Below are 142,152 nucleotides of genomic sequence, written 5' to 3' on the forward strand. Positions count from 1 at the left end.
CTTTTTCTGCCTGAACTGTTTTTGGGGATTGGATTTCTTCTTTTTGGAGCAACTTAAAACACCAGTGAAGGCCAGCCGTGATACATTCCTTATCAAAGCCCTTCACTTCTCCAAAACCACAATGCAAAGAGCACTCCCAAAGCTTGAGAGCTTTGAGATTTCTCCACTCACTTCTACTAGATGGTTACAGACCACCCTCCCTGGTACTAGTATGTTAGAAATAGCACCTGAATCTTGATTTCTGCTACAGCTTATTGACTCTAACAGCCTCTCGATTCATGTAAATAAGACTAATTTACAACAAGTTGCATGTTCTTGTCAGCAAAGCGTTTTGCTGCTCTATTGATGTGAATTTAAAAATATATGAATTACCTTTCCAGGAGATGTTTGGTGTGAGTTGTTTTTTCATTTCTCACTAGACTGGACCCAGTTGCCAGTACCCATCATGTCATAAATGGCATTGAGACCTCAGCACTTATAACTATGAGAAGCTGAGGTTTCATTTTTAACGTTTCAGGTCTGTTTTGGTACATCCTCAGCTTGGTTCATTATAGGGTGCACTTGTGAAGTCTCAGAAATTGGGACTCTTTCACCCAGCATTTTCTGATGGTTGTTGTCAGCCTCATCCTGAAAACTGCATGTAACACACACACGGCTCACGAGAAGAGAAGGAAAATGAGACAGCTTTTGTAGAAGCTCCAGTGCTTTACAGTCTAGCTGGAGGCATTCAAGCAGGACCCCCCTCATCTCTCCCAGGGCTGTTCCCTTGAGAAGACACTGCTACCCAGTGACTGTTCAGCACTTGTGGGGAGTTTTGTGAATCTAACAAGGTGCTTGTAGCAGTCTTGCTCTCACTTGGATCTCAGAGGCACAATTATTAGCAAGACTTTTATCTTCAGATCTCTTTTTATAGCTTTCCATCAGCCAGCTATGATTTTTTCCTTAGGGGTATACTGCCTTTGTGTATATCCTAGTTCATAATCTGTTTTGTCATGCTTCCTTCTTTCTAAATCTTCTTGTTACTTTGATTTGTATAATTCCTTTTCTTGGCTGGACTTCATACTGCATTCTTTCCTTCTTGGACTCCTGTACTTTAGCAGATTGATGTCGTCTTCTGTTAAGCAGTGTCAATCAGACTCCTGTTCTGCACAGCCTCATGTAACTGCCTGGCTTAGCACAGTAATTAAACCAGACAGCCTCCCCCAGACTCTCTGTTATTAACTGCTGGGTTGTGTTCATCTCAGCTCAGAAACTCACAAACATTTAAGAAAGCAAGGAGATGATGAATCTAATGTATTTGAAGGAATGTGATGGGTGGATTTTGAAGGGTCAAACCCATCAGTCACATAACTGGTACATTTGCTGGTTCTTTACCTGCCCAAATGCTTGTGACCTGCCCACAACACGCCCTCAGAACATCAGTGAGTGGTATCAACTCCTTGAGAACCCATTCAGTAAGTGCCATTACCACAGAACAGCTTCTGCAGTTCTGTAATAGGTCCCAAGCACCTCTAAATTGCACTAAAAAAATCTGCCTTTCTGCATGCTCACCTGTAAACCTGCCTGGCTGCTGCAACCACAGGCAACCAGAGATAGTGGAAGAGACTGCACATAAATTGATTGTCTTGGTTGTCACAAGTACCCAGTGCATTTTGTTGTGGCCTTAGGTGTCTACAGCAACTCTATAGAGCTAGCAGATACAACACAAGATCTATGGGAAGGAGTTCCCTGTCCTTCTGGAACTGCATCTAGTGACTGAATAAGAAGCCCCAACCCCCCTACATGACACTTCTCAGGCAACTGCATCAAGTCCAATAGACACACATTCTTAAAATGTTCTTTAAGTGCCAGCAGTGTTAGCCCTTGTCTTGCAGGGTGGTCCCAGAAATTGGCCAATGATGGAAAGCAGCCAAGTAGAACAATTGAGGGGAGAAAAAAAATATACAGGGCCACTCACATTTCATTTTTTTCCACTTCTGTGCTTTGCCATTGTCCAATTTTTTTCCCACCAACTTCTTTGTCTAATTTATAAAACTGAAGTAAATGAGTGAATCCCAGGTCTAACTCCTTAGTAACATTTGCATGGCATAGTTCTGTGGGAGACACTATGTATCACATGTGCAATCTTAGAGCCCAATTTAAACCCAAATTATAAATCCATGGGATCAAACATGATCACAGCCCTCCTTCCTTAAGAATTTCATACTCTGCACTGGACAGACATCCAAGAGGAGGGAACAGGCAGTAAGGGATGACAGCAAAACTGACTACCACCAAGGAGCAAAGCAAACTCAATTTATTTTCCTCTCTAGATTCAGTGCTCATATTTACTGAGATTAGTCACTACAATAATTGAACAAAAAAACAAATCACCACCCAACACAAGTAATGCACAACAAAAGACAGAGAAAACCAGTGGTATCTATTTAATTTTAACATAAATGCAAATTACACAATTTCTTGATACTGATTTGCAAGATAAGGAGACATGGAAGTGAATGCTATTACTTGCTCTCAACAAACATCTAGAGACAGTATCCAAGCAACTCCCATTTTAATTGAATCGAATCCTCTTCATGAATTGAGAGGCACAACACTGAAGCCAGGCTGCCAGAACTTCCTTTTGCAATGAAAGCCAAGAACATTGGGTTTTCAGAACCAGGCTTTTGGACCAGCTCCATCTACTTTTGAAGCACATCCACTGTAGAAGAGTCCATGTGTGTATCTGTTGCTGTCTTCTTCCCAAACACTGACTCACTTCAAATTACAAACCTTGTTTTGTACAGGCTCAGAACTAGGATAATATTGTCATAAGTGCAAGTTTCTATAGTTCTTGAGTTACAGAACATCAATGGCTGTCACATTTGTCTCAGGCTAATGGAATTCTCTATAGACAAATTAACAGGCTAAGCCAACTCTTACATTTCTGAACACTTCAGAAATCACAAAGAAAAAAAAACATGCAATAATAGAAGGGTAATTTGCTACCATTAAAAATACCAAAGCTTACAGAGAAATTTCTGTTCTTGTTTCTGCTGATACAAACAAGATCAATGGAGTTAGTCTTCTATTCACACAAACACATGCTTTAGCCCTATTCACTTACTGGTCTGATAACACTTCCCAGCTAAAACTCTGCAAATTACAAACTCTGCCACTGACTACTTTTTTCCAACCATTTTATACCAGGCTTATAATTTGAGTATTCTTTGTCACAACTGCCCTGTACTCATTAACCTCTCCTATACTTATTTACACACCATCAAGGGCTTCAACACTGCTTCTGAACCTCCTTCCTGTTGCTCCACTGTGTTCTACTGACATCAACATAGAGTAACCACATTATCTAATCCTTCCACAGAGCAAAGGAACACTTAATAGCCTGCATGAAATAATACATAAATAGAAATAAAATTTCATGAGGCACAACTCTAGCTTGAGAGAAGAATTTGTTTCTGGGGCAACAGCCACGTTTCAGCAGATGCTCAATCTTTTGTAACAGCACAAAACTGGAACATCACTGGGTTCCTCCACCAAGAAATGACCATGGAAATTCCTGCCCCAGCAAATATGCACTGGGATAAAAGAACAATTAACAACTGATCAAGGGTACAGCCAAGCTGAAAATATTTGCCTGTATAGTTTTAAGTTTATCCTGCTATAACCAATTCCCACAGTTCCAACCTTCAAGAAGCTTAGAAAAACTTACAAACACCATAGGTTACAAACAAACAAAAAAATCTCCCCACAAATTATAGATAAATGTCAAGTCAAAACACATCTTCAGTGCTCACATTTTGCATAACTCCTTGCAACATGAAAGTGTCAATATCCCACCCAGAAATATACTGAGAGGTATTGAGTATCATTTCCTCCCAGTTAAAACGCACATAGTATTAGCTCTGAGGTTTTGCACTCCACTTCTTTCTGAGCCAGGCCTTTTACAAAGCCAGACAGAAATGTGGTTGTGTGGAGGCATCATTATTTATATCAACTCCACTCTGGAGCGTGGTCTTAAATTAAAACATTGAGTCTGAGGGCAGGGCAGGACAGGGCGATTGTGGAGGGTGAAAATAAGGACGGTGACATCCAGATTCCAGTCTGAGTTGGAAGGGAAGAGCTGACCAAGAGTCAGAGGTGGGCTGTGTTTCCAGAAGAGACCATCAATGAACCTCTGAAACCCAGAGATGCATTTAAAGTAAATGCAGCTAAATACAATGCCAGTGACTATTCTCCAAACTGATGTATTTTACTCCAGTATGATCCACCTCTCTATAACCATGAAATCTACCCACAGACTTCTGCTACATCAATAATTAGGAAGGAAAGGCATTCATTCCAGAATTATACCAAAATACATAAAAATACCCTTTTAGTATCACTGCAAACATCTAATACTTGCCATCACATGAGATATATTCATGAGTAATACTGCAGGCATTTAACACTTGCCATAAGAAAGCTACAGAAATTAGTCTAATTAGATGATAGTTTAATTTTCATTTTTGAATGTATTAGAAGGGCTACATTCAGACAGGATTGGTGCCTTTCTGGTCAACAAAATATCCAAGGGAACTAAGTGCAAACAATTTTCTTGGCCTCGTTGGCACTGTAGACTTCTCTCTTCAGTTACCAGCTGACCAGGACTCATAAACAAATTTTGCTGCTACTGCATCTTCAATTGCCATCCCTGAAAAGGAATCAAAGTCATCTTCAGACAACTCTTCACCCATACAAAGTAATTTAGCTCCAGAAGGGAACAAGAGGACTCAGAAATTATCTGACTTGACAGGAAGAGAAATCATTGCCCATCCCAAACACCTACAGTCTCACATTCAAACTTTACAGCTGTCATGTAACTGTTAGGTGTGCTATATGAAGTTAATATAATAGCATAAATCTAGTTTTCAGTGTTCATATCACATCTTGACCCTTTTGGACATGTCATGCAGCTCAGAGCATGGTAATCCGTTATCATTCCCACTCTTTCCCCAAACAACTCCAATATCACCGCACACTGTCACATTATTTCAGGTCAGACAGACTCCAGGGGCAGAACCCAGCAGGGCATTTGGGTTGGAGCTGTATTAATAACCACTGCAGTCATGTATTGAACAACTGTGAAATGAAAAATGTATTTCATCCTATTGTTTGTTTGCTTTCCTATCACTTTTCATTACATCAGTCCTACTAGGTAAATAAAATGGGAAATAAGAAAGGGAAATGCAAATCACACCCTAGTTCCTGTGGACAGTGCCTTGCCACAACAGTTTTGAAGATGATCAGCAGCTTTCCCACGCATGGGGGACCTAATAAATAACAAGGCATTGTTTTCTGTCAGACTTGTACACAGGAAGGGTTGTTCTTACCCAGTGATTTAAACACTGTTGTTTTCTCAGGCAGGGCTGGTTTTGTACCCTTCACTATTTCTCCCAGCTCAGCAAAAATCTCAGCCTGTGAAACAAATACATATTTATACAAAAACAGCATATGTATGGATATATTAAAAGAAAACCTTTTTTTGCCTGAGTGATTTCAAAAGAAACAGCTCCTCCTGTTCTGCTATCCCAGAACTGATTCCTAATTGAAGCAGATCAATAATCAGATAAATAATACAGAAACTGAACAAAAACCACAGAAAAGTAGAATGGTTTTCAGAGCAGACAGGTGTCAGACTTGCCTCAGCAGGATTAATTTTTTTTTTTTTTTTTTTACAGTGGATACCTTGTAACATCCAACAAAACACAGGACATTCCATACACCTTACCATACGTAGAGCTCCTGAGTTAAAATGTGAGAAGTGGAAATGGTATTTGCTCTGTGAGAACATTCAAAGAGGGAAAAAAACCCAAAGCTTTAAGTCCCTGCCACCACATTTCTGCAGATTGCTGTGTGCTTGGCTTCTGTTGTCCATTTCCTAGAGGCTTGATGTGTGCCAGTCACACAAAAATCTTATGGGAAGAAAGACACAGGCTTTAATCAGTAGATTTGCAAGCATTTAATATAACTGCCTAATGTTACAGGAAATGTGGGTCTTTCAAAAAAAAGCCACACACTGTCAAGGTACACAAAGTCCAATGGTGAAAACAGGGTTGATACAGAGGTTGCATGGTTTTGATATAGACATGTAGTAGTCTCAGTCTGAAACCAGTTTATTTTTCAGTCTGTGCCTGGGAATGCAGTTATATTTGATGCTCTAGGAAGTTTCAGTGCAGCATGTGTTCAGCACTAACTCATTTCAAACACAGGCCAATTGCCACAAAAAGGAAGTCCATAATGAAGGTCTTACCTCTGATAATATCACATCTCCTGATTCTGTAAGGGCAGCTTCTCTGGAATCCACAATCAGAACAGAATTCTTCATCAGTTCATCATCCAGTTCCCTCCAGTCTGGTCTGCTTGCTCCAACAGCTAAGACAATGAAACTGATTGAACTTGGGAGGAATGTTTAAAAGGAACTCAAACCACATTTTGTGCAAAAGACATGTATGAAGTAAAAGTGGATATTATTAGGGAAATGTAATACACAGAGTTAAGTAACATCTCAAACAGCTCCTCTAAAACATTCAGGATTTGACTTGTTAGCAGAAAAACCTTCTCAGCAGACTCTGGGTAGCTGAGGCATAAGAAATTCAACTCCCCTCATCTGTTATCTCTTGTACACTTGTCTTTCATCAGATCATTACCAAATACCCTGAATTTTATAGTCCTTTTATTTGATTCAGACTGTGTTTGTTATATGCCTGTGGAAAAAAAGATTTGAAGAATCCCTCAATTATGCAGAAGAGATGAGAACCAAAGTATGTCACAACAAAGACTTGCTCATGCAGAGAGTTCAATGTTACTAATTAGGATTTTAAAACATATAGCTCTCTATTATTTCTTTTTAACCTTATGAGAAGTACAAATTGAGCAGATTATGGATTTTCACTTATCTGGAGAAACTGAAAACACATCAAGAAGCTTGGCTTTAAACACAACAAGAAAACTATCAGCTAACAAAACACCAAAAATCAAAACCAGTTATATTATACTAATTTTTTGTAAGTGTCCAACTATTATGGAATAAATTCCATGTTGCCTGAATGCCTCTTCAAGCAGCACAAATGCCTCAATAGAGGAAAAAAAGGCAGAGTCTTTATGTCGCCTCAGTGCCTGTAGACCTTAATTGATTTTGGTTGTACTTCTGGCTTCCATGCCATGACACAACACAGACAACAACCTTCAATGACAAAGGGCTAAATTGAGTTTGAAAAATTGGTAGGATGCTGCCTGTGTGGGACCAATCTTTAAATGGTTCTCTTTGACAAGTCTCTTGTCTTATTGCCATGCCATCCGGAAAGTGCACAAGGTCATCTGAACCAAACCCACCAGGAATAAAACAAACAAATGTGGGTATGTCCAGAGACTCCAGACAATAGGGTGGCAACATCATTACAAGGCAGGCAAAGAAAAAAAAGAAAAAAAAAGAAAAGAAAAAAAAAAGCAGCCTCCTAACTCTCAACATAATTTGAGGTCAAGTTATGAAGTTCTTATCTCAGCTATTGTGTATTTTTAACTCAAGTTTAAAAAAAAATAAATTTAAAACAGTGATTAGCCCAAAAAAGAGCAAAAAAAATTGGGTGAAGAAAAGATTGGAATGATTCCCTGGTAGTTGGCATGAGCAGGAATCCCTTTGGAAATAACATGCTTGCATGGATTAAAGAGGAGAGCAAGGTGAGCATCATGTGACAACATAGTGTCAAAGTTGATGCATCACTACATAAAAAAAAGAATATGCAGGAGTTCTGGCTCCAGGCAGCCAGGGCTGGGAAAAGTATTCATCACTAAAAGGGGAAAGTCAAAATGGAAAGCACACTAATTCTGAGAAGCACAGCTTCCAACAGTTTTGATGTTAAACAATTCGATCATAAAAGTACTCTTTAAACGAGAACAAAGCATACCATTGATGTGGGCACCTGCTTTTACCCAGGCTCCAAACAAAATTGGAGTTGTTGCCATGGTGACTGTTATAATCACATCAGCCCCAGTAACTGCCTCCTGAGCAGAGGAGCAGACCTGCACTGGACCTGTCACTGAATTAGCAAACTTCACTGCTTTCTCTTTGGTGCGATTCCATATCCTGACCTTCAAAGAAAAACAAACAAAAACAACCAACAAGCCAAAACAGATTAGCTTGGAGAATTTCTCCTTGCCAGAACAACAATCTCAGTTTTCAGTAGATAAAAATATCCTTAAAGTGGGGGGGGGGGGGTTTCCCCCTTTAATGTTCTCATCATACAAGACTGAATGACCTGTATGTGCACCTACATTTGAGCAACTGTTTTGTGATGCTGGAACAACAGCTCCTTGTAGAGCTGTGTTTATAAAATACAAATGTGACAATAAATACATTTAAGGGAAAGCTTACCCAATTATGGCATAAACAGTGGGATTTTCTCAGACAGAAAAAAAAAAATACTTTTATCCCCCTTTTTTTTTTTTTTTAAGATCAACACTTAATCAAGAAATTCTACAGCTGTTCAGAGTATTCTTGGGTTCTGTAGAAACAGAATCAAAATAGGATTAATCCTGTAACTTCTGTGGTGAGCTGACCATGGCTGGACATCAGGTACACGCCAAGCCACTATATCACTCCCCTCCTCAGCAGGATGGGGAGAGGAGATGGAAAAGACTCACAGGTCAGGATAAAAGCAGTTTAATAAAGCTAAAGTGGAAGCAAACAAAACCAGATTTACTCTCTGCTTCCCATCAGCAGGTGATATCCAGCCACTTCCCAGGAAGTAGAACCTCAGTACATAGTGGTTGTTGTCCAGAAGACAAACATAATAATAACAACAGCCTCCATCTCCCTTCTCTTATCTTTTACTGCTGAGCAGACTCACATAGTATGGAATATCCCTTTGGCCAGTTTGGGTCAGCTATCCTACTTATGTTTCTTCCCAAGCACTACTCAGCAGAAGCTAAAACACTGTTGTGTTAGCTACTACCAGTACCAAGCACAGCACTGAGAGCTGCTAGAGGGAAAATTAACTTCATCTTAGGCAGAACAATACAGCTTCATGGGCTGGACTTTACTTATAAGAGCACCTGAAATCAAGAAAAACAATAAATATATCCTGTTAGGATGTGTCCATTACCTCTTTAAATGTGAACAGCTCTGTGAAGATATCATAATGGCTATATGCTTGAACACCAGCTCCCAAAATGCACAGCACTTCAGCAGAAGCTGGCATTAACAACTAAACAGTAGCAAATGGAAAAGAACAACATGTAAGGATAATATATTAACAGATATGACAAAGAGATATCAAAAAAACTACAAGAGAAGGCAGTAACCTTAGTCCTTTTAAACAAAAGATGTTATTATGCAAAAGCTAATTTTGATTCACATAAACCAGTATTAAATTACCATTATATAGTCAGAATTGTCTTAAAAAAAAAAAAAAAACTAGTGGCAACAGCACCAAAGTATTCCTTGGCTTAATTCCAGCTTTGAATTGTCTGATTCTTGAATTCAGACTTAACATGCATCAGCATGAGCCAACGTAACTTCTTGGACCTCAGCACACTCCACTCTTAGTATAATGCTTTACACCTATGTGACTAATTAAGAGTTGACATCTTGCACTGGCTATAAATAGGGCTCAGGATACTGAAAACTACCAGAACTGAAAGTGGTAGCTGCATGGGGAAACTGGTCCTGGTAGCCCCATGCTAAATGTGGTTTTTTGATGTTTTGTTCGTCTTGGTTGGAGTTTTCTGTTGGTTGGCTGGGGTTTTGTTTGGTTAGTTTGGATTTTTTTTTCGTTGTTGTTGTTGTTAGGGTTTTTTTGGTGGTGGTGTTTTTTTTTTTAAGTCATACCCCAAGCATGTGTTTGCATTACAAGAGCCATACTATGTATGCATCCATCACTGTAGAAATAGGGATGGTTCTGAAGAGCAAATTTTCAGTTCTGCAGTTGTTTTTGGTTTTCTGGTTTAGTTCTTGTCTGTGATTCACAACTACTTGGCAAAGAGGGCTGCTGGAGTCCAGCCCCAAGCTACCCTTCTGTCTTGTTTATGCATTTGTGGTAGCTGCTCACTTCTGTATAAAAAGCTTTATAATTGTCTAGGCTCTCCACACTTATTCTACTGCAAATAAATTGAAAAAAATCTCATTGATCCCATTTTTCAGCAGCAAGAACTCTTTGTTGCTTTCAAAGTCTCTGAAGCACTCATTTCAAAGGTTCCTTGCACAAAAGCATAGGTCTTTGAAAAGCAAATGCCATAAAGAGGACAAGATGACAACTATGAGCTAAACCCAAACACTTCTGAAATTTTCCCAAAACAACAAACAAAAGTGAAGGATCTAATCTTGAAATCCCTTCAGCAGCCAAGCTCTTCTAGGCCAGCACAGCCTTGACTGTGTAAAAACTGTCAGAATTGCCCAAGTATAGAATGGCTGAGATGAATGAGGTTCTATAAACTCATGTCCAAGGAATCCATTGTAAATTGTTCTGTCCCTTGCTTCAGGGGAAACCCTCAGGGACAAGGTTCTTCACTCCAATTTTGTGTCAATTTAGTTCTATTGCCATGGGCAGAGTCATGCTGGCATGAAGACTGCCACTAATGAAGTAGTGAGATCAGCCCCCATTATGATGTAAAGCTGGGTGAAAAATAGAAGTATTTTTCAGTTCCAGCATTCTTACTCCATTCTTTGAGGTGAAGACTAAAACCTGGGTGTGCAACAGACAATGGCTTGCCCTCTTCCCACTATTAGGAGCCCAACCAAATATAGTTCCAAAAAAAAAAAAATTAAAATCCAACAGATTTTAATTAAATACTGAACTGAAATGATGTAAAGCAACATACAACAAGATACACCTCACCTGTCTTCAGACACTGAAGTTTATGGCTGTAGTTGGGGACAGTCATCTGGATATCTTCCGGTGACAGAGAAACCGACAGACATCCTATCCTGGGCATCCCTTATCTGAAGTAGGCCCATAGTGCTCCCTGGAAACATATCTTTACTCCCCACCCCTTTCTCCAGGTCCCATGCAACCTACCTGCTCCGACACAACAGTAGAAAACTAGCATCTAAACAAACTGATCTTTACCACCACAGCTGTAAAGCAGCATGTTAGTAAAAACACAATAGAAAGGAACTGACAGAAGAGAGCTTGAATTCTTACAACAGTGTGCAGAACAAGCCACAAAACCAGCTCATTCCTTCTCCAAGCACACACAATATGTTAAAGCCACATATACACTCAAATCAGAAGTGTGATTTTAAGCGTTCCCTAAAAGTGCATGTTATCAAAAACCCAACTTAACGTTCTGTGTGATGGAAATTCACATGAATTGACAGACATTTACATCATTCCCTCTATTCATTTTATAGATGACACCACTAATTGGTCCCAGTACAGGAACCAGAAGGCATACCTTGGTGGCAATTGCAGAAACTGCAGCAGTTCGCTTTGCTGTAATGACACTGCCATCTAGGAGCTTTAAAAAAATAGAAGTTCAAACAGTCTGAAATGAACACTGAAAAACATCAGTAAGTACCAAACCTTTTCATTCAATCTGTGAATTATGTGGTACTACAGGGCACAGACAGAAACAAACGTTGGGAATTACCATTAAAGCAACCATGTAAAATCACATTTAAACTGAACAGATTGTCTGTTCCAGTTCTTCCAAGTCATTCCACCTGGACTGTGGGAGTAAAAACTGGTGAGCCACCCCTAACTCACACAGCTCTTCATGCACTGCACTTCCCTGGCAGGGAACAGATGTGTGTAACTGCAATACTCTGCTCTCAGGAGACACCAGGGAGCACTGCAAGCCAGCCCTGGCAGAGTCCTGCACTCTCTTGGTCCACACAAAAGGATGCCAGGGAACCATGAAATTTCTTTAATGAGTATCACAGACTGTGGGGCACTCCTGCCTCCATCTGTATTAGCAACTATGTACAAATGAGTTAAGGAGGTTAAAAAACTGTTTTCTGTTACAGCTTAGCAATAGAAGTTCAATATAGTTTTCTTGGTCAGTTTTGGCCCTTTAATATTACAACAGTGCGATGAAGAGAGTCACTATTATTTTAAAATCTTTAAATTCTTTAAACAAACAAATCAGACTGAATGCTATTCCCTGTTATATCAATTGCAAATCTCTTTAGATTTAACTCAAGATGGCTCAACTTTATTTATTTAGCAAAGAGTGGGTTTTTTCCTTTAAAATATAAGGCAAACTTTCCTGATCTCTTCCAGTTACCCTGTCAGCCAACAGACTCCCTTTACTGCCACACAAGTGGCAGTCAACACGTATGAAAGTTAGGAGGCTTCAGGCCAAATCCTCATTTGGCACATTTTCAGTGATGATGCAGGTAAACAGACCGATTTACACCAGCACCAGCTAAGAGTCAGAAGGCAGAACTGCCAGAGCATAACAGAGGAGAATGCAGCAGAAGCTTGCATAAAACTCACAGCTTTTAAAGAGCCATTTCTGGGGTCAAATAAGAGGACGGTCGCTTGATGAGAAGGGACAGAGGAATCCTTCTTGTGTTCATAAAAGGTCACCAATTTGGTTGTCAGAGCATCATCTACAGCGCTGTAGGCAGGCATGACTCCTAGGTACCTTGTAAGAGAATCACTTACATTACTGACGTACCTTCAACACGGCAGCCTACGGCCACTGGAGTGGTTAATATCAAACGGCCACTGACCAGTTAACCAGAAACACAGTAACAATGACGCTTTGATGCTCTAATTTCTCCGCCGCAGGCCCGGCCCCTCGTTACCGCTACCCCCGTTCCAGGCTGCGGAGGGGCCGCACCTTCTCCCACCGGCAACATTCCCCTGCTGCCCAACGGCTCGTTCCGGCCGCCCCCTCGCAGCACCCACCCCGCCCCCGGGAAGACAGCCCCGCTGCCCTCCCGCCTCACCCGCCGTGCCGAGGCACCGGCACCACGGTGCGCACGGGTTGCACAACGCCTCCCGCCGCGCCGGCCGAGAAATTGGCCAGGGCAGCCTCCAGCGCCGGAACCAGGAGGCTGGCACGGTGCAGGTGCTTCTCCACCTCCTCAGCGCCGATAAACACAGGCGGAGTGGAGCACATAGCGATCACCACAGAAACCAGACAGTGCTGCACACCAGCTACGAGTCGGCCGCCCTGCGCTGTCGCTAAGTAGTCGGCGGCAGCCCCCGCCTCTCGTCCCGGCACCGCCCCGTGGCCCACCCTGCACCCGCGCTGCCAGCCGCCGGAGTCCCAGCTCCGCCTCAGGGGCACAGTGGACACCCCCATCCCCGCCAGAATCGCTAAGGGCTGCGCAGAGACTCCAAGCGAGCTCCGACACTCCGGGAACGACCGTGCCCCGTCAGGCACCGTTGCGGGGGAAGGTGGCTGTGAACGCCAGGAAGTTGAGCTGTTGTAATTTATTGACGGTTCGCCACAGGGCGAAGGCATCACCGAGACTCCCGCACCCGGAGGGGCAGCACAGACCCCAGCACCGGGAGGTGGCGGCAGTCTCCGCATGCGCGCAGCTGCCTGGAAACCCGCGAGGTGTCGCTCTGCTTTCCAGGCGTGAGCCTAAGCAGGAGCAGTAGAGCTTGGGCGTGCGCTCACTAGACAGTCCAAGCGGCGCAGGGCGTGCCGGGAACGTAGTCTTCCTCCAGCATAGCCATCTTGTTCTCCTCGCCAGGGCCGAGCTGAGGGGCGCGGAAGGATGAAGGGATTCCCGGTGGTCGCGCGTTCCCTCTCGGTGAGGGCGACTTGAATGCTTTGTGCGCGGTGGGGGAGATGCATAGACGGCGATGACAACGATTTTCCGAGTCTTGAGAGCTGTGGGCAGGCCTGACCCCAATCAGTCCCGGGATTACGAGCCGTCCCGGTGGGCAGCGGGTGGGCGACCGATGGATCTGCTTTCGAGCCTGTGGGTCTGCTAGTGAGGGGCGTGGGTGAGGGCCAGGACCGGGGGTTGAGCCGGCCGGGCGGGTGGGGTAGCGGCGCTGAAGGTCAGACGGGCCGCGGGCCGGGCCCGGGGCGGCCTGCGCGAAGCTCCACGGCTGGGAGCTTCTGCCGAAGTGTGGGACTCCCCGGCGGCTCACCCGGGGTCTCTTGGGAGCAGCCGAAGAGGCAGAGCCGGCCGCGTGGCCGGAGGGAGAGGAAGAGCGGTCCCTGAAGGGATTCTTTCTCACTGGGGAAGCTTCAGCTGCTTGTGGGAAGGAGGTGCCCTTGGCAAGTGAGGCTTGGGTTGTCCCGGAGACGTGGAGCGGGCCGAGGGCTTGTTCTGCTGCGAAAGATCTTATGTTAGATCTCTACTGCAAATACTGTCTTGAGTAGCATGGCAAATTACTTCTGAGTGACAGTGTGTTCATGAGCCAATTTTAGATATGCACGACTAATTAATAAATAAGTAGACTTAGTGGTTAGAATTAAGTGTCAAATTAGTGGTGGGGAAAGAAAGTCTTTCCTAGACTCAAAATATATGTTTAGTGTTTGAGCAATAAAAATAACAATATGGAACAGAGTCTGTGGCAAAGCAAGGGGAATTACATCACTGGTATCCCTAGAGCTGAGTGTAGCAGTGCTTCTGTCACTCAGTTTTTTACTTTTTACATTAGGATTTAAAAAAAAATAAAAGTAATAAATACACTTATTTTACAAGTAAAAGAAACATCCAAAAAGAGTGGAAGGGAATAGCATTTGGGATTCAGAATTGGTAGTCTTGTCAGCTACTGAAGGGAAGGCTCATGTGATGTTCACCTTTTCAGCTGGAGGCCTGCTTCTAGTTATTACTCTGCAGTTTGGTTGTTTGCATAGGTGCCATCTTCATGTGCAGCAGTCAGTATAGATAGGTGTTCTAAGAGATGACTCTTCAGGAGTTGAACTGCCTACACCTGATAAATCGTAAAGTTCTCTCCAAAGCTGTGTTCTGCATATGTGGATTTCTGTAGTGGTTTGTTCAGTTAATTGCTATGCAGGGGTCCCTCAGACCATATAGTACCAGTAGAGATTCCAACTTTCTTCAAGTGATATTTTTTGAAGGTCCAGAGACCTCATATAAGTCATTGCACAGGTTCCAATGGCGATGTAAAAAAGAAGAATTACAAGGGAATAATATTTTTTTACTGTGAGGCTTGAAGTAATTTGTTGTATTTCCTACTCTAAACGTAGTTGCTTTCTCAGCTTGCAATGAAATGTGTGATGAACTAACGCAGGAAATCCATTCTCTTATGCTTTCTCCTGTAGAAGAGACTTTATTCACTTAAAGTAGCTCCTAAAGTTACACCCTCAGCAACTGCAGACCGAGTGAAATTATCCCCAGAGTCTGAGGATCTTGCGGTTGGTATCAATACTGGTATCTTTTTCTCTCTCCTTTTTATTTATTTTTTAAAACTCAATCAAAGCAGACCTGTGACAGTACTTCCATCAGATGACTAAACCAATTTTTTTCTTTTTAATACAGATCACAAAATTACCAAATGGCTTAGTTATTGCATCTCTGGAAAACTTTTCTCCAGCTTCAAGAATTGGTGTGTTTATCAAAGCAGGCAGCAGATACGAAACTGCAAGTAACTTGGGAACTGCTCACTTGCTTCGTCTTGCAGCTAATTTGGTAGGTATTTATGCTCTTTGTTAATACATTTGCAGTAGGTGAAGTGGTGGAGAATTTATGATTGCAAAAAGGAACTTTGAAGTAAAAAATGTCATTAAGAGAAATATGGAAGACAGGCAGTGATAATCTATTTAGAATTATCCTCTCCAATGGTGCCTTAAACTAGATAAATAAAAGATATGTCTTTGATATCAAAGTATGCACATAACTCATTTAAGCTGCAGTAAAAGCTCATTTGGGTAACTAATTCCAATTTTGTGTGTGTATGGAATATTTCTGAATAGTTTTTCTTGCTTCTGCCATCAAGAAGCAGTCAAACTCATTGATAGCAGGTCCTTAAACAGTTGCTATAAGGAATAGCTTGTGTAGGTACCACAGGATTGCCATATGGATGTTATACCTGAACAGCCTCTTCTGTTGCCACTGTTTCGTACAGAATGCTGGGCTAGATGTCCCATGGGCCTGCATTCCCCATGTTCCTGTTTATCTCAGTTGCTGTCCTGGCTCTAGCTGCAGATATAATCCCAAACTCTCAACAGCCAGGCTGTGAGAATTACAGCTACACAGCACAATTCACATGGCTTTGCTGTTTTACGGATTCTGTCCACATCAGTTTCAGGCAGGAAAACAATCAAACATCCCAGCTGCTTATTACCTCCTTCCCAGCTGCTGTCCGAAGTTACTTTTCCCAGACTGTAGTCAACCTAATAGTATGTGTAGGCATTCCTTGCTATGGCTTTGCCAAGCTTACTGATTCTAGGAATCCTGTTAAATGTTCAAGTAAACCTGGATCATTCTGTAATGGGACTGGGGAGCAAATATGTGACAGATTATGGTGGAAAATCAGAGAGGATGCTAGAAATTATTTGGAGTAGGGATGCATCAAGTTTGCTCACCTTTTCAAAGTAGCTCCTGTGTAAATAAATAAACAGATACTGTTTCAACTTTGCCTGGGCACTGAACAACCTCAGGCAAATCTCTTAAAACAGCTGGACTGTTAAGTTTAAGGTGGGTTTTGTTTTGTTTTGTTTTGTTTTGTTTTTTAATAGACTACTAAGGGAGCATCTTCTTTCCGTATTACTCGTGGCATTGAAGCTGTTGGGGCCAGCCTAAGGTTTGTAACCATATAAAAAAGTAATCTCTCTAGGTAAGATGCAGACAAGCTGACTAAAGGAAACTTAAAATGATAAGCACAACGGTATGATAAGCTCTATGTGGTAATGCTAGTTGGGTGGTGATTGTTGCCAATGAAATTCTTTTGTACTACTCACTCTTATAAGATTCAAGAGTGCACCTGTGATTTGGATTTTTAAAATGCCTTTCAGTTAACAAGATACAAATGATTACCTCCTTACCTCCTGTGTACCTTGAAGAAATATAATTTGTCCAGAAAGATTGATGTTCTGCCGGCCTTTTCAGGCTTCAACTTGAAGCTTCCTGAAGTCAGTAGATATTTTTTTTTTCCTCCAGCTTTTGTGAACAGATACCACTTTGTCAAACTGGAGTTTTGGAAACAATTCAAGACAGTAGTTGGCTTTTGTGATTTGAGAATTTAAAGCCTAGAAAACAAGCCTAAGAGAAACAGAAAAAGTTTAATAATCCAAAAAAGATATTTTATATAGAATTTGGTTAAAAGCAGTGTTTTAGATAACTTGAGACTATGCTTTTTTGTTACTGTTAATTGCAAATATGTTGAAAGAAATGTAAAAGACCCAACTGTTTTCTAACCAAAGAGAATAATCTAAATTGCATTGTTTAGTACTTACACACATTTGCTATTCAGCCTTACTTGTTTTAGCTTGAATTATCACAGTATCTTAAATTTTCATAGTCAAAACCCACTTGTTATTACTTGAATACTTAAGATAGCAGGTTTAGTTATGTCTCCTGCTCTGTGTTTATTATGGCTCCTTTAAACAGCCATCTCAAGCAGATTAAAGGTTAACTAGATATTTTGGTCAGTATCTTGCTGACACATTCAATGAATGGGGACTATGTTTAAAAAATTCTGTATTCTCTGCTGAAATGGATTTTGTCTTTTTTTTTCTCCTTTAGTGTGTACTCAACAAGAGAGAAAATGACATACTCTGTTGAATGCCTGCGTGACGATGTGTAGGTATCTAGAGATGCTGTAAACTGCATTACTGTATTCTTGACAGACTGCTCTGTAGTAGAGACCCATCATTTTACAGGGCAGCAGTAATAGAATCATTAAGGTTGGAAAAGTCCACTAAAATCAAGTCCAAACTGTCTGCCTGACACTGAGTGCCATGTCTACATGTTTTTTTGAACACCTCCAGGGATGGTGATTCTACCTCCCTGGGCAGCCTGTTCCAATGCCCAACCATTCTTTCAGAAAAGAAATTTTTTCTAATATCCAACCTAAACCTCCCTCAGCACAACTTGAGGCCATTTCCTCTTGTCGTATTGCTAGGTACTTGGGAGAAGAGACCAACACCCACCTCACTACAACCTCCTTTCAGGTAGTTGTAGAGAGTGGTGGGAAGTAATACCTCACATTTTTCTAATAAGTCAATAAATTACTGTATTAATATTCATGCTCTGTATCATTGAGCACACAAATGCTAGAAGAATGAAGTTGAATTCTCAAAAGTTCTGTGCAGCAGTGCTAGTAACTGCTCCGGTTAGAGTGATAAATTTTGTTGTTAGTGTTGCTTGCAGATCAAATTTCTTTCAGTTTCAAAAGAAAGGCATGCTGCCTCTGTTGTGTTTGATGCCTTTAACTTTTTTTATCTAGTGATACAGTAATGGAGTACCTCCTTAATGTCACCACAGCACCGGAGTTCAGACCATGGGAAGTAACTGACCTTCAGCCACAATTGAAAGTTGACAAAGCAATTGCATTTCAGAACCCTCAAGTTGGTAAGGGTGTTTTCTGATCCACCACATTGGTTTCATGGGAGTTTCTTTAAAACACAAAACTTTTTTATTGAAATACAGTTTCTCTTTCACTTCATTTGCAGCTTTTCCTTGTTGATGGGTATGGTGTGTCTACTGTTACGGAACTTTTTTCTAATACGAATCTGAAAGACTTCTTGAATGTGTATGGTTATTTTAGTATAAAAGCAGCATGTATTTTTATGATATGAAAAGTAGATTCCAGGATTAGGTTTATACAGGTGCTTGGGGTTTTTGGGAGTTAAAAAAAAAAGGCAAAAATCTTCAGTCAAGGATCAAGCCTATTCCACTATATCTTGTGTTACTAAATTCTAGTCATCCAAGTTCACTCAGGTAGTTCTGCATACTAAACATCATTTTTACTACTCTGTGAAGTGTGCACACCTTCATAACCCAGTAAAGGTGACATCACAGCGTTAGGCTTTGGAAAATCTTCCTTTTGTCTTGGATTATTGCAGATCTGCTTTTGCAGATCTTGGGGTTCTTAATGTGGATGGCAGCTCTGTTTCACGGGGATAACATTTAGTTTCATAACCTTCACTGAAAATAGCTGTTATGTTAATCATTAGCACTGCAACTTTGTTCCTCACAGGAGTGCTGGAAAACCTGCATGCTGCAGCTTATAAGAATGCACTGGCAAACTCCTTATACTGTCCAAATTACAGAATTGGAAAAATTACTTCTGAGCAGGTGGGATTGTGTTGTGTTATAAAATCTGCTTCAGTTTCTTTATCAAGGACAGATGAGAGAAAATTAATTTAGTAACTATGCAGTCGATATTTACTGCCATATTGATGTCTGGTGTTAAAATAAATTATTCCCATACAGCTTTTAGTACTGGGTACAGAACTCAGGTTCACATTTGGAGGGGTGGTTAACATAGGTGGCTGTCAATGAAATGCAGGTGGTGTATAAAGGATTTTGTAGGGTCACTGAAGTATGTATAAAATGCTGTAGCGTAGATAGTTCCTTTGGAAGCATTGGAGTTTGCTGCATTAAGTATAAGGCTGAACAGTGGATGTCAGAAACACAGTAGCCATTTTTGTTCTTTATTCAAAATAGCCTAAACTGTGAATTTACTGTTGCAGCTTCATCATTTTGTACAGAACAATTTCACAAGTGCAAGAATGGCTCTTGTAGGAGTAGGTATGTATGCTCTTTGGTAGAGACTGCAACTCCTAAGGGAAACTGCTGTAGAGATTGGACTTCTTTGTAGAAGTAAAATGTTACACAGAAACGTTTTCAGTGAATGGTAGCTGCTCTAATTTTTCAGTGCCACTACATGGAGTAACTCTTGTGTTGCAGGTGTAAAGCACTCTGTGTTAAAGCAAGTGGCAGAGCACTTTCTAAATATCCGAAGTGGAGCTGGTATCTCAAGTGCAAAGGCTGTCTATCGAGGGGGTATGTATGTCTCTGCTCTCTGTCCCCAAGTACTGATTTTCTGTTTATTATCAATACAGAAATTCAAGGTTATAGCTGAAAAATGTATAGTTGTACCAAATGCTCTGTGTGGGAAGTGACAGTTCACAGGCAGCTCCTATCTAAATAAGCAGAGAATTATTCTGCACCATGGAAGGTTCTAGGATAAAACTGAACCTGAATTTCCAGCAGAGCTTTACCTGCAAAATCATTTATTCCATGAAGTGAAAAACAATCTGGCATATGGTTTCTATTGGCATTTTTTGAAGGATTGACTTAAGAGTAGATTAAGGACTGCCTAGAGGTGGTGACAGGCTTTGCTTTTAGGGAAGATCTCTTAGAATGTCATAAGGTACTTAGTTTTGTGCTTGCAAGAAAATTTTTAAATGTAAGAGATTTTTTTCAAATGACCTACAGTCTAGTAGCAGCTTCTTGCTGTCTTCCTGAGTGGATATGTAATAACTTCACACTCTGGCTTCTCTTCTGAAATGAACTCCTGTCTCCAAATGTTTATTTTCATACCTCTGAACCTATAGTAGTTCCTGACCAAATGCTGCATTGCCTTTTATTCTGTTTTATTTCTAGGTGAAATCAGGGAACAGAACGGTGATAGCCTTGTCCATGCTGCTATTGTAGCAGAAGGAGCTGCTGTTGGGAGTGCAGAAGCAAACGCATTCAGTGTTCTTCAGCATGTTTTAGGTGCTGGACCCCTTATCAAGAGGGGAAGCAATGTCACCAGCAAGTTGTCACAGGGAATCGCTAAAACAACTACACAGCCATTTGATGTAAGTTCAAAGGATTGCTGTACTCTAATGCTTTCAATGTCCTTTGAGAGGTTAGTACCTCCTGCTAAAATCTTAATTAGCTTTATTCTTGGACAAGTTAAAATATTTCAGAGAAGGCCCGCCAGTCTGGTATTTCCTTTGCACAGATGGAGTTTAGCTTCCTGAATTACAGCATTTTAGATTCTGATAGTAATTACTTTCCTATGCTTGGTGTTGAATTGTTCTGATACTTGAAACATTTGATGGTAATGTTTGTTTTGCAGGCTTCTGCATTTAATGTTAACTACTCTGATTCTGGGCTCTTTGGGTTTTATACCATATCCCAGGCTTCAAATGCAGGGGAGGTGAGTTGCTGATTAGAATTTAAGTATTAATAATGTAATCCTCAAACTAGTGTTTTGAATTGAGACACTGACCGAGTCATCTAGCAGAAGTCAGTTCACCTGGTTCTTGTATAAGAATGCTGTATGTTGACTTATGACTCAGCTGTGTAAGCTGGGAATGAGACTTGCTTTCTGGGAAGTACAAATACCTAAGACCAACTAGAGCTAGTAAAATAACTTGAATTGCTGACATGTGTTAAGCCTAAAGATATCATGGGGACGTGCTGACCCTTGAAGCTGGCAGAATTGGATATGCTTATGAAAAATGGTGACAAATTAATGTGGTGTTGCAATTTAAATCCACACTGGGTTTTGTGCCTCTCTTGGGCTGGGCATTTATTACTGTGTTTTCAGCTTTGTTATAAAGCTGTTCAGAATTGAGTTCAGGCAGACAATCCTAACACTGTCAGCTGCTCTGCCCTGAAATTTCTAAGATGTCAGATAATGGGAATAACATGTTGAAATTTAATGCAGGAAGTTTTCAATGATTTAATTTTCCTTAGGTCATTAAAGCTGCTTTGAACCAGATAAAGGCAGTTGCTCAAGGCAGCGTCACCGATGATGATGTCAAAAAGGCAAAGTAAGTGCATAAGGAAGTGTCTTGTGTGTTCAGAGAGAAGTCTGAGACTATTCTGTACAGCAGTGCTTAGCGTCGTCCTCTTGTGTCAGTGGGGAACTGCTCACTTCCCTGGGTTAAAACTGAAGCTCTCTTAATACTCTTTTTAAAAAAGCGGTGCTGATTCTCTGCTAGTGCTGTTTCGTAATGAGGACTTGTTAGGTAACTGTTAATGTTTTCTGAAAAGTGTTTCAGTGTTAAAAACTAGCAAGTAGCAACAGATGCTGTTGTGTTAATCATACTCTGTAATATTAAGATGTAGTTAAATTAGAATCCTAAATTGCATTATTTAGGTAATTCCCTTTACAGTCACACTGCAGCAATTCCCAAAACACTTAAATTAACCAATCGTCTCCATCTTCAGAGAACAGCAGTAATGAGGATATGCAAGTGTAAAGCACTGAATTAGTGATGTTACATCCCTCTGCTAGAAATACATGCCCTTAGGAATGTTTGAGATGGGGGAAATCACTATTACAGATGCAGTAACACCAACAAAGTGGCAGTTTCTAATTTATAGGGGGGTTATGTGTGTTAGTTGCTTGGTGCTTGATCTCCAGGTAGTGTTAAACTGCACTGTGCCTCTAAAACTGTAGTCTACAACATAACAATGTAGTACAGATTCACTCAGACAAACTGACAAATCAGTTTTTCTGATTCCTGGGGGTACTTAAAACTGTACTTAACCCAGAAACCTGAGAAATTTTCTGTGTAGAGGAGCTGATCATTCCAAGACAATAGGTGTTCAAGTACACTGTCAGTTTCATGCCTGGACTGTTTGTAATGCCTCTTTCCAAACTACAGAACCCTCCATACTTGAAAACCTTTTGAAATGGAGAGGAATCTTGAAAACTGAAAAAGCACCAAAAACTCATTTCACTTATGGGGAGATTGGGAAAGGTAGTAACAGGACTGTGCTGCTCACTCAACCTTAATTCTATGTTTGATGGCAGGAACCAGATGAAAGCCACCTATTTGATGTCAGTGGAGACTGCAGAAGGGTTACTGAATGAAATTGGCTCTGAGTCATTGTTTGCTGGCACACACACATCACCATCTGTTGTTGCTCAAAAAATCGACTCAGTAGCCACTGCTGATGTTGTGAATGTAAGTATGTGTCGGTGTCTACAGGTGCTCCTCAATCACTGTGTAAGGGGTGTTGTACAAAACTGGTGCTCATTTGTGTGTGTTTATAAACAAACATATGCTGTATTATTTTAAAAAGCAACTCCTTTACAAACACCCAGCTTTTGATGTCCTTATTTACTTTATTAACAGAAGACCCTTTTTAATCCAATAACACTGGAGGCTGGCTGGGAGTATATGAAATTCTCATCTACTTCACTTAAATTTACCAAAACTGCCAACTAGAAGTCATGGAAAACTTGATATTAGTTCCCATGCAGGCACTTCTGTGTCAAATCTTTTCTGGATTCCTGAATATAGAATATTTAGTGTGCTTAATAAATGATAAATCAATGATAAATTGATATAACTACATTTCTACTCCAAATTAACTTTTTGCTTATACTTGAAGGAAACTTCAAGTACATGGAGGAGGAGCTGGATTAGAAGCATTAAGTTGAGACAGCAAAAGAAAAGTTTTTACTTGATATACTATGGTAGTGTTGAGATTTGTTGGTTGTTCTGGTAACTTGAAGCTGCTATGAGCAGCCATTGTAGAAAAGATTTCCTTATATCCATCTTTCTGATTTATTTTCAGGCTGCAAAGAAGTTTGTCAGCGGGAAGAAATCAATGGCAGCTAGTGGAGACTTAGGAAATACTCCTTTTCTTGATGAGTTGTAAAAAAGATAATTGTAATGTGGATTCAAGATGGACCTATGTTCTAAATAAATTACTACTAACTTGTTATTTATGAATTCAGTTCTCTCAAAATTAATCTGAAGTAATTGTGGGCTTGAACTCAAATAAAGTGCTGAGTTCATACATTTTGTGTTGAGGTTTTTTTCACTGAAAATGGCATCTAAAATGCTGAAAAGTCTGCCTCTGTACACGGAAAGTAGAAGTATAGTGAGAAAATAAAGGGACTTCTAGTCAGTTAAAGAACAGAGATACCAGAATGGTCACTTAGGATTACAGAAAAATACTGTAATTGCCACTGGTTAGCCATATATTTTATGTTTAGGGAGAAGTTCTTTCTCCAACATCCTTGTATTAAGTACATGAAGAAACTTGGTTTCGAAGATGAATATATTTGACCACCTTGGAGCTTGCAACTGCTAATTGTCTGAGACTAACAGAGGTGCTGTTCCTTAATGTCTTCTCCATGAGCAGCTTTCATGGACGCCTTTTAGCAATGTCCTCCCTCCCCTCAAAGAGCTTTAAATAGGTACTATTTCAAATATCTTTGTCCATTTAGATGATTTGGAAGTCTAGGCCTGTATTAGAAGAGAAGAGATACAATCTCTTCAGAAATCTAGTCAGGTTTCAAGCTATTCTGAAATAAAGACAAATTATTTCAGAGAGGATGTATCTGATACAGAAGGAAGAGGAATTGGTGTCACTGTTTTCCGTAGCCAAGTATAAAGGATGTGTAACACCACTAGCACCAAACTAGCAATTGCACGATGCATCCTTGGTGGGTGAACTCACAACAGGATGATTGAGAAGGTTTATACTGGACCTGCTGTTGATGTTGTCTTTGACATCTTTACTTACAGCATGGTATTACTGGAATATGTAAGAATTCCCATAGCCACTTAGTTAACTAATCATGCAGTCCTACTGCAAATACTTGTTCTAAAGGTAAGTTCATCAGTTCTGAAGGTCCTCTAATAACAAACCAATACTATTGTCTATAGTCCTTGGCACAGTACTTCCTTTGGATTCTTAAGTTGTAATTTGGCCAGCAGAAAATCAAGCTATCCTTTCTCTGCTCCTTCAGAATAGCAAATAAATTGATTTATTTAAACATAAGGTTAGAGGTTTAATCTCTTGGAAAGCCCCTTGCTATGTGTTCTTACTTTTTGCTGTTCTAGCCTAATTAGCTCCTTTTAATACTTTGTTCCTTTCCTTGCCTCTGAGGTTTCTTTTCTATTAAAACTTTGTGCCTCAGGAAAACTTGTAATTGCTATCCCATTTAGATTAATTATACTTACTACATGAGCCACCTTTAGGACTGAGAGCAGTTTATTTTTAAAAGCTTCTGTATGCAGTGGCTCTCAAAAGGAGTTTATTTTTTCCTGAAGTTTAATTTTAAAAGTCATTAACCACTGTCAGTAGTTAGACTGATTAAGAAACAGATAAGCTTTTTGCATGGTTGTAGCTAGACCTCCATCTTGGTATCATCAGCTACTTGCAGTTGTCTGGATCCTCAGCTATTACAAAACAATATGATCTCTTTGACTTCAGTGGCATTATTGCCAGCCAGGCTTCTTAAGCTCACTGGGAAAGAGGCCTGTCTAAAACTAATGTTTGTCCTCACCTTGTCTTCAGCTGTAACTAGAAAAGTAAACTTTTCTCTTGGTGTTCATTTCAAATCACAGTTTTCTATTTCAGAAAAATAAATGAAAATAAATCTTCAGACTAACATTTTATGCTAAAATGTAAAACTTTTTAAACTTCTTGTTTCTTGCTAGAATAATAAGGTGTGAAATTCTAGTCGTGTACAACATTATTTCTTACTCTGCTGTCATCACAGGAATGAGGAACTTAATTCATCTGCACTTTGCCAGTGTTGAGGTACTTCCACAAAATCTCTGTACACTTCGATTTGTAGAGTAGTTCCTGTAGGAATGCAGTGCAGGAGTTGCTTAAGTTCTCAGAGTCCATCCTAAAACCTTAGTGTGTCCAATTTTTATTAGGACATCACCTGCCAGGGAAGAAAGTTGACAGCAATCAGTTTAGGAGACTTTTTCAAAATTTGTAATGTTTGTGTTGTAAAATCTGTAGTCTTAACCACTATGCTTTCACATTTTTATCTAATGTTAGGTGTTCAGCAGCTCCAGCTTTTTTTAGTTCTGTTGAGAATGAGCCTTATCACACCACTGAGGACTGCTGCAGTTCACTTTTTTACCTCGTGGTTTATCTGAGTGAACATGCTCAACTTCAGGTGGGCTATTGAGAGCTACCTTTCATTTCTGTGAGTTTGTTTAGGCAAGATAAAGGTAAAATGGTGAATGCTCTGATCAGTACCACTACCTGGGACTAGACAGACTCCAGCAAGGTTGAGCTGATGCCTTGCTGTTTATGTGTAGATATGGAGTCAAGCATGCCCCTTCTTCCACAATGACTAAGATTACCTAGGTGGATGCTGGAGAATCTGTCACAGCTGTGTAACCTTATGTTTGTCTGGGCCTTTGGAGGTTTCCAGGATCTGAGCCTCCACAGTGGCTGGTACCTGCCCCTCCACTCTGAACACAACCAATATAATCCAGGCACATTGCAAGACAATGTCAAATGAGGCCAGGGGAGAAGTAGAAGGTAACTACAAGAGCTGGTACAGAATCTGAGGAGTTCCAGCGGTGGTGATGGGTTTTATTTGTTTTAAGGGATAAGGCTGTAAAATAAATTCTTATTACCTGCTACCAATGGGGAGCACTGAGCTGCAGTTTGGCAAAAAGTAGTACTGCATCCAAGAACAACAGTGTATAAAAGGCCCAGCACCTATATATACCATGGGACATAATAAAACAGGCATCAAGGGGTTGTGGGGAGCTGCAATTACTATGTAAACCTATAATTTTGGAGATTGCAAAAGGCAAGCAGAATCATTCTACAGCAGGCTACAGCTCTATCAGCAGCCTGGCAGAAACAGCTCCAGAAACTAAGATCAGCTACAAAGGCCAATACTTGCCACAGGTCCTCAGTCTCCTTTAAACTGTTCACTACTTGCTGCAGTAAATCAAATATATCACATGTCATAAATCATTTGACTTCTTATTGTAACCTTTATTGAAGGTAATAATAATTTTTTTTAAGTACTTAGTTCAAATCAATTTCTATTTTCCACTCAGGATTTTTCCACTGATTTTTAAACTTGGATCAGAAGTGCAAAGCCTTTTCTAAAAAGAGGTTAAGAACTCCACTTGATGGGTTTTGTTTCATAAAACAAGTCCATCTTTCTTATTTGTGCTTGGAATTCCAATTCTCTCTGAAAGGTGTGAAAAGAAAGGACTGTCCAAACTATAAAGGCAGTGCTGGAAAAATTGTTCTCATTTAAAGATATGTGTTTTCATTGTACAGCCAATAGATTTCTAAGTTACTTCATTACATTCAAGTCTTAGCTTCACAGATTTTTATGTTAAAGACAATTTAATACTCGGTAATAACATAGCACACTATTGTCCCCAAACTAGTTCATGAGTCTAATGTAATTGGTCTAGGGACCCATGTGAAGCAGTCAAAATTAAAGAGCTTTCAATTCCAAGCTTAATGCAGGTGTCTGATGTTCCACAAGAAACCTTAATAACTAGTAATATTATGTTTGCACTGACAGGCCACATTTCAGATATAAAGCATTTAAAAAATGAAGGCCTGCATGAATTGTTGGAGCACAGATATTAGTCTGTTTGCAACTGTTCTATATAATAAAGAGAAATAGAAAGAAAATAATAAGATTAATTCCAAGCCTTCAGAAAGTTTTTTGTTACTTGTAGAATGAAATTTCTTTAACTACAATGCACTGAACAAAGAAAGATGTCATTCAAGTTGAGCTGCTATATAAAGGTAATAGTCAAACTATTTTTGGATCAACCTGCTGATGAGTAGGAAATCTGTTTTTGCTTAAGAACAATGTATAGGCTTAAATCTTGATCTAGCTATGAAACAGTCACCCATATCAGCTATTTTAAGATCACAGATATTTCATGACTATGGAACGCTGGCACTGAGCTTTACACAGTTTGTGCTAGTTTCTTCTCTGTAATTTTAAACTGAGTTTCTTTTATCTGTGCTAGGTATAAATAAATCTGAGACAGGCTGAAAGTGAGAATGTGGAACAAGAATATTTTCAACACTACTAAATTTGAGTATCAAATATCACTGTTAGTTCCTTTTGCTGGGGTTTAGCTTTCTGCCCATAGCTGCAGAGCTTTTCTCAGCAGTACTTATCTGGATATATGGCCTGTTCTGTATGATTATGAGACCTAATCCTTGCTCACATATCCTTACACTTAAAGCAGCACTGATGATTTGCTATTCTGAAGGAGCAGAGAAAGGATAGCTTGATTTTCTGTTGGCCAAACTACAACTTAAGAGTCCAAAGGAAATAGCGTGCAAAGGACTTAGCGTGGTTTGTTATTAGAGGAGCTTCAGAACTGATGAACTTGCCTTTAGAACAAGTATTTGAAGCAGGACTGCATGATTAGTTAACTAAGTGGCTATGGAAATTCTTGCACATTCCAGTAATACCCTGCTATAAGTGAAGATGTCAAGGACAAAGTCAACAGCAGGTCCAGTAGTGATGAAGATGTAGACTTGGAAACTTTTCAGTATAAATCTTTTCAATCATCCTGTTGTGAGTTCACCCACCAAGGCTGCAAGTGCTGCCATCAGTGTGTGCCGAGAGATGTTTTTCACCGCTGGCAAGTGCCCTCTGAAAAGTGAGAGGAAAATTTTACTAATTGAAGGTGTGATATCACTCTTCAATGGAAGAGAAGGGTGACTGACACACCAGAAGGCTATACTGCCATCCTGCATGACCTGGACAGGATGGAGATGTGGAGAGAGAGTAACATTAGGAAATTCGACAGGGACAAGTGTAGGGGACTACACTCAACCCTAGCCCTAACCCTAACTCTGTGTCCAATTCTGGGCTCCGCATAGAGACAGAAAACTGAGAGGCTACAGCAAAGACCTAAAAAGATGGTTAGGGAACTAGAATATCTCTCTTCTGAAGAAAGGTTGAGGGACTTGGGGGTTTTATTCTAGAGAAAGGAAGATGAGGGTGAATTTTATTAATGCTTATAAATACTTACAGGATGGGTATCAGGAGGATGGAGCCAGTCTATTTTCGGGGTTCCCCAGTGGCAGGACAAGAGGTCACAGACACAAACTTGAACACAGGAAATTCCATCTAAACACGACGAGAAACTTCTTACTTTGAGAGTGATAGAACACTTGACCAGGCTGCCCAGAGAGGTGGTCTGCAGCCATTCCAAGCCCGCTCGGACGCCCTCCTGTGCTGGCAGAGGGGGTTGGACTAGATGATCTCCAGGGGCCCCTTCCAACCCCTACCATTCTGCGATTCTATGACAGAACCTCGGCCCCGGGCGTCGCCCGCCCCACACGCGACACGCCCTAGAACAGCAACCCTCCCCGCCCCGCGCGCACCGGCCGGCGGCAGCACCCCCTACCGGCTCCGAGGCGTGCGCCTCCTACACGCCCCGAGGCATGCCCCGCCCCCTCCCCGATCGCCCCTCCCATAGGCAGGCGCTGCCCCGCCTCTCGCGCCTTCTCGCTCTTTGCGCAGATACCCCGCCCCCGCGCGCGCCTGCCTGCCCGCCCCTTCAGGCCTTGCCCCGCCCTAGCCCCGCCCGCCCGCTACGCGCCCCGCCCCGTCGCGCTTCACTCCCCGGAGGAAGCCTGTGGCGGCCTTGGGCGTTCCTCCGCCCCGCTGCGGCGGTGACCCCGCCCCCGTGTGAAGCCCCGCCCCGCTCGGGGGAGCCCGCCGGCCAGAGTGGGTTTCCCTTCCGGAGTATCCGTTGCCCCCCCGCCTGCCGGGTTCGCTTCCGGCTCCGTCCGGGGGGCCCGTTCCTGGTGCTGCTGCCGAGGGGAGCTCGGGGCCAATGGAGCCGCGGCTGTGAGGCGCCCCCGGCCCGGGCCCGCTGGGGGAGCCGGGCGGAGGCCGGAGCCGGGAGCCGCCGGAGCCGGAGGAGATGGACAAACTGACCATCATCTCAGGATGCCTCTTTCTGGCTGCCGACATCTTCGCCATCGCCAGCCTGGCGAACCCGGACTGGATCAACACCGGCGAGTCCGCGGGTGAGGGGGGCCTGGCGGCAGGGACCCGCCGGCGGGGCAGCAGGTGGCTCGGGGACTGGGGGGTCCGGGAGCGGGCGGAATACGGGACTCCAGGCTGGGGCAGGGGATGCTCCCTCTGAGGAGATGCTCCTCAGGCGGGTGCCGCGGGGCCAGGCGCTGTCGCGGTGGGGCCGGCGGGAAGACAGCTCGGGAGGCTGGCTGCCCGCCGGGCAGCAAGGGCAGCTGGGCCTGACCCCGGAGGGGCTGCGGGGAGCTCCCGGGATCTGCCCCTCTGTGTGGCGACCAGACACGTCTCGGTTGTAGCTAGCGGGACCCTTCTCCTCGGGCAGAGCCGAAGGTGCTTCACGATGCGTCCCGGCTGCTGTCCCCGGGCTCGGGGGGAAAACGGCTCTGCGGCGTCCTGTCTCCCGAGGGGTCGATCCTGCAGAAGCCTCTGCACCCTCTTTGAACGCTGTGGAGCCAGAGAGTGAGGGCGGCATCCCTTCCTGAGTCTCCGAGTTTCAGTCACCTTGGACAGGGAATTCAGATAGTTTGCGGCAGGTTTTGAATCTTTCATACTATTCTGACGTTTCCTTTATTGCAGGGAAGATCTTGGTTTTCCCTTTTTTTTCTTTTTTTTTTTTTCCAGAATATTTCCTGCGTGCTGACTTTTGTCAGCTTTTACACCTAGATCCCGTGTGGATTTTATTTTAGAAGCTATCATTGTTTTCTCTAAAATCACAAGGATTTGTGCATCTGTCTTACTAATGATGTAATTGTATGAGCAATTAATTTCAGTCTGTTGAGAAGGACCCACATGTTTTGAGAGTGGAACAAGGAAACAAAATAGGAGGAGAGCTGCTCTTTGAAATCATGTCCCAGAGAAACCCAGATCTCCTTGTCAGGAAAGGAAGTCATCCTTGCTACAAATAGATAGAAATAATGACCTTTTCCTAAACTTATGATTTCCAAGCAAACCAGAGGTATAGAAAAGAAAAAACAGGTCTTGGGGTAAAAGCTTCTGTCATAAATTCTTGCAGAGGGTTTAAAAAGTTTTCTTTGTCTGTCTTGGAGATTCCATACCTAATACTTGGTACATTTAAGGGGACTGAACTTGTTCAAATGAAGTCATATTTCTTTTATTCTGTTGAAGTAGAGGATTTTAAATGTTGACTGTTGAGGATTGATGACTGGCCATTCACTACGACCAGACAGTACTCATGGTTTCTTTGAATTACTTCTAGCTACCTTGTCTGGAACCTGGGTTTTCCTACATTGTCCAGAGGAAAGGAGTGAGTCCCCCTTCCCAAAGCATGGCATTCAGAAGCTCCCTAGATGACTTCACCATTCCTCCTATAGCTAATTGTGGTGGTCTTTCTGCCTGTGGCTACATAAAAGACTTGGTTCTTTCCTCTTAACAATTCCACCTAGCAGCAGTGCTGCAGTAATGAGCCTTTCTCCAGGGGCTTAAAGTCGAATAAATCTTCATTTTAAATATATAAGTATGTCGTTCTTAAGACCTGCCTCATGTTAACAGATTCTATGCAATGTGTAAGATGGGTGGATTCTCTCTGCATGTACAGAAATAACAAAAACTGAAGAAATTGCTGGTGGAAAGAAAAGTCTTTGGGGAGTTCATCACAGTCCACTACCTTCTTCATTAAAGAAAAATGTTTAATATCTCAATACAAAAATTGTTTCCTGAAATATTGTACCTAGGAATTATTAATTCTTAGTTACTTGATGTATGATTACTTCAGAATCATCTGACATCTATCTCCTGCACTCTTTTTAGAGATGCATATAACAGTTTTAATTAGGCTAGCAAACATGAAATATGTATGAATTTTTCTAAAGGACTTCACTAGACAAGGATGTTTTGATAGATCTAAGCCTTGTTTTTGTTGGGTTTTTTTGCTCTATTTTGAAGACAAATTACTGGCTTGATAAAATTGTAAAGGAGAGTTAGCTGTTATCCTTCCTTTCTCTTTTTATTGATATGGGATTTGATGCACTCTTCTAAGACTTACACATTTATATTACTTTTAACTATATTTCTAGTACTTCGGCCTTCTAAGATGAGCCTTTTGCCCAAACTGGAAATAAAGGAAGTATGAGGATGCCCATTGAATCAAGGACTTCCTATCTATAGATGCTTTTATGACTGCCATTCATTACCCAGAGACTGCTGTGCAGAAGTATGGCATAAGAGGACAGAGACCTGATGGTAAAACCTGTCCCAGCTGCTAGGGAGATTCAGGCACTCTCAGCAGACTGTCATACTTGGACCACATTCAAGCCATTCAACATCCATATGTGCCACTAAGAAGGAAGTTTTGAAACATCCTGCTGTCATCTGATGAAAGAATTTTTTTCTTTCACCAGTTAGTTTCTTTGTTTTATCTCTGTGTTCTTAGGGTTCATCTCCTTTGGGAATTCCTCTAGATTCTGGTCCTGCAGGTCAGCCTACTACCAAGGAGAAAGGAGAGTAATGATGTTTCTGTGCTTGGCTGCTTTCCTTGGGGTTCTGAAAGGCAGCATGGAACAGCCTGGTCTTCTCAATACTGGAGCTGATTGAGAATTGTGTACTACAGAGGTCTTGGCAACTCTGGGAAGGCAGTACTGCATTGGCTCATTCAGAGCTGTTTATAACCATTGAAGTTGAGAAGATGGGCTTACATTTCAGGGAAAAGTAATAAATCTGTTCTGATTGGAATGGCAAACAATATCTACATCTTACTTCAGAGATAATGATGATTTTCTGCTGAAAAAAAATGGATAGCAAAATAAACCAGTAGCTTTAATGCTTCTCTGAAAAATCTAGATTATTTTCCATTTATTTTTGTTTCAAAGGAGCTTGTGTTCTGGGGTAACTGATATAGGGGAAGGGCTGATTAGTCTCCTAAATCTTACTCCTAAAAGTAAGTTTTATGCCTGAAAAATGTTAGCTATAAAAACTCCTCCTCAGCATTGTAATTATAAGGAAAGGATTGCAACTGAGGTCATTGACAGTTTCAGATGCTTATCTGTCTTTAGGCCAGAAGAACAACTGCACCTTTGTGGACATGGGTGTAAGGCTCTGTTGAGCACTTCGTGTAGTTATGTAAGAATTGTTCATTAACTTGGTTTCAGGCATTTCATACATCTTTAAGATTATAAAGGAAAGGTGAAAATTACATGGATTTTTCTTCCAGAGAGTTCTCAGTGAGGTTTTGTTATTCATGGTGTGCAAGCACAGAACACTGATAACTCCAGTCTGGAAGCCAGTGGCTTTTCAGTATTCTTGCACTGACATCCTTGTCTTATCAAACTGATTCTCGATGTGAGAAATAAGGAAAGGGTTGGCTTTAATTTAAGCAATGCCTAAGCTCCCATTGATTTCAGTAGTAATGAATTTTGCTCCTGTGTCTACACTTTTGCAATTAACTATAAAAGTTGATAGCTTTGTCTCCATATGTTCTTTTTGCTGTGTGGGAGAGTCTTTAATGATTTTGATATTTTGCCTTCTCTAGGGGAGGAGAGGGGATAGAAGTTGCTCTAGCTTCAGCTTTCAACCTTTTGAAGGGAGAAGGATATGAATAGTACGCAGAGTTGAAGTTAGACATGTTAAAAGCTGTATGTGTGGAGGGGGTTGACAATTTAAAATGCTTTTAGGATATGTCAAGTAATTCCAGAGGATAATTTAATCAAATACAGTCCCCCTTCAGCAAGCTAAGCTATCAGTTTGTTTATGTGACTTAGTCATCCCTTCCTATGTAGCATGATTGTTCATTTGATTCCAATTTACAGAACAACGTGTACCTCTTTCATAGCAGTCATTAAGTATTGTGGATGTTAGAATTTAAGGCTGCTAAACTCTGATGGGTAACTTCTAAAACTAATATTTATCACATCCTCTTATGTTGATACATCAATCACAATGGGACGTACAGTATAATGTTATGGCCAGGCCACTCAGCATACGCGCAGCAGTGCTGACTTGGGTGATACTAGTGTTCAGCAGAGCTTCCAATTTCATCTTGCATCTGTGACATAAGCATCAAGGTCATTTAAGTTATGAACTCTACTTTTTATTTAAACTGCTTGCATACCATGCTGTGCAGTAACAGTATGACAGTAAATTCTGAATCTACAACATGCCACTTATTTTAAATTACCTGCTTTGTTTATAGATGCTGCCTTTCCATGTATCTTCCAAAGTATTATATGTAGTTCTTGGGTTTCCATACTCAGTTGCTTTTTTTTTTTAATTTGTGATTCTAGATTCAGTAGAATCTGTGCTCTTATAGAAGAGCAAGCTATACCCAGCAGACTTTTCCTTCTGAGGTAGTTAACTCCCTGCTCTTGTGAAATAACTTGTCTAGTACTAAGTGGCAATGACTGTTCAGTTTTATTCCTCTGCATGTCATAGCTCTTCCAGGAGAATTTTGCTCCACAGTTCCAACTGGAACTGTAGCTTTGTTGGGATCCACTTAAGGAAGTATCATGGGTGATAGGACCAAGATGAGCTTGAGACTGTATTGCCACAGAAGTATTTTTTCTACTTGGAGCACTGAATAATAAACACAAGAAGGTGTGAAGGTGAAGGTGCTCAAATGAAGCAGTATTTCTAAACAGAATAGAATAGGTAGAATAAATAAAGAATCAACAACTCAAAAGAAAGTGTAAATCTGAATGCCAAGTTAGCACTGCTGTTCTAAATGCAACTGTCTGCTCAAAAAGTAGTGATACATAATAGTGTGACATATCACCACTTACTTCTGCCCTTCAGGGTCTGTGCTGAGAAAATGTTTATGTACAGTGCTCCTCTGGGGAAAGCAATCACTGTGCTGTCCACTGAAGTAGATAGCATTTTGATTTGATATGTGGATTGCTGGCTTTTCAGAGACTGTTTGTGAAAAGGTTCCAGTGATCATTTGTTAAGCACTTCACAGTATCCTCCAAACACAGCATGCTTCTCCCAGTTCCTCTCAGTAGAGAATGATGGGATATGATAGGAAGCAATTCTACCAAATTACTTTTTCCTGGATTTTGTTGTTGTTGTTTTTGGGGGTGGGTTTTTTGTACTGTATCGTGTAGTGACTGTGACAGAAGAAATTATTGGCCCTTTCATGAACTTGTGTGGACTGCATGCTGAGAATACCAAAAAAAAAATAAATGGGGTGATGATACAGAGAATAAAGAAGTATGTACCATCATGCCTTAGAAGGAAGTGCCAGTTGATAAGCAATCTGTAAAACCATCTGAATATCAGAGTGTTAAAATTAGGTTCTGGAACATAATTTGTAGGAAAATACTTTCCTTTTGGTAGATAGCCCCCCAGGTGTGTGAGCAAGGAGGGAAAGGTGGTGTTCTGTGATACATTGCTGATCTGGGCAGTGAGGGAATTAGGACCTGCTGTAAGGTGAAGGCACTGCTACCAGGACTTGTATTTTAGAGATGTTGCCAGTGCCTTAAAAACAACACAAAACCCAAATAAGAACTAGTAAGGACTGGCAAAGTATCTGAGCCTCATATAATCTGAGTACTCTGACAAGAGTAGTCTTTTAATAGGTGTGCATGGGAGTGTCTGTGCCATCTTTAAAATCAGCATTTCCACTCCTTTTTCACTGTAGATGTCTATGCAGTGCATGTAAAAATCTGACAAAATAGAGTGTGTGAATTGTGCTTGTGACCAGGCCTTAAGGCACACAAAAAATTAATAGGAAGGCATTGTTGTAATGAATTAATTTCGTGCTTGCTCAACCACTCACCATTTAAACATATGGAACTATTTTATGTGTAGGAAGAATCTCATGAAAGAGAGCTGTGTCAGCCTGGTTATTTGAGCTTGCTCGAGCAGAGCTGAGAGAGCCGAGTTTTTGTCCGTAAGAGAAACTGATGCTTTACATCTGCTTTTTCACAAAGACAAATGAGTACTGCTTCTGTTAGGTGAATGCTTTGTGTTCTCTTTAATGTGTGAAGGTACAAAACTGCAAGTTTGCCTCCCACCAAATCTTGTTGCATTTTCTAATTAGTGTTACAGAATTAGGTAAGAAGTACCTGATTGTAGAGTACAGATCTGGGAACCAGTAACCTGTTTTTTACCTTTTGAATCTAGCACATGGCACAACTGACTTTGGATGTTGGGATTCTATTGTGGTAGTAACTCAGTTTCTTCCTCTGTAAAACAGCAGTGGTATCTTTATCACAGTAACCTCTGTTAGCATTAGCAGGAAAGCTCAAGTTTTTTTTTTTAAACTTTAGTTTGCAATCATAGTTTTACTTTACTAAAGAGAAGGGGGAAATCTAAGAATAAAAGGTATTTAATTTGTCTCTTCTGATAGTAGGTGTTTTTTGCCAAGGTACTTGAGTTTCAAATATTTGGAATAATTCACAGCAGTATGTACAGTTACTGTAGAACTAAATTATATTCAGTATGTGCAGATACAGATTTGTTTTCTGTCTATCCTATGCTTTACTGAAGAAGTATGTAATTGTAAATTTGCTTTACAGACAGTACAAACTGTGGGAAAGGCACGTGCTTGAAACTTCAGCTTTGTGGTTTCAGGAACTATCTGTATTTCACTAATAGTGATGACTTTTTTGCAATCAACTTAGAGGTGACTTTAGGTATGTGTGTAACATTTGTTGCCTCAATATGACACCAAGATTAACACAAGAGTGACTTGAATATAGGAATCTTAACCATAAGGATTGGATAGTATGTACCACAAAGACTTAAAACTGAAATCCTGTTAATGACTGAGGCTTATTAAAAACATGTGTATCATCTAGTTTCCAGCCAGCAGTTACATGTGAACAGCATTATGTAAACTCCATTTGTACTCTTGCCAAAGCAAAGAAGATCAGTAGGTCAAACTTTAAAGCTTGACCTACATTTTTTTACCTCACAACAGCTAACTTTTTCCCATTTATTTTCTTGCTAATCTTGAAACAAAGTAGTGAGAACTAACTTTTCTTGTCTGCCATAGTACAGCTGCAGTATGTAGAATTTTCATCTTATGCAGAGGTTACCCACCTTGTTCTTGAATCTTTTTCTAGCAATGGTTGATACTTGTGGGTTTCAAAAGAAGGCAACTAGAGTGACTTATGGATGAGGAGGAATATTGACCTTTGAAGAGGTTAAATGCTGATATCTATCTTAAAATCAAATGCAAAGTGATACAACATGAAGACTGGTTTTATTTCTTGTACCAAGTAATTTGGGGAAATTATAAACGATAGCTTATGCTATTTTAAATTTTAAAATACATTTTTTTATTACCTAATTAAGTTGTTATTGCAGTTCACAGTCCCTGCAAATCTAGTGTTGGACAGAGTTTTCTTTTAATGGAGGAAAAAAGGTCTATGGTAAATTTGCAGTTGCAGCAATCCCCTTGTGTGCTCCAGCTGCTTTGCTCAATCTCACTTTTTTTCCCCAAGCCTCTGACTGATGGAGATACACACAGATCTGCAAAACTGGAGATATGGCCAAGAAGAGGATCTGTGCAGGGTATGTGTCTATTTTAAGCAGAGGGGAGACAAGCATTTGACTGGCAGAGCACTTACATTGGCCTAATTCCACAGGAATCTATATGGAATTAACAATCACAGGTTATATTCTTTCTCAGGGTGGTTTCTTCCTATGATATCATGTTTTATTTCCTATTTGTTGTTTTATCTTGTATATTTTTTAATTCTTTAAAGAGAGTTGGTAACAGGAGTTTGGTCTCTCTTGGGGACCTTTGGAAGCCTAGTCTGACTGTGATGGTTTGTCTGTGGGATGAGCTAATCAAGTCTGAAGCACTAGCTGTTGAGAGAGGTTCAAAGTACTGCAGAGTATGCAGAGTCTAGTTCCTCTCTTTGAGTAAAACATATGCAGTCTGTTATGTCTGGGTCCTTGGGATGAACTAAAGTGCTCTCTTGTGAAGGTACCAAAAGCTTCACAGGGATTTACTGCAGTGTCAGAAGCCAGCGTTTCCTATCCTTACAATAGAGTGTGATAAGCAACAGTTGGCTGCTGCTCAAAAGCCTCATGGTAGCTGCAGTTCTGTGCCATAAATTCCAAAGCACTTTGAACTTGTTAAGGATGACAGTCTCTCAAGGTATGATGATTAATGACCCACTTAGATGTTTAAATATTTGTCCAGCTGAAGACAGTTAGGCCTTAAACTTGACTATGAGCAATTCTTTGTGCAGTTGTTTGGACACTGCACTAGTATGGCTGAACTGTTTCTGATCTTGGTAATTGGTAAATTTATTATTAAATTCCTGGTAATCTGAGAATTTAATAATCAAATGGCAGTGTTGATTGGCAGTAAAGTCAAGTACTTTTGTAGTGTTCATCATTGAGCCAATTTGCCACATTAGTGTTGTTCTTACTCCTGGGTTTCCTGTTGGCTTGCTCTCCAATCATTGCCCAGGTCATTCTAGCCTTGTTTCCACTTCTGTTGCTGTGATTGCTTCCAGCTATTGGCAGCAATGTGATTCAGTTGTATTTTAAGGAAATAGTATGGGGGTCAGAATAACAGAATAGAACAACTGGATTTTTCAGTGTGCCTCACAACTGCTTTGCTGTGAATACTTTAAAAAAGCTGCTTTGATTCTAGACTCTTTCTACACTTCTCAAATGGATGGCATATATACTAATGCTATTAGGATGTCTCAGCAAAGCTGCTTGTTTTCTGCAATAAAATCTTTGTATACGTATGGAATGTGGTGGATCCTGACTTCTACAATAGGCAGAGCAAATGGATAAGTAACAGAGAATGGTATCAGCTTAATGCATCAAACATACACAACCTCCATCTGTAATGTTTCTATACCAAAACAAAGTGAAGAAAACTGGTACAAGGTCGTCATGGACCACATCCTTCCTGAAGGTTGACTTTTTGTATAGAAGGCGACTTGTTGGACTTGAAAATTTGCTTTAATGTTCAGTCTTCTCTGTACAAAGTAAAGCTATTATAAACAGCAGCATTAAGAGGTATCTTTTATTAAGCATTGACAGTGACCAACAATATTCCCACCATCAGTGGAAGTATCAGCTACAGAACTGCCACAGAGGAAGATTCTGATCTCCTTTCTTGTAAAGGAGAAAATAAAGCTCATATTCTGTGCCTGTTGATGTGAGCAGTGTTGTAGGCAGTTCCCCATGGTGTGGAGAAAGAGAAGTCACAGGGTGAAGAAAGAACTTTTTTTTTTCCCTTAGGTTGAATTCCAAACTGAAGCTAATCATGCACCTAAATTCATGTGTTAATGATGTATTTCTCCATGGTAGAAACTGGTGTGGGAAGAAGCACATTTCACTTAGTTTTTTAAACCAGCACTTAATTCAATTTATAAACTGTGCAAGAAGATTGTACAGGAAACATGAAAAGATTGAATGGTCAAGAATTTCTAATGTGGTCTCATAAATTTCTTTCAGTGGAATATTACTGGGTCACTCAGCAATTACAAGAAGCACCCTGAAGCTTAATGCATGGAAAATGGTGAAATAGAGTAAAAGCTCAAAGTAGTAGTTGCTGGTTTACAAACAGAAGTCCACTGATTTATGCCCAACATAATCTGAAGTAAATGCTCTCTGGATGTTCAGTAAGATGAAATTGGTGATAAAGATGGAGTATTTCTTGGCTGTTTATGTCAAATTTAAAATCAGAGAGAATTCTGTTTCAGAATGTCATTCTTGCAACTGTATGAAGAGATGTTAACAGACGTACTGTTTGGAGCACTGTATAACATTTGATTGCTTTTTAGGAAATCCTACTTGTTCAGAAAGGACAGAGCTCTGCTATTAAGATAAAGTAATATTTTATTTCAGTGAAGTGCAGATGTAACTGTTCAGGAATGGTCTGTCTTCTATTCTAGCAAAAAGAAAAAACCTAAAACTATATAGTCTCCAGATTTTTCAGTCTATTTTTGTAGATGCTGATATGTGATAATGAAGAAAGTGTTATCACCACACAGACAGCACCTGTTAATTGCCTAAATAACTCACGCTTAAATGATGCAGGCTTCTAAACCGAGGACTTGCCTTAGCAAAAGGGATAAGAAATACAACTGCAGGAAAAATCCTGAATATGCATCCTGCCTTCCTACTCTTTTTTTTTTTGTTTTTAATGTTTTTGTTGTGATGGAAACAGCAACTAAATGCCTAAAATTGAGAATTATTACTGCAGAAGGAGGTTGGGATTTTTTGTTTTCCACTTTGCCTGAAAAGTTAAAGCTACTTTTTATACTTGGGGCAGGGGGTGGTGGTGTGTGTTTATAATGTTCAGCAGCCAGGAAACTGTGCATGGTGTCCTTGAGGACAGATTGTATGTAGTTAAGCTCTGTGTCAGTCTGTTTTTCAGCACATGAAGTGTTACTTGTCAAGAATAAATTTGTTGTTGGCCCTATACCTAATCCCTATTTAAAGTGCAGTTGAACCTGTATTGCCAGTTGTTACATGCATGTCATACACAGATTTGGCAACAGTTAAAAAGTGCCTTTAGGAGTAAAAACTCAGGTTAGGCTTTATTCTACTTTAATGATTACTCTAGTTGCAAGGAAATGCATCTTGGGACATTTAGGTGCCATTCTTCACTTGACAAAGGTGCCTTATGGAATAAAGCAAGTCTAGTAGACAGAGGTAGTATCTTTTACATCCTCACTTTCACCTCAACATGAGGATAAACTTCTTTACAGTGAGGGTGACGGAGCACTGGAACAGGATCCCCAGGGGGGTTGTGGAATCTCCTTCTCTGGAGACTTTCAAAACCCACCTGGATGCATTCCTGTGCAGACTACCCTAAGTGATCCCGCTCTGGCAGGGGGGTTGGACCGGATGATCTCTTGAGGTCCCTTCCAACCTCTGCTACACTGTGATACTTAGTGGAGTGGGGGACACTGGTGTGTACAAGGAATGGCTTGCAAGACCATAAACGTGCTTAATCTTTTTTGTTATTTCAGTTGTTCTCATCAAATGAATTACTTCTACCTGCAAATTTCCCTGCTCATCTCCTCATTGCTATAAATACAATCCTGTCATCAGTTATGTGATTTAAAGAAATTGCCACCAAATTAGTGCTATTTGGGTTTTTTCAATATTTTGGGTTTTATTTAGTGAGGCTTGCTGTACTTTCTGGTGATCTGGGCATAAAATTTGTGCTTAGTAGTGGACCAGGAGAAGGTTAGGCCCAGCTGTAAGAAAGCATTCAAGCCCATGAGGTCTATTTAGGCTGAGTGTTTGCAGAGCAGGCACCTAAAATTTGCAGATACATTTCTAACCATATAAAAAGGCATTTCAACACTTCTCTTTTCACCTTACACCACTGGGTTATTCATAAGGTCATGGAGAAGCCAGATCATTGAGTGTCTTTGGAGCATGTTTGACATAAGCTGGGATTAGTGCAAAGCACAATAGTTAGTGTTCAGGTGAAGATGATCCTTACTCCTCCTGAATTTCATTTGTTAATATGCACAGGCAGTCGTCATGACAGGGCCAGAACCTGTATTTTCTGCCTACTCACAAATTCCTTTGCCACTAGGCCAAAAAATTTATTTTAGATTGTAACCAGGAAGGCTGACAGATACTTCTTCATGAATAGAGAGAGAGAGCAATAGAAAACTTCCCTTGGTATGATTTGGAGGTTTTGGGTTATCCTTCCTGATCTGCTTGGATGTCTTATTAAGTTTGAAACTCAACTGACTTGTAAAATGGTTTGGTTTATAATATGCAGGGGTTAAAAATGGAGAGGTCTGAAGTTCAGTTATTGTCACCTTTTAAGATACCTCTATGGAAGGTGAGCCACTACACTGTGAAGATCCAGAATTTCTGCGTTCTTGCTGGTTGTTTGTACCATCTAGCAAAGTGGTGCTGTCATTACTGACCGAGCCTGGCCACCATGCACCACGAACTCCTGTAGATGATGGCCAGCCTGGAAGAGCCTGCACATCAACCATATGAGAGTAAAGCCATTAGCAACCCGTTTCTGAGAAGGCTGGGGTAGCCTTGTGTGGTATATTGGCTGGAGAGGTATCATTTTACAGCTCTATCTGAAGCCAAATATAACTCTGTTAAAAAGAACACAAGCTGATCAGATGTTAAATGGCAGAACAGCTGTAGGTGTCATAGCTCTGGCTTTCCACTGAACATATGGCATAAAACTGGTGTCAATGACTAAAAAAATCACCTTTAAATATTGACACTGGCCTTGATCTTTCTTTTCTTTTAGGCAAAGAATATTGTCAGCTTTGAGTAGCTGGATTTTGATTGGGGGAAAAACAGAATTAACTGTGCATTTTTTCTTTGTCTTTTTAAGCTAAGTAAACCACCAAGCTTTCTTTGTTGTTTATTAGGCTTTGATTTTTGTTTTTGTTTTGTTGGGGTTTTTTAAAGAAAAGTTTGTTTTGTTGTTTCCACCCCCCCCCAAGCCCTCACCACTTCAGAAACTGTAAAGATTTTGGTCACTGACAACACTATCCTATTGTGAAAATGCTTATAGTATCATAAAATAAACAATCACAAGGATGCAACTTATTAGAGATCCTGTTTACCAACATTAATTAAATGTTGTCTTCTGAAGTAGGAAAGAAGGCTTTCAGCGTGGGCAGACTTTTTGGCTCTGATACCCGAGAACACACAGAGCCTTTGTTTTGTCCTCAGGAGAGCTGTTCCTGCTTTGTTGCCTGAGGATAGCTCTTTCAGCTTGTAGTGGTCCAGCTCTTAAAAAAAAAAAACAAACAAACCAAAACCAGCAAAAAAAACCCACCCCCAAACATTAAACCTCCCCCCACAATGTACAAGCAGCATGGCATTGATATTTGTATGTTGGAATTCAGAAATAAGTTTGTTTTTTATTGGTCCAAATGTCTGCAATTTAAACATCATTTACAACTCATGTATCACAGTGACTGTAACAAACTTTTCTAATGTGTGTGAGTCATAAGAATCTTTCCCAATAGATGGCCCCTGAAGTTTTTTGTTTGTTTTGTTATTTTTTTTCCTTTGGGGGTGGGAGCAGGGAGGGAGAACACTGTGGAGGGAGGATTTGGTTTGAATTAGGCATGATACAAACACTGAATTGAAAACTTTTGAGGCAACACAGGCACCAGATGTCTTCAGCAGCATGGCAAGCTTTGCTGCTAATACACCACAACTCTCTTAACACCAGGTTTAGACTTTTTAATGAGAATTCTTCTTCTTCCAAAGCCAGTAAGCTTTGGAATTTTAAAGAGTGCCAAAAATGGTACATAATAAATAAAATTCTGTGGGCACTAGATTGTTAGAGTTCAGTTGGTAGTACAAGCATAGCCAGCATAAGCTGGGTTTGGAGCTAGGAATGTTACCGCACCTATTACTGTCAGTATTTTTGAGAAAGTCACTTAGTTCCAAAACAAGGAAACAGAAAAAGAAGGATGATGCATTTTAAAGTTGGTTGGAAAGGGAGAAAGCATTCTGTTTTCAGATGGGGAGATAAATAGAGTAGAAGAGAAATAGCAGCTTACACGATAATACGCTCTATCTTGCAATATTGACTTGAATTGCTCGTAAAAGATGCGCTCTAGATATACCAAGGACTTTGCAAATAAATCTAGGCCTTTACTAAAACTGATCTTCTAACATTGCATAAATACTTTTGAGGTGTTTGTTTCATAGCAATAAATATCCAGTAGGTATATGAATTGATCGTGCATTTTGTCTGCTTCAAAGTGAGAAACTCCAAAGCTTTTCTTCCAGGGCTGCAATACTCACTAGATGATTTGACAGACAAATCAGAGCGACTGCCAAAAACATAAGATCTGGCATACAAAGAACAGGGAAGATAATTCATAATCCCTTTGTTTGAACTCTTCTGTGTTCTGTGCCTTTGCAGTTAATCCTCTGTTATTCTTTTAAGCCTTTCTCTAGATCATCCTTTAACACTCATAAATCTTATTTTAGTAAGTCTGAACTTGATTGCCTCTTAATCTATTAACTGAACAACGTACTGAAACATCCGCAGTAAAAGAGTCAATCTGTCAAGCCACATCCTGACTGCCGTGCTTGCATGGTAACCTTGAAGTTACTTGAGCAGCGTCAGTGCTAAAGAGCATCTATCCAAACTATCCCCATCCCTCACAGAAGAAATAATAATTTATGTAAGAGCAGTAATTGACAGATATTCACATACTTGGCTTACATTTTGCTCCTTTATATATCTTTTATAGTTAATGGGGAAGAATAACCCCATGTCTCAGTACAGGTTAGAGGCTGACCTGCTGGAAAGGAGCTCTGTGGGAAAAGACCATACAGTGATGACTTGAGCAAAAAAAGTGGAGGAAAGGGTATTCAATTTGCTTGTGGGTCTGTGCTATTTTAGAGAATGCTCTGATATAACATTATGTGAGGCTGCACATGTTTAAAAATTGCTTGAATGGGGCAATGGATCAAAATGTTGATGAAGACTAATTACATTTCCTTTTACATGTTATTATTCTGAGCAGTTGTGTCTATGAGCTCTGTCTGCCCGTGGGCATCATTCAGTGGGACCTTGTGTACAGAGACCCTGCAGTTCTCTTTAACTATTACAACATGGACCATGCCTTTAAGAATCAAGTCTTCCCCAGAGTTGTTAATCTTCTTTCCTCCCTGGTTTGCAAACCAGCAGGATACTTTATTTTTTCCCTCTTCATTCCAGAGGTGGTGCAGGTCCTGCAAAAGCATAGCTTTTACCATAACCTCCTGTATTGCTACTCTAAGCATGACTTGCCTGCTCATGACAGAAGGTACAGGGCCTGATTCCTGGTAGAGTTTTACACTGGAATAAATAGAACTACATACACTCTGGAGTACCTCCCAGGCTATGTTAGAGAAGGATCAGCAGTGTCAGTTCCCTGTACTTTGGGAAGGGCAGAAGGGAGAGTACTCTCTTGCCAAGGAACTAACTCCTGGAATACACAATTAATGGAAATTTTCCCCATAACAAAATAGATACAAAGAAACCTAAATAAGCCTTTCTTTCTCCCCCTTTTGTATAGTAACATGATTTAGAGTGCCCACTGTAGGAAAATAAAATCCTTATGCAAGGTTGGGAAAGGTCCCACTTAAACTGCCAAATTTCTTGGATGACTTTGAATATTTTTTTTGGTGGAAATGCCTCTTCCTTGTTTGCTGTTGTGGGCAGTTGGCACTGGAACTATTCTTACCCTGCTTTGTTGTTTGTTCCTCTCAGGAATTCCTCGGCTATCCTTCGCTCACTTTGAAAGAGGTCTTCTGTCAGAGAGGCTTGGTTGCAGGCAAGGAGCAGCAGACATGTTAAAGGCAAGGTGGCCAAAGTCAACTTGATGGTTATCCTTAACACTGGTACAGGGAATTAGTCTGCCATGACAAATCCCTGCATTCTCTTTAAACCTTTAAAGTTTCCACTTGGATTGGGTAGCACACTACAGCTGTGCACTGGAGAGCTGCAGCCTGTTCCTCCTCTTAGACGGACCTAGATTTCTGATCATTCAAGTTTATTACTTGTACAGAACTTAGAAACTTTCCACGAACAACTTCATTTCCTCCTGGCCTTGTCTGTGGCCCGATAAAAGGGAATGGTTTAACTGAGCTGCCCTTATTTTACATATGTTGTTCTCTGGCATGTGACTGTTACCTAACCAGCAGCAATGAATGTTTTAGTGTGCTCACATAACATAGCTCCATGTACTGCACTCGTTACTAAAACATCAAACTCATCAGTGGCCCTGCCACACTGATGGTGCTCTCAGATTTACGTCACCAACACTTCATTAGGAACCCTGTAAACCGTGCTCTTCACTTAGCAAAGATGGTTTAATAAGTCCACAGTTCACCAAAGAAAAGTATCTTGTTTGAACAGAAATTGTCTGGCAGTCACAACTGGGGTTTCCAGGAGAACCACAGCATCTCATCAGGACAGCTGAGGGAGGGAGGGCAAGCAGGCTGTCTGGAAGCAGCTGGGTCTTCTCCTTGCTAGGCGTATCGGTCCATAGTATTTATTAAATGTTAGTAATAAGCATTTTGCTAAAGGATGTGGTTGATATATGGGACATTAAAGTGGGGAAGCTGTTGTCAAGGGATATAAAGGACTGCAGATGCCTTTAAACCCAAGGAATAGCATTTTCTCTAAAATGAGACAAAAGAGTAAAGACGTTTACAAGTGGGAACAGTAGGGGAGGACAGAGGAGGAGCAGGTACCCCAAGCTGTATGAGCACGAGCAATTCCGAGGATTTGTGGGGTTTATGTTTGAGACAGCATAGATGCTGAAGTCTGTAACCTTCTAACAACTGAGCCCCACCTCACTGCATCATGCTTTCATCATATTAGTTGCTTCTTTTGCTGTGGTAAGCTCTTCATGGCAATGGCACCTCTCCTGTGTCCATCTGGCATGCTTGATTGTTTTCTCAATCCAATAATAGACGAACAGCAAACATCTAAATAGCTGTTACCATGTTACTGATTTCCAGCCGTGGTATTGCTGTGCCACTTTTAATAATTCAGAAGTGATGGAGAGGTGGGGGAGTGAAAGGGCTGCAGCAATCTTTGTTTCTCTCCATAGCATGTGATTTCTCCTTGGTGGCTCTGTAGTTACCACGGAAACAGGAGAGGGATGGCACAGCACTGGTAGGGCTGGACTGGGACTTGTGGGTCAGTTCTGTGGCAGCCACACAAAGGGGAGAAATGAGGGCTTGACTCCCTTTGGTTTGGTGCCTTTTCCCTTTCCCTCAATGGCTTTTGTGAAACTTAATTTTTGAACAAACAGGCAATGCTCCCAAATGTTGGTATATTTGTTAAAGAGTCTTTTTATTCCTGATTCTAATAAAAATATGTAGTCAGAAAATGAGCAATACTGGTGGTTTGGAAGATTTAGTTGGGTGAGGAAATGTAGGAATATGGTAATGAAATCTTTCACTGGTATAAACTGAAGTCCTGGTTATAGTCAGACTGGCACTATTGGAATGTTGTTTAATCTGTTTGAAATGCATTGGCACTTTAGGGAATAGATTTACTGGGAAAGACTAAGGACCACTTCACTGACATTTGCTCAGTGCAGCACTCTGTTGTGATGAAGGCGGAATCTCCTTTTTAGTAATCAGAATATATATCCTAATTGCCTCTTGCATGAGCTGTGCTGACCTGCATAACGTCCATCTCGAAAGCTACTGAAGGAGAGGCATACAAGAGGAAGGGAGCAGCCACCTGCATCTGCAGGTTGTCTTTATAGCTCCTGATGGCTGTGCAGTTTGGGCACTGGGAGGTGGAGGATGGGCAGGCATGGTTACTCTGCCACACATGTTTTAGGGCTGTATCCATCTTTAAGCTACCTAATCTACTAGCATTAGCTGTGCTGTTTGTGTTATACCTATGTTAGGTGCTTAAATTTTCAGCCACTATGCCAGAATTGTTCTGAGGGAACAATTAGAAACCTCTTTTACCGAGGGATCAGAGTGGAATTTGGTGACTAGCTTGAAATGGACTATTGTGCTGTAACTACAGAGACTGTTTGATTCAGTGTCTCTGCCTCTCCTTTCAGTGGTAGAATAGGTAAGTTTAAACAAGATTTTCTGTAACAAGTTAGTTGGCAGATGCCTGTCAGCTGCATGATTGCTGTATAATGAGACCACAACAATAAAATACCATGTAAACCCATTCTTCTTTTGAATTTCATGGAAAAAAAGAACCTTTTTTTTTTTTCCCCACACCACAGACTTCTTTTGAAGTCTGCATTTAACAGATTTGTAACTATGGGAGCAAGCTATGGCATTACATTTCCTTCTGCCCAGTTTACACACATAAGTGAAGTATTCCTGTGTAATGAACTTAAACATTAACTACATCTATTGCATGTAATGAGGTTGTTCCTGCCAGTTACCTCTGTGAAACCTCTAGAAATAGTGCACAGGCTTTCTTTTGCCCTCTATTTGCCTCCCTAGAGCCTACAGACTCAAGGTTCAAAACCTTGAATAGGGAGTGTATCTACTTCACATTTGTAATCCATGAAGCAGACGGAAGAGAAAATACTAAGTTTTAGGAAAAGCATAACCATCAAGTTCAGTACTTCTCCTTCAAAATGTCAGATCTTGAAATGTAATTGCTGACCCTTTAAAACTGATTAAAAAATAAAAAACAACCACAAAACAAAACAAAGTATGGAACAACACACTTAGACACCAGAAGTGATGTTTAGGAAACCCTGCTCTGAGTAGTTTCTTGTAACTGTCCTTCTGTCCTCCAAAGAGGTTCTTGAAATGAAAAGATTTTTGTTCCTTTTTTTTTCCCCAGTTGTGGGTTTGTTTGTTTCTTGTTGTCATTGTTGAGGGAGGGACTGGGACTTTTGTTATTTGGTTTTTTTTTTTTTTTTAGAAAATCAGCCATTGGAGAAGCAGATGTTGGAAACAGATCTACACTGAAAAACAGTAGTTCAAGATGGGAGTTCTCTTCAGTTTCCTCTAGATGTGGCACCACTGGGCTTAGTTTTGGTCTTCTCTGAATCTGACTTAGGTGCTTTTGTTAATGAAAAATGTCTTCAATCTAAACTGCAAATGGCATTTGAAAGATCAGTTTCTAATACATGCACATCTACATGCCTCTTTCTAATACATGCACACCTACAGCAACACAAACATAAAGTACACAAAATGGAATGGAGTCCAGCACAGTGGTTGTTATCACTGTTGCTTTTTCCAGAGTTAAAAGTGCACTAAATTATTGCCATCAAATTCAGGAGAAGTTTTTGAATTCAGAAAACATTAGTGTGTGTGTGATGTCATTTTCATGAAGTCATTCTTTAGATTAGAAGTGCAGTTTAGAAAAAAGTGACTTCTACTGTAAGTGTAGTAAAATTGTTGTTAAATCCTAGTCTTGTAGAGTGATCGGGATTAATTTCCTGTTCTGTGATACTGCAGTGAATACCCTCTTTATCTCCAAACTACAGGAAACTACTTAGTGTTTTGTATGAGGTTCTCCAATCTGTGTGTTTCAGGGAGCTTGACTTTTAAGGAGGCACGCACATCTCCCCCCTGCCCCAGCAGCTTTACCCAGTGTAAAATGAACACATTGCAGGCTATGAAAAAGCAACTGAGAAGCAGTTCATGTAAAACTGTACTGGACAGGCATGTGAGCTGTGCAAGATTGCCTGTGTCATTCTAGGTCAGTTTTGTGTAATCCTGGTGTAATTGCTGCGTATCTCGATAGGAAATGCCAGTTCTGTTGGGTTTGTAACTGACACTTTTAGAAATTATTTTACTTCAACTTTTAGCTGAAAATTAATCTCTGAATTTTTCAGTCAATGAATATGTAATGAAAAGGATGTATTTCAGTAGGGCTAGAAATTCGTAGTCTAAACAATGGTTACAGGATTGCTTCAACAGAACTGATTGAGTAATGGCTTCTTCTTCTCATCCTCTAAGAGTGTATCAGAAGAGCTACATCTAATAAAACATGGCAGTCTGCCTCCTCACCCGGTGGCACTAAGCTCAGAAGCCAATTGTGCTGGTACTTACTGCGGAGGTGGAAGCAGACAGGATCTGAACACTTGTAGAAATTTGCTCTAGGGTGCTAGGAGGTGCATGCTAGGACTGGTTACCCTTTTGACTATTGGCTTCTTTCTCCAATGCTTTTTTCAAACAGAAGTTCAAAAGTATGACAGTTGTTTCGCCGTCTGAAAAACATCCTAAACTTAAGTTTGCAAATCTTGCCACAGTTTTTTGCTAAGTTGCCCTCTTTTTATTTTAAACAAGGCAACTATAGTAATATTTACTTAACATAATTTGTGGAACATGTTGACTCTAACATTATCCATTGTTGGTTTTTCTTCTTAATTTAGATAATTGTGATTATTTAGGAAAACAGTTCAGAAGAAGGGACAAACCCAAGAAATACAGGACTTGATGTGTAAGAGACGCTGGAAGACATTAATTTTAATCTTGCATGTTAATTTTGGGTTAAATTTTTGCAAATAAAGAGAACTTCACTGTTGACTCTTACTAATGCTTCTTTATGAGTCTCAAAAGGACTGCAATGGATTTCAAATCGGATCAGTTTTTTTAACCATGTAACAGAAAATAACCTCATTTTGTGTAAAACTTTCTGGTTCCTGTACCAGTCTTGTTCTTTTTCTAGGATCTTTTTGATAGATCTTCTGTTTAGATATCTGAGTTTTGTGTGTAGTATCTCTTGTTAGCTGTCAAAAGGACTGACCAGTCTATTGCAGTGTGGGACTCTTTAAAAAGAGTTATCATCAAGAAGTTTTTTGGGTTTTAAAATGTTCTTAAAACCTTGGAATGAACCAAATATTTCATCTTGCACACATGAGGGACCAATCCTCTGTAAAGCTACCACTTTAGCAGATATTGTCAGGCTTTGTAGGAGTGCTTTATCCCTTTGATTAGACCTTGATTGCCTCTCAACAACCACATACAGCTTGCAGTCATCTCACTTCAACTTGTGCAAGCCTCTGATGAAAAAACATGAAGATAGATGTTTAAAGCATGTCCCTCCCCCCCCAAGCCTCTGTGTTTTAAAAGCTTATTAGGGTTCATCAAAGAAAGAATCCCTCATATTGGACCATTCTGAGCTTTGGTTTGCAACTGAGCGCCCCCCAGAGAGGATTTTGAAAGTTTATTTGCCTCTCTGCTGTGTATTTTCAGGTGCTCTCACAGTTGGCCTTGTGCGACAGTGTCAAACCATCCATGGACGTGACAGGACCTGTATTCCTCCACGGCTGCCTCCTGAGTGGGTCACTACGTTATTTTTCATCATTATGGGAATCATTTCACTAACTGTCACATGTGGTTTGCTGGTGGCTTCCCACTGGCGAAGAGAAGCTACTAAATATGCCCGCTGGATAGCTTTCACTGGAAGTAAGTGACCTCAACTACACAGTTGACCTGTATGCAGGATAAACTGGTGGAGTCTAAAATAACAAGACAGTGTTGGCAAGAAACAGTGTTTAGGGCTCTTACTGTACAAAACATTCCTTCTCTTTAAATGCCACATCTGAGGGAAAAATAAAATTCTTCAAAAAGCAAGGTGTTGGTATCTTAAATGACTAAATTAAAAGGGAATAGTAGTCTGTGGGCCCAAAGTGAGAGAAAGGAAAGCCTGACCCTTTTACTTTCCTTGGCCAGTGCCATTAATTAATTCCAGAAAATATGCAGGGATAGAAGAGGTCAGTCCTGAATTGCATGTCTGATACTCTTTCATACTGCCCCACTACCATTTATCAAGGACTTATTTCCTAACAGAATGGAATGTCTGAAAATTCCCTCTCTGAGGAAGATGAGGCAGTTGATACATCCAAGACTTGCTGCAGTCTGAAATCCATTCTTACTTCAGGTGTCTCATGAATACCTTGTTCAGGGTAGATGCTGGTTCAATCCTGCTGCATGCTCCCAGCAGGTGTTGTGTTCAGAATAGCTGCATCCTAATTGGCAATGCAGGAAGATTGCCCACTGCAGAGCATCTGCTGTGCTTCCCAGCACTAAGACTTTTGCTTCCACAAGTGACCCGCAGCAGTGCTTTAGCCAGAGGGAGGAGTACCAGTCTTTTCTGCCTCCCTTGATTCTGAGCACACCAGCAAAACGCCTTGAAGTTGAGCATTCTCCAGCATCCCTGTGTTTCTGCACAGGGAAATGTATCCTATGGCTACTTTGGTGCAAAAGAAAAACAATTATACTATGTAAAGGGAATCACTGTAAAAATTCCACTTCTTGATGTGTGTTAGAGGCTTAGCCCAACTGTGAAATAGTGCCTTAGTGGTGGGGATGGTAGCATGGAAAAAATCAAAACCTGAGGGCTTTTAAATTGACTTGAATTATGACATAACCACTGAAGGGAGTGTGAAAACTAACTAGAAAATGCAACTTTGTGGTTTACACAGGCATAAGTAAGGCTTAATGGAACTCTGTGACATCTAATGATATCTAATATGAATGAGATTTAACCTTGTTTGGGGAAGGGAATGATATAAAAAAAGCACTTAGCTTCAGCCAAGGTACTTCACTGAGGCACTTGTACAATCAAAGCTATCATTCTGACAACACTGCTACATAGCATACTAAATTAATGGTGCAGCTCTGTCAGACAATGGAGCTGTTGCAATGCTATATCCATTGGGGCTGACTCTTATTTTCCAGTGAATGATTGAAATAGCACACCTGGGTATTGCTGAATATTCCACCCCAGATTTTCCAGTGCCCTTGTTTATCCATACATATTTCATCTATATCTAATGTATGCAGGGAGGGTTTAAACTCAAAATGCCATATAAATGCTTACAGTAAGCTGAAGTCAGAGCTCTAGGGTAAAGAGGGGGTTTGGAGTACTATATATTAATAGCTGATGCTGCAATTTATTTACTGAGGGTTGCTTTCTTAATTCAGAGCTTTTGTTTTGGGCTTCCAATCATCACATCCCTGCATCTTTAGTTTTCTACAGCTGTGATGGTTAGTTCAGTCAAAAAACCTGGTATACTAAAGCAGGGTTTTTCTGTAGGTTTCTCTAGACTTGCAACACATGGGTTATTAGAAGTCTAAATATAGAAGGACATTCTTTTATTTCAGCACTTGCCTCTTTTTATGAGATGTTTAATAATGAAACATACAAGTTTATTCTTGTGCAAGTCAGAATTATTAGTAATTCAATTAAGACAGAATTGCTGCATTGCCAAAACTCTGTAATTCAACATCTTTGGTATTCATCTCCAATACAGATGACTCTGTGACTGTTGCCTTCCTGTTAACAATGCTGATGGGAAATTTTATTGCTTAACTTACATGTAAGAAAAATAACTTGCGAAAAAGAAAAGAAGGAATGGGTGGAAGTGTTCTGTGTTTATCAAAAAGTTGATGAGTGACTTCTGTGGCTCATTGTATGGCAAGACAAATTAGTAACTTGCTTGTAGATTAGTATTAGGAAACATAGCAATGATGTGGAGTCAGCTTGGAATACCATGAAGAGGTCCTTCTTGTGAAGTGTCAGTGTTGTTAGATGAAAATATAGAGAAGAGTCTTTTAAAGAATCTTGATGTCTCTGCACTGCCCAGGTCTTTCGGTTTCTTCCATGAACAAGGTATTGCAGACTTACAGCTGTCCTCGTGTGTTGATAGCAGCCAAAGATCTGATCAGCTGTTCTTCTGCATGGTGTTATTTACCAGTTGCTCAACTGTGAGCTAAATGCCTATTACCATCACAGCTTCTATACCACCTCATCATTAATTATGCCCTGTGAGACAGTGGCATAAGTTGGTAGGAAAAAAATAACCTGACTTTGGTTCTGTTCCATGGATGTCTGAAACTGCCCCTTTTTCCCTAGCCCTGCTTCACCCTTCCTTTTCAGGGTCCTCGTTATGCCGTCCTCTGGTTTACCTGGTAAATCTCAAAGGTGGTAATTTCCATGATTCTTGGGACAGACATTGCTAGGTTCCATAATTAGATACAATGTCCAGAGCTTTGTCTTTGCAGAGGCCACCTAGGTGGTCTTATGTATAACAGTCTTTGCTATTACAGGAATTCAGAGTTCCCACAAGAACTGTTTACATCTTACACTGATTCAAGTCTCTTACCATCTGTTACAACTAGAAAGGGAACTAATTCTGCTTCCTCTGACTCGGTGCTTCCCTGAGATATATCAAAGGAGGAGATGCTGCAGAGAAAAATCACATTTCTAGGGTGGTTTTTTTTTTTTGAATGCGGGTAAAAATGGGGCAGGATAATCACATTCTTAACTAACAGTAGTTATCCTGCAAATGTCTGTCTCAGTTGTTCCCCAAATAAAGTGCTGATGAAGTTAGTAAAGGTTTGTACCAGGTGTGGCTTTATATGTTATACATCTCTAAAGAGGCAGCAAGCATTACAGTGAGCCCTGTAAAGACCAGAGCATAGTTTTCTCCTTTTCATATGCTGTATCCTGGATTTTTAAAGATTGTCATTGGATGCTCAAAGCAATTTCAAGCTAAAGAATTACAGGAACTAAATCCTTTTTTTGGTAGTCACCATTCAGAAGCAGACTAGAAATTATTGTTTTGTTACCTAGATATTTTGGGCAATAGAAATTTTAGTCATTAAGTGTCTTTTCTGCAAGTTTTCATACCCAAGCAAAATTTTGAAATCAAAAGCAAGTACTCTTGAGGAAGAGAAATTCACTGAATTGAAATACCAGACAGAGTTACATTTAGGCTATAGCTTCTGTCAAGAACTCCTATCCTCTGTCTTACAAATCTCCTTCCAACAGAATACAAACTAAGCTAACCGAGCACTTCATTATGTTGGATTTTCGCCTTATTTTTTTCTGTTTTAAAAATAAATTTATCATGCAGTCTTTTCTTAATGACTTCTCAAAACTTTGCTGGAATTCCTCTGCCAGGCTTCCTAATTTGGCAGACTTTCATGAATCCAGTACCGTGCCACAAACAGGTCTCAAGCCCAGGAGCACTGGCACATGTGTGCACAGCACGCCTCAAAGAGCAGTGGTTTAGTAGAGAGGGATAAAGATCTGTTCTTCAGCCATATCCATCAGGCCATCAGAACTTTTCCAGCTGTGTAATTCTAAATGTAATAAAGGAGATTTAATCTCGAAAGTACAGGTTGTTTTCAGAATCCTAAAGCTATTTCCTTTAAGTGTGTTATTGTTAAAACGTAACAGAAGTTTTGTAAATAGCTGGAATGCTTGTCAAGGACAAAGTGGATGTAATAGGAAGCCTGCTGAGTTATGATAATGTGACTCATCCTCAGAGTATTGTTCAAACTGTTACTAATTGTATGTTGCGTTACTAATCACACATCAAACGTTGTTTTCTGGATCACTCAAGTATCAAGAGCTCTTCTATGCTTACACAGATCTGCTCAAGAAACACATACCAAACTTTCTTTCCTCTGATGGACCAGCTGTTGGTTAAGATACTATTTTAAAAAGGGAACTACTATTCTTTAAAGATTAGATGGTGTAAGTGCAGAATTGCACCACCAAATAATCATGTAGATTAAAACTTTCCAGATTACTGAGTGTTTAAAGTTGCTGGCTCTTTGGGTTTGTTTTAATGGATAGCCTAATGAGGTAGCACAGAGCAAGAATGTAGTAACTTTGCAGTTGCCAGGTGGTTTTTGTTTGTGCTTCCTTTCCCCTTTGCAAAATGATCCACCGGGCTTCTTCCGTTACCAGCGAGACAAGAGCTCGCTCTAGTGGCAGTGTTGGGTTTTTCTTGCTCAATGTTGTGAGCCGAAGGGAAGGCTGATCCGGCTGCACTGGACTCAAGGCGTTATGAAAGCTGCTTTTGTGTGTTTCGGAAAGCAAGAAGCAGCTGATGTTCTGATGTGGATCATGGTTTATGAAATTGCTCATTTTTTGTTTATGGCCAAGTCCTGCTTGAGCACTTTCTGAATTGAGATTCATCATGCTCTTAGCTGGCTTCCAGTACAACAGGAGTGGTTTTTCCCTCATGCTGAGACCTGTGCTATGCAAATCATAAGCTTTGAGCATTAAGATATGTGACAAACTATTTGTCTTGGGTAAACGTGGAGTCCATAAAAAAGTAATTTCTAATATGAGCATGTAATACTGCAGCTTGATAAACTGAAGCATGTGTATTCAGTCAGGAAGAGCAGTAGTAAATTTGTATTAAATAATATTGAGGCAGTTCCAGCACTTTGCATGCCTTTTTGAACTGCTCTATGAACTGGTAAATAGTTTGACTTTTAACACAACAGTGACCTTTTTTTTTTTCCTTTCTTTTCTTTTCTCCTTTCTTTGCAGTGATTCTATTCTGTATGGCAGCCCTAATATTTCCAATAGGATTTTACATCAATGAAGTTGGAGGTCAACCATATAAATTACCCAATAACACAGTGGTTGGGTCTTCATATGTACTGTTTGTCTTATCCATTTTCTTTACAATAGTGGGACTTCTATTTGCTGGCAAAGTTTGTTTACCTGGCTGATGAATGTCTGAACTGCAGGACTTGATTTTGGAAAGACATCAGAATTGCATTCTCAGGAGGATGCCCAGATCAGACTATGAAACACATACTGAAAAGAGGAATGCTTTGACTTGTTCTCACTATGCACTTTGGATGAAAAAAAGGAGAGCCTTTCCTATAACCAAATACAGACAACGCTGACTGATCTCCTGAGCATATTTAATGCAGTCAGGTCTGCACTGTGATAGGAACTAGTGAAGAATGCTTTACACTGGGAAGCATAACGCCCCGTGTTACTGTACTGTTCCTGTTTTTAACGTCTAATGATTTGGAAGTCATAAAGTATTTATGAACTTTGTGGTAGACCAGAGGGTTGCAGAGGAAATAAGTGAGGCTGGCCTCACTGTTTAAGAGATTAGTATTTTACATCTTCCTTCTGATGAGGAAAGCCTTTGGCACCAATGTGGATCAATCTTGCATTACTGCACCAAGAAGCCCATAGATCAGAACATTCTCTAAATGTATGTAGAAGCAAGAAGACATACATCCCCTCCTTCCCAATAAGATCTAGAGAAACTCTGAGGAACATTTTAGAGGGGGATTTCTTCCTTATATTTATATAAATATAAATATATATATATTTTGCTGATGCAGTATACAGTGTGTGTGTATGTGTGTGTGCGTGTGTGTGTGTGTGTATACACATATATGTACATATATGTATATACACACAAATGGTTCCTGGAAAAGAACTCAGAACGCTTTGCTAGCAAAACACTGTGGTGTGCAAAACTAGAACTCAATAGAAAAAAGCCATTTCTCTGAAGGCCACATAGCTGAGAGTCTTCAGTTTACCTCATTCTTTGTAGCAGCCCTTGATTTTAACAGTTTTTGTAATAGGTACAAACGATCCCATGCCTTTCTAGGTGCAATTTTAAGTTAAGCTAAGATTCTTTTTATGGTAATTTATTTGTATATGAGGGTAGAAGGTGAGATCATGTCATACCTTAAAGTTAAAATCCTAATTTTTGGAAACTTACACTATTTAAATTATTAGCAACTGTTGTACAGGAAGTCTCTTTTTCTACTGCATTGTTACATTAGCATTCATACATGTTCAAGCACAGCGTTATACCATAGGCAAGCATTTCTCTAGCACATGTAAAATGCAATGTTTAACGTAATGCAAACACCATTCCACTGCAAAGATGGATGAACTTACTTTGAGTATTAATGCATCTTTACAAAACAAAAAGCAATATAATTGTTTAAATAATATATGCCTTGTTTATTAAAGTTGTTATTTTAAATGTGGATTTAAGGGCCACCCAAATTTGGAGTACATAGTCCTCACTAAAGGTAGTTTTATTTTTCAACACAATGATAAACCTTTGAATCCACAGACATCATCATTCACTACTCAATTTAACCTCACAGAAAGTATAATTTAGTGTCCCAGAAAAGCTGCCTGCACTATCAGTATTTATTTTCCAGTTAATACATGGTTACCTGAGATTCTTATGAAAACAAAATAATTGTATGTCTCAAGTGCTGTTTCATTGAGCTTATAAGAAAAATTGCATTGCTAAATAGACATACTACAGTGTTACTGAGAGTATTTTAGAATGAGGTTGTTGTTAAAATACATTCAGCAGTTTCCAAAATAATCACCTATCACATAAGCTTAAGTGTTTGAAAATAAGACAGTTTGCCCAGTTCTTTTAAACTGAGTGCCATTCAGACCCTGCTGGGTCCTTCTCCCAAGGTGTTTTAATACAAAAAGGTTGTTTGCTGAATTAGGTATTTTTTTCTTTCGACATTTTTTAACAGACCTGTCACTGCAGTGTCTATAAATGACATTTTTTTTCCAGTCAGCTCATTCACAGGTGGAAGGGAGTGTTTATGGATCACTAGATTTTTCTAACGTATACCAAGCACCTGTTTGGAAGTAATGGTTTAAATATGATTTGGTTCCTAATTTAAGCCTTTATCTGCATGGGTAGTCTAAGGTCCCCAGTGATGTTGGTGGAGATAAAATGCAGTGTTCTGGTGCTGGATGCGTGTCTAGATTTTTGGTATTATCACTGCTGTATCCTAAGATCAAGTATTCACTAAAACTTAGATCATAAATTATGTTAGGGGAAAAAAATTAAAAAGCTCTTTCTTTTTTACCCTTGTAAATAGTCCCAAGAGATTTTTGAAACTGGAATGTAAGCGGAGGGAAGTTTCTTAGCTGCTAAAATTTCTCCCCTCGCATCTTACTTATTTCAGTTATAGTATGCAAGAGATTTAGGCTTATCTTGGAGCATACCTAGACTGTGGCTGGCTGGCTGGAAATGTATCTGATCTGCCAGTGCTATTGCTATGAATTATTAAATGATAGCAGAGATGTAACTAGCAGATTGATGACTAAATATTTGAGCATTTTAAGTCCAGAAATAGATGTGGCCATATGCATTGTACAAATCTCCACCCTGTAATCAAAGAGACAGCTATCAACAGTTGCTTTTAATACGGTCACTAAGTACTATATAGTACAGCATTAATTTATAGCAGAAAATCATCTTGTAAACTGTATATAAAACACTGTTTTATGGTGCAATCATTTGTCAAACTTCTGTCTGTTACTTTTGTTTTAAAGTTGTGTGCATTCTTTTCATACCTAAGAGCATCACTGTAAAATCTGCTGAAGACTATTTATAGGTTTTATTTGCACAAGGTTGTTTTAAACTACAGGAAGTTCGTACTGAACATGCCTAAACATCTGTAGACTTTTTTGGTTCATGAAAAGCAAATGTTTCCATATGAATCTTCTCCAAAGGTAATCCTGTATTTGTGTTGAGTGTTTACATAAACTTTTCTGACTCTGCCAGCCATTACACTGACCTTTTTGAAGGACAGCTCATTTCATGTGTCACTAGGGAGTCTTTTGCTTAACAATTCCCCCCAAAGGTTTGATGTCCCATCGTAATTTGTGCACACTTTGTTGTTTATTTGGCTAACAAAATGTAAGATCGGAAACTTAAATACCTTCAGAAGGCAAACTACTTGTCTGTATAAATCTTTACTGTTGAGCTCAGCTGAAATAATTACCTGCAAGCCGTTTGTCTCAGACCTGGGGAAGATGTGCTTCCGTGAACACCCCAGTCTAACCATTCAAGATCGTTTTCTGTCGTTAATCTTGCTGGCGAGTGCTACCGGGTTCCTGCAGACGCTGGTAGTTTTGCACCACCACCTGAGCCCGGGCCGTGGGCTGAAAGCAAAGCCGCCGGATCGGGGCTCTTGTGTCGTACCTGTGTTTGAGCCGTTGTTTAACCACTTCAGAACACAACTGTAGATTACTGTTTGCCCCAGCACACACACAAATAATGAAAGCTGTCCTTTGAAACCTTTGTGAAGGATGAAAACAATGAAGGAAACGCTGTCCGCAAGCGGGTTGTCCTGCCTGGGCGTCGCGTCGCTCCCCGCCCGAGGCGTGACCGCCCGCGTCCCCCGCCCCGGCTTTTACTGAGGATTGTTTTCTAATTGGTTCGAACATTTTTCAGTGAATGATTTCCGAACAAATGTTAATACAAACTGTATAAAATGAACATAATTTTCTTCACTTGTATTTTTGTTATTGAGCAAGTTTATCAAAATAAATTGTCTACTAAAGTCACTGCCCCCGCCTGCGCTGAGGGAACCGGCCCAGCTGCCGCCTCATCCCGCCGGGGGCCGCGCACACCACCGCCCTCAGGCGGCGGGAAGCGGCGCCATCTCCGCCTGTGCGTCTCCACCGGCAACGCCGTAACACGGCGGTGCGGCTGGGCCACCCCTGGGAACTTCCCGTGCTGAGCCGGGTGTGAGGCTGGGCTGCTCCTGGGACCCTGCGAACTCCCGGCACCCGGTGGGGAACGGGTCGGGTGAGTGCCGGGAGGTGCCTTGGCCTGAGGGTGTTTGGGGGATCCCTGTCACTTGGCGCAGGTGCCTGTCCGTTCTTTCGGGATGTGCCCAGGCTAGAGGGGATGGGGGCCGAGGAGTGGTTTCCCTCGTGAGGCTCGGCTCGGTTCGGTTCGGAAGACGGGACGGCGCGGGGTCGGTGGAGCTGAGGGGCCTTTCCCCGTAAGGTGAGGAGAGTCTCGGGAGACGGGACAAGACAGCGCGGAGAGAGGGGGCCTTTGACACCCGCTGGTGAGCAGAAGAACGCAGGCGGCTGAGGATGGAATGAGGCGGAGGAGCCAAATCAGGTGGGAGACAGGACTTTGCGGTCGCTCTGATCATGCCGCGGCCGGAGCTATACCTCCATACCCGCCCCGCCGGCTGGCTCAGGCTGCCGGCCGTTTGCTCCCACCGCGGTTCACACTGGCCCGCAGCGCTCTGGGGTTTGCTTTGGTTAATCTTTTTGACAAATTGAGCTGTGTAGCTTGTCTCCTAGCAGCTGTATAATGAACTGCATAAAATCCCTTATCAAATAGCTCCCGCAGAATAGTTACTAATTGTATTTTCTGTAGATACAGAATTGTAACTTCTCTCTGCAGCTGTTTTTTAATTTGCTGATGTCCTACATGCAATGTGATTATCATAAAAGTTGGTGACAATATTAACACAGTTTTTAAATACTGTGTATTCCTGAGCATTTAAGCTTTTTATTCTAATACTTTGGATTTTTTGCCTTTTTAAACAAGGCTAAGTCTACTCATGTCATGGCTACAGACACCAGGAAAACGGCACAGTTGTTGGACAATAATCAGTTTTTGGAAAACGTTGGGTGAGGACACTTACAAAATCTTGTTTGGACCTCGTATATAGATACAGAATGAATTACTGTAGTTCATATAAACCATGTCCTGTGTCCCTTCAAAACATTTGTCATTTGTCAACTGGAGCATGTAAAGAAATGTCAAAGTATAAAACAGTTCCTACAGAAAAAAAAAGACATTATGGCAATACAGGAATATTATGGGCGATGAAATCATCCTATAAATTTCATTGTCTTGTAGGGTGACCACGAAATCCAGACTACAGGGTAATCATTCACCACGGCAAGATTTTACTGTGCCCCATCTAGGAGCAGATAGAGGACTTCTGGTAAGAGATACCAACAAGACACGAGATCTGCTGGTAGGCGAGTTTACCTGCTAAATGGAGCAACTAGAAAAATAACACATACCCACTACAAATACAGAGTGGGAAATAAATAAGCTGATAGACAAGTGATATGTTTCCTTGCATATATTTGTATATTCACAGAATTTCATAGGTGAAGTCATTAAACTTTTTGTAGTTTCTCTGCAGAGGTGCATCAATCTGAACAAATCAGGCAAAACAATAAAGGCAGACTGGGTTTTGATACTGCATTTTTCTGTAGAAAAGCACAAGACAATGTGCACCCTTTCCTACTCTGATGTTGGGTTTGAAAATGCTTGATTTTACTTCCTCTTTGGTAAATCGCAGGAGTATTTCTTTTACTAAACTCTCCTATTTCTTGTCTTTCCTTCCTGTCTCTCCCAGTGTAAACTGTCCTTCCCACCCTTTAGCTCACAATCTGAGGGTATTCTGAAACCTCTGCATTCCACATCCAAAAGAGCATGCCAGTACGTAAAATGATGTTTTTCATGGATATGTGTTGCCTACCAGCAGCTATCCTTAGGACTTAGCTTTTTGTAGTATTTGAACAATACATTTAATTTCTAATACTGCGTTTATTTTTTTTTACTTGATCTGCAGAGAGTACAGATGAAAAAAATACAGTCTAAAAAGCTGCAAACAACAGAAGAATGGCTGAGGAACTACAGTTTAGAATCCTTGCAATTAACATTGCAACATCTGATGGACAAAGGCAATATTAGTTTGTAAGTGCAACATTGGCCTTTCTTTGGTCAGTCTTAGTTTGTGTGATTTTCTGGTGCTAACTATGTGTAGTGTTCCAGGAACTCAGAGAGTGGTGTGGAAGAGAGAGAGTTTAGAGAAGAGGTTGTTACTGATTTTGAGTCCAGACTTTCTGAGTAAGTATCCATCTTGTTTATGGTTTTGAACTGTAATTGATTCTCCATCCTTCATGATAACAGCTTCTGACTTTTCATTTGTTACCTCTGGGAAATTCAGAGTATCTCAGCATTAAATCCTTTTTGCTGAGATTTAGGGTAGGTGATTATATGTCAGCACTGCTGAGGCTTTGGGGTTTTTTTAATGAAGACGCCTATCAACCAGGTTTTGAAGTGAAATAGTTAGCTCATTTAGGAGGGCAGCTAATGGTTGGGTTTTCGTGGGTAGCATTGTGTATTTTTGTGTTTACTGTAACTTGAATTAGTTTCAAGCCATGGATCTAGTCATGATACGTGAAAGTTACAAGTTTTCTATCTGAATTTTAAATCTATAAAATCAAGGAAACTTAAACTGAAGAAAATATTTGATAAATAAGTTGAACAAACTGTACAGGGATCATAATGCTTCTGCTGGGCTCACTGTTCCTAGGAGTGCCACTACTGCACACTTCATTCTATCAGTCATGAAGATCCAGAATCTTCAGAAGGTCCTGCTGCAGTACTTGGGCCCTGGACCATCTAAGCAAACCAAACTATCTGTGAAACTGTTTTAAAAAAGGAAATAGCTTTTGTGATTTTAAAAAAGCAAAAAAGTTTTCTTCCCTTTGAGATGTTGATATAGACTTTCTGTTCAATAAATTGGAAAAACTACACATGTGGTATTAAAAATAAGTTGGTTGAAGTAAAACAGTTTTGGAGGACAGCAAGCACTCTGCTTTACCTCAGGTTATACCTGTTTTAAAATGAAATTGTGGAAGTTGTGCTGCAGTTAGTCTGGCACTTCAGCTGGTGTTCTGCCTTTCAATTATAAGCTCATACTTAAATTTCTTAGGCAGTAGTGCAGTTTGTATGAAGTACATCTCCTGATGGTAACCTGTGTGTAATGAACTAAACCCACTTTTGGCTGAGCTTCTGTTGTTCACACATGGACGATGAATACTCCTCTCTGAACAGAAAAGCCATCAACTGATAGAAACCATTTCAGTGATGTAGTTTTTCAGACAGCCACATATCTACTGGGATAAACAGCTTCAGGGAAAGAACTATTTAAATGGTTAACCTTTGTAGCCGTATGAGGACCGAAACCAGTGTTATAAAAGGTGATTTTGTATTTGTGAGAAAAAGATATGAAGGTTGAATGTTACAATGATGGATTCTGCAAGACAATGCTTCTAGCTAAATGTGTGCTGTGCCTTTTATCAGAGTGGTTGAACTTTATCAGCAGCGAATTCAGTGGCTGTTGCAGGACAGCAGAAAGGTAACTTCAACTTTGCAGCGTATTTTTAGAATGGAAATGTATATGGCATTAAAGAACATGTTAACATTTGAATGCTAGTGAAAAATGGCTTCCAGACAGTGGAAGCATTTTCATTGATTGCTATGAGTTGCTCATCATGGGCAGTGGTCCCTGTGTTGATAACTGGTTTTATTGATTCTTCATTGCTATGCAGTTTTTTGCTCTTTAAATCTAGTCTTAGCCAATTTAATTGTCAGTTACCTCTCATCAAGATTCAAATGGAAGCAGGGAATGCTGAGCTTAACATCTGACTTATCCTCTGCCTTGAAGTCCATTGTGCCCTCCCTTGCATCTCTGGTTGACCATTTATTGTGCCTAGCAGTGCTAATGCTTAGGAATGGGAAGGGGACACAACTCCCCCTTGAAGGGAAAAAGACAAAGCAGCAGCATTCCAGTATCTGCCTTCTACTAAGTTGCTTGATGTAACCTGAAGGAAATGCTGCAGACAGTTACTTTTTATCCTTTCAAATAATGAATAATTGTCTTAGGAATGAGCAAATAGGAGTCAGTGTTAAGAATAAACTGGTAGCCAGTAGGGGTTTTTTATTGGTTTCATTTGGGTTTTGTGTGTGGGTTTGTTGTTGGTTTTGTTTTGTTTTTCCCCTTGGCTTTGTCACTGTGTCATTATGCTAGAAAGCTTAGAGTGAAAATAAGTACCTAATATTTTCTTTTAAAGTGGTCTTTTACAGAATGAACAGTAAGATTTAAATACTCTAGATAAGCTTAGTATTTACAGTGATGTTTTTAAGGTATTTGGCCTTATAAAAGGAACCAAAATTGGACTTGTGGTTGATATGTCCACTATGAGTTATGGACCTAGACTACTGGATTTTCAGAAGGACCTTTTGGTGAGTAATAACAAACCAGACTTTGGCAGTTATAACTTACTAATCGGCTTTTGTAGAACTACAAGCCAGGAACTAGTTAGAAAAAAAAGTCTGCCTAAATTTATAATATGCAATGCAATGAAAGTTTTCTGTTGTAGAAAAGAATGTTCTAATGTAAAGTTTTCTTTGAATGTGTAGTTTGTTAATGTCTAGATTCACACAAACTCTGTTATGTACCAAAATAATATTTTTCATATGTGATATTTAGAAGTTTCTCAATTCTTGTACCAGCATATTCTATGAAATAAGCTTGCCTAACAGAAACGGTTCTAGGAGCTAAAATCAAGTTCAGCATAGAGCTATCTAAAGCAAATACAGCTTCCTTGTGCCTTTATGTTTTGTCACAACAAGGCACACTTCACATTTTTGGTCACAACCTTGGTAAGTTAATTACTTCCTGAAGTCCCACAAGAAACTTGTCCCTTATTGTGCTTTTAATTTTTATAAAACTTCTGTGGTAAGAAAGGCAGATATAGTGAGTCTGGTTTACTGTCTAACTTGGCAACTCATTTCCTTCCTTCAGAAATTATTTAAATTTTTGTTTATATTGTCTGAATTTTTCATTTGTGCATTTCATTTGTTCATTTAAATCAAACTAACCAGGAAAACTCAAGTTCCACGTAGCTTGGCTGACTTAGCCTTAATACCTGCACTAGTGTTTATGTGAACTAGTGAATATGTGTTAAATGTTTTTTAGCAGTTGTTTGATGGGTGAATATGCCTGTTCCAGTAGATCCTAGAATCACAGAATTGTCAGGGTTGGAAGGGATCTCAGGGATCATCTAGTTCCAACTCCCCTGCTATGGGCAGAGACACCTCACACTAGATCAGGTTGCTCAGAGCCCCATCCAGCCTGGCCTTAAAAACTTTCAGGGATGAGGCTTCCACCACCTCCCTGGGCAACCTGTTCTGTGTGTTGCTTCATGTGCTTGTCAACTAATAGCAGTACAACAAATATCCCCTGCCTTCTGCCCCATTAACAAATGGGCTGGATTACCACAGGTCTGCAGGTTTTGTTTCTATACTCCTTACCAACTACTTGAATCCATCATACTTTTTTCTTGAAAGCTTTTCATTGTGGTAGCTAAAAATACTGCTCTCAACCATTTTCAGGAAATGACTATTTTAATTCTTTTACATAATACCTCTGCGAGAAGCAGTATGGATAGTAATACATTCACTTTTACTTATTAGTGCTTAATAGAGGAACAGCTGTCTTACAAGAAGCGACTGTACTGCCTCTCATTCAGTACAGAAATTTCACCACTGTGGGAGAGTCCAAAAAACATCAATATTCAAGTGTAAGTAAGTTCATTTTTCTAAAAAATGAAGGTGTTTCAAACCAAGTCTCCATTTTAATTAGAGCAGTCTTGTGTGGATAATAAACAGTATTTTTCATCTTGTGCCTGCAGTTATTAAGGGGGGGAAACAGTGAATTTTGTGTGCAGTCAGTGATTTCAAGCTGGTTGTTTGTACATAAAATATCTTAGCTCCTGTGATTTGTAGTAATCTTCATGATCTACCTTATTTAGCACCTACATGTTAAGTGTACATACTCCTTTTCTTTTCTTTCCCATAGGCTACATGAAGCAAGAGAATGGATACAACAGCTGGAGCCTGGCCAAGGCTGCAATTTACTGAAAGCTTTAAAACATGTCTTTATGGTGAAGGAACTGAATTCTGTGGTTCTTATTGTAGGAAGCTGGTAAATTTCTTACCTGCCCTAAGAGCCAGCTTTAACCTAGATGCAAGAATCTGAACTTGATATAAAAATAAATAGAAAATCTAAGATCCAGGGTTTATGTATTTTCAGTTCATACCACTGAGTTTCTTGATTTCCTACATTTTTTACTATTTATAAATCTCTTTTCTGACACGAAGCTACATTTTTCCTTTGCAGATCAGTCACCAAAGTAATCATTGAGAGTCTACCAGCTCTTGCTTTACATTAATAAAAATCCTTCAGCATCATTAAGGATGTTAGTAAAAAGGGTCCACACCTCTGGGAAGGTGATGAGCTAGATTTTGTTGTAAAAAAGCATGAAGCAGTCTTGGGAAGCTTAAAATGTTTGATTAAATAAACTAACCTGGTCTTGGGTTAGATAAATTAGTGGCTTCAATTCTGCAGTTCTACTGTTACCATTTGCAAACTTGAAGTGCTGGAGTCAGAATTACCAGGAAAAGACTGCAGTGAGGATTCAGGGAGTATTACCGTACTCTTAACTTATTCATTGTATTTATTTCTGATGTGCAAACAGATGATAAAAGCTTGGGAAGTTTGGTGTTTAGGGTGATTGAGATTGCATTGCAGCTAACTTGCTCAACAGGGCGTTCAGTTAAAAGGTTCCAAGTTTTGCTTTGAACAAGAAAGCAGAAGTTTTTATTATGTAGCAAATGAAGACTGCTGAGGTCTAAACATGAAAGAAATGTTACTTTCTTTGGTGCTCTTGGAAGGCAGTGGACATCATTACAGAGTTGAAGATCTGAGTTGAAAGGTTTTCTTTTGTGGTTTCTCGCAGAGGGCAAAACCACAATTCTTGATTTTTAGCTTTCAGGGCTGTTAAGGAGTACTTTAGTACATTTCATCTACAAGCTGTTATGAAGTAGAATAGAATCCTAGTGCTTTTAATATCATTCAGATTTTCAGGACACAACAAAACCCCAGTAGTGGTACTTCAGTTAACTGTTGAAAGGAGAAGAGGAGGTCACATGCTAAATGACTGGGTTACATTCCGATGATTTGTTATTTTTTTCCCCTTTAGTTTTCTTCCCAGTCTTCTTTAGTATGGCATTTTACCCCTATTTGATTACTTCCATTGTTAATTTTTTTTTTCTGTTTATCAGTCCTGATCAGTCTTTGGAATTGCTGTCTGACTATGCTCAGCAGTGTATGCTGGGGAGAAAACTGCAGGTTCATGCTGTTACATATGATTGTAGCAATCCTGCTGCTCTGGTAAGTAGTCCTGGAATTTGTTTCCCATTCAGCTGCAATGTCTTCTTTCCTAAATTTGTGGAGAAGCTAACTTAGTCATTAAAGAGGTCTTGATGCAGAGCTGTGTTTTCTCCAGAGCAGATTTGCACACCTGAAAAAAATTGGAGCATTCATCTTGGTTAATACCAAAGCCAGAAATGGTGTTGACAGGCTTGGCAGCTGAAGGGAACCAGTTATTTCCAAATCATCGTCCTGTGATGAAAAACGCAGAATGAAATAAGGGACTTCAGCTAGGCAACATTGCAGTAAGGATGAGAGGGTAGGGAGAGGGATCATAGGAGAAAGACAGGCACTTTGAGAACATGTGAGTATGGCATTCTCTGGGATAGAAATATGATTGCATGGAATAGCATACATTGATAGTGCAAGCCTTAGCAGCCTTACACAAATTGGCATTGCTCATGAGCAGTGGTTTGGGTGTTAGTGGTGACTGGCTGAAGGAAGAGGGAGACACATGGACAGTCAGTTTCTTTTGTTTAGTTTTCTGTGTAGAAACTTGGTTTTAGGTGTTGATGGATTGTTTGTCCCTAAGGCATGTAGTGACTTAAGTGGCAAGGGAGGACAAGGTTGAAATCCTGGTTTAAAGAGAAGATTGGATGGAGTAAGAGTGTTGCAGTTGTGGGTAAAAGATTGCAGTAGTAGGTAGTAGAGAAGGAGGGGGAGAGGTGAAAAAAGCAAGGATTTAAGAGGTGGTTGTGGGCAGGGGAAGGACAGTCTAATATTTTATGTGCAGTCTTCAGTGATACGCCTTTTGTGTGACTGGTACAATCCTGCCTTCAAAGCAAGAGTGACTGGCATTTCAACACAAGGTGAATGAACATGACCCTTACTGCCTGTTTTGTAAATTTTGTTAATTTTCAGCCATATTAAAATGAGACAGGAAAGAAAGCAATGGAAACATAATTACTTTGCTTTTCTCACTATATCTACATCTACATTGTCTAACTGAATATCCACATCCCACATTATCAAAAGAGACTACCAAATCAATGTTTTCCTTCCTATTTATGTATGTAGGCAGTTCTAAAAAACCTTGCAGAAGCTGTACAAGGCCGTTACCATTGCTACTCTTCAAAGGGAGAGGTATGTAACAACTAGAAAGGAAACACATTTTCCTCTCTCTGATTCAGATTCTTTGCATTTAGAAGGTAATTATCAACAAGGACAAATGTAGAGGCTTGTATCTGGGAAGGAACAACTCCATGTACCAGTATAGGTTGGGGACTGATCTCTTGGAGAGCAGTTCTGGTGGACGGAAGGTTGACTGTGAGCCAGCAATGTGCCCTTGTGGCCAAGAGGGCCAATGGCATCCTGGGGTGTATTAGAAGGGGTATGGTGAGTAGGTCGAGAGAGCTTCTCCTTCCCCTCTACTCTGCCCTGGTGTCTCCTCCTCTGGAGACATTCAGAACCTGCCTGGATACGTTCTTGTGTGACCTACTCTAAGTGATCCTGCTTGTTGTAGATGATCTTTCAAGGTCCCTTCCAGCCCCTAACGTTCTGTTATTCTGTGATCATCTGAGTAGAAGTTTCTGCTGTGGTCAGTTAACCTGTGCTTAATTCTCTCTGCAAATGAAAACCACTTCCTAAAAACACAATAAATTTTGCAGATACTTTCACTGACTTAAAGCTGATGAATAGGATGAAAGCAGTGGCTTATTGTAGACTGACTCAATAGAATAATATTTTGTTTATTAAATGATTAGTAACTTTTATGTGATGCATTAGATATATTTACGCTCAATTCTGCTATGCCAGGCAGCCTTGTATAGGTGTTCGCACACCACAGTAAGAAAGTTTTGTTGGCTGGTGTTTTAAGAGTGGTTAAAATATTTTCCCTCTCCTCTTTTTAAATGCACAGAATTTTGACAGCAGTGATTTTCATCTGCTTATTGAGGAATCCCAGAAAGCTAAGAACCTGCTGGAGAGCATCAGACAGACTTTTCAAAGCAGAATTTGTGGCTCACATATTGGTAGAGTAGCAGAGGTATGTATCTTTTTATTTTCAGATGTACTTTGAAGTAGCAGGGGTAGAAGGTTTTTGTGTTCACAGTATGAAAAAAATATGGTATGCTTTGAGGGTTACAAAAAGTTCTGCCAAAACTTGGAAGAGTTTTTCTCTCTTAAAATCCATTTTAGGTTTCCACAGAATATGCAAATATAGCACCTTCCAGCTTTGTACCAAAGCCCCTAAAGCACGAAGGACCATTAGTTCTGCAAACACCATGTGGCCTGGCCAAAACCTCAACAGACTGGTTAAAGACAAATGGATTGAAAGGTAGCATGGAAACAAAAGCTTAACATGTATGAAACATAAATTCAAGGCACAGCATGTGTTTTATTTAATTTCTTTGTTCCTTGTCATAGCTAAAAAGTTAAACCTTTATCAAGTTTTGGCTCCCAATGCCTTCTCTCCTGTGGAAGAATTTGTACCTATTCTTAAAAAAACAGTATCATCAACTCTACATGAGGTAAGTGATAAGGACCCTTTCTTTGTCTTTCTATTGCTATGTCTTTCTAATTAAAATGAGTACCTAGTGAAATTCTGTGGACTTTGTCTAGAATTTGTGTCCTTGATGTTTATGCCATTCTGAAGAATGATTCAGGAAGAAATTCCATGTTAGTGAAACTTCTATGGGCTTCTGTAAGCACCTGGCTGTTTTATTTATCCCTCTAGAAAGTGATGGTGCAGTTTGAATGGTATGATGGAACTGTGAAAAATATCCACGTTGACCTGCCAGTATTGTACAACTATCAGGTGAGCTGTCTTTAGTGATGTGGCCTTGTCAGGTCTAGATCACCATCTAATTGTTCCACATGAGTTGTCCTGTTACACAAGGACTGCAGGGATTCATGTGCAGACATCTGTCCATGATCTGGTCAGACTTAGGACTCAGATTCATATCACAGAAACATTCAGGTTGGAAAAGACCCTCAGGATCACCAAGTCCTTCTGTTATGGTAGTGAGGAGAGAGGCAAAGAGAAAGAGTCCATCAGTGCTGCTGGTTTTGTGATCTGTGTATAAGAATGTATTTAGATTATTTTACCTGTGTATACATGAATCCTTTACCCTGTACGTTGACAGAATATGAAACCACATATGAATATGCTCACTTGATCAGAATTGTCTCATTTCATCTTGCTTTAATAATTTTGGGGGAAAGTTTTGTGTTCCATTTTATTTATTTGCAAATCAAATGAGTTTTATGAAGAGGAATGTCTAATTGTTACTGGCCAGACCAGGAAAGACTCAGGGCCTAGCAGGAACTTCCTATGAAGTAGCATAGGAGCAAGCTGGGACTTCAAAGACGTTGTGTGAAGGTAAGAAGGAGGAAGAAATGTAAAGAGGAGAGTTTAGACCTTTAGACCCTTCAGTGTTTTGTTTGGGTTTTTTTACCATTGTACATTTTTCTCATGGACTGTATTCTTTTATCTTCACTAAAAATGAAATGCTGCTGTCGAATGAAAAGTAGTATTTTTTCATCACTGTTCTGTGAATTTACTTAATATATTAAGCATTTGGCCACAAAAGACTTAACTTGATTTTTTTAACTTGCTTTTTCTGTATTTTATCCACAGAAACTCCTTGCTAAAATGGTAAGAATCTATGAGAAACGAATTGACTGGCTGTCTGGTGCTAGCAGAAGAATGTGGGGAAGTGTTTGTGAAAGAAGGTATTGTACTTGGATGGCCTCTTTTTTGTTATTAGTGATGGTTCTAGTTTGCCAGCTTTTTCTTTGTGTGCAAGTCAGCTCCAAGGATTCAGGGCAGAAAATATTCAGATGTAGAGACAGCAGCTGCAGATCACAGAATCACTGAATGTTAGGAGTTGGAAGGGACCTCAAAAGATCATCTGGTCCATACCTGAGCAACCAGTCTGCCACCGACTTGCTGAGAGAAACCTTACTCTTTATCTTTGGAGTAATACTGCACTTGCTTTTGGAATGATGGCTGGGGAAGGGACAGGGAACTATCTAACAACTTTTCTTGTTGGATAACATCCACGTGTTTCAGGCGTGGTTTGGATATTTGAGTACAGAGACAAGAAAGGATGTGTTTAAGGTTCAACAGCCACTACATGTGCCAGTACCCTTATTATCACACCATTCAAGAAAGAGAATTTTCAGTTGTTAATTTTTTTTTTAAATCTCACCTTGATTTTGCCAATTTTAAAACTTTGTTGTTGTTGTTGTTAATATTTTTTAATATAAATCCAGTATTTAAACTGGATTTATTTGCTGCATAGCTGGAAGATACTCCTCTGGCAAGTTAAGAGTATAGTAAAGATCAGAATATGTAATTAAATCAGTTTGTTTCTTCTTCCTTTTTGATGAATAACATGTTTCTTCTATAGGGTGGTTATACTTGTTGATATATCAGCGACAAACTCAAGGTACATCATCCATATCCAACATTCTTTGCGACTGTTACTTGAGGAGCAGCTGTCAGATAAAGATTACTTCAATGTTTTAGCGTAAGCAACTGTTTAAGATGCTTTTAAAATAGTTGTAAAACATTTCAGTGAAATATTTTAGATTTTTTAAATTGTATTTAATTTGCCAGTATTGGATCCATGAATGGATTAGATGTATGGAGACCAGATTAGTAATTAAAAATCACTCTTTTGAGTGAGGCTCACTGGAACTGATTGTATCATGCCTGTAACAAACTCTCTTCCTGCAGAAAGAGATTGTTGGTGTCTTAGATACCATATCTGAGAACTTCCTTTCAATTTTACAGTATTATTTAAATATGTAATAGTACTGAAATTCTATACTCACACCAGCAGTCAGAAACGTGTGGCACAGCTGCTGACAGCCAGACAGGCTTCTGACTGACAGCTAAAAGCAGGAGACAGCAACTCACAGATGTCCAAACCTGGAGTCAAGGCAGAACCCTTACCTACAGAGGAGAGATACAGGCAGTGTCTGATGGTTGGGGATTTTTGTTGCAATCCTTCTGAGATTTTTACCAGCTCAATTTGTGTCCTGTTCTGGGAGGAAAGATGTAATCTGGCTCATTACCTTGAAAATCTAACAGCTGCTGAGTGATGGATAAATGGTTTGAAATAAAACATGATAAAGCATCAGCCAATTTTATGTGTGCAGTACCCCAAACGATACTTTGATTTTTCAGTGTTTGTTTGAAAGCATAATCTATCAATTAATTGCTGTTGTCTTTCCATGAAAGATTTGGGAGCGATGTTGTGCCTTGGCAGCTGGAACTAGTTCCTTCTAAACCAGAGAACTTACAAAGTGCTTGGAGGTAGGATCAAATAACTTTCCCATACAGCTGAATTAAGTAATTATAGTTACCATGGAACAAATAAAACAGAGAAACAGATTGAAGCAGCATTGTGAGCAATTCAGAAAAATGATACTTTTATCATATTACAAAAACAGTTTGACATGAAGTGTTCTACGCTCATTCATGATGGTTCATTGTGAAAACAACGTTATAAAATTTAGTATGTCCTAGAGACTTTGTATTTCATGTGTATAGAGAATATATGTGTACACAGATAGAGAGATCTCTGTGTAAGAAATGCACAGGTGACATGAATAACTGAAAACTATTTCAAATGCAACTGGGGTGTTAAAGTTAACCTTACGTTTATTCCCCACACACTGGAAACCATTCCCAGTTCTGTTTGTGGAGTTGTATCCTCAGTGGTTTCATTATACCTCTGGTTTATTTGTTTTTTTCTGTAAGGTCTGCTACATTACAGACTTGCCTATAAGAGAGAATTGTTTTATCTCTATGCTTTGAATCTTATCTTTAAAACTAGTTTGCCATGGTTGCAGTACAGAAACTAAAACAAATGATTTGCGTAATTAATATAGCCTGTTTGTTCTGTCTGTTATGTCATCTTTTAGGTGGGTGTTGAACTTGCAGTGCAAAGGGAGTAGAAATTTCATGAGTGCTCTCAGGAGAGCTGTGGAAGTAGACTTCAAAGACAAAGATAAGCACAAATCACAAGGACTTTACCTGCTGACTACTGGAATACCTGATCAGGAAGCAGTAAGTCTGAGCACAGGTTTTGGATTCTCTAAGTTACCATCCCAGTATTAATCTCAACTTTATTTTTCTCTTGTTTTTTCCTTTTGGGTAGTCACTACACCTTGTTGACAGAATACTTTTCTCATTTACATATCTAAGCCAGCATAACTGTCAGGATCTTAAACCTCCACTTCTGCAATCACTATTCATGTGTTGGAGGTAGCAATTATTAATGTGTGAATCATAGGAAGTTTAAGGAATGTTTTTTGGAATCCTTTCCCACTCCAGATCTGGCCATCATTTCACAGCAAATTCCTGAGTTTGAATAAACCAGTTCTGAGTTTTTTTATGTGCTGTTATTCCCTTATGAGAACAAAGGCACAAATAATGTTATGGTGGAAATCCACAGTATGCTATGTAGACACAGCTCCTGTTTTTAATAACAATAATGCATTGCTCGATCCATGTTCGTAGTGCATGTGCTTTGTGGCTGTTAATCCATGTGCACAGGCTGGAGTTGTCTGAACCTTTCATAATCCAAATGCCATTTTTTTTCTTTTTATTTTGTTTTCTTTCCTTTTTCCAGCACACAGTCAGTGCTTACGTAGCTGAGGTTTGCAGAGGTTTTGATTTGCAACTTCACGTCTGCCTCTTCAGCATAATGGAAGACATTGACTCCAACAGAATGATGCCAGCCCATTATGCTAACCCAACTGAAACTGCCACAGCTTTTAAAGAGATAGTACAGGCAGCCAAGGGGAGATTTCACTGGTTTGGAGAAGCAGGTATGTGGAGAGGAAAGTCAGCATGTACTTCTTTTTCATTCATTAAATAATATTTATTAATACTATTTCCCTCCCAATCAAGTAGTTTATGTTTTTTGAGGATGCAATAATGCTATATTAGCACACAAGTTTGAGATTTTCAGTTCTGCTGCAGAGTGGTCTTAGTGCAGACCTTTTCTGCTGCATAGTTTAAAGATGCACATGTAAAATCTTGTTACTAATGTGGTAGATGCAGACTGCCTGGCTTACAGGAAACAAGAACATTTTGATTCTTTTTATTGATAGTACATGCTCTATAATTTGTTCTACACTTCAAAAAATCTACACTGTACACTTATACTGATTAGCATGTATTGGGTTAACAGGTATTTTTGAAAGTGATGATATTACTGTTCTTGTATCTGAAATTGAAAAAGCAAACAGCTACTCCCAAAAGGTAGGAATTATTTTTATCTTTTAAAGTTAATGTTTTTTATTCAGAAAAAAAATTCAGCAGTGTTTGTTCAGTTGACAGTGCAGAAGACAGGACACAATGAAAATCCTTGTAAGATGGGCAGGGATGCTCTAGAGTGTGAGAACAATCACCACAGAGTAAATGTGGACTAGAAAACACTCATACAGTAGCACTGCAGTGACTGATGTTGGATTCCTTATCAAATACAAAGAGTTTACGATTGAAATTATTCTTTCTTGTGGCCAATCCTGTCATAAGTTCTTCTCAAGTAGAATTAATTGTTTGCCTTTTCTTCTAGAGTGTTTGCTCAGAGCAGGGACAATTTCTTTCCTATGTGTTTGAGGAAGCACAGCACAAAGGAGTTCCTATTTAATTAGAGGTGTTAAGCACTACCAGATTAATAAATTTCATATTCGTTTTACTCTTAAATTTATAAATACAGAATGCCTGTCTTTTGAAACCTTATCTACTTCAATTCTGCATACATGAATTACCAAACAATGTGCGTTTCTATTTCAGTGTGCATTCCTGGTGGAATCCTTAAAGCAACGTTCAGTGAGTCACTCTAATCATCCAGCTGTAGCAGAAGACGGCTCAAACGTGCTTGCCAAGAAAGAGAAAAGGCGGCCACAGAAGTTGCCATCTCCTAAACCTACAGCTCTGAGTCTGGCCAGAATGGTTTGAAATGGTCCCATTTTTAAGATGCTGTCTTTTAATTAGAGATTATACCCAACTATTACCTAAAGGGAAAGGCGCTGTTGCCAGTCGAGTTCTGAGGGAAAAAATAGTCCTGCTTCTATAAAACAGTGCCATTACCATACTAGACTCCTCCTTCAAGTGGCAGTAATGGTCCAGACTTTTCTGCCTGTAGATGGTAATGTTTAGGTTTAGGGCAGCAGATAATTAAAATGGAGCAATTAAAGTTACTTAACCTAGCAAGAAACTGCAAATTAACAAATCACCATGGCAACCTCTTGACTTGTTAGAAAAGGCAGAAGAAAACAGGAACTGCAAAACAGTGAAGGGTACTTCCATTTCTGAATAATGCAATTATAATCCAATGAAATGCATTTTAATTTTTTTTTTAATTATATAGTGTATTAAAGATAACCATGGTGCAGAGAGAAATGCTTCCTTAAGAGTACTGGCATGGCGTCCTTCTAGTGCTAAAGCAGAAATTCCACCAGGTCTGTATGGATTAGGGGTTTCTTGGCTTCAGTTTATTTGGATTAAAAGAAAATGGTTAAATTAGAGTTCCAGTTTTAGAAACACTTGCTATTTTAATTTTTGATCAGACTAATAGGAAACATTGTAGTATTTGGAAATTTCTTCAGGTGAGTTTTAGCTGTGGTGTATCTAGCTTGCTTTCAGGTTGTGAGCAGAAGGAACACTGCACAGATGTGTAACTATTTCCAGCTCATATGATTGAATACCCATCCCATATCAAGAAACATCAAATGTGTGTGGTGGAAAGTAGAACCCTCTGCCTTGTCCCAAGCCTGAGGGTCCCAATCATCAGAACCTCACTTCTCTTGGATTTCAGATTATACTCTCCTTTTTTTTTTTTCTTTCTCCAAAGGCTCAACAATGCAGGGATTTATTTTTTTACCAGTTCCATATATATATATAGTTATGCTAATACTATTAGATTCCATTGTAATTAACATGCTGTTGCACTTGATTCATTTATGATGCAGTAATAAAATGGAAAAAACCCACAAATGTCAGATCATTTGAAGTGCTGACTTCTGGCTCCTGGTATATGAAACAGCTCTTAAATTTATTGCAGTCACTGCCAGTCCCTTAAAGTCCAGTTCCTTTCTGATCCATTTTTGTAATTTTCCTGTGTTTGTTCTTGGTATCTTCTCTAACATCTGCAAATTATGATGATATTATGATGATATTTTCTTGCATTTAGTCTTGAAATCTACTGTTGTATTGAAATGAGATTGTAGATCTGTAAGCAGTAGTTACAATTCTGGATTCAGATTTGCTGCACTTAAGGTGCTTTGTCCAGTATTAATCAGCTTTTCCAACAAATACTGCTTATTGTAACCCCTGATATTTTCAAATTACACCCTCTGACATGTTTCCTGATGGCAGTTTATAAATTTGTAAAGGTTTTGGTTCCATTTCTACGGAAGCAGCATAAATAGTTCTGTAAAATGGATTTTTCTTAACCAGTACCTCAGAAAAGTATTTAAAATTGTGCTAATAGGAAATGATGAACTGGAGAGCAGTGCTCCAAATAAGACTTTAATCAAGTTGATGGAAGTCCACATTGCGGTTTGTTTGTTGTTTTTAATTGCAGCACCAGCAGTGAAAGAATGGCCTCAAACTGAGAATATAAGAAAGCATAAACCAAGGAAGCAGCCAGAGTTTTCTGTGTCAGTATTTTATACTGGTGGAGGAAGGAATGTAGGTACGTGTTTGGATGTGATAAGCAAAGCTTTTTTATTATCAGTGTTCTTCTGACAAAACTGTTAGGATGTTAAGTTGCTGAGGATCATAGAATGGTCTGGGTTGGAAGGGACCTCAGAAGGTCATCTAGTCCAACCCCATCTGCAGTCAGAGGAGACATCCTCAACTAGACAGGCTGCCCAGAGCCCTGTCAAGCCTCACGGATGGGGTCCCAACCACGTCCCTGGGCAACCTGTTCCAGTGTTCCACTGCCCTCATGGTAAATCAGTGTGCTTTAAATAGTGCTAGGGAGTTTTACTTCCCAAACAGTGGTGGGGTTTTTTTGGTTTGATGTTTGGGTTTGATGGTTTGGTTTGGTTTTTTTGGAGTGCCTTTAATTTGATGGGGGTTTCAAGGTTTTTTGTTCTTTGCTTTTTGGGATCTTTTGCTCAAAGATGCTCTAAGGAAAAATGCTGCTATCATGGTTGAGATGATTACAGCAGATTTGGTTTGGAATTTCTTGAAGGAGACAATTTTTTTAAATAAGTGCCTTTTTTTATTTAATACTTTGATAGAAAGAAACTTTGCATTTTTTTCAAAGGTGGGATTGAGTAATGCTGATCTCTGAGGCTTTGAGGTTTTTTGGTTTTGTTTTTAATAGATAGTCCTGTGTGATTCAAAAGAGCTATGATTTAAACCTAGGGCTCCCTCCCAATATGACTTTGTTCATTTTCTAAACTAGGTACAGTGTACCAAAAGTACCCAAAGACAATGTGCACAAGAAATTCTGTTCCCTCTGTTACACTGCCAAAAAAAGAGGAAATATGTTCAACCAAAGAGGTATTTTGCTCATTACTAATAAATTGCTGTTTTGGAATTATCCATGTGAATTAATGTGAACATGTTAATTGTGATTCTTCACAATGTGTTATTACTTAAACTGTTCTAATGTTTACTAACAACCATGTGGTCCCTTTGTTTGTCTTACAAGTGGCTGACCAAATACAGTATTAAAAAGCTTAAACTGGAGTTGCCCAGACTGATGTTTGGTCCAGGCTGCACTCACCAAAAGAAAACTGTGGAGTCTCTGCACAAGAAAGTGTCAGCAAAATACTGTGCTATCTTCCCTAGTGTTGAAATCAATGTAAGCATTTGCAGATGTCTTACCTACAACACTGAAAAGCTTTCTGTTTCTTTAAGACAATGCATTTGATCAACATTTGTGTCTTGGTAGTGTGGTGTTCCCTCCTCTATTCTCTGCTCTTTCTAAATCATTCCTCTATTAGAAAGCTACAGAAAGATCCTTTATTCACCACAAAATTTATTTAATATGGTTGAAGTGCAGACTGCATGGAATCTTTGGAATGCCTGGCGTTTCCCTCTGGTCATACAGGGTGAAAGAGAACTGTAAAATTTGGAATAAAACTTGTAAAAGTCACCTGTGAGTTGAAACTGGGAAAGTGTTGGATCTTGATTGTTTTGATTTGTGTAATGACTGGAGAGAAGCATAACAATTTAAATTTAGGATATTACTGCTCTATTATATCTATAAAACTGTCAGAAATAATGCAACAGATGCACCTGTCCAGTCAAATGATATTTTTTTTTTGTTCAGCACAACTGGCTGGGATGAGAACGGAGCTTTCTTAATTTGGGCAAAGCAGTTATTTAGTTATTTGGAACAGTCACCAAAATTTTCTTGCACTGTTTCATGGAGATAAAGATTGAAAAACCTGATCTCTCTCATTTCTAATGCAGATGTTGCATGTATAGCAGCTGAGCAAAAATCTCCTGAAGTAAAATGCTCTTGTACAAACTGAATTTTAACAGGGGGTTGTGAAGCATCTGCAGATCCAATCTAAAGAACTGGAAATTTATACTCAACAACTGGAGAAAGTGCTACAGCGCTACATACAAAGAATACAGTGGCTTCTGTCAGGTACTGGTGTGCAGCTGGTTTTCTATAAAGCAGGCTTCTTATCTACTATTTTTAATAGAATAAGTCTGAACATGGATCTGGACCTCAAATATGCTGCAGAGTCACCCATTTTGCATTTCATGGACATCTAAAAAATACTCTTACGACAATAAAATTAAAATACAAGAGAATTCAGCATCTGTGTAGCTGACAAACATCTAGACTGCTGTGAAATAATTAGGGTTGTGATGTAAGTTTTTCCTTTTTGCATGTCCATGAATATAAGGTTTCTGGTGTCAGCAGCTTTCTATCAACAGAATATATGCAATAACATGTACAGGCAAATCAACTTTTCTGTTTCTTTTGGTAAGGATGTGCCCTATTTAGAAGTTCAGCATCACTGCTGGTGAAAAGTATTTTCAGCCTTCTGTTGCCTATGAAGATCTTTGTTGGGAAACAGTTTTTTGGTTTTATTGGATTTTAAAGTAGGAGATACTGACTCTTTGATGCAGGTTGCTGCAGTTGGCTAGTAGTTAATATTTGACAGTGCTAGATTGGAAATAGCAAAAGAATTTTCTATGAACCTTTGAACTACCTTGTTTCCACACAGATTTAGAATTTATTATTATATAGAATTATTATTATAGAGATATCCAAAATAATCCTTAAAGGCTGCTGGTTTTACAGTATACTCACTAAAAAAGTATGTTCAATAAAATAAGCCTGTGTAATGACAGTTGGTTTTAATGTTGTGGCCCAGGAAGCAGAAGGTTGTTTGGTACCATTGTAGAAGCAAATGTCTGTCTTATGATTGACACATCTGGTTCCATGGATCCATATTTGCCATGTGTAACAAAAGAACTTACCTCTCTTATCTGGGAGCAGCTGAGGAAAAATGAAGTCAGGTATGATGAATGACAGATAAAAGACTGAAATTGGCACTTATTGTTATGTAACAAGGTTAATAATTATAAATAATACTGAAATGCAATCCAAGTAATTTTTATGGTAGAGCATAATATGCATATGAGCTGCTTTTTCTGTTCTTCTAATTAAACAGCTACCAATTCTGAGCTCTTAAGATTTGAGCCTCATTTCCCGTAGGCTAATGCTTTTCATTCTCTTCAGTTCAACATTCCCATAGATTTTCTGCTTGTTCAGGGTGAGACAGGCTTTCTGACTCTTCTAACCTTGAAGACCTTACCCCACTACTAGGCTTTTGGTTGGATTTTTTGTTTGGGTTTTTTGTTGGTTTGGAGTGGGGGTAGTTGTTGGTTTATTCAGGGTTTTTTTTTTTTCAATTATATTTCTGTTTCTGTTTGGTGGAGTTTGGGCTTTCTAAATTAGAAGAAAACTGGCTTATCCAAAGTGACTGATAGTATTGATTAGGGTTAAATGTTGTGGGACATCTTTCTGCTCAGGTTTAACCTGCTGAGGTTTGCAGAAAATACAGAGAGTTGGAAGGAGCATCTTGTAGAGGCAACTGATGAAACATGTCATGATGCTGTGCAGTGGGTGTCCAGTTTTCAGGCTCATGGTACTGCCTGCATCCTTATGGCTTTACAGGTTAGTAAATAATGACCTACATTTTGGAGAAGACATCATGTCTTGTGGTAAAACACATCCATCCGAGTGATAGTTTTTTTAGGAAAATAAACTTGGTCAAAGCATACAACATTTTTATATGCCAAAGCATTAGCAGAACAGCAGTCAAGCCACTGTTTCTGTCCCCAGGGCTTGTAGATACTAGAGTTGCTCATACTGAGTTTAAGAAAAATGTAAAGTATCAATGGTTACATTAACATTCATGTTCAAAGAATACTGGAGAGAGAAAATAGCCAGTTGCTCAAATGATGCTTCTGTACAGCTGTGGCTGTAATAGATTTGTTCTGAGCCAGCCTGGGGATTCAAAGAAGCCGTGTTGGAATCACCTGGGCATTGAGTACAATTCCTGAACATTAGTAACAGATGAAGAAACTCTTCTTCTACAAAAATTCTCAGTGTAGAAGTCAACCAGTAATAATAACCTCAAACAGAGACTGAAAGAACTTGCAATTTTCATGAGCTGTAAAATTTGAATAAAAAAAAAAAGCTACCTGAAATGAATGATTCTTCTTGCAGACACCTTTGCAGAATCTCCTTATGGATGTTATGGAATTCATCATGAATCAAGTCTGGTGACAGTGTGTAAGATCTGTGTGTTACAGAAATGTCCACTGAGTCAATTACCATAGCAGGTTTTCATAATATAAAAAGCCAACTCCTAGTGAGCCTGATTTTCAGACTTTAAGCATCTTTAACTCCCACAAAATGTGATGTAAAAATCTTCTCTCAGCAATTCTCCAAAGCCAGTTAATTTGCCTTTTTTCAAGGAGCCAGGTTTCAGTGGTGCCCTACTTATGAATGTGTTGTCCTATGCTACAAATTATCTACTTATTTTTCACATTTATATCCTTGATCTCTTTCATATGTACTGAGAAGGAAAAGACAATATTAACTCAATGTGGTAAATATAAAACTATATTAAATCATTTAAATAGTATTTTCAGTTTTCTATAAAACTGCTTTTCTATGTAACTAGAAAGTGTAACTTTTCTATAAATGTACTCATTGCTTAAGTTTCTTTTCTACTTTTCAGAATGCTCTCAGTTTCCAAGGTGTAGAGGCACTGTATGTACTGACTGATGGAAAACCAGACACCAGTTACAGTCTGATTTTGAAAGAAATTGAAAGACTGAGAAAGAAACAAGATATTAAAATCCACACCATTTCATTTAGCTGTACAGACAGGTACATAATACTTTGCCAGAGCAACAAAATCTTTCAAATGACTGATTCATTTATTGTCAGAAGGCTATGTTACCAAGATGGGCCACATGCTCAGCTCACTGGACATGAAGTTTGAGCTCAGTGTTCATACATGTGGTAACTGGCTGACTCAGGTAATTGCCACGTGGCCTTCATCTCCCATAGCTTGTGTCCTTGAGAAAGTTGCTTTCACATGCACAGAGATGCAATAGGCACCACTGTTCAACTACACTGAGGTGAGTCCTGTACTGTTACCATTATTCTGTCACATTCACATCCCTACAGAGGCTTAAAAACACCCTGACACACTGACCTGGTCTGGAATCAGGACTGCTAGTAAGGTGCTAATGCCAGCCATGGGCTAAATATATATTCCTGATGTTCCTTCTCAAGGGTCTTTGCATGGTCAAGAACTGGGGACCATGGGATAATAACAGAAAGTGTGTGCTTCTCTAAATTCTCACTCAGGGCTGTGCCTGTGTGATGCAGGGAGCAGATATCCAAGCAGCTTTTCAAGCTTTCTAGAATAGGTGCATGTTGGTTCTGCCACCTCAAAACACAGCAGTTGTCCCAGCTCTTCAAGAACTCAGCCTTTCTATTCTTGAATTGAATACAGCATGTCCAAAACCAGCCTGTCTTGGAGGGTTATGCCACCTAAGCAGTTTATATTCTTCATTAGCAATTGACAATTAGAAATAATGCAGAAGTTCATAATAAAGTTCTCCAAACTTTTTTTTTTTTTAATGCAATATTTTTCAAGGAATTCTTAGAAATTCTATCAGGAAATAATTTCCCTAAGTAACTTATTAATTTGTTTTAACAGAGGAGCTAATGAATTTCTGAAGAAGCTTGCTTCCCAGACAGGAGGGCGCTACCACTGCAGTTTTGGAGATGTGGATGGACAATTAGCAGCACAGAGACTGTTGACAGAGGGGTTTGATGATGAAGATGTATGTTACTTGGATTGGATTTTTTGGCTTTGGTTTTGTTTCACACTAGCTTAGTACTACAGCAGCAGTCAAACTGTATTTAAAAAGGAAGATCATGAGAAACATTAATACAGGGATTCTAAGATAGTTCATGTTGAAACCTAAAGGAGATATCTGAGTACACGGCTTTCCCTCTCTGCTAGCTGCCTTGGTCAGGTGACAGAAGCCATAAAAAAAAGTATACAGTGTTTGAAAGAAGCAAAAAAAAAACCAATTTTTTTTAATCTGGGCACTGTGGGTTTTAAACAAACTTTAACTTTTACTGTGCCTTCTGATCTCCACCATCCTATATTTCAAGATGTCATTGTAAATGAAAGCTCCAGCTGGAGACCTCAGGGATTGCCACAGCAAAAAGTATCTTAGCAAAAAGTAAACAGAGCTATACTCAAGCCAGGCTTGCTCTGCTCTCTCTCCTCTTGGAAGACCAAGATCTTCTCTGCAAGTAGATGGGAGCAGAGAGATTTAGAGTTTAGGCTCAGTTAATTAAGTGGATTGAATTTGAAAATAATAAATAGGTGCAAGTTGATGTAGAATATTCTAATTCTATTTTCAGGATCCTGTTTTCCCTTACTTTGAAGGGGATGATTTAAAGACACTTACGCAAGAAGTAGCAAAAGCTAGAAGTTTCTTAAAGCAGGCAAAATCTTACAAGTGAGTATTTCTCAAGAATCTTTCAATAATGGCCTTTTTTTTTTATTTCATGGAAGGAAGACAGTATCTTAACTTCTGGTGTCTGCTATTTAAAATAGAATTGGTGTTTCTTTCCTTGTCCTATCGTTTTCCTTCTGTTTTTGAGGCTTGGAAAAATGACATGCAAGCAAGCTGTCTGCCAGCTGTCTGCCTCAGAGAGACTTAGTTTTACAAAATTAGCTACCATTGTAGTAAAGCTTCTGAGCAATTCTAACAATGTGTTAAACCCCAGGGCTGTTGTGTTCAGTCATGTAGCAGGTAACAGGATGGTGTGACACCAGGCAGGGGTATCCAAGCAGACTCCAAACCAGCAAAGTAATTTCCTAGAGGCAGCATAGTCCTGTTGGCACAAATGCCATCTATAGCTCAGCAGACTGAATTGGCTTGGGTGGCACACCATTCCCTGCTGCTTCTGGTATCATTCAGATCTGGCTTTCATACCTGCCTAGAACTGAAGTGAAGGACAGTTAAATTGTATTGATCCTTAACTTAGTTATTATACTTCCTGTATACCAACCCAGAACCAGAAAGCACCATTTCTGTAGAAACAAACAGCCAAAAGTACTTGCAAAGAACTTCAAAAATCACTGTACCTCCTGAATGAAAATATTTTTTTTGTCACAGAAGGACATGGCTAAGCAGAGGTACTAAATGTCTGTTTGGAAAGCTGCTGTAATTCTTGAGACTTTGTTTTTCTTTCAAACAGGTTATTGCTTCAGAAATGGAATGGAAACCAAAAGGAAAATTCTGACTTTTAAGAAAGCTCTCAGGTAAACAGTCACTACAATAGATCACAGTTTATATCTAGTTCATGTATTTCAGTGAAAGGATAATACTTTGTAAGCCTAATGTAAAATGTATTCATTTCTAGCAATGACTTTTTCCAGAGTTGAAAGGATTTGCAGTAATTCTAGTTCTGAGCTGAATTAGTCCACAGTATAACTTCATATCCACAAAGAACAGTTCAAAGAGAGCTATCTGTGTTTGGGGTGAAAAGAGCAAGGCAGATGTGTGTTTGTAGTTATTAATGGTGTAGCTCTAAGTGCAAACATCTGAACACATTAGAGCATTAGGACCAGATGTAATGGCTGTAATAACAATTGCTGCATGGACTGCATGATTTATCAGTTAAAAACAAGGCTGACTGAAAAAAGACTCCCACAAACAGTAAAGACAGCCTCAGCAAACACTGGGCTATTGTTGTAAAGTTGTGGGAGAGGCAGCTGGACAAACTAAACCTCTCATGCAGCCAACCTACTGCTTCAAATTGGAAAGTAAAACTTACAGGACAAGAGAAATTGCTGGGCAAAAGTACTTTCTCGGGGTAAAATGAGACAGAATCATTTGTCACAAGAGTTGTTTGAGGAGGGGAGAAACATGGGCATGCAGACAACTGCAAAAGTTATGCCTGCCAAGATACTCATTAAGGAACAGGTGTAAGACAGTTATGTAGTGAGGCTGGGTTTTAAATCCTTGTTTCTGTAGCTGTACTTTGTATTTTGGTTTACAAACATTGCCCAGTCTTTCAAAGAGAAGGAAAAAAAAATCCAGTCAGACCGACTGGTTAAGAATGCTTGATTCAGTGGAGAATGGCACCTGGAGCTTGGTCAAGTATGTGCAGAATTGGTCATAGAAGGGCTGATCACTAAGGAGAGGTGCTTGGAAAGCCAACAGATTTATAATCATCCTGCACTAGCCAGAAGGTTGTTACAGACACGTGAAGACAGAGGGTAGTGTTCCACAGCCATCTCTCTTCAGTCTTCCAAGGTAAATGTGGAAGGTGTTGCTTGCATGGTATACAGGAAGACATTCCTGCCAATGTACTTCAGAAAGAACATAGCATAATAGCACAACTAAACAGATAAGTAGGGAAAATTGTACGTTTAAGTTAATCTATTTTGGTTTTCCATGACCATTTTGTGAAGAGTGATGGTGAGCCTATGCAGTTTGTATACTTTGGTTGTATTTTAAAAGCTGTTTGTGCTTGGCTTTTAGGATTACATTTTGGATGAAGAAAAGATACTGAAGAGGTTTGGAGTGGTACCATTAGTCCACTTCTTTTCAAAGTATGCTTAAAGCTTCAAGCAAAAAGAGGGAAGATGTAATCTTTGCTGATCTCTGCTGCCTCTCAACTTCTGTCATGAGAAGTTACACATAAGTGCTGCTGACTTACATCACTTCAGGCTTTGTAGGAGTCAATGTAAATCAAGCCCTTGGGCTCTCCAAAGACTAAACATAAAACAGTAATGTAGTTTTATAGGAATAAGAAAACAAATTAAAAAATTAATAGCACAATGATTATGTATTTTTATTATTTTTACCTGCTCTATGAACCAGGAGAACAGGAATACGGATCCAGAGTTTCCTGTAGCCTATTTTTTCAAACTAGAAGGGGGATAAAAGGAAAGAATAACAGCTGAGGCTGCCCTCAACCTTTGCTGCTTCAACCCAACCCTTCTGGATAGTGAGTATAAGATCTACCAGTGCTCCTCTCCTAGTTAGCTCATCCACCATTTGCATCAGGAACCTATCATCAGTGCACTGCAGGGACCTCCTGGGCTGTGAAGGGCTGGCTGAGGAGGCCTTCCAGCAAATATCTGGGTAGTTAAAATCCCGTATGAAAACTAGGGCCTGTAATTGTGAGGCTGCTCTCAGCTGCCTGTTGAAGGCCTCATCAGCTTCCTTGTCCTGATCAGGTCATACTAGACACCCATACTAGACACCCATGACAGTATCACCCATGCTGGCCTGCCCCTTAATTCGTACCCACAAGTCTCGACTTGTTCCTTGCCCACCCCTGGACAGAACTCAGGACATTCCAGTTGCTCTCCAGATCCCATTATTTCTGCTGTTAAAGCAAAATTGAGAACCACTTTAAGATTTGGCATTTAGAAGAGAGTTCCGTTCTCTTTCTCTTTTGCATTAACATTGCAAGACATTCTGGTACAAGTGCTTTTTCTGGCATCTCTTACTCACAATGTGAACACCTCACTGTTGTTACTTCCCATAGCTCCCTGGTGTTTCAGACTCAATCCTTGTTATGAGGATGATTGGTTTTGTAGTCACAAAGAGCTGAAGTACCTTCAGTCAAAACTACTTCCATCTTACTACAGATCTGTCCAGATTTATTTGGGGTTGCAGAGGGGCTCAGCAAATTGGTATGCTGTCCAAACGAGTCTGGTCACTCTGAGTTCATGTGATTGTGTCAGTACCTATGACTGGGCATCTGGATGTGAAGAGGGGCACAAGGAGGTGTTCAGACACACGATGAGTCTAAACAACTTTGTTCCTTTAGAGCTTAGATACACAATTTTTAAGAAGTGAAATGAAAAGTATTTTTATGCTGCAGTTTTTCAGCAAAATCCTATCGTTAACTTAAAGAGAGAGCTTTGTCTCTTAAGCTTTTCTGCTGTTGTGCCCTTGGGCACTGCAGAACATCCCATTCTGCCTCTGACTCAGGCCAAACATCCGGCTGTCATTTTAATTCAGACCTCTGTCTACCCCCTGCATGCTTTGGTTACGTCTCTTGCTAAAGGTTCCTTCCTGCACAGTATCTCCAACACAATTAAAACCCCTCATTCAGATTCCTGTTACCTCACAGCTGGAACATTGCTTCTGGTCTGTGGCCTGAAAAATGCAGACCTGCTGGATGAAAGAGAAAAGCCTCAGTCCCTACACATCTGTCTCCTAGGCCACCTCTTTGTGGTCCAGTACTCAGCACTGGTGCCCACAGAACCAGCATGGAGACAGGTGTTCCTTTGTATACTGAAGTCATGTACTGTCTTGTCTTCTTATGCCCTGATTCCTCCTCACTCTTACTCAATCCTGATTTATTCATGGATCTTTCAGCATGTGATTTGAAGTCAGCTTGTGTGAGTTTACTGGATTCCTCTATGAAATAGCACAATTACCTCCAGCATTGCTTTGCAGTCTGATGTAACAGTTTGATAAGACAGCGTAACATTTCAGAAATGTGAACATTCTCTGTGTAAATTAATGGGCACCTTCCAGGTGGTTTTTTATGCAGTTATCTCCTAGAAGTACTAGTTTTTGTTTGTTTCTGTGTGCCTTCATGAACTGAGTGGATATAAAAGTAGATAAGGGCAATGTCAAGACCACAAGAAAGCTTAACTCTAGCTTGTTTCAGAAAGACTTAGCAGGAGGCAGTGAACCAAATACGGCCTCTCCTGTTCATTAAAGATAGGAGACTAAGCACAACAGGAGAGGTTCAAAATACCAGTTCTGAAAGTTCATCTGAGGTGTCTCCTTCTGGCTAAGGTGGAACCCAAAGCCAAGTTGAAATACTCTTTGTTGATTGATGACTGAACAATTAAGAGATTGATAAACTACAAATAAGATAGGTAGCTGCTGCAACTTGTGGAGGAGTTCTGTGGTAGTCTGGGGACGGAAAAGCCACTTTCTTTCTTGGATTAAACGGTAAAAGCCATCAATGCTGTGGACAGCTCAAAACAGAGAATTTGTTATTCCTGGGGTTTCTGCTCTAAACTGAGTTTGTCATTCATATGACAGCCTGAGAAGTGCAGATTAGCTTCAACAGATTCAAAAGTTCTGATACACAGGCTACAGGGACTTAGATACATGTATGTTATGCTAAAATACATTGGTCTAGGTGTCAGCTTGAGTTCTTGTCAGCACATGGACATTAAATTACGTTACATTTAAATTGCAAAGTCATCTATGAACTTGAGATATTTCTAACATACCAACATTTAAAATTGTAGTAGTTTATATTTAGATTTGGGAGTGTTTCTTGAGCATCTTAACCACTGCTTTCAGATCTAATTTTAGACACACCCAGTTAAAAATGTTGGCTTTGATTTTTCATTGTTAAAGGATATGTGTCCTTTAAAATCTTAGGATTCAAAAGCCTCTCTGATTATTAATGCATTATTATAATTAAATGCATTATTTAATAGTAAATCACCTTTTCCTGTTCTGTTGCATACCAGTTAGTCTGCTGCCTGTACTTCATTTACATTGGGAGCTGGTGAGCAACTCATGTGTCAACAGCGAAGCCTCTTTGCAAACACCTGATTGAGTTGGGGATGAAGATAGAAAAGTCAAGTTGAAAGCGCTAAGTACCACTCCCAGACAGGATTTTTGTTTCTTCTCTTGGTCCAAATTTAGATTAAAAACAGTAAGTAGAAGGAGAAAGTATATTTCCGTTCACTCTGCTGCTAGATGAGATGTATCCTACCAAAGTTTCACACAGAGAGATTTGCTTTGGAATGTTACTGCTAAGAATTTCTTTCCCGTTTTTCTTTAGTAAAGAGCCCTTTTCTCTACATTTTTTAAAAGCAGTGCAAGATACTTAAGTAATCTACTATAATTTATCCACAGGATGATGGTACCAATAGTATATTGGTGTTGGCTGGTGTCTTAGCAATACTTTTACCAGGTAGCAGTAAGAGGTAATATCCTGTTTAGAAGGGTCTGTTGTGGAGAAAAGATTTAATTCTTTCCTGACAAGGAACATAAATTACGTACAAATTAAGCCCTGCCCTTTTCTGGCTCCTAGCCCAGCCACTTAGCTACAAAGGAGCAGGAACCACAAAAGGACCTGAGCACACGTGAACATCTTTGCTTAAGAGTAATTGATGTTCTTGTGTTACTGATTGTCCAACAAAGAGAAGCCTCACCAACTTACTTGGACAGGAAGGACTGGGAGAACGCCAACACCCAGGATTCTACCAAGGGTATTTACTATTTCTTTAGTTATTTAAAATAAACTGAAATGTTTGACTCTTTCAACTTTTTCTGGGAAGAAATTTCTGCGTTCCTAATATTTGAAAGGAGAATAGGGGAGCTGAGAGCAACTCACCGCCTGCACTGCATGAGATGCAGAATGCATTAATAGATCAGAATAGCTCCTATAAATTTAGAGAAACAGTAAAGGTACTCATTCTGGAAATAAGCATTTCCTTACAGGAAATTGATTCAATTCAAAATTTGCCGATAATATGATAATACTTCTCCAATTCCATGGAGCAGATGGATACATTCATCTATTAGTGCTTTTTAAGGAAGAGTTTGCTAGCCAAATTTTCAAGATTTTTTTTTTTTTTACATACGATCTTTGGCTTACTTAAATTTTAAGGAGATGTTAATGACAAGTATCCAGATATACACAATTTTTTAAAATACGGGTGTTCAGTAGTTCTTTGTGAAAAGCTTGACCTTAGTTCTCGATGCAGAATATAAAAAGATGTTTTCTCACAGAAGACAAGGCAAAGTAATTTTATATGGCTTAAAGCTCCTGCATAGCATTTTTCTAGAGGTGCGGATCTGAATTTCCTTGAATGGGAAAACATACTCGGGTTAGTTTTATGAGGTTAGTTCTAATTTAATTGTTGTTTGGAAAATGTGGAATATTTTTCATTTTGGAAATATCTGGATATTTTTTGACATAAGGAGCTTGTGTTTTCTGCTGTAACTTCACTCAGTTCACAGAATTTAGCGAGCTGAAAAACTGTATGACAGCATGGAGAGTCTGGTGCTGATTTCTGTGTGTGCGAAATCCAAAAAGCAATGTAACAAATGAGAAAAAAATATCACAAAATTATAAAAATTTAAGCAATGGCCAAAATATTCCCTAACTTTGTGTACTGTGGGCTGAATTTTCTGATGCTTTTCTGGTTGTTTTTTGGTTTTGTCACCCTGAAAGTGATGTAGCTGACAGTTAACCAGTCATGCCCAGTTTCTGCATAGTCTCTGCTGAACCCTGGTGTAAATGACTGAGCAAGCCATGGTTAATTACCTGTGCCCAGCTGGTGGAAGATGATGTACTCTCACGTGAGGGCACATTGCTATGGGGACCCGCTTCAGCTATGACAAAGCCATAATAATCTGCAGGAAATGAGTCCGTATTCCTACGTTAGACTCACAGGCACCCAGTTTGGCTCCCACTTTACAGTGACTTAATTGGACAGATTCCAGATGGATTTATCCTGGATTTCTACTTGGGGATATAAGAGCCTAGGCTAATGTGTAAAGACCATGCAAGGAATCGAGACAATAGGGGCTGTCTCCGGGGGAAAATGAACTGGACTAATGTATCAGGATATATTGTGACCTGGGATGCCAGTCATTTTAACTGAAAAATACTAAAGTGAAGTGATTATTGTGGAATAAACTCATTTTAAAGACAGAACAAAGTATACAGGTGGGTAACTGTCACAGAATGATACTTTAATCAGTAGATGAATTCAAAGGGAAGAATGGCTTCTCTCTTCTGTTCCTTGTCAGTTCAGCTGTAAGTGAATGCCCCAATTGGAACAGTATGGACATAAGTTAGTAAGAGCTAGATTGAAAGCTGAATATATTTAGTGTGTAATCAGAAAAGTTTGAAATGGTGACAAAAGTGAAGAACTGGGACCCAAATGTGAAATAAAGTGGATTTTAAAAGCAGAATCAATCCTTTCTTATATTCCTTATAATTTTTTTCCCTGACTAGTGGGATAACGTCTCTCTGGCATTAATGTATCAGAAGTCAGTGAGTTCTCAAGGATAAAACATTTGATATACCAAGCATTCAAAACTTTATTCAGACCTGTTAAGTGTGGGTAATATCTGTAAAATCCTGTGATTTCTCTTCACTACTGTATAGTATGAGACTTGTGGTTGTGAGAAGAGGAGTAAATCTTAGAATATAAAAATACTCAGACTCATTACTCATTGTACATAAAAACCTCACTAACAAAAATTACAAGTTTATACATTTTAAACATGCTAAGGTAATAGAAAATATGTATAAATAAAAATAGTATAGTCACAAAAGGAGCACTGTAACCTGGGAGTTACTGGAATGACCCAGATCTCATGGGATTATGCAGGAATTTTCAAGAGATTTCTATCTTGCAGTCATGATGCAAGAAGGATCCACAGAAGAGCTCTACAGCAGCCAACCATGTGAAGGCAAACTACAAGACCATGCTGGACCACTGGTTAACAGAAGCAGAAAGACACTGGTGACAGGAGGTGGAGGCTACCTGGGATACAATCTGGGATGTGCTCTTGTGAGGTCAGGAGTTGCTGCTGTTCTGTTTGACATACGGAAACCTAAATGGGAAATTCCAAATGGAGCAGAGTTTTTCAAGGTATGTTGAAATGACATATTTAACACCTGTGAAATACAAACTGGGAGTGTGTTGAGACAGGCAGGCATTGACTGTCCAGTGTCCAGTACAAGAAGGAAGGGCCATCAGGGGAAATGAGGAGGAGTCAGTTCAGTACAAAAAGAAGGCATTTTTTTATGCAGTGGGTAAAAGGCATGTACAAAGCCTAGCCAAAAAAATTAGTTCCATTGGAGGTAACTAAATAGGTAAAAAAAAATAGGCTAAAGAAATCCTCTGAATGAAAATACTTGGAGACTGGAAGAGTAGTCTTGGGAAGAAGTGTCATATATGCTTGTCCTGTGCCTGCTTTTCATAGGGCACCCATTTGTGTGCATTGATTCCTTTTGATTCTTAACATAGGGAATTTATTATGTCTGCCAAAGAGGGGAAATTAAAGAGATCTCAAATACTGAATAGCTCACAGCATTCTATGCAGGACAGCATCCCCCTCTAATCCCTGATGTGGGGAGCACCAGCTCCTCCTAGCTGCTTCCACCCATGCGTGTTTGGGGATCTGAATGTACCAGGGCACGCCAGCACCTTCGGCACGCTCCAGTCATCTGGCACAAGTTCTAGCCAGACACGGTATCATTCAGCTGATCTTGTCTGAGCACTTGGCATAAGAACTCTTTGACACTGTCACAAGAACTATGAAGTTGATGGCAAAGCTGAAAGTGATGATGGGATCTTTGTCCCAGGGATTATCAAGGTGATGCCAGCTTTTCTCCTGGCTACATCACCAGGTGGGAGAAGGGGTAAGGGAGGCAAAGTGGAATGCATGGCACTGCTTGGCATGGCTGTGCAGTGGGCAGAATACCAGGCTGAGCAAATCTTTTGTTTTACCTGGGATGGTTGTTCTTAAGTCCAAATTCATAAACAGCTTTCAGAGAATATGGAAGAGAGAGAAAGTATTACTGAGGAACCATTCAAAAACCATAAGCTTGATTTGTTAATGATATAAATCCACATCATTTGATTTAAGCTGATGGATGATGGCAATTTACATTTTCTAAGGGAGACCTGAGATCTAACAAACGATCTTCTGAGAACAACGGGGGTTTATAATTCAATTTTAAAAGAGTAACTATTACAAAGTATTGGGAATTGCCTAGAAAATGAAACTACAGAGTCCTAGTAAATGAAGTCATAAATCACTTCAGAGGTCTGAGCCCTGATCAGTGATTTGCTGATTGCTAATATCGTTTATACTTGATTGAAGGTAGAAAGTGGAAGTCAGACGTATCTGTGAAATACTTTGGCGACCTCAGAAGAAAAAAAAATGGAAAATTAAAGACTGTTTAGATTACCTCTTAATAATTACTTCCAGATATTTCTTTTGTGATTGTTCTATTGATTCCATTACAGTAAATTAAGCAATGCCTAATATTTTGATATATAATGCTGAAAAGACTGGTGTTTATATTTGTCTTGGTATCTATATGTATGTAGGGTATCATTTATATAGTATTACCTGGCATACAAAAATGCAATTTAATATTCTAAACACAGCATTTGATACTGGATACAGTGTGTTTGTGTTTAATACAGTGTAGGCTTGAATTCATGTCTTGCAATTACAATACACTAATGTATGCTGATACCCTATTAAATGCATATGGTGTATGCTCTTTTGGCTTAATCTTGTACAAAACTGTAACTAAATTTGTCATGTAGTGTGCATAAAGTAAAGCTTAGATGGCCAAAGAGACCTTTGTCCACTTTGCACAAGTTGGATCTTTATGTGCTAAGAAAAGGGGTTCTCGTGCTTGGTGATGCCATGGCAAACAGCTCAGCCCTTCCTGCTCTGATTTATTGTCCCTGGGGTTTGATTCTCCAGCCCTCAAGGGGAAGCTGCTCCCATTCAAGTCAAACAAGTTTTGCCAGCCTGCAAGCTGCAGGCCTAAGTGTGAAAATACGCATTATAATTGAACACAACAAGAGTCATATTTGTTTTGCAATAAAATACTCACAAAATTCTTACTCATGGATTCTTCTCCATGTCTATACTGTTTTATTTAATGACAGATAAGTGTTGTGAAAAATAGATCAACATTACTAATAGATTTTCCTTAATAGTCACAGTTAATACTAATTCTTTACAACTCTACCAGCCAAAAATCCATTTTTTTCTCCTTTTACAGGGTGATGTGAGGGATTACGAAGCAGTGTTCAAAGCATGTGAAGGGGTTGACTGTGTTTTCCATGTTGCTGCATGTGGAATGTCAGGATTAGAACAAGCAAGTACAATTTTTCCTAACGTTTTGTTATTTTTGTGAAAGCAGAGTTTTGCCTGCAAGTAGCAAAGATTGTAATTACATGATAGTTATGTCAGACAGAAATTAGTTATAAAAGTCAGGTCATCTACACAGGCAACAAGGGAGGTACCCCTTAAATAATAAAGCATGAAACCAATGTGCTACACAAAATAATCTAGAAAAATGAGATGATAGATTTAAAAGCTTGGATAAGAATGCAAATCCTTCCTTGATCTCAAGAATTGTGACAGTATTGCTCTAGAACTAGTATCTATGGATTTTCTTGTGAACATATAAGTCATGAAGAAGCAGACCAGCAGCTCAATATTATTATGCTAAATAACAATGATATACAGAGAGGGTGTTATCAAAAAAAGTCATAAAAATGTTAATTTGTTTCCAGGAACAGGACAGCTTGTCACTGGAACAAGAACTTGTGAAAACTTAAGGGAGCATAAACCCAACCAATAATTCCCAACTTTTTGATCATGGATTATCTATGATGTGACCAAACAAAAATGAAGCATTATCATTTCTTTTCAGATGCATTTTATCTTTCATTTTTCAACTTCATTTATTCACACACTGAACAAGACCATACAAATGAGAACTGCTGGAAATCCCTGTATGTCAGAAGAACAGAGAACTGTAACACATACCTCCCAAAAAGGTCACAGCTGGTTTAGATCTGGCAATTTTAACAATCGTATTGTGAACATGACTTGTTTAAGTAATTAGATATTGTGCAAACTCTGTTTCTAGCTTCAAAAGAAAGATCAGATTGAATCCATAAACGTTGGAGGCACGAAAATAATAATTGATGGTATGTACCTGGATTTTCTTTCTTTGCAAACATGAATTAAAACCCCTTTGAATTGGATGATGTCTTGGTAGTAAAATTAGGCTTTTCTCTCTCTGCTTTCAGAGTATGATACAAAGCTAGGGGTACAGATCTGTCCCCTAGTAAATTTGCCACTGGATTGAATTTGGGATAGGTTTACAACCTGGAATTCATCCTTTGGCAGACCAACTTGAACTCTTCTCCATGTACTGGTTATTTTTCCCCTGTTAGTCCATGCAATTTCACCACAGAAATTACATGAGAGAGATTGTACTGTTTGTTGTGTTGTAAATATTTGGTAACAGGAGCCATAGGTGTGTTAAGTGTATTTAGCTATTAGCATATTAATATAGACAATTTTCTGTGCTTTCTGGTCATCTTAACTGTGATCCAAATTTATTATATACTAATTTTTAACTTCTGTGTCTGGAAAATATTAGTTGATTTCTTTCTGTATATTCAGTTCCAGAAGGATCATTTCAAAGTGTAAATACCAAAGCTACTTCATCTTTGCTTTTTGCTCAAAATCAAATGGAAGAAAAAAAGGCAAAATGGCAAAAGCAGTTTTTATTTACAGTTATTTTCATGCTGCCTGTGTGTTATTACTGAAAGAAAAATGGCAGAAATAATTAGAGTGAAATGGTAGGCAAGTTAAACTCTAAATGAGTTAGAGGAGAAGTTGCCATATATTCCCTCTTTCTTACTCCAACCTCTGGACCCACAGGAACGCCCCATGTCCAATTTCCATAGGCTCCTAACAAAGCAAGAATCTGGGAGGAGCATGAACTTGTTAATCTACATTTTAATAATAGATTTTATTATTGTATTTTGTTCCAAATATTTACAACACAGTCATTACATTCATTATTTTCAAAATAATCCAATGAGCCAACTGGACTGAGTGATCTGTAGATTCTACAAATTCCTGACTTTGAATATTAATTCACTGAAGCTTTAGGAGCATTGTTAAATTAAAAGGAAATTTCTGTTATTCAAGTTTGCAGTGACATATATGCAGCAGAATTTAGACACAATATCTTAACACCCAACTGGCCTCCATAAGTAAGACTTTGTTTTGCAAATAATACTAATTTCAGTTGTATTGAAGGTACTGATTATACACTAACAGCCTGTGTTTCCTGCTAACATGTCATTTGTCACTTAGGAACAGATTGAGACAAGCACAGTTTTGTCACAAACAGGAGAGAGCTGGCACATCCTAGATGGCTTTACTTACCTGCAAAAGCATCTATGAGAATGCCTACTGCTCGCTGCTGAAACAGAGCAAAACATTAAAGCTGCCTTCCAATACCTGAAGGGATCCTACAGGAAGGCTGCAGAGGGAAGTTTCATAAGGGTGTCTAGAGAAAGGACAAGGGGAAGCTGAGGGAGAGCAGGGTTAGACTGGATCTTAGGAAGAAGTTCTTCAGTATGAGGGGGGTGAGAGTCTGGAATAGGCTGCCCTGGGGGGGTGTTCGAGGCCAGGCTGGATGAGGCCTTCAGTAGCTGAGTCTAGTTGAGAGGTGTCCCTGTCCATGGCGGGGAGGTTGGAGTACATCATCTCTAAGGTGCCTTCCAACCTGAGCCATTCTATGATTCAATGATCCTACGAATAGTGGTCCACAGACAGGCTGATCTCTACAGTGCTACCCCTACAGAATGAAGCAGGGAGTTCTCAGTTTGATCACAAGAAGTGTTCGTACTCATCTCCTTTTCATTCAGTTTGTGAAATGAACATCTTTTAAGAAATGTTTCTGAAATAAATCAGGAATTTTACCCCCCCACAAACCAAGATAATTCCTCTATTCAGCTGATGACTACCATTCAGTGGTGATATGAGAGCTGCAGGTACCTAATCATGAAATGTGTGGTGACCACATTATGTAGCATTTACATAGTAGGTATTTGGGATTTCAAACACCAGGTGAATGAAAGATAATATTATATTAAATGCTAAGTTCATGTTAAATTTAAAATATTAGTTCTGCTATAAAAGTAATGTTTGTTTACAAAAGGAGAAGCTGTTCATGTGCTGTTTCTCACTCTTTGTTTTAAAATTATTTATTTTGTATACCTTTTTAGTCTGCAAACAAAGGAATATCCCTAGACTGATCTATACCAGTACAGTGAATGTGGTATTTGGAGGGAATCCTATTGAAGAAGGAGATGAAGAAACTGTGCCATATTTTCCACTGGAAAAGGTACTTTATTCATGTGATGAACCCTAAATAAGACTGGCTGCTACTCTATTGGTGCCTCCTGAGATACTGAGCTGGAGATGTCAGTTTCTGCACAGCACCTCAGACTTCTGAGAAAGCATTTCAGGAATTTACAAGTAGTTGTATATGTCCGAGCCCTAACCATATATTTTGTCTAACGGTTATCATGCAGTAGCAAGCAGCAGAGGTAGATAGGCTATGAAGGGAGGTGGAGAGGTAGATGAAACTACCTGAGAGCAGAAAAACTTTTCATGGTGAGATTTTCAGGTGTCCTTTTAAACATAAAGGCTGGCAACACAAAATTCAACAGATACATAAATAGCCTTGTGTGGACGAGTAATCACTAAACCAGCCTGTGATAACTGTGTTTAGAATTATAGTGTTTAAAAACTTGAGTGCAATTATTAAAGATACAGCTGGGAGGCCGTTATTTATCACTTCTCAAATAGCTTCAGTAAGAGAGTAAAACATTTTGAGGAAAGTTGGAATTTTCAATTTCATATTTAACCTACTGCTTCAAAAGTATTTTTCCAATTCAAAATGGATGGTTTTTTTCCAAACAAAATTACCTGACCCACCAGAACATTTGGGTTGATACTAATTTTTTCAGTACATCCAACATATAAAGTGAGTTAAGCAAATACTGCTGGACTTAAATTCACTCTGAAGCTAAACTTGTGCAATTAAAATGTAAATCTGATATATAGATTTGTATAATATGTAAGTCTTTGTCATAAAGGAAGTATATATGTGCTATATCTTGTTGTTATTCTATTATTATATCTTGTCATGTTTGGTTTTACTCAACTGACTCTACAAGCTGTCTAGATTTAAATGTAATCAGACACAAACAGTAACTTTGCCTTTACAGATGCAATAATGAGATTAAAATTGATCATATTCTGCCTTTCTTTATAGCAATTTAATCATTATTCTAGGACAAAGGCAATTGCAGACCAAATGATTCTTGCTGCTAATGGAACTTTGCTCAAAGGTACATATAAAACTTTTGCGGTTTTCCTATCACTAGTAGTGCTGATGGGTAGCCTGTTCTCAAGTTAGTCATTTATCAATAAATAGCATATTTTAAATTAACTGAATTTAAGTTAACAATACATGTCAGCATATGTTGATATCAGAGCCATCTGAAAAATCACATTTTGTTCTCTCTTCAAGGAGGGGATAAGCTCCACACTTGTGTGCTTCGTCCACCAGGCATATATGGACCAGAAGAGCAGCAGCACCTGCCACGAGTAGCTGTATGTTTTATATAGTCAGCTCTGGAGGACACTACAAGTAGTTGTAAGGGCATAACATAAGTGGAAGTATCATGATTACAGTTGTTAACAATTCCTCTGGGAAGACTATGAAAGCTTGGTGACAGGGCACAGTATGCAAGACAACAAATAGCGTGATGTGAGCATTGCAGAAATGGCAAGGATCAGGCTGTGCTTTTACAGGTTCACAGACTGCATCAGGTTTGAAGGGACCCTCAAAGGTAGTCTTGTTCAACCCCCTTGCAGTGAGCAGGGACAAAGGAAAAAATGTGAGGCTGAAAGGTCATGGCAATGGAAATGTTGTCTTTTAAATATACACGTGAGTTTCATCCAGACACTGTAATGTCACTGTATTTTAACACTGTATCAGTGCAACAGCCTTGGATTTATAAAACCACCAAGTAGTTGTTTGGTCTTGTGCCATAACTATACACAAATACAAGCAAATTCCAAGCAAATTCTTAGCAAAAGTGAGTACATCATACTGCATAATGAAAGGAAAATGTAGTTGTTTCACATTTTCTGTTTCTACAGGTAAATATCCAGCGGAGACTATTTAACTTCAAGTTTGGGAATCAAAAAGTTCAGATGAACTGGGTCCACATAGGAAATCTAGTGCAAGCTCACTTACTAGCTGCTGAGGCTCTCACCTCTGAGAAGGGTTATGTAGCTGTAAGTAAACAATATGAACATTGTGTGACAGTAGCTTTAGCTCTCAAATAGGTTTAATTTTGGATATTTTGAGACCAAAGATTCTCCAAAAGGTTGTGTGCTAAATTCTCAAAAATGGCATGTGGCTCCACAAGCACATGGGCAGTGCAAATGCAAATACATTCTGCTACTGTCTTGATGCTGGTGGGTTTTCTGTTTTGAAAATACAGTATTTCTTGTTTGAGTAAGGAAAATACTATTTTAGTATTTTAATTTAGTATTATTCACCATCACACAAATGTATATAATCTGTTATTATTTTGAAAATATGTTCTGATTGTAGATACCACAAATTTAGAGCAACCATTCTGAGGCATTCCAGTTTAATTTTCAGGGTTGAAAATTCCGAAGAGATCTACAAAACTAATGGACAATTTGAACAGGTTTTTCTTTTTCTTCCACTGGTCCTAATTGCAGCAGCAGCCTGAGGACTGTGAAGCATTACAGAACTGACAGTGTGGCAGCAGCTGCTACTTTCACAGTTCATGAAGGCTCCAGCTTCATATATATTGGTAGAAACATACAGACAGCAGGTACAGATACATCTGAACATCCCTCTGTATACTGTCAACTAGTTAAGCGGTTGGAAGCTAGAAGGCTGTTCTAGAGTGATGTAATGCCCAGATTCTCAGGGTCTGAGTGGTTGCTCACGTGTTCGTAGCGCTCCACAGTTGGACAGACTCCTCATCCAGAGCATAGCTGTCAAGGAAGTATTGTCTGCACGTTTATAAGGCTGGAAGAACACAAAGGGAAGTAAAAAATGGATTAGGCACTGTGACATATCCCACAGAATGCATACTATGGAGTTTGTTTTAAATCAGAAGTTTAGGCAGAGTTGGAACTTCCTCTCAAAAACCTGTGTTTATTAAATGCCATCGATGCTGCCACTTCTGTTGAACTCATGAAGATAATTCTGTCCCCTGCACATCATGCCCATGCACTTAATGCCTTAACAGTTGGATTGCTACAGAGTGAAATCAAAGTCTGATCTACATTACACCATAGTCAATCATAATTATCTCTACTACCACCCAAAAGTATGGGGAACTTTTGAGATCGCAGTGGAGTCCAATGAAGGCAGTTTGCTGAGCTGATTTGCATGCATTCACCATAAGCATGCTGGTGTCTTATTCACAAAATCTAGACAGATAAGTAGGTATGAGAGAGAAAGAAAATGCCATCTCATGTAGAGTGTTTTCCTAATTGTTTTTCTCTGCTTCTCGAACAGAGTGGTCAGGCGTACTACATACACGATGGTGAGAACGTCATCTTCTCGGAGTGGATAGACCCTCTGGTGTGTAGTGCTCATGCATCTAGCTGTAATGCACTCTAAGGGCCCTAGTTACAGCCTTAACTAAATGGAATTCAGTGCATGTTAATTACTGAATTATTTAACATTGGAGTCAGTCCTGTTCTCCCTGCATATCCTAACGTTCCACTGGCTTTAAAGGAAGATCTGGATATACATAACTGGAATTTGGCCTTTATTGTTTTGAGAGAATTTAGCTGAGAGTTATAGAAGCAGCTACAAAACAGCAGCATTTCTGTACAATGAGCTTACAGTGCATGAAAAGTTGTACTATTAGCATCTGGCAGCCTTTTGTAACCACTGTTTATTTTTGTTCTGCCATCAAGTGCAGCATTAAAGGAAGACCATTTAGAATCATATCTTAAAAGTTTAAAAAGAGGCAACATTTTTTTTTCCATTTTCATGCTTCATTGACACCAAATATTCTGTTATTTTTTCATTTTTTTCCCCTTCTAGTTTGAAAAATTAGGCTACAGGAAACCCTGGATCCACATTCCTGTTCTCCTGGTTCATATAGCAGGTAAAAATAATAAAAATACATACTTAATCATTGTGCAATTAATTTTTTAATTTATTTTCAAATGCCTGTAAAACTGTATTATTGATTTATGTAATGCAGAGACTCAAACTGTAGGAATTGCATAATTTCAAATTATTCTAATTAATATTAATGTGAAGGGCAAGTGTCAGAAGGACAGAGCCAGACTCTGCTCGGTGATGTCCAATGATAGGACAAGGGGCAGTAGGTGCAAGCTGAAGAAGATGAGGTTCCACATTAACATAAGGAAAAACTTTTTCACTGTTGAGGATGACAGAGCCCTGGAGCAGGCTGCCTAGAGAGGTTGTGGAGTCTCCTCTGGAGACATTCAAAACCCACCTGGATGCATTCCTGTGTGACTTACTCTCGGTGATCCTGCTCTGGCAGGGGCGTTGAACTGGATGATCTTTTGAGGTCCCTTCCAACCCCTAACATTCTGTGATTCTGTGTGTAATAATAATCTCTTATGCCATTTGGCATTAACGACACTAGACAAAAGCCATTAATAAACTGAGTCCATTAGGTACTTTATAAATTAAACAATGTCTTCTGCCACCTAAATAACATCCTCTGGTATTAGTAGGAATTACAGGATGTGCAATGTCAGCATTATATCAGTTTATTGTTGTCCATTTGACTCATTAAGTAACTTTTCTGTTTCACAGCTATTGTGATGGAATATCTACACCTGATACTAAGGCCAGTTTTTAGCTTTACCCCTTTCTTGACAAGGAGTGAGGTAAATACGTATCTATCTATCTATCTATCTATCTATCTATCTATCTATCTATCTATCTATCTATCTTGGGTATTTTCATCCAAGTTCTAGAAAATCAGTCATTAAGGTCACTTCTGTAACTGTCCTTTTGGATTTTAGGTGTGGAATGTTACTGTAACTCACACTTTCCGAATAGACAAGGCAAGAAACCAGCTTGGTTACAATCCAAAGAAATTCTCATTTGCTGATTCTGTGGATCATTACCTGAAAACAAGACCTGCTTCCCAAGAAGATCACACACTCCTTAAAGGGATCTTTGCTTTTGGCATTTTGTTGAGTTTGATCATTCTTTCTTTCTTCTAAAACAACTAGCCACCTGTTTCAGAAAACAGTTTTTGTTTTGGAATATTAATGATCTGGTCGTAGTACATTCCTCAAAAGTATGGACTTTTTCTTCATGATGATGATATGGCATCTTTCTGATCTCATTAAAAAACCCACAAAACTGAAAATACAGGACACATCAGGAAGTATTCCCAAAGGACAATGCAGTGTCACAAGATCAAAGGATGCAGGATGTAGTTTTAATGACTCTTTGCTAATGGATTGCTTCCTGCTGAGAATGATTTTCTTAAACTGGTCATTCAGGAGGGTAAGAAATTAGAAGAGGAACCATTTTAGGACTGCAGTGTTGTAACAGGTCCAGTAGCTCCAATGAAGAAAAGGCTGACTGAACAATTCCTCTGATGAAGCCACTGCTACAACTACTGTGTGTCAGTATGAGGGATTATGAAGACCTGGGAAATAGCACCAAAGATATGAAACATAAATATGAGTAATAGGTGGTGAGAGGACTGAAAATTACACTTATGTAAAGATAATTTTATGTTCAAAAGCTTTGTAAAAAATGTAATTAATAACATTAGGTGTGTTTATAAAGCAAACACTGTTCTTTCAATGCAATAATAAACAAACACTGTAATTAAGCAGCCAAACACTGTAATTAAGCAGCCAGGGGGATGGGGAGGGTACATAAGACCTGGGAGTTCAGCAAGCTGTTTCTGCTACCTTGTCTTGTAAATGAAGGCAAATCCATAACCCTGTAGCAGGCACACTGTGCATTCAGAGAACTGCCATTTCAGGGGGAGCAGCCAAGCCAACCACTAAGACCCAATAAAGGACCCAGCCTTTCTTGTCTCCCCTTCTGAAGATTTACATACCTTAGCTGGGCAGCCTGAGCCACACATGCTACACATGTACTACACATACATGTACCACGTGTAGCCCAGATGGATTTTCGTAAGGCTACCTGTCAGAAGATTTTTCTCAGGGAGCAGTTGCTCCCTCTCTTGCTCTCCATGTGGATCAGGAGAGCTGGACTGGCCAGGGTGGGTCACAGAAAAGAGTGGTGGAAAAGCTCTGCCATCTTATTATCTCTAGTCTGTGTTTATCTTATCTCTCTCTTACATATTACAGGATCTTTAAGACCAGACTTTCACTGCATTCTTAAATTTACAGGCTACACAGGAGGGCTAACAGCACCCCTACAAGCTAAAACATTATAGGTAAAGGACAGCATACAGTGACAGGAAAATGTGTGAGCAACCACTGCTACTGCAGCTTACGTGAGCAAAGATTTGTTTCACTCTTTTTTTTTTTTTTCCCTTTAAACAAACAGTTTTGGGTGCAGTGGGTCTGGATTTGCATTTGGAAATTGTCCTTTGTCTGTATCAACTGAGCTCATGCTATACCTTCACTGGGGGACTGCTCAGTCCTCTCTCCTGTTCCTGACTACATGTTGTTGGAGAATTTAGAGATATTCAGTATACATGACACCTTTATCCAAGTTTGATTAAAACTCAAGTCCACACTTTACCAGCCCAGAGGTGGAGCTGACTGACAGACAAGCAGGCACTGCAGGAGGTGCATCTTAAGCCTCATTTCTCTAGAAATGCAGAACAGAAAACCACGAGTGTAAAGTTACTTCCCAGAGTGAGCGTTTCAACTGTATGCAAACATTCCATTTGCTTTTAAATTAGTTATGAACCTTTCATATATTGCTTTTATTAGACTAATAGCTCAGGACTCCATCCCAAACTACAGCAACGCTTTTCAGAAGAGACGTCAGGCAGCAGAGTGCAGCCCAGCAGAAGCACAGGCTGTGGCCTTTTCTGGATGCTCCTCAGTAAGGACTAACCAAGGAATTCTCTGGCTTTGCAGGTGTGAGTCCCCACACAGCCCCACCATTCTCGTCCAGTAACACCACACCTCTGTTATTTCAGGTAAGATGCTATATATGTTAGTAGTGATTAGTACTAAGTGGGTTTGTTAAGCAGATTTATCTTTATTACAAATCCAGTATTTGAAGCTTTGAGACAACTTTCAGGCTTGGTCTGGAATAGCCACCTGTCCCCAGCCTTCACTGGCTATTGTTGGAGTTACTTATGCTCTACCATAACTACAAGTGTGTCTTTAAATGATTAAAATTTAATACGAACATTCAGACATGGCACACTTATAATGAGGGAGGTAAAGGTGTTCAGAGTTTGGTTTTGTTTGTTTTTGGTGTGTTTTTTTTTTTTTTTTTTTTTTTTTTTTTTTTTTTTCCTGGGATGGCTAATTCTGAAACTCTGCAGCTCCTGATGTTTTTCACATCCTCCCAGGCACAAGAGACCACAGAGCCAAACAGAGACCCGCTGCCAGCTCGGGAGGGCAGGGACCTTAGTGCCTGTTTGTTTATATTTTCACTCTGGGAACTCTGGCTGTTTTGCAAATCTTTCTGATGCTCGGCATCTCTCTGAGCCATGTCCTGCCACCAGCTGTCCAACCAGTGATCAAGAGATGGTGTGTTTTTCCTGAACAACCTGTTCAACAGGTATCTCAGTGTGGACAGAACCCTAGCCACTGACAGGATGCTTTCGTGCAGTGGTCACGGCTGTATGAAGACACAAGGAGGTAAGAGCCACCATAGGATGCTCTGGGAAACCAGGAATGCTGTGGCATGCTCTGGGATCCAAGGAATGCTGTGGGATGCTATGAGACTCCGGGGATGCTCTGTGAACCCAGGAATGCTGTGAGAACCCAGGGATGCTCTGGCATGCTCTGGGAACTCAGGAATGCTATTGGATTCCAAGGAATGCTATAGGATCCCAGGGATGCTGTGGGCTCCCAAGGATGCTGCAAAATGAGTGGGGCTTAAGGCAGCTGTGGGACCCCAAGTAGGGCTGCGGGAGAAGCCACGGTCCCAAGGGGGTGTGGGACCTCGGGAGTGCAGTGGGGGAGGCCAGTGGTGTTGCAGGACCCCAAAGAGCCGGGCCCGACCCATGTGCGGGGCCAGCGGGTGCGGCAGGAGCGTGGGGAACGGGACCGGCGGCTGAGGTGAGCGTCCCGCGGTGCGGCGGAAACTTTGGGTGCCGCTTCCTTCCCCTCGGCCTGGCCGGACCCGCAGCCACCCAACGGCCTTGGCGGGGCGGGAGGGCTGTGTGGGCAACAGCCCCAACGGTCCTGCCCCGCGGCGGGAGCCGGTCCTCGCCGGCGGTGAGGAGCACAGGGGCCGCCGACCGGAGCGCAGGAGCCGCCGACCGGAGCACGAGTTCTCTTGGCTCCCGGCCCCGCGTTGCCCAGGCAGATTTGCATGGGAGATGCAGGAGCTCGGGTGACTCTTAATCTTTTATTGCGGCACAGGGAAGCGAAATGGGTGAGGGAATAAAGCGGCAGCCACAGCCTCCAGAAGGCCTTGTCTGGCAGTGATCAACCTTTGACCCTTGCATAGATGGGAGAGGACCTCCACATTTAAGAAATGAACGATTCGCTGTTGCCTTTTTTTTTTTAACGGATTTACCGACCTTTTCTCTCACATACCAATTATTTTATCCCTGTTCCCCTGGAAAGCAAGGGATTTGATACCTGCCCTGTTCTCTGATACACCTTCTAAAAGTTATAAGTATCTGGCATTCCTCTTTCCTTCTGAAATCCTCGTATAGCTCAGCTCCATCCACTGCCAACAATAAATCCACAGCATATTCTTCATTTACACCCAGCTGCTGCTACTTAGAAAGGGGTTGAAAACACACTTTTACCTGATGCCTGTGATAAGGCAGGGACAAGTGGAAGAAGCATTACAGATTTCTTTTGCTCCAGCAGACATTTTGTGCTGCTGCTGTTCTGTTTGGCCCTTCTTGCTCGTTTCTTAGAAAGTTAAATGCAGTATGTTCATCTTTAGAGTTTTCCTGACAGTTGAAGATTTCAGATTTAGGTGTGGCCTCTGTGTCCCATCTGACCCCTAAAGGCCATTTCTGGCCTTGTGACAGATCAGAAGGAATTAAATGAAGACAGCATTTCACATAGGCAGCAACCTCTCTTCTACCAATAACAATGCCCTGTACCATTGTTCTAACTTTGCCCCATATATAGAAAATATTTGAATCCATGTTCTCTGCATTAGGGACCTTCTTTATTACATTTCTAGGGGCTTGGTGGTATGTTATTTTTTTTTTAGGTTTATTATTCTGTTTACCACTTGCAAACAATATTTAATCTAAAACATGCCACCTTTCCTATTTGTTTCCAGGCTGCTGCCTTTAAGAAAGTATACAGACATCTTAAACATTTGTAAAATGTGAAAATTACAATTCAACAAAGAATGAAGCAGAAAATTTAAATGAGTATTTTAAAAGAAATCTTTCAAATCTGGAAAGTTTGTAGTTACTGTTTTGCTTTCATCTTTATCTCTCTTAAACAGGTTGCATTAAAGTAAAGCTTTGCTGCTGTGAATAGAGCTCATTAACATGAAAGTCACTGGAATTGTCTGTGTCCAGGAGTGCTATGGAGCAGTTTTCAACATGGAGGAGAAATTGTTGCATGTGTCTGGTAACAGAAGACAGTATTTCACTGACAGAAAACTTGTCGTGAGTGGAGTAGCAACACTCTGGCACCAAACCTCTGACTCCCAAGAGAAGGGAAATGGTGCAAAAAGTATGAGAGCAGTGGTGACAGGAGGTGGAGGCTACTTTGGATACAAACTAGGATGTGCTCTTGCCAATGCAGGAGCTTCAGTTGTTCTGTATGACATACACAAGCCTATCTGGGAAATTCCTAATGGAATAGTATGTATCCAGGTATGATAAACTCTGTTCTCACAACAGAAAATATTCATTTGCCCTTTTCTATAATGTCTTGTTAGTTTTCCCTGAATCCAAATACCTAATTGCAAATTACTGCAGATTTCAGTAACCTTCAGTCCCACAGGATTTTTGGTCAACTGATTTTAGTATATCTGAAGTAAGTAAAACAATGAAACCTGTAATGTGTAGCACAAAGCAGCCATTTCATCTCTAGGCCATGAAATACTTCTCAGGACCCAGCCACCACCCTCATCTGTGCCATAGCTTAATCCTCTGTAGAATGAACACAGGTTTCATGAAGCTTAATGAATGTTTTTGAAGTCCTTTGAGTTCTATGGAAGAAAAGTAAGATCATCAGCAAGTACTAAAACAGGCTTAGTTTTCAGTCCCAAGATGTACAGTGAGTACATGTATGCATGCCTCTGTGCTAACCCACTGGATGACGAATGCTAACCTGCAGCTTTGATTTCAAGTTCAAATATGTTTTCTTATGTATTACAGGCAGATGTCAGGGATTATGATGCCATATTTGCAGCCTGTGAAGGGGCTGATTGTGTGTTTCATGTAGCTTCATATGGAATGTCAGGAAGAGAGCAAGTGAGTCCAGGTCGTTTTGGCATGCTGTTTTGGTAGATTGCTCTGTGCAAACTGCTGTGCTAGCTGCAAGCTGTCTGCTTACAGCACTGTTTTCCTAGTTGTGAAATTATTTCCTCCCCATTAAAAGCTCCCTGGAAGGGTTTCTGAAGTTGAAATGGCATTGAAGAGTTCTGAAATAACTCTGAGGACAAAAAAGAAAGAGAAGGGAGGCTGGTTCCCTCCAAAACCTTTACACCTCAGAGTTCCATGGGAAAATGGCAGGATCAAGAAATAAAACCTGAACTAAATTATAAATTATTTTATGTAACTAAATTATAACAACAGCTGTGTTCCAAGTCTTGCTTTGTTTGCCATTACTGGGTAAAAATCTGTAAGGGTGTACCTGATATAGGACTCTAAGCCACAGTTTTCATGATCAGAGTCACAAACACCCCCTTCCTTACTATATTTAATAAAAGGAACTTCAGAAATTACCTTAGCTGGGGTAGAACAGCTCGATCAAAGATGTTTGCAGCTGAGCAGTGCATACTTGGAATTGCTCTGGGTAGAGGCAGCTAGTCACTGAAGTGCTACTGAAACATTAATATTTAACATATTGCTGCAAGACCTGTAACAACTGAAAATGTATGTTTGGAAGCACTGTGATGCTTTGCTTCATGCAGGCTAGTCTGTGCAACTGCAAGAAAAATACAGGCATAGATTAAAAATAATGATTTGACTTCTTGAAGACTGGAACAGCAGTCTAAATGCTCTTTTTTATCATCAAAGCACTAAGTTCAGTACCTTCATCTGGGGACATTTACAGCATCCCACTGTTGAATTTCAAATGGATTATTATTAAAAATTGCACCATTTCTTTATACTCCTAGTTGCACAGAGAAGAGATTGAAACTGTAAACATTAATGGAACAAGATTTATTATTGATGGTATGTATCTAACCTTGCCACTGGGTGTTAGTATAGCATATCAAAATATTATACCACTTGGAAAAGGCCAGTTGGCTCTTTTTTTGGTACACACTATTTTTTACGTTTTTGGCAGAAGGGGAGGAAATGTGTGGTTGTTTTTTCCTCTGTGTGTGTGAAATGAGAGCCAGCATTGTAGCTCAGCTGCTTCAGCTCTTCCTCACCACGTTTGATCTGGTGTCAGAATTCCCATCCATATAAGGACTTAACCATTTCCAGCTGTATTTCATAGCAGTTAGCCTCGCTGCTATCTCATAGCTTGTGTACAGGCAGTGGGCAGCCCTTGGAGCAGATGGACTGCAGCCACCTGCCTGGCTGGAGCTGAAGGCCATCTCCACAGGCTGTTAGAAGCTCACCCCAAGGAATAGTGTGATCTTCAGCATCCAAATCAGGATGTGCTGAGTTATAAAGCAGTTAGTTCTATGCAGTTTCCTTCCTTTAAAATACGCTTTGCATTTTAAACTGCTCAGCTCTAAAATTGAAGGATTTGCTCTTCTAAGATTTGACAGTTTCTCAGAAAAAGATTATACAAACTTTATTCCCATATTTTTTCATTTTCCACTAAGCTAATTTACTTTATCCATTGCCACAGCCTGCAAACAAAGGAACATTGCTAGACTGATCTACACCAGTACAGTAAACGTGGTGTTTGGAGGGCTTCCTATTGAGGATGGTGATGAGGAAACTGTGCCATATTTTCCAATCGAAAAGGTATTTTGGCTGTTATGTTTGCAGGTTTCCTCTTTGCTTACTTCCTTGTTTCTGCCAGAATCCAGGTACAAGAAAGAAAACTCTTACACCCTTTGCTGTCTGCACCCTTGAGACATCAGTTTTACGTGCACTGTGGTATATGTTTCTTTGTTTCCTATCAAGGCCTTGATTTTGGAAAGTAACTCATAGAGTGTCCCATTAGCATTCATGAAATTCTACCTGGACACTGGGATTGTGTCATGCCTTGGTGCCTCTTAAGCCATTTATTATTTATATGATTTTTCTGTTTCTCCCTCATTGAAAATTACCTGTATTCAGTGTAGAGCTGATATGGAAAAGCAGCCTATTTTTATGTACTTTTATTACATGTAATTGAGGAAAGTACTTTTGGATGCTTTGCATATACATTTATTTTTGTGTTTCTCCATCAAGTACTTGACAGTCTTTCAAGGAGTATAGATGAATAGAGAAAATACTGAATAACATTTTAAATAACACATCAAATAATAGTTCCTCTCAGACAGTGGCACAAGAAAGTGAACAAGGTAATTCAGGCCAGTTGTAATGTCTTCAAATTTGGCTTTTGACTTTTCCGTTACCTGGAAAAGAAATCCAGATTACAAAGCAGTGATCAGTTACATTCTTGGCAGCATTCAAAGCATACATATATTTATTGCTTCTCAGATGTGCTGAAATTAATTAACTGGATTTGCATAAAGAAAAATGCTTGTTTACCTTAGCAATATGCAAGTCTTTTATCCTAAACTAATACCCCACAGTTGCTGTATTTTGAGGTATTTGTAGCCGTCTGCTAAGTAAAACTAGCAAAGAGATGTTCCTGCTGTGTCATTTCAAGAACAGATGAAAACATATTTGCTTTTCCTTTGTAGCATGTTGACCATTATTCCAGAACCAAATCAATTGCAGAACAAATGGTACTAGCAGCTAATGGAACTCCACTAGCAGGTACTTTTGTCTTAGCATGAATCCATCATAGAATTTACTCCTTGTTCCTCACTAACATCCTGTATGCTGCATCAGTCCTTAATGAACATGATCATCCAGCATTTCTGAAATCAAGTTACCTATCCCATTCTCACACACTAAAAGCTTTTCAATTAAAAATCACTTCTAATGGTTTGTAAGTTAGGTAAGAGGTTTTATCATAGTAGCAATGAGCTCAGTGTGTTAATCAAAAAGATGAAGACAGCTATAAACAAAAATGAGTGTTTCATGTCACAGTATAATGCAACATAAGTAAAACATGAATGCTGAATAAATTGTTACACACACCCTGCAAATTATACATTAAAATCTGAAGAAGCCACCTGATACAACAGCCTGGAATTATTTATTAGTGCTTCCCAAAGTTTTCCATGTTGAGGAAGCCAGTTATACACTCGAATACTTGAGCTCACCTGTGGGATACTATAACTGCCAGTGCAAAACAAACTAATGTAAAGTGCAACATGATTCTATGTGACCAAGTGATACTGAGCTAAATTTAGCTATAGACAACTTACAGGAAAGGCTCTCTTCACTTGATACTTGCAAAGGGCTGTCAAGAGATGTAAAGTCATTGCTGGGCATTCCATTAGAATTATTTTGTTTAGAAAATATTTTTTTCCTTATATCCTCAGCATCTCTTCACATCAAAGCCCATCTGAATTTTAGGAGCAAGACACAGTTCGCATTTGTTAATGAAATTAGAACTAGTCAGTGTTCAAACATCCCATTTTATCCTGTGCCATTGCAGGAATGACTATTTTGCATGCTCTCAGGTATTACTAAGAACAATTACTAGCAGATGATGAACCAGCCAACTGATACACTTGGGAAGTGATTGGATTTTTATGATGATTCTTGCAGACCATTTTCCCACAGAAATTATCAAAAAGCTTCTACAGCAGTTCTAGTGGGAGCTGGCCGTGCCTGCTGTTGAGCAAAGCTTTCCCACAACAATTTTGTGTGAAATTACTTGGTTTCTTTCCACTTTCCTACCAATAACTTGCTCACTTCAGCAAACTCATCACCACAGTTGGCACGTTCATTCACTGCTTTGGCACCAAGGACTGGTTAGAAAGAGATTTGGAAGTATTGGTAATTTCTAGGAATCCAGCTGCTGGCAGGGCCTCTCTGAGTCTTACCTTGTTATTTGCATGTTCTGCTTCTGCCAACTTAATATGCAATATCTTGTGGCACGTGAGATTGTGAAGTTAATCTATTTCAGAGTAAGTTCTGCTACCGCAATCTTTTGTTCATACAAAGAAAGATAGAACCTAGTCATGTTAAAGTCACTGAAGAATGATCTTATCAATTCTAGGAGGTGGAATACTCCATACATGTGTTCTTCGCCCACCAGGAATCTATGGACCAGAAGAGCAAAGACACTTGCCAAGGCTAGCAGTATGTATTTAAATTTTTGGATCAGCAGAGTTTTCCATGACGTACAACAGCATCACTTAGAAAGTGACTGACCACCTTGTTGGGCAGTAATTCAACAACTCAGTCATCTGCTGAGCATATTGTAACTTGTTAGCAGGCACTAGATTACATGTGTAAGGAATGTACAGTGCATTAAGCCTTTTCTTGATACACAGACACATTATAAAGTCCAACTGTAATGCTTATACTATATAACATTCAGGCCAATCTATGATATTTCAAAGGTCTGTTTGCATGCAACTTACACCAAATGGTTTAAAATATTAATGAAGAGAGATACAGCAAAATATCTTATTTCCAGTCTCAACTATTAACAGCTTTCCTTAGCTGGTGAAACAGGTTCCAGAGTCGGAAGCACCTTCAGTATAATGGGTTGCTAAAGGGCAAGCAGCTGAGGTGCTCACATTGATTCATTTACTGTCTTCTAAACTGCAGGACAAGCAGTGTTTAGAATATCAGCCCTGAAGAGTAATATGGGTCAGAAATTTTGAAAGCATCAGCACAATTCTAATCTTGGGCACAGCTTTGAGGAACTAATGGATTCAAGCTTACCACATAATAGATATGTCTGCTTTGTGGCTGAGGTGCAGAATTAAATTGAAGTCAGCTGCAGGATACTTTTTTGTGCAGAATTAAATTGAAGCCAACCACAATGTACTTCATTGTCTTCTAAATAAAATCATTTTAAAGAATGGTGAAATGTCATTTTAGCTAAATTCAAGATGTTTGCTTTACGCTTCTAAATCCATTTAAGAGTTTATTTGATATATGAGCCCATTTTTGTGGCGTTATTCAACTGTCATGTTTTGCAGTTTGTAAAATGTATTAAATGAAGACTCTGACACCTTCTGTTTTTCTTGGCCAAAGTTATTTATTAAATTTGATCCAATTTTGTGAATACTTCTGAGCCACTCAGAACTGTACCTTACTTTTCCATATAACACTTTACTTATCCTTACAACAAACCTGTGGGGTTTCTAAATTCAGAAAACAGTGTTTAATATGTTCTTCAGTCCTTCCTCACCAGGAGTATTTTTAGAGCTTTCTGTATTTCTCATGCTTCTTTTTAATAGATTCATGTATTTTTTTAAAGTAGAGACAAACCTACAGTTAGCTGGACAAATGCACTGTACCTCATTTTAAAACCCATTTGCTTTGATTTCATGTTTGTTTATATTTACAGAAGAATATTGAGAGAGGGCTACTTAGCTTCAAGTTTGGGGATCCTTCTGCTAAAATGAATTGGGTGCATGCAGAGAATCTTGTACAAGCTCAGATTCTAGCTGCTGAAGCTCTGACCCCTGAGAAGAACTACATAGCTGTAAGTAAGCAGTAAAAGCACCAGTCTTCATTTGACAGGGGATCTTGACAGGGTATTTTGTACTGTAGTAATTCCTGTAGTAGCAGTAATTTAATGTTTGTGTTATGGTCCTTTAGCTTAGGTAGTTATCTGTGTTTTCAGTTGACAAGTGAACAGTGTAGGGCCCAGCAGCAGTCGCTGTGCAGTGTGTTAAGAGTTGGAGTATTCCGTTCTGTAAGACTGTCTTAACTTTCCATTTTTGTAATATAGTATTTGCCATTTTCCATATCTGGAAGGTGAGCAAAGAATGTTTGTGATGTCAAAAGTGAAACTGGAAGTTGGGCAGATGAATCCCCTGTTCCTCTGTATATAGGTCCAGATGTAATGTTCTGAAATGTGATAATCAGTTCTTCCCATACCATATGCAAATAATAGTCTATTTCATTTGAGTTCATTGATTTCAAAAATAGTTGCAATCACTTTCCTCCTTGTAAACAGTTTTGTGTTTGACCTAGAAACAGTACCCTAAAGTATATTAGAAATATTTTCAAAGGAGATTAAACCAAATTTTTAAAACCCCTAAAAGCAAAAGAGGTGACTTAGGCCTTGGTTACACCAGATGGAGTCTTACAGATGTCAGTGAACCTTCAGCACCCGAGAGCAGAGGATGTATCTCCATTTGGGGGGTGTGTGTTAACAGCACAAGTTAGGTACAACTCCACTTTCAGCAGGCTGGGTAATCTCTGCATAGTCAGTGCAGCCTTTCTGTGTAGGCATATCTGTAACAGAGAATTGATCCCAAGGCCTGTTAATCACATCAGTCACTCCAATTTGACTGTGCAGGTTAGTGGTTGAAGTACAGGTAGTTAGTTTGTTGACTTGATGTATACCCATGCGTATTTTATGTTGCTGTATTATTTCAAGCTATTCATAAGGAGTGAGATAAAGAAGTCAATATATGTGCAGTATTATTTTTACTAATTTGTCTCTTCTCTACCCCTTTAACAGAGTGGCCAGGTGTATTTCATTAATGATGGTGAAAAATTCAACCTCTTTGAATGGTTAACTCCACTTGTACGTGCAATGTATACTTCATATCCAACTACACTCATTTCTTTGACTGTATACAGCTTTTGTGTGCATGTTACAGCTGCTGTGTTTGCTTTGGGTATAAGAGTTCCCTTCTGAATATGTCTTTAATTCCTGCTTGAACTTCAGTGTGATTAGTACTGTAACAAAGGCTACCTAAAATACTGCATTAAAACAACTGTCTTCACTGAGCCCGAAGGACCATCTAAACCAGAATCTTCTTTGGAGCTGCTGCTATCTCCATTTCTTGGGCATGCATCTGTGTCTATTTTGGGTGGACAAAAAATACAAATCCTATTTATTAATCTGTATCATAGAATCACAGAATGGTCTGGGTTGGAAGGGACTTCCAAAGGTCATCTGTCCAACCTCCTCTGTAGTAAGCAGGGGCATCCTCAACTAGAGGAGGTTGCCCAGAGCCTTGTCGAGCCTCAACCAGCCTGTAATACAGATTCTTTTTAAAAGATCATTAACATAACTGTTAACTATATGTTAACAGAGTTCTATATACCTAATTTAACACTGTGACATAGTTATGTTAACTCTAGTTAACATAAATTAGGTATCAGCACACTCTGACATTTTGTTCAATGATTCTAAACCTTTGTTTTCCCCTTTAAGACTTCCTCTTGAAAATTACAGTGTCTGCATGTGCTATTTAACTGGAATCCCCTAGGAAAAAAAAGACAAATAGTAACAGCAATTATGAAATTTCTGGTTTATTAGTTAATACTTCCACAAATATATTTTTTATTGAAACTTTAAAACTTGAGGTTTCTGGGTTTTTTATTTTTTCACTGTTTTTTGTATTTCTTTCAGTTTGAAAGATTAGGTTGCAGTAAACCATGGATACGTATTCCTACTTCCTTAGTTTATGCATCAGGTACAAGTATTTTATCAACATTTCTCTTTCCTGTCCACACTACCCTTATTCCTGATTGTAATAGAATTTTTTTTTTCAATTTGCCCATAATTTTAATTTCCATGTATAAAAGTTTGATGTTGTAGGCTCATCTCGTGTGCAGCAGATAGGGGTGAAGTTCAGCTCTGTGAAGTGTGGTGGAAACAGACCGATCTGTTATTTAAGTCCCACAAAAAAACCCAGGCTTTCTGTAGGGCTTAACAGATAGATGCATAACTTTGGGGAGATATGGTTTAAAGATTCAAACACTAAAATAGACAACTTCATGAAATACACTGAAGAATATCTGCTTTGCTGCATGGGTGATTTCTTCTCCTGTACCCCATGCTTTCTCCCCATGAGCAGCTACAACAGAATCCAGCTTTGACTGTTATGTTTTCATCACGTTTTTTATGAAGTCTCAGGATTCTTTCACTAGATCTGTCACCAGCCTTCTGAACCCTTTTCACACAAGCACCTAATTCAGGCTGGTTGAAGTATTAAGATTAAACCAAATCCCTTGTGACCAAGTAGTCCTTTTGCTGTTAGTAACAGTGCCCTGAGCTCTTAGGTGTGTGATGATCCTTTGCTATCAAAGACACTGTGAGAGATGCCAAAGTCATAACTATGTAGCAATTTACTGTGCCTACCTCAAATAGAACTCTTTTGTTATGCAGCCATGATAATGGAATACCTTCATCTGATGCTGAAGCCATTTGTTGAGCTGTCCCCACTGCTGACCAGAAATGAGGTGAAGTCCTTGTTTGTAAACTCCCCTTAATTCTCATAGGATGCACAGAAGATTCTGCTTTGCAGCTTTCGATGCCTCTTTGGGCTTTCAAAATTCTCCTTTTTGAGTGAAGAATTTCTAAAATAATGCGATGTATGTCAACAGGACACTGATATAATGCTAAGAGGTGGAGGAATGTTTATTTTACATTTCCTTTAACTGTGTCTTTGCTGCCATTTACAGACTAATGGATTTCCCGTTGACTCTTTTGTCCTACAGGTACAGAACATTTCTACAACTCACACATTTCGAATAGACAAGGCACGGACTCAGCTGGGCTACAGCCCAGAGAAGTTTGCATTTGCCGATTCCGTGGACCATTACATAAAAACCAGACCAGAAACCCAGAATCATCACATCTTCCTCAAAGTTCTGCTTTCTTTAATTATTAGTTTAAGTTTGATCTTCCTTTCTTTAAGATTTGATGGTCTTTCAGTTTTGCATTTTTTTAAAGAAACACAACACTGACTGGAATAAACTCAGTTGCAGTGCTGCTACCTGGATTATCCTCATCTCCATGACAGGTACTGGCCCCAGCGCAGCAAACAGGCAATTATTTAACACCAAAATTGTAACCCATCAGTAGCTGCACTTGAGAAATTAAAATACAGTAAACAATTACAGATAGATCACTGAAACGCTGGAGTCAAGATTGTTGTCTCTGTTTATTTCACACCGGAAAACCCCCAAACTTTCCAAACTGATTGCGGAAGTAAATAAGAACCTGCAGTCCTTCACGAACACTGAAGAAAAAATGCTGACATAAGAAAGATTGAGCATACTTGCTGCCACAGTTTACTGCCTTGGGGAACTGAGGAACAAATGAAGGGACTGTAAATAACAAAGGATTGCTATAAGTAGGACATACTAGCCCTACAGAGTGAATTCACACTGTGAATTAACTGTATTACTGCCTATGAGGTAAAATAAAAGTGTACTTGAAACTTGGCTGCAGCCTGTCCTGTGCCTCTGCAGACTATTCCAGAGCCACTCCCAGCCCCTGGGGTGCAGAGCCATCTCCGGTAGCACCAACTCGGGGTTCGGAGGCATAAAGGGAGACATGCAGGTATGGTTTTTCACCAGCTCAAACTGCACGTTTTAGTTAAATTGGAAGTTACTAAGTGACATTGGTTAAGTGCATTTATGGCACAGTAGGAGAATCTGCCAGGAAAGGTTGCACTAATCTGCTGCTTCCTGCATTTGAGGTCAACTAACAAAGTTTAGTTGCTTATCAGGTAAACTTTAGGTACAACTGGTTTTGTACCTCATTTTCAAGGTATAGTAGCTGTACTGAGCAAAATCCCTGCAGTAGCTCAAGTGAGCTTTTGGTACTGCTCAGCTTAAAATGGGCCCAAAGCACGAGATGTGGGAGGCCCTGCTCCCTCCCATCCACCATTCACGCTGCTGTCTGCACCTTTCCCAGCCTGTGACATGGGAAGGGAACAATCCAAGAACACGATGTGAGCAGGAAGAGTTTGATAGACAGGACTTACGGATGAAACAGGGCATCTAAAAGAACGCTGGGGAGGAAATAAACGTAGATAAATCTGAGAATTCTGGAGGACGTGAGAGTGCTTAGACTTCAGTGCACAGCAGGCAGCAACGGCCAGATGCAGCCCTGTGCGTTGTGCACGGGAAAGCAGAACTGCAGAAAGCAGCATTTCGGATTTTAAGGCAAAAGGCACCCCAACAGAAAGCCCGTATTACGGCCTTCGTGATTTTAATAAGCTGCACCAACAACCTTCATGTCACACCCCACCCGGCGCTCAAAGCACCCGCGGAGAGGGGGTGCTCGGCCCGGGCGGTGACAGCCAAATGGTAGCATCTCTAGGCTGCACTCGCGGTGTCGCTGGGTCGGGCGGCGAAAAGGAGCCACTGCCGCGGCCCCGGGGACAAAACAGCTTGGCAGCGGTGGGATTCGAACCCACGCCATCGAAATGACTGGAGCCTAAATCCAGCGCCTTAGACCACTCGGCCACGCTACCGCCTGGGTGTTCAGCCGCCCGCCAGGCCTCTTTCAGGGGGCGGTGCCGCCGCTCTCCCCACCCACCCCCGCATGTCGCCCACCTGTATCCGCGCTACTACAACGCCCTCCCGTATGGCCGTCCGCTGTACTCTCTCCCCGCAAAATGCACTACTACGGCGGGCGCAACCTTGCTCCCTCCCCGGCTCAGACCTTTATGGCCGGGCTGTCGCCGGCCCCCGTGCCTCCCCAGCCAGGCCCCATGGGCTCTCCGCGTCTGGGGCGGGCAGCACGCGCCCGACAGGTGGCGCCACTGCCACGCGCTCGGCACCGGCTGCCCACGTGGCCTTGGTACCGCCCGCGCTAGCCCCTGAGCTTTGCTGCCGTCGGAGGGTGTAGGGTGGCCTTCCCGTTCTTCCTTCTCCGGGACCGTTATCCTTTTCTGGGACCGGGCTAGCTCCCGAGCCTCGGCCCTCTTCTCCCTTGGAACTCTGGCAGTCGGGCTGCACCTCACGGCACTTTGTCCTCGGCAGGCACGGGCCGGCACCTCGGCAAGGTGCCTGTTCCCCACAGCAGCAGGGACGGAGCGGCCGCTTGTCCTCCGAGGGGCTTTGTTCTGGGAATGTTCTTTCTGTGGCCACGCAGGGGCGAGGGCAGCACTCAGGTGGTGCCTGCTCGCGCCTCTGCCAGGACAAGGGTCTGGTCTGTCCCGTTATCCTCAAGCAGCAACCCCCTTGCCTTCTCCCAGCTTCTCTCGGTGGGACGGCGGCCTCCTGGCCTATCGCGCTGTGAGTGCTGCCCACAGACCTGCATAGCCCAGAGCTGCCAGTACGCTGCGGGGCTAGTGACCTTCCCAGCCAGCTGCTCACATGACATCACAGTGTGGCTTCAGCTGAACCATTCCCACCCAAACGAGTGGCCTCTAGCTGCTTTTATCTCGGTACTGCTCAACATGGAGCTGCAGAGACTGAGACAAAGTGCAGCTGGTGGCCAGGGCAATCCAAACACAGTTCCTGGTTATGCTGCATTGGTGCCTCGATTGCCTGCTGGTGCTGAGCTCGGGCATGGTGTAAGCCAGTCCACGAAGGAGCTGGGTTTGGCAACCAGAGCCAGATTCAAGCTGCCAGTGGTGAGTAGAAAAACCAATTCTCTTATCCTGGCAGGCCTATAGCAAGAATTTGTAGAATTACTTTGTAAACAGAACTAAAAACATCCAAGACTAAATGCTGTGCAGTTAAAACAATACAGAGAATTTATGTCCACCATTGCTCTTTTTTCTGCTTTAAGTCATGCACTGGTGCTCCAGGAAGCTTTTATCTGTGTATTACATGCACCTACCTTATGGTTAGTTTATGACCAGCTGGATTTACCATGTAAGAAGGGACTGTCGTAAGAGCAGGTTGAAACAAATTGTTCCCGGATGTACAGGCAAATTTTAAATCTGGATTTTCAAATTAATGCGGAACAGAATAGCTCTGAAAGTTAGTCTCACCTGGGGTGTGAATGCCTTTTTCCTTTCAAAAACTGCGTTTTGCTAGAACAACAGTTTCTAAACAGAACCGTGTTTAATATGAGCATACTGGAACTTCACAGGCATTGGTGTTCTTGGAAAAAATATGCAAAAAAATTATGCATTGCGGAGCACACTAAATGAAAGAAAAAGATACTAGACTTGCAGGTCACTAATTTCCTGAGTTACCGTTTTAAATTTAATTTATAAAATCTTGAAACAAAAAAAAGCAAAACTCCTTAAGTGTCAAGGATATAGTAGGTAACATCTAGATAAAAAACCAAAACTAGAAAATACTACATGTCTGAGCTGGTATTTAATACCTAATTTCAATATGCTTCTTAGTATTTAATCAAACACATTTTATCATTAGCGATTGTGTTTTTAAGAAAATGTCATAAAGAGAAGCCCCCAGGATTAACCTGAAAGTATACCCTTTCATTGGGATACCAGAGCTGGGTTATTTAAAAGCATGAGAAATGTATCACTGGAGATGGTATAACCTAACTATGCTCCTGAGGTAGCAGAACTCTATCTGTAAGGATATAGAGTATAATACAGCTGTATGCCATGGGACCCATGTAAACCAGGACTCCCTTTTAGCCCAAACCAATGCTGGGTATTTGCAGGAGTTTAAAGTTGCTTTGTTCAGTTGTGTTCCTGCATCACAGCAATAACAGTATTCCACCACTATGGGTAGCCTACAATAGCAGATGGTGATTTTTTTTTTTTAAACCATTATCAACATATTTTCATGCAGTGAGAACCAGACATCTGTCTTCCACCAGGCCTTCAGAATTAATTTTACATGTCTGCTCTCTTCCCAGGCCCTGCTATGAGGCATCCTGATGGCATCCCTGCCTGGTGCTGCTCCAGAGGGTGCTTAGGTGGGCTGCCAACAGGATGAGAAGTGGGGAGATAATATTCTGGTGCTGATGGGGCAATAGCTCTCTGTTTTCAGTAGTTGTTACTATTTACAACAGTGATTTGCAGCTGCAAGATGAATAGGACCTCAGAGGCTTTCCACAAATGTTCTAAATGTGCTTAATTTGAACTTAAACTGTGCAGGAACCTTGAGGCCAGAAATGTGCCTGTAGGAAGCAGCGTTAAACAGGGGCTCAGTCAAGTCTCCACATTCTCAAACGAGGGCTGCACCCTCAGCGTAGTGCTGGGAATCGCTGCCAAGGAACTCTCCAGCTGCAGGCAGCATTCCTGCATGCAGTCCCTCCAGTCTCCGAGCTAATGCTACAGTTTAATTTATGTGGTGGTAGGTGGGTATTCAGGCACAGAGTCAGAGCATCCGCTCTGTGTTTTTAAGTAAATGTTAGTAGTCTTCCTCTTAAAGATATGTCAGTGCTAGCGTTGCAGCAATGTTTCCCCAGTGTTTTCTCCCTTTTTGGAGAGAGCAGGGATTGTGCATTCATCTGTCTGTGGTGCTGCAGGAGACCATGCATCTGGCATGGAGAACATACATCTTGGTGTATATATAACCCCTACTTATTATAAAAAGCACTAATGAGGATTATTTACCATGAATACAAGATTCAGTGACAGTAAGAGGGGCAGGCTCTTTGCAGGCTGTCAAGTAATACAATTAAGCGAGAGCCTATTTACATTAATTTCTATGTAACCCATGAAAGGATAGGGAGTTTTAAATTTTCCAAAAATTCTAGCTTGAGGAAAAGCTTAAACATGGGTGTCTCCAACCCAGAAAGGCAATGTTTTAGGAGGAAAGCAAACGTAGATGACTTGAAATCTGCAGCCCTTGGAAATTGAAACCCAGTGCATTCTTTTGCCATTTCTCGTGGGGTAAAGGAGCGGTGTGCAATGTAATGTAGCTGAAAAGGCCAACTTTCAGGGCACAGAGCCCCCAAAGGTCCCTGGGTCACAGTCTGTGTCTGCTCCCTGCCTTCCTGAGGGCGGGAGCACCTGCCCTGGAAAGGCCAGCTTTTGGCTCCAAACCCAAAGACAGCAGAAATGAAGGAAACTCGGGTGCAGCTCCCCTGAACAACGCTCAGCAGATGTGGCCCCACGCGGGTTTCAGTACAGCACCTCCTGCTCTCTCTCGCCCGGGATTGGCCCGTCTCTAACACCCCACAGTGCTAATCGCTGGGTTCTTCGTCATATTTTCAACGTTTCTCCTCACATAAAGTGATTGGAACGCTGCCCCCGTCACCACTACCTGAGGCTATGGGCAGACTGCGGAGTGCCTGCGCTCCCGCTGAGGCGAGTGGTGGGCGGGAAGGCGGCGCCGGCAGAGCACGGGCGGTGTGGGGCGGCCCTGCTGCCCGCCTACCCTCGGTAGGGCGGCTGCGCCGTGGCAGCGGGAGCGCCCTGCATCGGTCGAGGCGGCGGGTCTGGCTGCACTACCCCGGTAGGTGGCTTCGCGGTGCTGGGTCCGACACCGTTGGGGGAACGGGCTTGTGAAAGCTGTCGCCAGGCTGCTCGCAGGGTGAAGGACGGAATGGGCGCTTTTTTAGTAACAGAAAATGGTGATCGGCTTCGGCGGTTAGAGCCTGCAAAATGCCTTCGGCCAAGCCGTGAGCTGCTGCAGGGATCTAAAAATAACCTGATATTTTATATTAGGCAACACTCCTGCACTTACGCCTGGAGATAATAGTTTAATCTGTTTATGTTTCCAGGAGAGTGCAATTAATTGTAGGGAACGCCCAGTTTAAAAGCCCCGAATTCCTGTTTCCAAGTGTAGAGAAGAAGCGCTGGTGTGAGCGGAGCGGACGGCGGGTTGGAAGCCCCCGTGGAGCTCGGGCAGGGAGGAGCTGGCTGAGTACTCGGCGACAGCCTGCAGTGGCCTGTAGGACTGTTTGTATTTGGGTGATTTTTTAAATGTCTCAGCGTGCAGAAAGTATGAGGTTGATTAACAACGTGGAGTACTGAGCAAATGCTTACAAAAAGTCACTGATAATTAATTGTTCGGTGTGTTTGAAGCCACCTGAAATAACTATTAATGGCAGTGCAAGGACATTTAAAACTATCTTGGAAGTGCCTTTTCTGTCCTTCTACACCCTGACTATACAGTTTTATACTGCTAACATAATATTTGTTTGCGTGTTTGGCCTAAGGGTAGGACCATTTCTGTGCTTTACTGCTTGAACTCTAAAAGCCATTACTATGTTTGAAGCAGCAGTATGTTTCCTTGCAGAGGGTTTTTGAGTCTCTGATGCTTTGTAAGATTCTCTGCTGTCTCAAGAGAACTCTCCCATTCACTTCATGAATTTGCATCAGTGCTAACACTGTGGCTAATGCAAAGTATTATTCCAAGCTGTGCTTGCAGGCAAACTGGATTTGGGTTGTGCCACGGTGTTTGCAGTAGTGGGACCTGAAGTAAAGGCTTCTCATGAGAAGATCTCTACTTGGTAAGACCAGGTTTGTCAAAGGTAGCCAGTGTGTTAAGGCATTTCTGGTTGTTTTTGTTTTTTTTAATCAGAGTATTAGCTTGACTTACTAAGCCTGTTTTCTTGCCAGCACAGAACACATGTGAGAAATAGATGTTTGCTTCACAAGGGCTGGTTGTGTGTTTGGAAAGTGCAGCAGTTTTGTAATGTGCCACAGAACATTAACATGGCACTGTGGTTGTTCACAAACATGTTATGTAGCTTGGTGTATGTAGTTCATAAAGATGATAATACATTGTAAGGTGCACAGCCTGTATAGTTGCTTATTTTAAAATTTTAAATACTTATTTTAAAGGAACACTTAATCTCTCTTAGAAAACTGCGTGTTACTGTTACAGGTGTCCTGCTAGATGGCTTTAGCCAATGTGGTATTAAACCAAAAAGTTTAGTATTGTACCAGGAAGAGTGGGATCATTCGTAGTTTCATGGTGGGACTTCCTCTGTTCGGGGACAGTTCCTGTTCCCCTTGTCCTCAGCTGAAGTGGTGCACAGGGTTATTTCTGAGCTGAAGTAGCCACTAAGAAGTTGGAGATGTTCAAGTTGTCTTCTTTTACTGACTAGAGTAGAGCATTACTATTGCTTAGCTCTTCAGGACGAATTAGGACAGGTTTCAGTGCTGAAGGCAGATGCTCTCAAGGGTCATACCAAATCAGGAGTGTTTTGTAGCAATGGACATCTTACAAGAAACAAGTAATGTTTTACCAGCACTGTGTGACGTGTGTTTTCCCCTCTGTTCGCTCGGCAAAATAGTTGGGTTTGCCTTGCAACTCACCTACTCCTCCTGCTGGTGTGACTCTCGGTTTTAAGTGGCAGAGAAAGAAAAACAGTTCAGACAGGCATTGGAAAAGCCCCCAAAATAATAGAGGCTTGAGCAGATTTAATAACTGAATGGCTTCATTCTGAATCATATAGTAGTACAAGGTTGATTAAAAAAATTGCATATATTTTCAAAGTACAATGGATTTGGTAGTTTAAATTACAGGTTGTGGGTGGTAATGTGGGCTTGCAGGCTAGGTTCAGTGCAGTCTTGCTCCCTTTGCTGCTTAGCCCTAGGAAAGCTTCTGTAGTGGATATTAAAGACTAAATGGTGAAAACATAGCATCAATAGAAGCAGAATGTCTAGGTAGTACAAATTTATGCCACGATGCAGAAGTACAGAATGTAGGCCTTTGGATGAAGCTCAGGCTTTTTTGTAGAGCTTTTGGTTTAGAGCAGTGTTTGTGTAGTTTAAAATTTGGTTATTGAATTCTATTTTAAAGAGCATGTTATGTTAGGGTGATTTTTAGTAAGTACACTTCCAAGGTAAACACCACAAGTCTTTTACAAGAAATACAGTTCCAAGAAAAACTGGCAGAGTCTTACAAACACCACTAGCTTTAAATGCAAACCGATTTGTGTGACAGTGTTCTATTTACATGCCAGGTCACAGAAACCATGAAAGCTTGCAATTGCTGCTCCATAAACCTGCATTCCTGTTACTGATATTTCTTGGGCCAACACAGACTTTATGGATCTGCTGATGTGCATTTGACTGCAGTAGTGGAGATGAGCGCAGGACAGTAGCTGTGACCGCAGTATATCTCGGAGTTAGTCCTGCATCATTTTGCATCTGCTGCTTCTGCTGACAGGCAATAAAGGTTAACATTCTCAAATACTTGTTAGACTTTAGTAAGATGGTTGTGGTAAAATTAGTAGTGGCAACTGAGAATGACTTCCTCTTCCAATTAGGAACTACTGCCTCTTTCCAGAAGTGACAGCCTTCACATGGCCTTTGCTAGAAGAGCAGATTGTGTGAATGCTCCGAAGCTGCTTCAGTGCAAAGTCAGATGAGTTGGCTCAGACCTTCTTCAGCAGTGATTTACTGTAGCTGATACTGCCTGATGCAGATAGAGTTCCGGTGTTACCTGTGTTGCTGGCTGCTTGAACGGTGGCAATGCTATCTCCATCAGAAATGCAGTAACAAATAGCATAACATTGCTGGTGAAAGCTGCCAGCTGGCAGACTCAGCTCTGTGAGAGTCAGTGCTGGTGTTCTGGTGCCAGTGGCTCTGGACTGTGAAATGCAGAAGAGTGGAAACTTTGCATCTGTGTGGCTGCTAATGTGTGAAAGGTGCAGTACTTGCCTTCTGTAGCCTGGGCCTGTAGGAGGTTATTTCTGTTTGTGTTCTGCTGAATCATCACAAATTCTTTCTGGGTGGAGGCTGCTGGGCATGTTCCCGTTGTGATATCTCTGGGGGTGGAACCTGAACACCAGGAATTCACCTTTTTTTTTTTTTTTTTTTTAATAATACATGTGTGTTGCAGCAGTTGTGCAGTACAGTGTCTGCTCTGCGTGCAACTAGGATCAATGATGTGGAAAAGCTGTGGTAAAACAGGAGACGTGGCAGAGCTGCAGTGTTGATACCTGTATGGAAATCCCCATATTCTTTACTCTGCATTGTTTAATGTGTCAGGCCACCTCACTGAAATATTTACCTAGAATGTCACCTTCGGAGCTTTCAAACAGTTGAGCACATTTTAATAAAACCCCGTAATCTGTCTTCCTCATGCTGTTTTTACTTTAAGTTTCCTTAGTTTAGTTTGAAGGTAGGACCCAGGAGAAACCAAACTCTGTATATCCTTTTTTCCTAGGATCTAATAAGCTTCTAACAAATGGAAACGCTCAGTGACAAAATCAAGCTTTCTGACCTCTTTGGAAAAGAACTGTTCATGTGGGCAAATATTTTTTCCCATTATTTATTATTTTAATAACACCCTGGTTTTGTTTCCTCTCCCACCCAGCTTCGTCCCTCCATTGGAATAGTAGCTGGTTCAATCATTGCAGGAGATAAAGCAGCCCACAGACATGGCAGACGAGGACCTTATTTTTCGTATGGAAGGTGTCGATAATGCTAGATCAACTACAGTGAATGCTGCAGATTATCTTGATGCTGATAGTGATGATGAAGACAATTATTTTATCTGTCCAATAACTGATGATCCAGTTTCTAACAAGTCTGCCAGTATCAAAGTTGACAATTATTACAGCAACTTAGCAAAAACTGAGCAATACAGTTCAAGCTCTTCTCCTAGAAACTCATTTAGCTTTAAGGTAAGTATTGGCTCCAGCCTTCGGTAAAGGTTTGGCTTTGCATAGCTGGCATGAGAAGTTCTTTAACTGCTTTTGCTGTACTAACACTTTTCTATGAAAAAAACGCATCTGTTTTTTCCAGACCTGCAGTTAATTCCATTAAACCAATAGTCTGACACTGCCATTGAATTGCTTACTGTCCCTTTGAGTTCACTGGGAGATCTTCATGTACAGAGGCAGCAGATTCCAGGCAAACAATTTGCTGTCGTTATGATCAAACCAGTAAAAAAATGCAATACATTGATTGGGAGATTTAAAAGAAAGTTAAACTGGGGCCTGGAAGAAAATATTTTATTAAGGACTTTGCCAAGTGGAGTTAACAATCCATAATAGTTTTGTTTGGACAAATATAAATTGCAGTGATAGCGGTTATAGTTCCTTCTTTGGGAAATTTTAGCTTGTTGACTCTTGTGTTTGGGCATGAAGTGTCATGCTGGCAGTAGTTCCTGACAGTGTCCTCAAGGAGTATCTGACCTTTGAAAACTCAGCACCAATAACAGCATTGCAGAAAGGTCGAAGGGGCCATAGTTGGTGCTTCCTTGGCAGTGTGTCCTGTACCACTTGGCTCCTGTTGTACAGATCAGGCTAGGCAAAGGGAGATGACTCCACAGGCAACAGAGCCAAAGGGACACAAGTGACATTCACTCTATAGGCTAGATACTCCAAATTTGCACCCTTTGTGGTAAATTAGCATGTCTCTTTGATTTTGTTTAGACTAGGGTTTAATGTGTTTTATTAACACATTTCCTGTTATAAATATTAACATATTACTTACTTAATAGATCCTCTAAAATCTTGGTTATGCCTAATGCATGCTTTATTCCTGGAGAGATAGTAGAGGGTATATTTCAGTCAGCTGAAATTTTAACATATTAATATGTTATAATAATAATTAATATTAACATATTTTAATATGTTAAATAACACATTAAAAGTAAAAATGTCTTGTCTGCTGTAAGATTTTTACCACATTAACAGGTACATATTGCTAAGGAAGGTTAAGAGTAAAGGCTTAATATAGACTAGGGGACAGATTTTACTGTATACTGTGCTAAGCATTTTGCATTATGTTAACACATGCTAAATAACTTGCCTCTGGGTTTGCAGTGTGAGTTCTGAGTCATGCGGCCTGGAATAAAGAAATTGCAATTATTTCCTCCTTCCTAAGTTATCTTGTTGCTTCTGCAGAATACATGTGCTTATGCTTTGGGCTCTACAATGTCTAGTTTGGCATTTTAACTCCTATCACAGACAAAATGCATTGGGTTGAGATGTGAAGCAAGTAAATGTCTGCTGCTTCACCTGCAAAAATAGGCACTTCCAGCAGAGACTGAAGCAGACAACCAAGACCAGTAATGTCTGAAACCACCGCAGCCTGGTCTGATCAGAGTTCACTTCTCAGACCCAAAGCTACTGGCAGATAATGAAATGCAGAGGCAGAAGAGTAGCTATAGAGACCCTTCCCTTTGAACAGGACTCGGCAGTGTTAAATTAGCTGGTCAATAGGCAAGACCTTTTTAACTAATACTTTCCAATAAAAATGTTGCCAGCTTACATCAGTAGCTTCATTCTAAGAATTTCAGTGGATTAAGTGGATTTCTTTTTTAATTAACAAAGAGAACAGAGACTCTTTGTCAATCACTCGTCTTACCACCTGTATTTTCCTACTTTTGTTTCTCATGCATCCTTTAGAATGACACACAGCATCGTTCTAAGCACGGCTCTGTGGTTGACCATAGTCGGGTAGGTTAAAAAGAAAATGTGAACACCCTATCTAACAGATGCGTTAAGATTTTGGGGCTTATTTGTGTGGGGTTTTTTTTCCCTTTTATGGCCCTTTTTTATTCCTGTATTGTTGTCTGGAATAACTGCTTCAGTTGCCTCAGCACATAGACATCATCAAGTCAAAACTAAGAAAGATATCTGTTAAATAATACCGATCATTAGTTTCCTACTCTATGAAGTCCAACTTCTGTTTGAAGATTAGAATAAAGCTTTTTACAAAGCACCTCACAAGATCAAGCAGAAGTAATCACTCAAATCATTACCTAGCATGGACACAGATCACCTTTTGGAGAGGAACCTGTTTAAGAGTAATAATTGACTGAGCAATTCTACTCCTTTCTGTCTCTATTTCATATATATTCAATATGAAAAGTTTAGTATGATCTGAGGCAACGTTGTCTTGTTATGAAACATGTAGGAAATGTTTCTCAGCATGCCTTTTAAACTTATTTATTGTAGTATTATGTTTCTATTGTGGCTTTACCGTCAGAAAGGGAAGCATTAAAATTGTTTGCAAGTTATGCAGATTTACAGCTGGGATAAAAATAAATATGAACAACTTAAAAGCTCAGTTGCTTCAAAAATCTCCTTGATGTCATTGCTGACACTAACTTATACTGTATTTTTTTAAAGTTTTGACTGAGATTTAAATTCTAAAGAAAAAAACCTGTATTTTAAAAGTTATGGTTCTTGCATACTTGAAATGGAGTAAGAGAAGCAGTAACAAAATCTGAGAGCTCAGTATTTCTTTACTGGCAGGGGGACAGAGGGGCCTTTTTTCCTGCTCTTCTTGCAGAAGGCCTTTGGCACATAACAGGATCACATCTTTAGTTTCTTGGAACCCTACAATGTGAAAAGAAGGGGGATTGAAATGTTACGAGAAAAGCATCCACACCAGCTGACGATGAAAGATGGTTTATATTCCAGAAAATTCCTATATTTTTTTTACTGTTGACTTGTTGGAGATTGAAATAGCTACTTGTCTGGAATTGCTATAATAATCAATTTTTGCAATATGCTAATATCTTCTTCTTTATGCCAAGCACAGTTTGGGAGCCTTGGGGTTTACAGAACTTTTTTCTTCCTCCAAATTTCTCTCCTGCTAATGGACTTTTTAATGCTTTATCTGCCAGCATATTCAACGTTGAAAATCAAACCAATAAAAATGAGTTAATATCATCTAGGTGTGGCTTACCACCATTTGCCATGTACGTTAGAGATATTTGCAAATTACCACAGTTTTTTTATTTGGTACATTCTAGACCAGATTATGTTCTCAGTAAATTTATAGTAGTGCAGATTGAAGTGAAACCTGACACTTTATATTTCTGAATTGTATTTCATTACCCATGAAGGTATAAAATGCCACAATGGTCTTTTCTACCCTTTGGTCCCTGGTCTGAATAGTGCTTTGTTGGGGATGGTTGTAAGTTGCACATCTTTGTAGAATAGGAATCCTGATGTGCTCTAGAAAATGCTATTGTTAGGAGTTGCTGCTGATTGTAAATAACCTGCCAGTTTGTAACTTCTTCAGGAAACCTGGAAACATGCTATTGAGAAAGCTAAGCACATGCCTGATCCATGGGCAGAGTTTCATCTTGAGGACATTGAGACGGAACACGCCACTCGTTACAGGTCTGTGGGTGTTTCTGCTTTTAATGCTGGTGTTAAACAGAATGTGCTGGTCTATGAAAGGGCTGTGTTTGTCATGCAGAATATGTGTAATTATGTAGGTGAAGAAGTTTCAGTAATGCCCAAAATGAGTGTGTCTTAACTCAGGAACACCTAAATTCTGCACATTATAAAAAAATAAACATTTCAGCAAGCCAGTGTCACATTCTTTCTCTCTCCCATCTTAATAGTTTCACCATGTAGACAGGAAACATGGCTGAAAAGTATTTTCTGCTTGATTTATTAACGCTGTAAAGTTAATCTAATGAGGAAATTAATCCAAATAAAGAGGCAGTACACTTAGTTTAGTTTAGAAAAAAAGTAACACTGTGCCTTTCCCAACATAGCAGTTTCACTGTTGCCTGTCCATGCAGTATTGCTGCATGCAGCTGGAATTTAGGTCCTTATAAAGCCCAGAGTAACTCAGCATGGTGTACGTGCTGAAACTGAGTTTGTCCCCTGAACTATCCTCAGTGCTTTAGAACAGGCTTTGCCAAAACATTTACCCTACTGACAGAGGTTTCAGGGTGGAAGGAGTTAGAGGCCAGTTAATCGCCACGTATCATCAGTGCTTGGGGAGGCCTCACTTCCAATAGTGTAGTGCTGTCATGCAGTGCTCTTGTTCCCCATAGACTGCATCTGTCCCTGGTCAGCCACACAGTCCTGAAATAGCTTGCATGTTTAAAAATACAAATAGGCAGTAACTGGTTTAGGGCTACTAGAATACCCTATTGGAAAGAAATGCATATGATATTCCCATTTCCAACTCCTTTGTCTGCTGCAAACTGGGGTGCTAAAAAATATACAAGGGGGTATATGGGGCATGTGCATGCATGAAGTACTCTGTGCAGATTGGGGAAAGCAGGCTGGAAACAGTCATGTGTTGGTGACTCAACTACTGTGATTCTCAATTTGGCTTTTACTGTGTTGGGAGTTAAGGGGGTGGGGAGAAATGACAGTCATGCTCTTTGTTATTATCATAGGGTTGTGCAGAGGCTTGCTGCAGTGTTGGGCAGTTTACGGCCCCACTGCTTTTCATAACCACAGCTGGTGCTGTGTTGTGCTTGCATCCTCCACAGCTCTGTGACAGATCCTCAGTCAGAACCAGTTTTATGCAAGCTGAGGGTTGGGGGAGAGCACCTGTCCAGTGTGTAGGGCATGGTAAGGCTCTTCCTGCTTACTGCTAGGCATCACAGAGGAGATTAAACATCAAAACAGACAAAGCCTAAAAGTGCTGCAGAAGTGTAGCTTCTTTAGTGGAATCTGTTCACACTCAGTATGATTCTCTTCAGAGAGCTATACATGTTTTTTCATACTTGAGGTAAAGAGGAGTGGAGTGTGGTAGGGAGACGAAGTTTCTGTGTTGGATTGGGGGTAGCACCTTTTAGCAGTCTGCTGGAGACAAGGATAGGCAGGGATGGGAGGAATTGAGTTCCCTCTGCATTTTTCTAAGAGGCACATCTGATTTTGCAGGTACAACGCAGTTACTGGGGACTGGGTTGAGGATGAAGTCCTCATCAAGATGGCATCACAAGTAAGATCACGCTGTCCGTCATGTTTATTAGCAGCCAAATGTATCCCTCCCTGTTACTGAATAGTGGCAGCAAGATGTTTTACTTACATGATTTTAACAGTTCGATGTCATTATTTTCTCCTTCCTCTCTTTTCACTCTGTTCATCCCTTATGTCTGATGTCCTTACAGCCTTTTCTCCCCGAAGTAGAGTAGAACATGGAGTCAGCCTTTTCCCATCAGCAACATGAGATATTTGTTCCTTTTCCATGCATGTCCTTGTCTGGCAGTAGTCCTTCTGTGTTTTGTGCTTCCAAATAATTTCTGCTGTTAGGATGAAAACAGACTGAGTTTTCAGTATATGAGGGTAGAAGCTACTGTTGCTTCCCAGTTAAATCATGGGCTTGGTAGTGTGGTGGACTCTCCTTGCTCTGTGCTGCTGATGTAGTATGTGGTGTCAAGGGAAGTGATGCTCTCTTTGGCACATTGTGAATGGAAGCCTAAACACAGAGTGTGAGGTCTCTAGGCAGTCAGAACAGATCTGACTTGGAACTAGAGAGGTATCTTTAAAACAAGCTATTTAAATTATGTCTGCCCCATGGGATATTGAGGGAAGGACTTATTCCCCAACGTCTTTTCTTCAGATTCCTACTTCATACTGCCAGTGGGTTTTCACCTTTCTTTGAGTGCTAGGCAGACAGATACTGTATAGGACTTGTTTGTTTCTGCAGGACGTAAAAGGGGAAGACTGGTTGTGTCTCTTAATGGTTAGAAATTAAATTTGTGGAAATGGCAGTGCTGGGCTTTTGATTTGTCTTTTTTTTTTTTTCTTTTCCCTAGCCTTTTGGCCGTGGAGCAATGCGAGAGTGTTTCAGAACGTAAGTATCTGCTGACTTTATTGACTTCCATGCAATGTGTTTTCTGTGATGACTGGCTTTTCACTTAAGTGTGATAGAAATCATATAAAGCGAAGCTCCCCATTAGCTCCCTGCTGTGCCTTTTTCTAAGGCTTAGCTGAGGAGTTTATTCTTGTTTGTGTGACTCCAGCTGCAGGACAGGGCTGGATTCAGAAAGCAGAACATTCTCTTAAGGGAAGCACAGGCAAGCATAACGCAGGTATCCAGAGAGCTTGCTTTGGAAAGTCAAACCACTGTCTGCTGGAACTGCAGTGGGATGCATAACATTCAATCATGCCCAGTTCTAGGAACCTGCAATTAGCAATTATAAATGTATGCTATTTCCACTATCTCAAGGAGACAAAATACGAATGTACAGAAGCAGCTACTTTGTTTCTGTGTTCCTAGTGTGCTAAAATATCTTTGAATTTGATACAAGGCTGTAGGTATGTGCAGCCTGGAGGCCAACTTGAGGTCTATGGTTAGGAAGAGAAAAGGGGAAAGAACAGTTGGATGGTGCTATCTCAACCCAGAAAGCTTCCTTGGTGAAGAAGGTGTTCACCCCAGGGATTACTTTGGATCACTTGTACCAGAGAAATCCTGTTCTGAGTAAGGCAGAGCTTGAACTCATAGCAGTTACTCTTTCCAGAAGGGTAAAGTGTGGGAGAAGACAGAGGAGGAATTTTCCTCTCCTTGGAGACTGTTAGTAAATATGGGTGTGGGAATCAGCATCTAGCTATAAATCAGTTCATGCTAGAAAAGTGCTCTACCCTTTTCAGTTTTGGAAATTATGTTTCCTGAAAAATGTATATGTGTATGTTTTTAAGGTTGTTTCCCCATCTTTCCAGTTGCACAATCCAGAGAAATTGCATTTCATGACTGGTTTCACTTCTGGAAAGAAAGTTGTGAATGATAGAAACATGATGTTTTGCATTTGAGCAAAAGGGAGGAAGAGTAATCCCTCAGTCCTCCCAGCTGGCATTTTTTCAGTATCAGTCCATGCTGGTGGATCTGTTGTTGCAAAGCCAGATAGAGAGTGAATGGAGCCTAGCAAGCAACAAATCTTAGCCTGCTGACATTGCTTTTAGCTCTTGTTGTTCACCACGTTCCTCTTTACACAATATCTTGTACCATCCACAATATCTTATGTACCATAAACAGAAACTTACTTTTGTAGCTTTGCCTTAACCCCTTGTGCAAAAAAATAAAATATTACTTGTGTGTCAACTTCCTGCTGCTGGATTTTCCATAACTCTCAGTGGTGCTCTGGATTGCTCTCTTCTAGATTTTTGCAACTCTGCAAGTCTTTAATCATGACAGTGACAATATTAGCTGCAGCTGACTCAATGAAATTCAGAGAGTATTGGCCTTAGAAGAGTACATGAGCTGGCTTGTGTTACATAGAAAAATGTGTTTCTTCAGAGAACTGGAAAAGTTTCAAATCTTAGCAGAAATTCTTATCCCACTTGCTTGTTCCTTCTTTGCAAAGCCTCTGTTATAGTGACTGTCTGCCCATCCCTGCAGGACAGCAGACAACATGAAGTTGCTTTGCCTTTAGAGCATCCCCTGTACCAAGACCTCTGCAACAAGTTTGTAGGAAGGAGAAAGGAAAGGAAGCATGGGGAGGGTTGAGAATTTGAATGCTGCTACTAGCTTCTCAAAAGGTTCAGTTTGGCACAGTACCAAGGAAGGCTCAGAGCCATCGCTCATTACTGAGCAGAGTACGGGAACCGCCCGGTGGCCAACCATGTCTTACTCTGGATACTCCTCTCATATTCCTTCAGACTGACTTGGCATTGCTGGGGTCTACTGCTGCCACAGCAAGAGGGGTCTTACACCTTTTTGCTATCTTAGTTGAATGAAATTCTCAAGGAGAAGGATAAGTGCTTTCACCCGTATTCCATGTAAGTGCATGAGGCTGCTCTAGGAAAGGAGCCTGTGTCTGCTTTGGAATTCTTGATAACTGTGAGATTTGCCCATTTGACTTGAATGGTGGAATGCTTTGCAACCACTGCATCCCTGCCTAATCCCTTTGTTGGCAGCCAGCGCATTCTCTATTGTCAGAGTCCCTCCTCCCCTCCATCTTGAGGGATCTGTGGATTTAAGATTTGTACATCAACTGAAATTAAAAGAACTGTCAGGTGCAGTTTTCCCTCTGGGAACATAGCAGGTATTGAGTAGTCACTCCTGTGTGTTGAGAAGACAGCAGTCTGCTCCTATAGGAGAGGGTTTTCTCTTCTCAATTTGTGTTTGAAAGGCTACTCCCTGTTAATTTCTGCAGAAAATCACTGTTGACATTAGAACAGGGTGTTGAGGTGGCACCATACTCTGGGCCTGAAGGGAGCAGGAAGAAAAGGAAAAGAGAAAAGGAAGAAGTTCAGAGCAGAAGTAGCTGCAGTCAAACCAAACAGGCACTTCAGTGTGTCCCAGCCATTTGTTCATAAGGGATGTTGCTTTTCCCTTTGTCCCCTGCCTGTGCTTCACTCTTCAGACAGAATATCTCATAAAAATGACTGAGGGTAATGCTGATCTCAGAGTCTGTCCATGCAGGCAAAGAAATGGGAAAGATTGAATTAAATTCCTGATTTTCGTTCCACCAATGAATGATTTGTCTTTCAGGAAAAAGCTGTCCAACTTCTTGCATACACAGAACTGGAAGGGTGCCTATAACTATGTTGCCAAGCAATACATAGAGACTGTGGGCAGGGATGTCTATTTTGAGGATGTCCGACTTCAGATGGAAGCAAAACTCTGGGGAGAGGAGTACAACCGACACAAGCCACCCAAGCAGGTACATCAGAGATCTTGCTAAGAAAAAAGGCAGTCTTGTTCTCCTATTAGATTAGTGTTCAAGTTAATTTAGAGGCAATCACTAGCTCACATTCCGTTTAAATTTAATTGCTTGGATAGATTCTTCTTCCCTACTGTGTTTTCCATTAAATTATAGCTGTTTTTTAATTAAGTAAGTGCACAAAATACTTTCTCTTTCCCAAATTAGGTGCTCTGTGCTTGTGAATGTCTGACTGTTCTCAGCTGTTCACTGCAGCCAAAATACAATGATGTTGGTATTGCTCTGTTTGATATTTGCCCAGCTGCCTTTGAGATAATCAGAGATGTCACAGAATTTATTGCCAGCAGCCATCTCAGCAAGCACTTAACTGTTCAGTGCTTCAGGAAGGTAGATGCTTAGATCTTGTAAACCTATGTAACCACGTAACTAGCACTGGGTTTTAAGAGCTAGGTAACTAAATAACTTAAAAAGCTATTCAAACACAGACTTCTGAGGAGCAGGCAAGAATTTTCTTAAAAATGAAGATGCTGTGGGTTTGTTTCCTTTGGGTGTCTCAGTGGCAATACTGGCATGTTGCATTAAGTGCAGAGTGTTAAGATGTATGAAACTTCTGAGTGGAGGGAGCATCAGACTAGACTCAGGGTACCAAAGACATTCTCATCATCTGTACTAGAGATCTGCATAAACACATCAGATTCAGGAAGAGGTGGTTCTCCTACTTTGCTGATTGTATTTCTGGACCTGGGGTCATTCTAAACATTCTGTACAGCCAACATAGCTTTGTGCTTTTCCATGCTGTTAAGTTGGATAGCTGCTGGCCAACACTGGCCATCGTGTCCTGGAAAAAAGCACTTCCATCAGCAATCAGCTTGTTAAAAGATAGGAAACTGAAGTGCAGGGATGAAGGACTGCAACTGTTACTCACATAGCCAGTAGCTCGTCTTTGTTACGTCTGTGGTATGTATCCTACATACATGACTTGAAATGGGTGGAAGGCGCAGCTTGTAGGAAGGATACTACTGTACATGTGCTGTGGTATCTGTGGTATCTTAATTCCTGCTCTTGGCTGTACTACAGACTGCGTGTGACATGTGACAAAATGCTATAGTTAAAAAGTATGATGCAGTTTGGGGGTCTTAACGATTTAATAGCCAAAATGAGCTTTTATGTATGTGGACTGTGTGCCTTGCCTCCCCTGTGAGGGTTGGTTAATAACTACCTGCCTCATAGCAGCAAGGTGAGGTATAGAGTGAAGTACACAGATAGGAATCTAGAAATTTTAAATGCTATTTGTGGGGAAAAGATATAAGCAAGGGAGAGCTGTGATGGCTTCTCTCTTCTGAGACGGAGGAGGTGAGGCAGGATGCAGAAATATCTGAATGGCAGACAGCTTCAGTTCTCTGAAAAGGCAGTGCAGTAGTTGCTGTATGTTTTGCTCTCTGAGTATAGACTCTTTGCTGTGTGCTCTTAAGGTACCCACACAAATTAAGTGGAAAGCAAACACTTTTTTCAGAGGGATTTGTAGAAGAAGGGAGTGGTTTTGAAGTGACTGCTTTTAATTTATGGAATTCCTTAAGTAACCTAAGCAGCACATGACTCTCCCCCCACCCCCTTGTTAAACAGAGATTTTTGCAATTGTTCAGCTTCTTTCGTTGGGCAAGTTTTCACAGCTGGAGGATTCACACACACTTTGATATGAAGACCATACTCTATGAGTCACTGTTTATCTTCTTTCCCTCCCCAGGTGGATATAGTGCAGACCTGTATTATTGAAATGAAGGACAGACCTGGAAAGCCTCTCTTTCATCTGGAACATTACATTGAGGGCAAATACATCAAATACAACTCAAATTCTGGATTTGTGCGAGACGACAACATTCGTCTTACTCCACAAGTGAGCTTTTATTTAATGCTTTCCATGGGGTCTGCTGCAGAGAATTTCTTGGCTCTATACAGAGGTCTTGTGTTGCTGCCAGGAAGGGAAACTGCAGGCTTCCCAGTACAATACCAAATTAATTTCTGTTTTTGTAGTGTCCCTGCCTCTTATTTGTGACCTGCTTGTTCATGTGCTGAGAGCTTCTTTATTGCATTTCAGTATCCGTTGATTTTAGTTGAGTTGAGCATGGTTAATGCCCTTTGACTCTGGTTGGAATTGCAGGCATTAACATATTTCAAACTTGCTTCAAATTAAGGCAGGAGGGGAGACTTCTCATGTACTGTGTACTAAGTAGTCTTTTGGTGCCTTGTAGTGAGGAGAGGAGGTGACAGATACCAAACTCATGTTATTAAATGTGGTCTATTTGCATATAAAAAGCTATTTTTTTTTTCAGCTACAACCTTTCAGTAGGTGAATCTGAGGTTGTGTATAGAAAGACAAATAGAGGTTTCAAGTGATTCTTGGATCTGGTAAAAGAACTTTACTGGTGAAAAATGTCAAATGATCAGCATAGCAAAAGAGTGTTTTACTGCGACTTGAGGGTTTTGTTTTCTTTGTTATTATTTTTTTCCCTCCTGTTTTTATGGCACTTGTCATGATGCTTAGTGTAACCAGAGGGTTTATATTCTGCACTGTCTTTTGTGCTGTGCTTTCATATCTTGGAAACAAAATGTTCTGTGAGGTATGCTGCAGTTAAAATGTTTGTCTATCACCACAAGTCACCTCCTCTAGGCCTGGCAGTGCTTTGGAGGCCTTCCCAGAAGACTCATACGTCTCAGCTTTATGCCAAAAAGAAATGGGGTTTATACTTGGTTTTTTAGGTGCTGCCTTTAGAGTAGAAGTGTGCATTTTGTTACCAGATACATGACTGTAGAGCCAGATCAGCCATTTGAGGGGCCTCCCAGAGGGCATGGTGGGGGAAGGAGAGTTTTTGGGGATACTCACTTTTTTACGTTTTTTTATTTTTCTCAAGTATGGCAGAACTTTGCCTCTTGGCAGAAGGAAGCAATGTCCCAGTAATGCAGAGCTTGGATATCCACAGACACAGCCAGGGTGTTTATGCAGGAGTTATTATGGATATAAACTACAGCACAGGAGGTTCTACCTCAATACGAGGAGGAACTTCTTCACTGTGAGGGTCACAGAGCACTGGAACAAGCTGCCCAGGGAGGTTGTGGAGTCTCCTTCTCTGGAGACTTTCAAGACCCATCTGGATGTGTTCCTGTGCGGCCTGTGGTAGATTATCCTCCTGCTCTGGCAGGATGGTTGGACTTGATGATCTTCCAAGGTCCCTTCCAATGCCTAACATCCTATGATCCTGTTCTGCACTTAGCTTCAGAGCCCCTTGTTCCCTTGCCATTTACATTGCTTGCCAGGCAGTTCCCCACTTAAGGTGAAGACTGTGATGGAGATGAGAATCTCTAATACAGGAGGAAGGAAAAAGCAATCTCCTCTCCCCTGTATGTTCCCATTGCTGCTTTTCACCCTTGCTTTTCTTTGAATGCTCTTCTCTTCTCTGGATGGGGACAGATTTGAGAGTCGATCTGCTACATGCTTTTAGTCTCTCACTACTTACATCATCATGTTTATATCAGTTATATTTGACACTTAGGCTTATCAGACTTCTACAAGAGGTGAATACATTGCTGGTTTGAGTAGATCAAGGCAGAGTTTTCTCAGACATTTTCTATGGTTCTTCCCAGGCCTTTAGTCACTTTACCTTTGAGCGCTCAGGACACCAACTCATTATTGTTGATATCCAAGGAGTTGGAGACCTCTACACGGACCCTCAGATCCATACGGAGAATGGTACAGATTTTGGAGATGGCAACCTAGGTAAAATCAGTGATTCTCTTTCATGTGGTAATGGATGCCTGTTTTCTCTTTCCAGTTGCCTGCGAGTAGCTGCCACTAGAGCTCTTAGTGAGCAGGCATGTTTCTGAGGGGCTTGCAAACAGCTGGGGAAGTCATACTGAAGGGGCTGAACAGGACAGCTGTCACACAAAGGCAGATGTAAAATGAGAGCTGATCTTCTGGCCTGCTCTTAAACCAAACAAGTAATGAAATTAGGTAGCTCCCTACAATGTGATAGCAATAATCATGGCCATCAGTTTCTTTGCTGCGTTGCAGGTATGGATACAGCTGAATATGGGGGATGAGCCTTGCATAGTTCTTAAGCCCCAAGTGTTCATACATGAAGTTGTTCATAAGACACGGCATGTTTTTTAAGCAAGATCAAGTTTAGGTGTGTTTCTCAATGACACAGCCACAGTAACTTGTTGTATGCTGTGTATAAGTAACAAGTACTTACAGGTGTTAAAGTGGAAGGAAGTTGAGCTATGTGTGTTACAAAGCACTGTCTCCTTCTCTTTCTCTTGACTTTTTAGAAAATGCTTCAGGACTTCTCACTTTTAACAAGTAAACCATCTCAGAAACTTCTACTAAACCCTTTCTTCACTTTTTTTTTTTTAATGCCATAGGTGTTCGAGGTATGGCGTTGTTCTTTCATTCTCATTTCTGCAACAAGATTTGCAAAAGCATGGGGCTTGCACCATTTGATCTTTCAACCAAAGAGAGAGAAGCCTTGGATTATAATAAAAAATTGCTTGTAAGTGCTTGATTAAATAAGCTTCATTAAGTGGTATAGCTGATTTATTCTAACGTTAAAAGCCCTGTAAATAAAACTGAAATATGCTATTTTATGGCAAACCTTTATCATTAATGTTACAGTTTAAAATACAACAATTGAAAGCTGACTTACCCCTACTTATCTCTGAATTAATGCTGTAGCTTTAATTAATAAGGAACTTCGTAACATGTATATTTAGGACCAAGTATAGCTTTAAATGCTGAAATCATTAGTAAGTTTTGTATCTCACAAACCTAATTTGGGGAGAAGAATAAAACTGCTTGTCTTTAACTGATACTAGTGGGAATGTGCCTTGATGAAATACTTTGAATGAAATTCAGTTCTAAAGAGAATTCTCTCTGACTACAACAATGCCAGGACTTGATAGTTTGTTGGACTATAGGATGTTCACAGCAAACCGTTACATATACACATGCGTGTTTATACTTCTCCTTTTGTAGAGGACTGTAAATGTTCACGATGGCTTATGAATCATGCTTAGAATAGAGAAAACCATTATTCATGGGACTTTCTTGTTAATTTGTCAAGGAATCTGCTCAAACAATTCTCCGTGGCACAGAGGAAAAATGTGGCAGCAGCCGGGTGAGAACGGTGTCTGGTAGTCGACCTCCTCTGCTCTTCCGTTTGTCTGAAAACTCTGGAGATGAAAGCATGAGTGATGTCGCATTTGACTCTTTACCCTGCTCTCCTTCCTCAGCAACCCCTCACAGCCAGAAGATGGACATGCTTAGTAAGTGAGCCTCATACATAACTTCCTTGGGGGTTCCTGAACATTTGACAGTGACTTATTTTGTTAGTTTTAAACACAACAGCATGTTGTATTTAGTCCAGGATACTTGTCTCCAGCATTCCTCTTTGAGCAGAAATAAAACTAAAAGTACTTTCATGTAGATAATCAACGCAGAGGTGTGTCTATGAAAAGTAGAGGTGAAGTGATGCTGGTTAGAGCTTTCTGCTGAAGCGTGTTATGCTTACAATAAGAAGCAAATCTTTTTCTTCCTAGATTGGCCTGTGTTCAATGAAGTAGATAATTTGGTTCACAAAGACTATGATCAGCTTGATAACCAAAGGGTGAGTGTCTTCCCAGCAGAAAATGAGATATTAATTCCTTAATGAATGTCTTTAAAGGACTTCCTGAAGGCTTTGTTCAGCAAAAGCACATAAAGGTGCTCTGTCTGCTTTCATTGTTGCAAGTCACATTACCTGCAGGCATTTCCTGTTTCTGATAAAGGAAAAATATCCTATTTTAAAACAGTGGATTTTTTGGCCTTTTTTTCTTTTTGTCCTCCAGAAACTTATTTGCATCTAGTGTATTTTAACACATGAATTTAAGTCTGTGTCTTTTCCTCTGCCTGTGTCTTTGGCTCTCATGCCAGCTGTGGTGGTATGAAAGCTAAATGGAACCCCCATTGATTGGGTTCCTGCAAATACCAGTTCTGTGAGATGTTAGAGGACCTCGCCTGGGGAGATCGCAATAGGTTTGCAATGAGAATTTTCCATCTATACAGACTAAAAACTGTATTAAGTGGACTCCTGGTTTGATAACATGTGTGAGTCCTTGATATTACTTGCTTTTTTCTTAATGTATCTAAGAGAGACCATCCACATGGACAGCACCTTCTTGGTCATTTTGTCCTGTTCTGTCTCTCAGAGGTGGCACAACATAAAATCATTTTCATTCAGTATATCCATCCCACATACCTCACTGATGCAGCAGAAGGTTTTCTCTGTGGGAAATGTCAATCTGAGATCCTTGCAAAGGGTAGTGCTAATGCTGTGTTGTTTTCTTCTGTAGGATTTTGAAAATGGTGGAGACAGTGGATATCCCAGTGAAAAGAGAAGTGAGCTAGAAGATGGGGATCATAGAGAGAAGGTAAGAGTCTCACTCTGAGTTGAAGAGAGGAGTTGGGCCTGTTTATACTCAAATTGTTTCCATAGAATAGTCTTAATTTTTTATCATCCTTAATCTAGGCTTTGTAAACAGAGGAAACATTTAGAAAGGAATTCCCACATGTTGCAAAATTGCTTCTTCACCTTGGGAATGTTAATGACACTGTGATGAAAAAAAAGACTTTGTGATGCAGAGCTTGTTTTCAGACACTGCATTTGATTGCATAGTTGTGGGGTCTTTTTAAGTGCTCTGTATTGCACTTGAGAAACGTAGCCAGTTTCTTGTCACACATAATCCATAAGTACAATCTACTTCCAGACTCTTACCCTCTCTACTTTCTGTGGCTTTGTATGGCTAGAGCTATCACAGAACTTGGTGTTTTGACTGTTAGTAATACTCAGTTTAAGAATTCCTTTGGATTAGTTGATTAAAATACGAACTTTAAAGTAAATGCTTTTTGACCTGAAGATCTTAACTAGACAACTTATTTAGAAGAAAGGAAGGAGAATGCTACTTCCAAAGATACCATTACTTCTATCACCTTTGAAGTGGCAGAGTATTTGACATGGGATATCCAGTTTACAGGATTGAAGCCTGGATAAGTGGAAACTGATTTCAGTCATTGTCACTATTAATTTTGATGGATAGGGATAGTCTAGAGGGATAACTGCCACAAATCAGTTACTGCAAATTAAATGATGCAAATCTTTACGCTAATGTAGGGCCATTCAAACAACAACCGAAGACATGAATCTGATGAAGACAGTTTGGGAAGCTCTGCAAGGGTAAATAAAGCAGAAATGTTCATAGACAATAAATTTGCAACTCTGCTTGTCCATTATTCCACTCATCTAACTTCACACCACTGAATCATTTCTGCATCCTTTTCAGCTGCAGAATATATTTATTAATACTAACTTACCTTTCCATGCTGTTTCTTTTTTGTTTTGTCTTTATTTTCTAGTTAAGAAAGTAGTTACAAATTATCACCTCTGAAACTGATCCCTGACATAAATTAGCAATGATTTATATATCTTTCACTTTAAAAATATGATTATAGTTCTATGAATTTAATTTTTTCTGCCTAGCTGGATTATATCTCCTTTCTGCACTTTATTTTTGGAATTTTGGTTTTATTTTTTTAAACATGTAGCGTTTGAAATATGTGACAGTAGGAATCTGTGTATCTAACTGAGCTAGGGAAGACCAGACCTCCTTGGATGTTTTTGTAAAAGGTCTGTTAGCTGAACAAATAACTCTCTTCTTCGAGGAAAGAAAAACAGAGCTCTGACAATAATAAATAATTTCCTTAGATACTCTTTTCAGACTTTCCTTGTAGTCATTATACATAGTGGATTCAGAAATTGAAACAGTTTTAACAGGCTGAAGTTCTGTGCCAGTAACTTTCCCTCTTTTGTTTCCCCTGTATACATCCAGCAGGTTTAATTTTGAAAGGATTTTTTTCAGCTACTATTCCCAGTCCACCCTTTATGTTGAAAAGTTGTTTTTGTTTTTTTCCATTTGTGCTGAATATCCTGAGAAGCACCAATGCATGTATCTGCCTATCATCTTCTCTTCGTTTTTCCAGAGTTGTGGAATGCAAGCAGCTTTTAACATGTTTTGAACTCAAATTCTGACTATAAAAATAAGAGTTTAATTTTTCTTTTGTGCATGGATAACATCAGTGCTTGCAGTGTGACTCTTCAGGTACTTTTTTTTTGATTCAGAACTTAAAGATAATGCTTTACTGCTGTCATTTGTGGAAGACATTTTCTGTTGAGACTAGAAATAATCTGTTTCTTTAATGAAGAATAATAGCTACTTTTTAGCTACTAACATGACTTCTGAAAGCTGTGTCTTAAATTGCAGTATTTACTAATAAGTAATAATAGAAGCTTTGATTTCTGGACGGCAATCCATATGAATAGTAAGGAAATTTTAATTTTGGATACAAATCATAGTATTTTCTCTGTTTCAGATCAGTGTGGAGAAATGGAATCTCTACAACTCTTCCAGAGTCCACATTCACAGGCCATCTTGTGTTGCCCAAGAAATTCAGAGGCTCAATGCTTTAGAACTTGAAAAGAAAATTGGGAAGTCAGTCCTTGGGAAGGTAGGATGGGTCTAGTAATCCTATTCTTTCCAACAGGAAAGAAATATCTTGTATTTATTAGAGGTGCTGCTCTGCATGAGTTCTTTGTGTAGGTGAAAATAAATAACATATTTATAGCTTTCTGTTGCATAATCGTAATTTATAAGGGACTTCTAAGATCATGAATTTATGAATTCCATGCTTTTGGACATCTGGACT

General features: G+C 40.1%; 7 protein-coding genes and 1 non-coding gene across 8 annotated transcripts in view; 6 read left to right on the forward strand and 2 right to left on the reverse strand.

Moving 5' to 3' along the window:
* Positions 1-3,793: 3,793 nt before the first annotated feature.
* Positions 3,794-13,104, reverse strand: CRYM (crystallin mu). Its single transcript, XM_054390951.1, has 8 exons — positions 12,932-13,104; positions 12,474-12,624; positions 11,431-11,493; positions 9,141-9,242; positions 7,944-8,127; positions 6,290-6,411; positions 5,370-5,454; positions 3,794-4,690 (listed from the first exon to the last, which is right to left on the reverse strand). The coding sequence occupies exons 1-8, from the start codon at positions 13,102-13,104 to the stop codon at positions 4,626-4,628; spliced, it is 945 nt and encodes a 314-aa protein (XP_054246926.1). The 3' UTR covers positions 3,794-4,625.
* A 551-nt stretch (positions 13,105-13,655) lies between these two features.
* On the forward strand, positions 13,656-23,660 carry LOC128974356 (cytochrome b-c1 complex subunit 2, mitochondrial). The gene is made up of 14 exons (XM_054390937.1): positions 13,656-13,747; positions 15,238-15,330; positions 15,455-15,604; positions 16,654-16,718; positions 17,660-17,716; positions 18,363-18,487; positions 19,116-19,213; positions 19,612-19,669; positions 19,829-19,924; positions 20,528-20,727; positions 20,991-21,071; positions 21,614-21,690; positions 22,680-22,833; positions 23,450-23,660. The coding sequence occupies exons 1-14, from the start codon at positions 13,712-13,714 to the stop codon at positions 23,531-23,533; spliced, it is 1,374 nt and encodes a 457-aa protein (XP_054246912.1). The 5' UTR covers positions 13,656-13,711; the 3' UTR covers positions 23,534-23,660.
* Positions 23,661-29,565: 5,905 nt separating this feature from the next.
* On the forward strand, positions 29,566-55,550 carry MOSMO (modulator of smoothened). Its single transcript, XM_054391262.1, has 3 exons — positions 29,566-29,671; positions 50,265-50,477; positions 55,366-55,550. Exons 1-3 carry the CDS (start codon positions 29,566-29,568, stop codon positions 55,548-55,550), a joined length of 504 nt encoding a protein of 167 aa, XP_054247237.1.
* A 4,661-nt stretch (positions 55,551-60,211) lies between these two features.
* VWA3A (von Willebrand factor A domain containing 3A) lies at positions 60,212-84,846 on the forward strand. Its single transcript, XM_054391322.1, is given in 33 exon segments — positions 60,212-60,276; positions 60,509-60,629; positions 61,236-61,364; positions 61,431-61,513; positions 62,756-62,810; positions 63,599-63,697; positions 64,931-65,037; positions 65,316-65,441; positions 66,581-66,689; positions 67,746-67,811; positions 68,587-68,712; positions 68,865-69,003; positions 69,093-69,196; positions 69,403-69,483; positions 70,306-70,400; positions 71,081-71,200; positions 71,917-71,991; positions 72,603-72,747; positions 73,313-73,511; positions 73,877-73,947; positions 74,485-74,634; positions 75,062-75,152; positions 76,277-76,387; positions 77,108-77,205; positions 77,357-77,509; positions 78,196-78,304; positions 79,044-79,188; positions 79,705-79,849; positions 80,922-81,073; positions 81,915-82,041; positions 82,634-82,731; positions 83,477-83,540; positions 84,766-84,846. Coding segments are annotated over 33 exon segments (3,639 nt in total).
* Positions 84,847-90,656: 5,810 nt separating this feature from the next.
* LOC128974452 (putative short-chain dehydrogenase/reductase family 42E member 2) lies at positions 90,657-101,136 on the forward strand. Its single transcript, XM_054391084.1, has 11 exons — positions 90,657-90,887; positions 93,047-93,142; positions 93,923-93,983; positions 96,084-96,202; positions 97,139-97,214; positions 97,397-97,479; positions 98,032-98,169; positions 99,437-99,502; positions 99,974-100,037; positions 100,721-100,794; positions 100,933-101,136. The coding sequence occupies exons 1-11, from the start codon at positions 90,657-90,659 to the stop codon at positions 101,134-101,136; spliced, it is 1,212 nt and encodes a 403-aa protein (XP_054247059.1).
* A 4,424-nt stretch (positions 101,137-105,560) lies between these two features.
* On the forward strand, positions 105,561-115,163 carry LOC128974450 (putative short-chain dehydrogenase/reductase family 42E member 2). Its single transcript, XM_054391083.1, has 11 exons — positions 105,561-105,890; positions 106,398-106,493; positions 107,363-107,420; positions 108,052-108,170; positions 109,061-109,136; positions 110,494-110,576; positions 111,799-111,936; positions 112,924-112,989; positions 113,824-113,887; positions 114,583-114,656; positions 114,915-115,163. The coding sequence occupies exons 1-11, from the start codon at positions 105,561-105,563 to the stop codon at positions 115,161-115,163; spliced, it is 1,353 nt and encodes a 450-aa protein (XP_054247058.1).
* Positions 115,164-116,598: 1,435 nt separating this feature from the next.
* On the reverse strand, positions 116,599-116,680 carry TRNAL-UAG (transfer RNA leucine (anticodon UAG)). The gene has a single exon. It is a non-coding gene; the product is annotated as a tRNA-Leu (tRNA).
* A 7,745-nt stretch (positions 116,681-124,425) lies between these two features.
* The window catches only part of EEF2K (eukaryotic elongation factor 2 kinase), a 20,977-nt gene continuing 3,250 nt past the window's right edge, over positions 124,426-142,152 (forward strand). The window contains exons 1-13 of the mRNA XM_054391026.1: positions 124,426-124,671; positions 128,030-128,130; positions 129,640-129,700; positions 130,518-130,555; positions 133,193-133,364; positions 135,109-135,258; positions 137,004-137,136; positions 137,781-137,908; positions 138,479-138,680; positions 138,954-139,021; positions 139,746-139,823; positions 140,564-140,626; positions 141,820-141,954. Of these exons, the coding sequence (XP_054247001.1) occupies positions 124,426-124,671; positions 128,030-128,130; positions 129,640-129,700; positions 130,518-130,555; positions 133,193-133,364; positions 135,109-135,258; positions 137,004-137,136; positions 137,781-137,908; positions 138,479-138,680; positions 138,954-139,021; positions 139,746-139,823; positions 140,564-140,626; positions 141,820-141,954 (1,575 nt within the window). The remainder of the gene's footprint in view (positions 124,672-128,029; positions 128,131-129,639; positions 129,701-130,517; positions 130,556-133,192; positions 133,365-135,108; positions 135,259-137,003; positions 137,137-137,780; positions 137,909-138,478; positions 138,681-138,953; positions 139,022-139,745; positions 139,824-140,563; positions 140,627-141,819; positions 141,955-142,152) is intronic.

Source organism: Indicator indicator, chromosome 22 (assembly GCF_027791375.1).
Source record: "Indicator indicator isolate 239-I01 chromosome 22, UM_Iind_1.1, whole genome shotgun sequence".
NCBI classification, from domain to species: Eukaryota; Metazoa; Chordata; class Aves; order Piciformes; family Indicatoridae; genus Indicator; species Indicator indicator.

Excerpts from the sequence above, each read along its gene's own strand:
- CRYM (XM_054390951.1), bottom strand. The coding sequence starts at position 13,104 with ATGTGCTCCACTCCGCCTGTGTTTATCGGCGCTGAGGAGGTGGAGAAG. Across the intron at positions 5,455-6,289 it reads GAGATGTGATATTATCAGAG|GCTGAGATTTTTGCTGAGCT; the intron begins GTAAGACCTTCA and ends TTTGTTTCACAG. Across the intron at positions 4,691-5,369 it reads AACAGTGTTTAAATCACTGG|GGATGGCAATTGAAGATGCA; the intron begins GTAAGAACAACC and ends ATTCCTTTTCAG.
- LOC128974356 (XM_054390937.1), top strand. The coding sequence starts at position 13,712 with ATGAAGGGATTCCCGGTGGTCGCGCGTTCCCTCTCG. Across the intron at positions 19,670-19,828 it reads AATGGCTCTTGTAGGAGTAG|GTGTAAAGCACTCTGTGTTA; the intron begins GTATGTATGCTC and ends CTTGTGTTGCAG. Across the intron at positions 20,728-20,990 it reads CAACTACACAGCCATTTGAT|GCTTCTGCATTTAATGTTAA; the intron begins GTAAGTTCAAAG and ends TTTGTTTTGCAG.
- MOSMO (XM_054391262.1), top strand. The coding sequence starts at position 29,566 with ATGGACAAACTGACCATCATCTCAGGATGCCTCTTTCTGGCTGCCGAC. Across the intron at positions 29,672-50,264 it reads CAACACCGGCGAGTCCGCGG|GTGCTCTCACAGTTGGCCTT; the intron begins GTGAGGGGGGCC and ends GTGTATTTTCAG. Across the intron at positions 50,478-55,365 it reads CTGGATAGCTTTCACTGGAA|TGATTCTATTCTGTATGGCA; the intron begins GTAAGTGACCTC and ends CTTTCTTTGCAG.
- LOC128974452 (XM_054391084.1), top strand. The coding sequence starts at position 90,657 with ATGCAAGAAGGATCCACAGAAGAGCTCTACAGCAGCCAACCATGTGAA. Across the intron at positions 93,984-96,083 it reads CACGAAAATAATAATTGATG|TCTGCAAACAAAGGAATATC; the intron begins GTATGTACCTGG and ends ATACCTTTTTAG. Across the intron at positions 97,215-97,396 it reads TAATGGAACTTTGCTCAAAG|GAGGGGATAAGCTCCACACT; the intron begins GTACATATAAAA and ends TCTCTCTTCAAG.
- LOC128974450 (XM_054391083.1), top strand. The coding sequence starts at position 105,561 with ATGAAAGTCACTGGAATTGTCTGTGTCCAGGAGTGCTATGGAGCAGTT. Across the intron at positions 107,421-108,051 it reads AACAAGATTTATTATTGATG|CCTGCAAACAAAGGAACATT; the intron begins GTATGTATCTAA and ends CCATTGCCACAG. Across the intron at positions 109,137-110,493 it reads TAATGGAACTCCACTAGCAG|GAGGTGGAATACTCCATACA; the intron begins GTACTTTTGTCT and ends TATCAATTCTAG.